We start from the raw sequence: 121603 nt of genomic DNA on the forward strand, positions 1-121603 counted from the left end.
CAGGAGCCTACCGCCAAGGGCCTCTGAAAGACTCTACCCAGCAGTGTATCAAAGCAGATGTGGAGGCTCATAGCCAAACTTAGGGCAGAGTGCAGGGAATCTTAGGAAAGAAGGGTAAGATAGAAAGACCTGGAGGGGACAGGAGCTCTACAAGGAGAGCAACAGAACCAAGAAATCTGGGTCCAGGGATCTTTTCTGAGACTGATACTCCCAACTAAGGACCATGCATGGAGATAACCTAGAACCCCTGTACAGATGTAGCTCATGGCATCTCAGTATCCAAGTGGGTTCCCTAGTAAGGGAAACAGGGACTGTCTCTGACATGAACTCAGTGGCTGGCTCTTTGATCACCTCCCCCTGAGGGGGGAGCAGCCTTACCAGGCCACAGAGGAAGACAATGCAGGCACTCCTGATGAGACCTGATAGGGTAGGGTCAGATGGAAGGAGAGGAGAACCTACCCTATCAGTGATCTTGGAGAGGGGCAGAAAAGGAGATGAGGAAAGGAGAGTGAGATTGGGAGGGAGGGGGGGCTACAGCCGAGATACAAAGTGAATAAACTGTAATTAACATTAAAAATAAACAAGAGCTCTGAGAATCTTCTTTTGTCAGGAGTCCCTTTATGCCTTCTCCACTCAACAGTCTGCCAGAGTTCTGGAGTACATGTAACTGGGTAGACAGTTGTATCTCCCTGAAAAGAAGTGCTGACTATTTAGTGAGCCTCAGTCAAAAGTGTACCTCATTAGTGAAAGAATGACAGTCACTTACTGGTTCTTGCCTAATGTTCGAGAAAAGGATGTATATCCCAGAGGCTTGGTCTAATGGAAGAAAACACTTTCTCAGCTTTAAGAAAACTGAGCCATTTGTTTAATTAGGAGACTTGGGAGTGCAGTAGTTTCTCCCTTGTGCTCAGTTTCTCCCTCCCTCACCTCAGTTAGGGCAGGCTGGGCTAATCAATTCTCACAGGTACTTAAGTGGCACAGGGCTCTTGCAATCATTGCCCTTCCCTGCTAGTTCTCAAAACAGAGCACTTTACATGTTTGCTCTGGGGAGAACTTCTAATTGAAGGCTAATGTAGTCTTGCTGTGGTTTATTATTATTATTATTATCATTCCTGAGACCTCTGTCTTCTGTAACATTAATCTAACTTCTAGTCAAGCTGAACTTTTTTCTTCTCTGGGGACTTCTGTATGAACACATACTGAATATCAGTTAAATTCTTTACACTTAGCTTTGGGGAAAGAAAAACCAATAAAGCATGGCCTTTTCCTTAACAGAGTAAAGACTAGGGGTAAAGATATAAATACGTTCACTATTAGGAAACATCCAGGAGACCAAAAGAGAAGGAATGCTGAACTTGGGGATGTCAGTGTCATGGAGATGTGATACAAACATTAGGTGTAAGAGGCTTATTAAAAGTAAAGAGAAATGGCTGGGGAATAAGTGTGTTAAGCACTTGACTAGCATTCATGAGGGTTTTTCATAAGTAGTGGGGGAGGAAAAGGGCCAACCAATAAGAGAAACAATTGAGTAAGTATGCCAATTCTGAATGCAAAGATAATGGGAAGGTTTTAAAGAAATCACATTATTGATGTAAATAAGGAGTGAAAGACTATACTGTAGAGCTGGAGAGAGATGGACAGGTTGCACACCATATTGGTGTGCTAGTGATAGTGTAGCCTTTGGTTGCTTAATATTTTGTGGAGAGCCACAGATGGTCACAGCTACACTTACTCCTCAGATATCTGCTTCTGTCAGTTTGTTTACACCCCATCAGAGCCATCCAACATGACTGACTGCAGGTTGGACTACTGTTCAGTCTCATGGAAGTGTAAATGTAGAGAAGGGTCTTTTTCTCCCTTTAGCAAAGTCTCTTGTAGTCCCCTGGCTGGCATCAAACTGTCGATGAGGAGGACAAGATGTTACTGAATTTCTGATCCTTCTGCCTTGACCTTCCAACTGCTGGAGTGGTAAGTCCATGTCACTGTGCCCAGTCACACAATGCTGGGGATCTAACCCAAAGTTCCAGGTGTGCAGTACTCACTGTCCCCAGCCAATGGTAGCCATTCTTATTGCACTCTACCACGAGCCATTTTGTTTACATTATGAAAGTCTAAGTGAGAGTGAATAGTTTTGCTGAGATACCTTTGGCATATAAGAAGTTACACATGTTTAAAGCATGTAATTTGGTACATTTTAAGATCTCTGCCTATAAAACCATCACTACCATCAAGACAGTCTCCAAAACGGTTGAGATTTGCCTATTGTCCCTCCTCATTGTTCTCTGGATGACCAGTCATTTGCTTGAGTACAAGCAGATCATGCTTCTATGGTGGCTTTTGTTAGGGAATACATCAGTTTTTCTGTGAGCAATCAAAGGTCAACTTCAGCAAACTGGTTTTCTTTTCTACCCCTTTTTCTTTTTCCCCAATAAATTAACATGATGCTGTGGTGCAGCTCACAGGTGAAATGAGCAGATCTGCACAAGCACTTAACTGGAGTCCAGCATTTGGAAGCTGCTGTAGAAATGATATAGAAATGGGAAGGAAACAGTTCACAGTGGAAGGAAACTTGGCATCTGATTCTAAGTAGCTAGATAGAGTTGTCTAGGAGATCAGACACCCCTTTTTTGATATTTAAATTCTTTGTAAAGCCATTGAGACCCTAGCTATAACCAGATCTAAGGGCCTCAGAAGATGATAATTAGTTGAGTGTTCTTTATTTATCTTTATTTCTAGAGCAGAATAAATTTACAAGTTCTAAGTATTGCCTGAATGAATACTTCTGAAACAGGAAACATACTAACTACATCTTTGATGCTCACAGTGTCCTGTCTGAGCCTTTTCTTATTCTTTTAAATTGTGTTGTTGTTTTTTCTCTTTTTATTTTTATGCTACAGGTCACACTCATACATACACACACATGGCTTCCAGTTTTCTATTTTTCATGAAATTCCCTGGTGTGAAAATGGGTGGGTCTCTGAATCTGCTTCTTGTACCTTATCTTGAGCTCTTTTCTATCTTCTGTTTATTTGATTTTTATTATTTTTATATTATCTAATGTTTAGCATTATTATTATTATATCATTATCCCTTAGAAGCCTGTTTGTTTTCTAATGTGAGACAGAAGGTGGGTAGATTTGGTTGGGAGGAATAAAGGGAGCAAAAATGATAATCAGAATATGTTATGTTAAAAAAAAAAACCTTTTCAATAAAGGGGGAAAATCTTGCTTAGGACTTGTTACAAAAAGTAGAATTTAGCCAAAGGAGTGTTCCTTCCAAATGACTGGAAGATAAGTATTGTACTTACCAGGCTTTTTAGAAAGTATAGAAAATGTTTGTATCATAATTGAAGATTGGGATTGCTGAGCAAATTTCTCTGCTAATGTTTGTTCACCTGCATTGACCTCCAACTAATCTTCATTACATTAACAGAAGGAGGCCAGCCTGACTTCTAGCCATGCTCAAATCATAGAACATGCCTTTAAAGGACAGCTTGAGAAGGCAGTCTGTGCATGTGGCTTTTTTCTCTCAGTTTGTTTATATGGTGGATTACATTGATGGATTTTCATATATTAAACCATCCCTGCATCCCTAAAACAAAGCCTACTTGATCATGGTGGATGATTGCTTTGATATATTCTTTGATTCAGTTCTTTAATTCAGTTGCTAGTATTTTATAAACCACGAATCATCTCATTAGAGGATGAAAAGGGCTTTGACAAAATTCAGCACCACTTCATGTTAAAAGTATTGGAGAGATCAGGGATACAAGGCACATACCTAAACACAATAAACAGCAAGCCAATGGCCAGCATCAAATTAAATGGAGAGAAACTTAACACAATTCTGCTAAAAGACAAGGATGCCCCTTTCTCTATCAATATAGTACTCAAGTTCAATATAGTACTTTAGTAAATATAGTTCTTGAAGTTCAAGCTAGAACAATAAGACAACTAAAGGAGACCAAGGAGATACAAACTGGAAAGGAAGAGGTCAAAGTATCACTATGTGCAAATGATAAGATAGTATGCATAAATGATCCCAAAATTCCTATCAGAAAACTCCTACAGCTGATTAACAACTTCAGCAAAGTGGCTGGATACAAAATGAATTCAAAAAACAAAAACAGTAGCCCTCCTTTATACAAGTGATAAACGGGCTGAGAAAGAAATTAGGGGAGAAAAGCAACCTTCACAATAGCCACAAATAATATAAAACATCTTTCTGTAACTGTAACCAAGGAAGTCAAAGACCTGTATAACAAGAATTTTAAATCTGTGAAGAAAGAAATGGAAGACACTAGAAGATGAAAGGATCTCCCATGCTCATGGATACATAGGATTAACATGGTAAAAATGGCCATTTTACCAAAAGCTATTTACAGATTCAGTGCAATTTCTATCGAAATGGCAACATAGTTCTTTACAGACCATGGAAGAGTAATTCTCCACTTCATATGAAAAAATTAAAAAGACAGGATATCTAAAACAACCCTGTACAATGAAAGAACTTCTGGAGATATTCCATCCCTGATTTCAAGCTGTATTATAGAGCAATAGTAAGAAAAAACACATGGTATTGGCATAAAAGCTGACAGGTGGATCAATGGAATCAAATCAAAGACCCAGAAATAAACCTACACAACTATGGACACCTGATTTTCGACAAAGAAGCCAAAACCATACAATGGGAGCTTGCGGGGGGGGGGGGATTTTCAACAAATGGTGCTGGTCTAACTAGATGCCTGCATATAGAAAAATGCAAATAGATCCATAATTATCACCCTGCACCAAACTCAAATCTAAGTGGATCAAACCCCTCAACAGAAAACCAGATACACTAAATCTAATAGAAGAGAAAGTGGAGAATAGCCTTGAGTGCATTGGTACAGGAGAGAACTTTCTGAATAGAACACCAACAGCTCAGGCACTAAAATCAATAATTAATGAGACCTCATGAAACTTAAAAGTTCTGCAAAACAGAGAGCACTGTCAATAAGGTAAAATGGCAGAATAGGAAAATATCTTCACCAACCTTACATTAGACAGAGGGCTTGTATCCAATAATAATAATAGTAATAATAATAATAATGATGAACTCAAGACATTAAACACCAATACATCAAATAACACAATTTGAGAAATGGATTACAAAGATAAATAGGATTCTCAACTGATGAATCTCTAATGACTGAGATGTACTTAAAGAAGTGTTCAACATCTTTAGTCATCAGGGAAATGCAAATCAAAATGACCCTGAGATATATCATCTTAACACCAATCAAAATAGCTAAGATCAAAACTTCAAGTGACAGCACATGCTAGTGGGAATGTGGAGCAAGAGAACACTACTGCTTTGCTGGTGGGAGTGAAAAGCTGTACAACCACTGTAGAAATCAATCTGGCACTTTCTCAGAAAATTAGGAATAGTTCTACCTCAAGATCCAGCTCTACTACTCCTGGGCATATACACAAAAGATGTTCCACCATATCACAAGGACACTTGCTCAACTATGTTCATAGCAGCTTTATTTGTAATAGCCAGAAATTGGGGGAAAAAAATCCTAGATGTACCTCAATCAAAGAATGGATACAAAAATTGTGGTACATTTACACAATGTAATACTATTCAGCTATTAAAAACAAATGAAATTTGCAGGCAAATGGATGGATCTAGAAAATATCATCTTGAGTGAGGTAACCCAGACCCGGAAAGACATGCATAGTATGTAATCATTTATAAGCAGATAATAGCCATAAAGTACAGGCTAAAAGATAACTATGCTACTATCCACAGACCCCGAAAAGCTAAGTAACAGGGAGGGTCCAATGTAGGATGCTTGAATCTCAGTCAGAAGTGAAATAAAGTACAAATCTGAAGTATATGGAGGGAAGAAACTGGGTAGAAGAGGGGATAAGGAGAAGGATTTGGGTGGGGACCAGGTACAGAGGGAAGCAAGTGTCTGGGAAAGAGAAGAGAAAATGTGGTGGGAGCACCTCTGAGACTGGGGAAGCTCCCCAGAGTCTATGGGAGTGAGCCTAGCTGAGACTCCTACTAAAGGGGAATATGGAACCTGAAGTTACCACCTCCTGTAGTCAAGTGGGATTTCCAGCAAAGGGAGAGGGACCCACCATAAAACTGCTGACCCAAAATTTGCCCCACATACAAGAAGGGTAAGGATAAAGATAGAGCAGAGTTTGGGGGAACGGCCAACCAATTACTGGCCCCAACTTTAGACTCGCCCCATTGGAGAGAGCTAACCCTTGCCCACTTTTTTTTTTTCAATGCAGTTTATTCAGGAACATTGAACAATCCTCGGACCCCAGGGAAAGCCAGCCCACAGCTTAAATAGCCTCTGGGTAGCCAACCCCAGCCTGTCATGTGGGCAATGCAGATAGGTCCACATACATGGAAGCAAGCCAGATCCTCGGCCTTAGCCAAATGTGGAGTTGTTCGTGACAGAGAGCACTCACCATCGGGAAGGTGGAAGGCGGAAACCAGCTCCATCTTTAAGGCATAAACAGTGTTCACAAAAACGCCTGCCACTTACCAAGCATTAGACCCATAATGCTGAGCCTTTAATCAATCCAATAATTATTGCTTAGAGATGGTAAATTCTTTAATAAGTGATAAAGATACAAGTAAAACTTTTGATTTTGCTAAAATTATTCCCACTTCTCACCAAGTGTGAGCATTCCTCAAGCCAACTCCGGGTAAGTTTCACTTTTATGGATTACATTCCAGAGCATTTCCCTATTAAGTTAAAGACATATATTGGCACATTGATCCAGGTGAATCCTTGTACAAGACTACATTTTTTAAAACTTTTTATTGATTCTTTGTGAATTTCACATCGTGTACCTCAATCCAATTCATCTCCCCCTTTCCCTTTTCTTACCTTCAACCCTTGCAACCTGTCCCCAAATAAAAAAAAAAAAAAAAAAAAACTTAGAAGCTGCAGTGTGTCATACTGCACCCTGCAATATACCCCTTTGTCTACACTTCTGTGCTTGCAAGGGTTCGTTGAAAATACTTATTGTCTGGTATGAGGCTTCTGGCATCTGCTACTCTATCAATCCTGGAATCTCACTGGGACTTCTTCAGGATATCCTGTTATTGCCGTGAGTCATGGAGATCCTGTAGTTTTGGATCTCTATGGCTGGCCCTTCATGCACTCCAGCAGTTCATTGGTAGGGTAGATGTCAGGGTGGGCCAATTCAAAGCCCTGGGTCTGGGCCTAAGAGGTGTCTGACATGGTCAGAACATGGGGCTGGCTCACCTGCAACCCCCACGTCCAGGACCAGCTCTACTCTGCTGTCCAGGCCAGATGAAGGGCCTGCTCCCTCAAGGGCTGCAGTAGGTAAGGGGCAGGTGTAGATCTCATGACCCCAGAGCAGGTAGCTCTCCCACCTGGTATAGGAGGCAAAGGGAAAGGATTGGAGAGGGCATCCCTCCCTCGTCCACGCTGCAGTGCGGCAGACAAGTTGCAGGGCTAGCTTTCCCATGCTTGCACCCTTAGGGCAGAGATCCCTGCACCCCCGCCATCACAGTCAGGTCTACTGTGCTGACCAGGTGAGGGACAGGGACTGCTTCCTCGCTTTTGTGAGCCCATAGGGCCCAGCTATCCTACCCACCACAGGGAACAATGGTAAAAGGGAGAGGGACCTCTCCCTCACCAATGCCACCACACAGCAGACAAAAGGCAGGACCAGATCTCCCACATTCATGTCCTTGGGGCCAGCTTACCTGCAACCCCCACATAAAGGGTCAGCTTTCCTATGCCTCCCAGGCAGGGTACAGGGCTCACTCTCCCAAGTGCTGCAGTCGGTGAGGGGCAGGGCCAGCTCTCCTATGCTTAGTCCCTCAGGCTGCCTCACCCACAACTCCCACAATATAAGGGTCCTCTCTCCCAAGTACTGCAGCTAGCAAGGGATGAGGTCAGCTCTCCTACTCTCCTGCTCTTATGCCCCCAGGGTCATCTCTCCCATAATGCCCAAGTCTCAGGTTCTGCCTCTTTTTATTATGCCCACATCCTTCTGTTTATATCTCTATTCCATTTCTCCACCACTTACTTGCTCTTCTTAGTGGCACCAACGGTCCCTGGGTGTCTAGGCTCATCTCAGAAGTGTTCTCAGGAGTTCTATGCCCCACTCATACATTATGGCACTGGGCAAGGATAATCATGGGCATGCTCTGCTCTACCAGACCTACATGGCACCAGACTGGTAGTCATATCAGGCTAGCTAATATGGGGCTACTTTTAAGTTATGTTTTTAAAAACATTTTATTTATTTAGTAATTTCATACATTTGTAAATTATATCTTGATTAGACCATCCTCAACTCCTTTCTCTCACTCCCACCACAAAATCCTCCCCTACATGTCTCCTCTATACATTCAGGTCCCTTTTTAAAATAACCCATTGTCTTCACTTAGTACTGCACACATGGCCATTGGTGTGGACCATCTAGGCATGAGAAAACTACCAATGCCCACGCTACCAAAGAAAGATTAAAACTCTCTCTACCACTACATGTCAACGCTGCCATTAGCTCTTCAATTTGTGGTGGGGCCTCAAAAGTCTCTCCCCCACGCGCTGAACTGTTGACTGGCTTGATCTTGTGTAACCAGCCATAGCTATTGTAAGTTCATGAGTGCAATGCAACTTCTATTTCATGTTGGTGAAAAGAAAACAAATGTGAAGATTTGAGAAAGTGTGGTTAGGCAATGATGGTATTAAGCATATTATTTTGTATGGCTGTATTTACTGCTGTGCAGTTCATGCTGACTTGGAATTTCTGATTTTTCTGCCTCCACTTTATAACTGGTAGGCAGTTTGTGCTTTAATTTCATATTTATTAAAATATGCTGATATATGCATATTTATATAATATATCATAAATCTCTCTTTGTGCACAGGTGAGTGTGTGTGTGTCTATGTGTATGAAGGAGAGAGATGTTTATACTGACTCTACCTTTGAACTACATCCCTAGCCCCAGAATTTTGTCTTAAAACAAAATTACAATGGACTTCTCAGCATAGGTCAGTAGCAACCACCATTTACTTTTTATTTGGGGGTATAGGAAATCAAACTCAGGGATTCTTGCACAGTAAACAAAAGCCCTACACCATCATGACTGATAATAATAACTAAAGCAAGGCTCAGTAAATACATTTCATGGGGGAAAAGAAAGGCCATTTTGAGACATTTTTAGTATAATCCTATTCCAGACAGAAACCAAAGAAAAAGGTTGTCCATGATCCTTTGCTTAATGTTCAGTTTTTGTGGTTAAGCCATTATTAGTAATTTTATTGACAAAGAACAATGACTAATTAAAAAGCAATTGTGAACAAGTCAGGATTCAAGCAAAATAAAGACAGCAGCAGACTTTTTTTTCTTTTCAATGTAGTATTACTTTTAACTTCGTACTTCCACGACCTGGGAAAATTTAGTATCTTTTCACAGTATGTTTGCAAGAAAGGGGGGGATATATTAATTTATACTCAGGTAAAAATGGCAGAACAATTGCTTTCTGTTTAGGAGAAATCGATGTTTAAAACAAAAATATTGTCTCAACAATGTCCCCTCCCACATTTTCTCTTCTCTATGCAAGCTAGGCCACAACGAAAGAGGTTGTGCTCAGTCCTGAGGCAAGTGCTGGGGTGGGTTAGTGGGGTGGGTTTTCCTGAGGGGTGGAGAAGAGGGAAGAGAAGGAGAGGGAGGAGGGTGGGACCAGGGGAAGAGGAGGATGAGGACTACAATTGGGATGTAAAGTGAACAACTAAATAAATAAAGTTAAAAGTTAAAAAAAAAAGAAAAAAAAAGTTGTCCAGCAAGCATTGTGGTGAAGACAATGACTTAGAGAAGGTGAGCCAGTGATGAGTAGGTATATGTTGTATCTCTCTTTTTACTTGTGTTTTCTAACTTGACCCCCCATGCTTTTGTGTGTGTGTGTGTGTGTGTGTGTGTGTGTGTGTGAAATTGTTTGCATAAGGAGTCTAGTAACTGGCTACTCATGATTCACTCTTGTTTCACATTTATCTTTCGTCATGGAATATTTTATTCTTGCACTGCATGAGTAGTGTTTCTTTTCTATGTCTTAAGAATACAGAAGAATGTAACTTGTGCCAGAATACACTAGTCATCACACTCTAGATATATGTATCCATCCGTCTAGTATCTTACTGGGACCTACCTCCTACACTATAAAAAAGTCTTCTAAGAGCCTGCTTCAAGTCTCTGTTCCTCAGGCTGTAGATGAAAGGGTTTAGCATGGGTGCAACCACAGTATACATCACTGAGGTGACTGAACCCTCTCTGGAGGTATAGGATGTTTGAGAAGTGAGGTAGACCCCAAGGCCTGCACCATAGAACAATGAGACCACTGAAAGATGAGATCCACAAGTAGAAAAGGCTTTGTACTTCCCCCTAGCAGATGAAATGGCAAGAATGGAGTTTATTATTTTACAGTAAGAGAAAAGAATCCCAGACAGAGGAATAATACCTAGCAAACCAGTTACACAGTAGAGCAGGACGTCATTGGCATGGGTGTCTGAGCAGGCAAGCTTGAGGATCTGAGCAAGTTCACAGAAGTAGTGGGGGATTTCTGTTTTCTTACAGAAAGACACCCTCAAAAACATTAATGTTTGCAACAGTGAATAGGACAGGCAGATTAGCCAAGCCAGTAGAAGCAGACTACCACAAAGGTGAGGATTCATGACAATCATGTAGCGCAAGGGGTGACATATGGCCACAAACCGGTCATAGGCCATTATGATAAGTAACAAACTATCCAATCCAGAAAAAAACATGAAAAAATACATCTGGGTGAGGCATCCCTCATAGGTGATGGATTTATTCTGTGCCTGGATGTTCACTAACATCTTGGGGACTATGGTGGATATGAAACAAATGTCTGTGGAAGATAGGTTAGAGAGGAAGAAATACATTGGTGTCTGGAGGTGGGAGTCAGAGCTAATGGTCAGGATGATAAGCAGATTCCCTATGACGCAAACCACGTAAATGAACAGGAACAGCCCAAAGAGAAGTGGTTGGATATCATTTTCTTTTGAAAGTCCCAGCAGGATAAATTTTGAAGCAGCTGTTAAGTTTTCTGGTTCCATATAATTTTCAGTCTTTGTCTGGAATGAAGCAAGCATACTTACAATGAGAATGCACCATGCATTTCAAAATCATCCATGGAACATTATTTTATCTCAGTTTTTATTTGCTTTGCTGCCCAAGACTGCTGTTTCCACGACCGCTACTCACAATGCCTTGGCAATTGCATCTTTCTTGGATGATAGTAATTGATAATCTTCTATATGATTTCTGAGAAGGAATCCATTTTCGTGGACATTTTCCCTCTGCCTTGTAGTAATTGCCACAGTATCGAGATAGGCAATTGTGGGTTGTAGAATCTGAAGACATTTTGTTATCCTTATGCTCTTGCCAGATTATTCTGTTTCATTTGATACAAAGAAGTATATTTGGAAAATGTTTATATGAAATCCCACTGTAGTTACACTAATGTTGTCAGTCCTCTCTAATTTACCCTTCTAGCACCATCATAATATGCCTTAACCCTGAAGATCAATTCAGAGCTTCATCATACATTTACATTTCCCTGCATGTCTATATTCTTTTAAATTTTTCCCTATATTGAAGCAACTGTCTTTTCTATTTTATTTCACATTTCCTGCATTGCAGACAGGACTAGACAATGAGCCCTAGACTTTATGGATTCAAATAGGCCACACATCAAAAGTATCTCAGTTACCTATCATGTACATAGCTTCATTTTGATCTTCAGCAATTTGAGGAAAGACACAGAATAAAACAAGAATAAAAATCTAAAACAAGAAGAAAACAAATTGGGCATGATATCACAGTTCTCTAATTGTAGTGCTGATGTGAATAAAGCAGAAGGATCTCTAATTTGAGGCAGTCTTAGCTACATAGCTATATCTACAACAAAAATAAAGATGAAAAAAGCCCCAAATATTCATATACACACATATAATTTCTTAATATATATATATCGTAGTTTCTCCATTAAAATAACAACAAAACTATATATATTCTTCATATATGATATATATTTCTTGTAGTTTGTTCCTTAAAATTACCATAATATTTATATTATATTAGTAGAGTATATGTCACCTAAAAGTTATTTAATATATTTAGAAGAGAGCATGAAGTTCTACACAAATACCGTACCACTTCATAGAAGAAACTTAACAGTCACAGATTTAAAGTCATCCTGAGAGGATTTCATGGTCCACAAGTACAGAAGAATGCCTATAACAAATACTTAATCTACGAATATCTGTCCACTAAATAATAGTCCTACACTTCAGCTAGTTTCTTGCTAGTTTCCACGTTGGACTAAAGGCACTTTCTTATTCCCAAAACCCTTTAGTAGGGCTCAAGTTGTAGCTCAGTGGTAGTGGGTACTCATCATATGTATGGCTTCGAGTTCAATCCTTAGCTCCACAGGAAACAGAAACCATGAACAACTGTTTAGCCAAACAAAGAGGCACATTTATCATTAATACTTTTCAGTTGAACATAAAGATAATGACAGCTTACTATATCTTTATCTCAATTTGCTGCATATAAAGGCCTTAATTTGTGTTTAGATACTAATTTCTGCTCATGATGGAAATTTTCAGCTTCAGTATGGCTGTCCTCTGAGTTTAAATGTCCTTTGCAACATTCATGGTCTTGCTTTCTCCCTCCAAGAAGATAATTTCTCTTGGCCGAGAAAGTCTTTAGATACTGCCACCTCCATCTTGTTCTCTTTTTCTTAAGTCACAGTTATTGGAATTACCAGTGCCTGCCAGGACATACAATGAGAATCTGGATAGGAAGGTAAGAAATCACTGCACATGCCACAAACTTGTAAAGCTTCACTAGGGAGACTAACTTGGGAGAAAAGCAAGTTTGAGGCCAGCCTTAGCTATATAGAAACTGGCTTAAAAAAAAGATACTTAGGTTCTTCCTGCCTTTCAGGAGCTTTGAGTGATACAAAGAGAGTCTTTGGCTTGCCTTCCATAACTCTTGTCAAGATTCATGCGATCCACTTTAACAATAAGATTCTTTTTTATTTTTTAATATTAGTTACAATTTATTAACTTTGTATCCCAGCTGTATCCCACTCCCTCATTCCTTCCCAACCCCACCTTCCCTCCCTCATCTTCTCCCTGCCCTTTTCCAAGTCCACTGATAGGGGAGGACCTCCTCTGTTAGAAATAATAATTATTCAAGCTGAAGGAATCCTGTATTAGCTTTATCAAAATGCAAATTAAGACTGTTTTGAGACTGTTTCTTCCCCAGTCAAAATGTCTAGCAGCGAGAAAACAAATGTTCACAAGAAAAGCAAAGCCTTTATTCACTGGCAGTGTAATCTTAAGCAGCCACTATGGAAATCAGTGCAGCAACTTCCCAATTAAATATAGAACTACAATATATATATCAGCTCCACTATTCTTACATATACCTACAGGTTCCAGATTCTACCACACAGATCTTTGTACATCAGTATACATTGCTGTGATATATTCATAATATCCAATAAATAGAAACACCCTCAGCATTTACCAACTGGTAAAAAGATAAAGAAATGTACATTTGCATAACTGAATTTTATTCACTATAAAATATCAAAAATAGATGAAATTTGAAAAAATATTATATTAGGTAATCAAATCAAAGGTATATATTCCATGTATCCTATGATTTCACATGTAGATCCTAGCTGTGTGTGTGTGTGTGTATCTGTGTATATGTGTGTATTTTTGTATGGGTGCATGTGTGTAGAGGCCAGTAAACTAGATAGAAATCCATGAGAAGAAAAATAAAGAGCTCTTAAGATATAGGAGTGGAAAGGGTAATAAAATTAATGTCAAATGAAAATAGAAGGGGAAATACCAGGAGTGGAAGGGGACTGGAGGTCGTGAAATAAGGGAATAGAGGGGTGGGTACTGGAAACTTCTAAAAGAAGTGAACAGAAAGACCAAAAGATAACTACTTTATAAACTGGTTAAGGTGAAAAAAATCTACTTTTCTAATACTATCCTAAGCAATTTCATAATTTAGTGCTTACCTATTATCTTCTCCTAGAGTCCCCACTAAATTGTCTGGAAAAATTCTGGATGATTTCACTCTTGTTTGCTATTACGGTGCTGGACAAGAGCTTCACCACTGAGATATATCCCTGTATTCCTTCTACACTTAGCATATTGCTAGATTCTTCACTGATGCTCCCAATGAACAGGGAAGACCGTTGGCTTTCATTGTTCCTTGCAGAGTATAGGGCCGTGCTTGCAACAATGTCCCTTCTGGGGAATGCATTCAAATGAGTTTGTAAAGACAGTTTAAAAAGGAAGGCTTGAATCGTAGAAAAAAGGAAAGGAGGGTGGGGAGGTCCTCCTTTCACTCTCTTCTAAGATTCAAGCCTTAAATGAAGCTGACTGATAAGAAAGCAAAAAGTAGAAACGGCAGGAGAGACAAAGAATCAGCACGTGTTGAGGATCCCGATTTGGAGATTAGCTAGCTGTGTTTGTGTTGTGGCTCTGGTTTTCCCGGATGTGTGAATTCTACTTTCAGCCTCTGTGCTTGTTTCTACAACCCTACAGGGAGATGCCCTGTGGAGCTGTTGAGAGGGTAAATGGACAAAAGTGAGAAGTACACACAACAGCACCTGGCCCAGGTAATGTTGTGTTATCACAGACCTTCTCTACACAGGAAGACAGAAACTATGTAGACGGAAGTTTATCCTTAGGAAGAAAATCAACGCACATTCAACTGAACGTATAGTTCACAGGTGATGGGGAACGCTCCAAGTACAGAGCAGGAAATGAGTCAGAAGAGGCTCGTCCACAAAGTTCAGAGGGCCAAATAACAGAGTACAGACCACCACCAACAGCATTGCTATCATCATCATGGTCATCAGCATCATCATCAGATTGCAATGTGGAAAAAAACCAATGAGCCATTTGCAATGTGATGAAAACAATGAGCCAGAAAGCATCAAAATATTCTAGTTTGAAATTCTGTAGCTAGAAATTCAGGAGATGGAGAACAATCAGAATGCCTTACCTGTCAATCTCCTTTAAGAAAAAAAAATCAGCCCCCTACACTCCTAGGCTTGAAATGAGTTCTCATGATGACAGCGCGTCTATTTTTCTGCAAGTTAAAAATCACTGAAATAACAACTTCAACCTGCTGGAGTTCCTGGGCAGGGGCTGTTGATCGCCTAACGGGAAACACATGCCATAGAATAGGGTGTTCCTGAAGCATTGGCTTGGCAGAGGGAGCAAGATTCTGTGCATGTCCCCAATCCAGCCACCACCTGTTTTCCTGACTTTGTAAATTCTACTGAAATGTTCTTGGCTTTGGGATCATACAGGAAATCAGAGACTCATTTGACAGTAGCTAGCAAAAGTCCACCTATGACACTGTCTGGATGATGTTGCAATCAGATCTTTAAAGAGCAATGGATGGAGCATGGAGAAGCAGACAGGTGACTGACATGGACCTGATACCCAAAGGTTACCTTCATTTTCCGTATAGAATTGAAAAGTATATACAAGTTGCTTCTAATCTCCATTTATTACATGATAACCAAGATAAACAATTCTCATCAACTGCCAAATGACTTTCACAAGGCTACAAATTTGAGCCATACCTCACTCTGAAGCTGGGACACCTCTCTGGCAAAGACACTGTCAATGGTGGCTGGCATATGCTTATACAGTTAGAGAGATCAGCTTTAATGCTACCTTTGTATTTTGCCTAAGAGAAAAAGAAAAGGAAAATAAATAAAAGCATCCTTCTTTTGCTATTGTGACTATGAAAGAAAACTTATTTTGGAAACATAATTCCTTTAAAAAACCTTCAGGCTATTTAAATATATGTCAATAAATCTGGTGGACAGATTCTCAAAGAGAGAAATAAATCCAGTGTATTGTGGAGAGAGCTTTAAATGCAATATGGAAGGACAGGGGACAGTTTCAGTTTCAACCTATGTATTGAGGGTTTCATGGGTTTGGCCAGTGAACAAATAGTCTGAGAATCATGAGATCTTCTGAGCCACAAAATAGTGGCTCCATCATTAGAATTTACTGTCTAGAATCTAAATGCAAATAATAGTGATAGACGGGCCGTGATGTTGGATAACAGGAACCCAGACAATGAGGTACAATAAATTTGTTAAAGTGTTCTACAGAACTGGAGGGTGACCACAGTTCACAAGAGATTGTTGTTCATTTTATGAAAAACTGAAGAGGGTTGCTGAAGGCTGCAGACACAAAACAAGGACAAGGAGAAAGAAGCATTATTTCCCTTGATTTGCTCAGTACCTATTATGTGTATACTGAAACATCATACTCAGTCCAGAAATACGTACAATTTTTATCTGTCTGCTAATGAAAAGTTGTTTGTAGGAGATTTAAAAATTTTTAACTACATGTTATAATAAATGTATAGAATTTCATATTAAATCCTCTAAACCTGTGTTATTTAATAATAATAAATAGGAGGAGGAGAAAAAAAGAAAGTGAAAGGAGATGAAATTTCAAGATAGAAAGAAGGCTGTAGAGCATAGTGGAGCTCAGAAAGCCCTGCCCTGCTGTTTGACCTTGCACACTTTATCTGCCTCAGAACGTCTTACTATCTATCAGGAAACTGCACATGTGGAAGCTTTGGTGACCTTCTTACCTTCGCTTTATCACCTAGTTTTCAAAGCTTTGATACTGCCATGGAAATTCTAAAAACTGGACTTTTACTATCACTTCTTAGCCTCCATACGTAGCATCATAAGCCAAGCAGAGCAGATTCAGAAACGACTCTCCGTGAAGCTGAGTTATCATTTGGAGAATTACTCCTCTTACTTCTCATTAAATAAATTGCTGTTTTGATTGTGTGTTTCTATAGTTTCCTTCTTGGGGGTGAGGGAAGTGATTTATTCTTCCATGTTTCCCCTGTGGAAATAGAGTCTGAGCATATGTTTAAAATAAATTCATCTCCAGTGGCACAGTCCAGTTCATTTATGCTTTTTCTTCTTAAAATAATTTTCTCTTTGTATGTGGCCTCTGGAGTACCAGGCTTCCCTTAGGAGTATCTCATCCATTCTGTCTCTAGAATCTCTATAACACTAATCATTAAAAATAAAAATAAATAAATAAATAAATAAATAAATAAAAACCTTTTCAATAAAGCCTTTGGTCTGTGTCCAGATTCTAAAGAATTCCCTAAGAAACCCAAGGAAAGAAATATACAATTTTATTTATATTATTGTAAACACACAACAGGTATCTTTTGAATTCAATGGAATCTACAAGCAAACTCAGAATAAAGAACAAACACTGAATGTTTATAAATAATAAAAATAAAAGTGTTATTTTTCTTTGTTGTGACAAAGTGGCAAAATGAAGGAAGAAAGATCATGTAGCATGAAACTGTTTCTCCAACCAAAGACCATGTATGGATATAACCTAGAACCTTTGCTCAGACAAAGCTCGTGGTAGCTCAATAACCAATTGGTTTCCCATAGTAAGGGGAACAGGGACTATTTCTGAAAGGAACTCAATGGCAGGCTCTTTCACCTCTCTACCCCCCAAGGGAGGAGCAGTCCTGCTAGGCCACAGAGGAGGACTGTGCAGCCAGTCCTGAAGATACCTAATAAAACAGGGCCAGACTAAAGGTGAGGAGGTCCTCCCCAATCAGTGGACTTGGAAAGGGGCAGGGAGGAGCTGAGGGAGGGAGGGTGAGATTGGGAGGGAATAAGGGAGTGGGATACAGCTGGGATACAGAGTTAATAAAATGTAAATAATAATAATAATAATAAAATAAAAATAAATAAAAATTTAAAAAAAACATTCTTTCTGAGATCTCACCTCTTGGCTAGCTGACATAATTGCTTTGGGGGTATGGTACAGCACCACATCATAGTGGAGGGCTTACAGGAACAAAGTTGTTCACTTCTTGGCCAGAAAACAAAAACAATTGGAGAACGTAAGATACCTTTGCAAAGTATACCCAAGCAGCTCACTTTTTTTCAATCGTCATATATTCCATGGTTTCTTCAAACTGGTAGTATTCTCTTTAATCGTGCACATATCTGTGTATCAACCAATTGATGATGTCCAAATCTTTATAATCTGAAGACTCCGACAATGCCCTACTTCTGGGCATTGAATTGGAGCCCAAATTTTATTTTTTTTAATTATTTTTTTATTATTATTATTTTTTATCAGTTACATTTTATTAACTCTGTATCCCAGCCGTGTCCCAATCCCTCATTCCCTCCCAGTCCCTCCCTCCCTCCCTCATCTCCACTGTGCCCCTTTCCAAGTCCACTGATGGGGGGGCCTCCTCCCCATTCATCTGATCCTGTTTTATCAGGTATCTTCAGGACTGGCTGAAAAGCCCTCCTCTGTGGCCTAACAGGACTGCTCCTCCCTTCGGGGGTGGGGAGACCAAAGAGACAGTCATTGAGTTCCTGTTAGAAATAGTCCCTGTTCCCCTCGCTTTGGGAAACCAATTGGTTACTGAGCTACCACAGGCTACATCTGAGCGGAGGTTCTAGGTTATATCCATACATGGTCCTTGGTTGAATGTCAGTCTCAGAAAAGACCCTGTGCCCAGATATAGTTGGTCCTTGGGGAGCTCCTATCCTTTCCCCATCAGACTAACTCCCCTTCTTTCTTATGATTCCCTGTACTCTGCCAAAGGTTTGGTCATGAGTCTTTGCTTTGAAAACACTGCTAGTTAGCGTCTTTCAGATGCGCTCAGTAGACTCCTGTCATACGTTCAATGCACATCCCATCTGTCTTTCTAAACGAGGATTGATCATCTTACCCCATGTCCACTCAATTGATTATCTTTTTTAGGTGTATAGATTTCATTATGTTTATCATATCTTATAGGTCTATATAAGTGAGTATATCCCATGTTTGTCTTTCTCCTTCTGGGATATTTCACTCAGAATGATCTTTTCTAGATCCCACCATTTGCCTGCAAATTTCATGATTTCCTCCTTTTTGATTGCTGAGTAGTATTCCATTGTGTAAAAATACCACAATTTCTGTACCCATTCCTCCGTTGATGGACATCTGGGTTGTTTCCAGGTTCTGGCTATTACAAATAGAGCTGCTATAAACATGGTTGAGCAAGTGTCCCTTTTGTGTACTTGAACATACTTTGGGTATATACCTAGCAGTGGTATAGCTGGGTCTGGAGGAAGCACTATTCCTATTTGTCTTAGAAAGCGCCAGATAGCTTTCCAGAGTGGTTGTACCAGTTTACATTCCCACCAGCAGTGGAGGAGGGTTCCCCTTTCTCCACAACCTCTCCAGCATGTGTTATCGCTTGAGTTTTTCATCTTGGCCATTCTGATGGGTGTAAGGTGATATCTCAGGGTCGTTTTGATTTGCATTTCCCTGATGGCTAATGAGGATGAGCATTTCTTTAAGTGTTTTTCTGCCATTCGATATTCCTCTGTCGAGAATTCTCTGTTTACCTCTGTTCCCCATTTTTTAATTGGATTACTTGGTTTGCTGCTTTTCAGCTTCTTTAGTTCTCTGTATATACTGGATATTAGTCCTCTGTCAGATAAAGGGTTAGTGAAGATTTTTTCCCAATCTGTAGGCGGTCATTTTGTTTTGATGATGGTATCCTTTGCTTTACAGAAACTTTTCAGTTTCATGAGGTCCCATTTATTGATTGTTGCTCTTAGAGCCTGTGCTGTTGGTGTTCTGTTCAGGAAGTTGTCTCCTGTGCCAATGAGTTCTAGGCTGTTCCTCACTTTTTTTTCCAATTGATTTAGGGTATCTGGTTTTATGTTGAGGTCCTTGATCCACTTTGACTTTAGTTTTGTGCAGGGTGATAAATATGGATCTATTTTCATTTTTCTGCATGTAGACATCCAGTTGGTCCAGCACCATTTGTTGAAGATGCTGTCTTTTTTCCATTGAATGGAATTGGCTTCTTTGTCGAATATCGAGTATTCATAGGTGTGGATTTATTTCTGGGTCTTCTATGCGGTTCCATTGATCCTCCTTTCTGTTTCTATGCCAATACCATGCAGTTTTTATTACTGTTGCCCTGTAGTACAGCTTGAGATCAGGAATGGAGATACCTCCAGATGATCTGTTGTCGTACAGGATCGTTTTGGAGATTCTGGGTTTTTTGTTTCTCCATATGAAGCTGAGAATCTTTTTTCCGAGGTCTGTACAGAATTGAGTTGGTATTTTGATGGGAATTGCACTGAATCTGTAGATTGCTTTTGGCAGTATGGCCATTTTCACAATGTTAATCCTACCAATCCATGAGCACGAGAGATCTTTCCATCTTCTGATATCTTCTTCGATTTCTTTCTTCAGAGACTTGAAGTTTTTCTCAAACAGGTCTTTCACTTGCTTGGTTAGAGTCACACCAAGGTACTTTATGTTATTAATGGCTATTGTGAAGGGTGTTGTTTCCCTAATTTCTTTCTCAGCCTTTTTGTCTTTGGTATATAGGAGGGCAGGGCTTCTGATTTTTTGAGTTGATTTTGTATCCTGCCACTTTGCTGAAGGTGTTTATCAGCTGAAGGAGTTCTCTGGTTGAATTTTTGGGGTCGCTCATGTATACTATCATATCATCTGCAAATAGTGACACTTTGACCTCTTCCTTTCCGATTTGTATCCCCTTGATCTCCTTTAGTTGTCTTATTGCTCTGGCTAGGACTTCAAGTACTATGTTGAAGAGATATCGGGACAATGGACAGCCTTGTCTTGTCCCTGATTTCAGTGGGATTGATTTAAGTTTCTCTCCATTGAGTTTGATGTTAGCTATAGGCTTGCTATATATTGCCTTTACTATGTTTAGGTATGTGCCTTGTATCCCTGATCTCTCCAAGACTTTAAACATGAATGGGTGTTGGACTTTGTCAAATGCTTTTTCGGCATCTAAGGAGATGATCATGTGGTTTTTCTCCTTCAGTTTGTTTATGTAGTGGATTACATTGATGGATTTCCATATGTTGAACCACCCTTGCATGCCTGGGATGAAGCCTACTTGGTCATGGTGGATGATATCTTTGATATGTTCTTGGATTCGGTTTGCAAGTATTTTATTGAGTATTTTTGTGTCAATGTTCATAAGAGAGATAGGCCTAAAGTTCTCTTTTTTTGTTGGGTCTTTGTGTGGTTTAGGTATTAAGGTGACTGTGGCTTCATAGAATGAGTTTGGTAGTGTTCCTTCTGTTTCTATTTTGTGGAATAGCTTGAGGAGAATTGGAGTTAGCACTGCTTTGAAGGTCTTGTAGAATTCTGCGCTGAAGCCATCTGGTCCAGGGCTTTTTTTGGAGGGGAGACTGTTAATGACTGCTTTGATTTCCTTGGGAGATATAGGGCTATTCAGTCTTTCTACCTGGTCTTGACTTAGTTTTGGTAGATGGAATCTTTCAAGAAAATTATCCATTTCATTTAGATTTTCAAATTTTGTGGCATATAGGCTTTTGTAGTATGACCTAATAATTGTTTGGATTTCCTCAGTGTCTGTGGTTATGTCCCCATTTTCATTTCTGATTTTGCAGATCTGGATAGTTTCTCTCTGCTTTTTAGTTAGTTTGGCTAAGGGTTTGTCTATCTTGTTGATTTTCTCAAAGAACCAGCTTTTTGTTTCATTGATTCTTTGGATAGTTTTATTTATTTCTAGTTGATTGATTTCAGCCCTTAGTTTGATTATTTCCAGCCGTCTGCTCCTCTTGGGTGTATCTGCTTCTTTTTTTTCTAGGGTTTTCAGTTGGGCCATTAAGTTGTTTGTATGTGATGTTACGAATTTCTTCTTGCAGGCACTTAGTGCTATAAATTTTCCTCTGAGCACTGCTTTCAATGTGTCCCATAAATTTGGGTATGTTGTGCCTTCCTTTTCATTGAATTCTAGGAAGTCTTTAATTTCTTTCTTTATTTCTTCCTTAACCCAGCTGTCATTGAGTAGTAAGTTGTTCAGTTTCCATGTGCGTGTCGGCTTTTTGTTGTTTCTGTTGTTGTTGAGGTCGAGCTTTAGTCCATGGTGGTCAGATAGTATACAAGGGATTATTTCAATCCTTTTGTATCTGTTGAGGCTTGCTTTGTGACCCACTATATGGTCTATTTTGGAAAAGGTTCCATGCGGTGCTGAAAAGAAGGTGTACTCTTTTGAGTTTGGGTGAAACAATCTGTAGACGTCTATTAGGTCCATTTGATTTAGGGATTCTGTGAGTGCTTTTATTTCCCTATTTGGTGTCTGTCTAGTTGATCTGTCCCTTGGTGAGAGTGGAGTGTTGAAGTCTCCCACTATTAAGGTATTAGGATCAATGTATGATTTAAGCTTTAATAATGTTTCATTTACGAATGTTGGTGCTCTTGTATTTGGGGCATAGATATTCAAGATTGTGATGTCCTCTTGGTGGATTTTTTCCTTTGATGAGAATATAGTGGCCCTCCTTATCTTTTTTTATTAACTTGGGTTGAAAGTCTATTTTATTACATATTAGAATGGCTACTCCAGCTTGTTTTCTGAAACCATTTGCTTGAAAAACAGTTTTCCAGCCCTTTACTCTGAGGTAGTGTTTGTCTTTGTTGCATAGGTGTGTTTCCTGGATGCAGCAGAATGTTGGATCCTGTTTCCTTAACCATTCTGTTAGCCTGTGTCTTTTTATTGGTGAGTTGAGTCCATTGATATTGATAGATAATAGTGACCAATGCATGTTAGTTCCTTTTGTAATGGAGTCGGTGATCTAACCCTGTTTCATTGCTTGTTTTCTTTTCATTTTTGTTGGGACATTATCTGTATGCCCTGTTTTCTTGGGTGAATTTGTTTTCGTTGGATTGGAGTTTTCCTTCTAGTATCTTCTGTAGGGATGGTTTGCTGTGTAGATATTGTGTAAATTTAGTTTTGTCATGGAATATTTTGTTTTCTCTATCTATGTTGATTGAAAGCTTTGCAGGGTATAGTAGTCTGGGTTGACATTTATGATCTCTTAGAGTCTCCATGATACTTGCCCAGGCCCTTCTGGCTTTCATAGTTTCTGATGAGAAGTCCGGTGTGATTCTGATAGGTCTACCTTCATATGTTACTTGGCCTTTTTCCCTTGCTGCTTTTAATATCTTTTCTTTGTTCCGTAGATTTAGTATTTTGACTATGATGTGACGTGATGTGTTTCTTTTCTGGTCTAGTCTATTTGGAGTTCTGTAGGCCTCTTGTATATTTATGGACATCTCTTTCTTTAAGTTGGGAAAATTTTCTTCTATGCTTTTCTTAAAAATATTTTCTGGACCTTGGAGTCTGGAGTCTTCTTTTTTGTGAATTCCTATTATTCTTAGATTTTGTCTTTTCATAGCATCCTTGATTTCTTGGATATTTTGTGATTGGAACTTTTCTGATTTTACTTTTTCTTTGAAAGAAGTATCCATTTCTGCAAGTGTGTCTTCAGCTCCAGAGATTCTCTCTTCCATCTCTTGTATTCTGTTGGTGATGCTTACTTTTGTGGTTCCTGATCTTTTCTCCAAGTTCTCCAGCTCAAGGGTTTTCTCATTTTGTGTTTTCTTTATTGATTCTAATTCTGTTTTCATGCCTTGCACCATTTCTTTCATGTGTTTGAATTTGGATTCCTGTCTCTCTACGATGGCCTCTATTTCTTTTTTCATTTCCTTCTTATATGCCATTAATTTTTCCTCTGCTTGTGTATCTATTTGTTTGGCTATGTTTGCCTGTGTTTCTTTAAGGATATTGTCTATTTCTTCTTTCTTTGCCTCCAATTGACTGGCCATCTCTTTGAAAGACTTGTTCATTTCCTCCTTATGAGCCTCAAATAATTGGGCAAGCATGGCTTTAAAATCATTTTCCTGTGCTTCTGCTGAATTGGAGTATCCATCGATTTTGGGGTTTGCTGGTGAAGTCATGATGTCCTGATTTATGTTGGAAGTGATCTTTCGCCTATCCCTGGCTATTGGTTTATCTGAAACCTTCCCTGTTTGTTTTTGGATTCTGCAGATCAGACTGGTGCTGTCTCTCTCTGGTATCTGGAGAGTTCTTCAGGAAGCTGAGCACTCTCAGCGTATGCTGAGGACTAGCTGTACAGGCAGGTCTCTTGGCAGAGATTGTGGTATCCGGGGCTCTCTGCTCTCTGGTTTGGCCCTGCTTCTTTGATGTGCTCCGCCAGTTCTGTGCTGCTGTCACTGCCAGGTTCTGAGGTCTTGCTGCAGCTGGAGATTTCAGGGTGGTCACTTCAGCAGGGATGGGGTAACCAGGCTCTCTGTTCTCTGGTTTGGTCCTGGTTAGTCTTAAACTGGAGGGCTGTGGTGCCCCGCCAGTTCAGTGCTGCTCCGCCGCCACGTCCCGCTGTAACTGGAGACTGGGTCGCTAGTCCCAATGCTTTCTGGGAAGTCCTGGGGTCTCTTCGTTGTGCTCTCCAAGTTTGGGAGGCCCAGCGCCTGGTGTGTCCAGGTTGTATGACATTTCTGCCTGGTTTTGGTGAGTATATAGCGTATTCTCTGTCACTGTGGGATTGGGCGGGCCGTACCGTCAGTGATGGCGATCCTGCGGAGCTAGTATGGTGTCTAGCAGATTCGCGCCCTGGGAGGATGGTGCAGCCGCTGCGCGAATCTGGGACTCCGGGACACGTACTGCTGGCTTTTGTCTGCCGCTAAAGGGCTTGGGGCTCTGTCTCAGCGGCTGTATACCCCAGGCAGTTAGGTCTGCGCTGAGAAAGATGAGTCTGCTGTGCCGCTGTGCCGAGGAGGAAGCAGGTCTGGGGGAAGGGAGTGCCGCAAGAACAAAGGATCGTTTCTCTCCTTCCCCAAGCAAGTCTCCGGGTGACCGGAGGCCAAAGTTTTCACCTCCTGCGTTGTTCCCCGTTGTTCAGAAAGCCTCGCCGTGGTTTTCCTGGGTTGGGGGTCCTTCCATTCTCCAACTCAGAAGATCAGGTATCCCACCGCTCAGAAACTGTGTGTGCTAGTCGCCATCTTGGGAGCCCAAATTTTAAATGCTTGAGCTCTGCAGAAAAAAATTGAGATCCAAACAACAGAACAAATGATGTAAATTTCTCAGTTCTGCTTCTGGTGCTCGCCTGTCCTTTGTTAATGTTATTTCATAGATGGACATCTTCTAGTGCCCTTTATAAGTACAGACTAGATTTTTCAGCATTGGTTTCATGCCAAACTTAATAGCTTTTGAAAACATTATGAGAATGTATTTTTATACAATATATTCTAGTTATAGTTTCCACTGACCCAAATTCTCCTAGTTACTCCCGCCTACTCTCCCATACATATCAACTCTTTAGAAAACAAACAGGCATCTAAGGATTAATAACATAATAAAACAATATTAAAAATAATATAACTTTATAATAAAACAAAACAATCATAAAAAAATTAAAAGCTCAAAAAAAAGCAGAAGAAACACACACAGACATTGAGTCACACACCTTTGCAAACATGGGAAATTCACAAAAACACAAAACTGAAAGCCATGAAGGACCTAGATGTGGGGAACAGAAAAAAAGCAAAACCTTGATTAAAACATTATGAAATAAGAAACCTCCAAAGATGTCCTAGTTAGCATTTCTATTGTAGTGATGAAACGCCATGATCAGAATCAATTTGAAGAGGAAAGGGCTTATTTGTTCACACTTCCACATCATATTTCATCACTAAAAGCAGTCAGGTCAGGAACTCAAAGAGGACAGGAACCTGGAGGCAAAAGCTTCTAACTGCCTTGTTCCCCATGGATTGCTTGACCTGCTTTCTTATAGAACCCAAGATCACCACCCCACCCACAATGTACTGGTCCCTCTTCCATCAATCACTAAGAAAATACCCTAACAGCCTGATGGTATGAAGGCATTTTCTCATTTGAGGTTTCCTCCTTTCAGATAAATTTAGGTTGTGTCAATAACCGATTTTCATAAAACTAAAAAAAAAAAAAAATGGACCCTTTGGAAACTTGACACACAAATACATCACTGTTAAGCCAAAACTTTTCCTTTCTCCTACATCTCCAGGATCATCTCCAATATCAACACCACGATACAAAATGCCTTTCAAGTCTGAAATGCCTTAAAAAGTCTGACAGTCTTTACAAAATCAAACACTTTAAAATTCAATCTCTTTAAAAAATTCAAAGTCTTCTTAAAAGTTAAGAGCTTTTTAAAAATTTACTCTCCACAGAGGAGGGCTTTGCAGCCAGTCCTGAAGATACCTGATAAAACAGGATCAGATGAATGGGGAGGAGGTCCCCCCTATCAGTGGACTTGGAAAGGGGCACGGTGGAGACGAGGGAGGGAGGAAGGGACTGGGAGGGAACGAGGGATCGGGACACGGCTAGGGTACAGAGTTAATAAAATGTAACTGATAAAAATAATAATAATAATAATAAAAAGAAAAAAAATTTACTCTCACAACTATGGATTCTTGTAAAATCAAAAATAAGTTAAATATTTTCTTGTTCCAATAGGGAAGAACAAGGGCATAGTCACAGTCACTAGGAAAAAAAATCAAACCTCCCAACACTAAATAACTCAAAGTCTAATTGTCTGGGACTTACAATCTTCTGGAATCCTTCAGAGGGCTCGGGTGGCTTCTATAGTTCCTCCCTCTGAAACAGACACAGTTTTTCTTCTAGGCTCAGGCCAGCTTCAACCACAGTGATGTTCTTGGTGGTCATATGATGACACTGGCATCTCCAAACTGTTGGGATCTCTTGCTGCAACTGGGCTGCACGTCTACCAATAACATTTCCTGAGCTCTCTTCCGGGATTCCAACCCTGCCACACAGTGCCACAGCTCAGCTGCTTTCCAGGACCACTTCAGGCCTTCCAAACCAGTGTCACTTCGGTGACTTTTACACGTGACCACGTTTGATTGCCGGTATGAGATACAACTTTGGCCATCTCTGGAACACAGCTTCTATGTGTTAACTCCTAAAAAAACACTTTCTAGAATATTTCATCTCAGTGATGCTGAGCTCTTCATAATAACCACTAATTTCTTTATTCCAGATAACTGGCATCATTTATCCAGTGAAGCAAAGATTTTAATTTATTGGTCTCTTGTTAATTACAGCTGCTTCTTCACTCCAGCCTCCCATAATCACAGATTCTCAATTCAAAACAGCAAATAACTCTGATAGAGCCAGCCTTTAAGTGACTATCAAACTTCCCTCTGAAATTTCACAAGCCAGACCTTTCCAGAATCGCCCCCAAAACACCATAGTCAGGTCTGTCAAGAAATACCTCAATGAAGCCTGAGGGGGATTTGATCACCAGGCACCGTGGAAATGTGGCCTTCTCAGGCCACAGAGGAAGAGGATCCAGGCAGTCCTGATGAGACTTAACAAGCTATGGGCAGATAGCAATAGTGGAGAACTCCCCCTTTCAGTGGACTAGGGGAAGGGACAGGGGTAAGAGGAAGGGAGGGTAGAACTGGGGAGAATTGAAGGGGAGTTTCAATCAGGATATATAATGAATAAATTATGAAGAAAAAAATTAAAATTAAAAAAGTCAGACCCCCTCCCAAAAAAAATCCATTCCATAATACTATATTTCCTTTGTATAATGAGCCCAGTAGGAGAAAGAGTTTAAGGCAAAATGAGTAAAATACAATCAAATTTAGGATCAATTCAATACACCTATGCTTTTTGAAGTCTTTGTTCTACCAAAATTAACTTTTTATCTGCTTCAGCTGTTAGACATCTTTTTTTTTTAAAGAAATACAAATCAAAGAAATTTATTGGTATTGACAAAAATACATAATATAAAAAACAGAACACAACACAACAGAAACAAAACTGCAAAGCCCACCCCACCTGGCCCACGTCCCTAATATACTGACAATCTGCAGTCCCAGACCCCATCAAAGATGATGTTTAATTCATGAGGACCTCCATCTGCACCAGCCTGGCGTTAGTGTCCCCAGAAGTCCAGTACGATATCATCCCAGCAAAGGTAATCAGGGCTCTGGCTTGACTTCGGAGTTGAGAATCACGGTCTTCGATGACTCGCTGGGGTATGGACGCTGAAGATGGACTTGTTCCCTTGAGCCTCTTAAATTGTGTGAACAAGATGTTCATGGTGGCGAGGAGTACTTCTGAGAGGTTGTGGCTGTTAGACATCTTGAGTTGTTTAAATCTGATTCTCCTTGTAATGTCTGTAACAAATCACTTAACTCATAAGTACTTAATCCAATTGTAGGCCTCAGCCAGTTGACAATGTATCATTAATTTTTAAAAATCATGTTTTCAATTGATCCCTATGGATCTGTACCTTTTGTGGTCAAATTTTTTGTTGACTCATTTTATAATGCAAATGTCTAATAGAATCTCTTCTCTGTATTTTTCCTGGAAAAATCTATAACCCTAAGCGTGGCAGAATTCATGTGTTTCCTTAAACATTATCTCTAAAGTATCTGCATCAGAATCAGTCAACAAAATATTATCCATGTAATGATAAATAATAGATTGAGGAAATTGACTATGAAATATTTCTAGCAGTTGTTGCACAAAATATTGACAAAAGTTGGACTATTTGACCTTACCTGTGGGAGAAGCCTCTAACAGTTTATTTTTTTATTAATTTATATTTTCTTATTAACTACAATGAATTCACTTTGTATCCCAGCTGTAGTCTCCTCCTTCCTCCTTCATGCCCTCCCAATCTCACCCTCCTCCCTGTTCTCTTCTCTTCCCCTCCCCCAGTCCACTGATAGGGGCAGTCCTCCTCCCCTTCCTGACCCTAGCCTATCAGGTCTCATCAGGACTGGCTGCACTGTCTTCCTCTTTGGTCTGGTAAGGCTGCTCCCCATTAGGAAGAGGTGATCAAAGAGCCAACCACTGAGTTCATGTGAGAGACAACCCCTGTTCCCCTTACTAGGGACACTTGGAGACTGAGCTGCCATGGGCTACAACTGTGCAGGGGCTCCAGGTTATCTCCATGCATGGTCCTTGGTTGGAGTATCAGTCTCAGAAAAGACCCCTGTGCCCAGAAATTTTGGTGAAATCTCAGGGTCATTTTGATTTTCATTTTTCTGATGACTAAAAACATTAAGCATTTCTTTAAGTATTTCTCTGCCATTCAATATTCCTGAATTGAGAATTCTCTGTTTAGTTCTGTACCCCATTTTTTAATTGGATTACTTGTTTTGTTGCTTTTTGACTTCTTGAGTTCTTTATATATTCTGGATATTAGCCCTCTTTCATATGTAGGGTTGGTGAAGATCTTTTCCCAGTCTGTAGGCTGTCGTTTTGTTCTGATGACAATGTCCTTTGCTTTACAGAAGCTTTTCAGTTTCACGAGGTCCCATTTATTGATTGTTGCTCTTAGAGCCTGTGCTGTTGGTGTTCTGTTCAGGAAGTTGTCTTCTGTGCCAATGAGTTCAAGGCTCTTCCCCAATTTTTCTTCTAAGAGGTTTAGTGTGTCTAGTTTTATGTTGAGGTCTTTGACCCACTTGGACCTTAGTTTTGTACAGGGTGATAAATATGGATCTACCTGCATTTTTCTATATGTAGAAATCCAGTTAGACCAGCACCATTTGTTGAAGATGCCATCTTTTTTCCATTGTATGGTTTTGGCTTCTTTGTCAAAAATCAGGTGTCCATAAGTGTGTGGGTTTATTTCTGGGTCTTCTATTTGATTCCATCAATCCACCATTCTGTTTCTATGCCAGTACCATGCAGGGTTTTTTTTTTTTTTAGCATTATTACACTTTTAATTTATTGTATTCAAAACTAAAACTAAAATATGGTCTTAAATATGGTCAAAATAGCATGTTAGTCTCCTTTGCATCCCTTTTCAAATCCCATTGTGTCACCATTTTGTTAAATAGAGAAAATGTACAATTTCCATTCATTTTTATTTTTTTAATTTTTATTATTAGTTACATTTTATTAACTCTGTATCCCAGCTGTACCCCGCTCCCTCATTCCCTCCCAGGCCCTCCCTCCCTCCCTCATCTCCTCCCTGCCCCTTTCCAAGTCCACTGATTGGGGAGGAACTCCTCCCCTTTCATCTGAGCCTGTTTTATCAGGTATCTTCAGGACTGGCTGCAAAGTCCTCCTCTGTGGCCTAGCAGGACTGCTCCTCCCTTGGGGGGTGGGGAGGTCAGAGAGCCTGCCATTGAGTTCCTGTCAGAAATAGTCCCTGTTCCCTTTACTATGGGAAACCAATTGGTTACTGAACTACCACGGGCTACATCTGAGCAGAGGTTCTAGGCTATATCCATACATGGTCCTTGGTGGAGTATCTGTCTCAGAAAAGACCCTTGTTCCCAGATATATTTGGTCCTTGTGGATCTCCTATCCTTTCCATGTCATACTAATTCCCCTTTCTTTCATATGATTCCCTGAACTCTGCTGAAGGTTTGGTTATGAATCTTAGTATCTACTTTGATACACTGCTAGGTAGAGTCTTTCAGAGGCCTTCTGAGGTAGGCTCCTGTCCCATTACTTGTTTTCTCCTAGGTCCAATGCACATCCCATTTGTCTTTCTACCATGCAGTTTTTATTACTGCTGCTCTATAGTACAGCTTGAGATCAGGAATGGAGGTACCTCCAGAAGATCTTTTATTGTAGAGGACTGTTTTAGCAATTCTGGGTTTCTTGTTATTTCATATGAGGTTGACAATTTTTCTTTCAAGGTCTCTAAAGAATTGTGTTGGTAATTTGGTGGGAATTGCACTGAATCTGTATCAAAAGATTGCTTTTGATAAGATGGCCATTTTTACTATGTTATTCCTACCAAGCCATGAGCATGGGAGATCTTTCCATCTTCTGATATATTATTCAATTTCTTTCTTCAGAGACTGGAAATTTTCTTCATACAAATCTTTGAATTGCTTGGTTAGAGTTACACCAAGATGCTTTATGTCCTTTGTGACTATTGTGAAGGGTGCTGTTTCCCTAATTTCTTTCTCAGTCCATTTGTCTTTTGACTACAGGAGGGCTACTGATTTTTTTTTTTTTTTTTTTTTAGTTAATTTTGTATCAACCACGTTACCAAAGGAGTTTATCAGCTGTAGGAGTTCCCTGGTAGAAATCTGGGGTCACTCATGTATACTATCATATCATCTGCAAATAGTGATACTTTGACTTCTTCCTTTCCTAATTGAATCCCCTTGATCTTTAATTGTCTTATCGCTCTAGCAAGGACCTCAAGAACTATGTAGAAGAGATATGGAGAGAGGGAGCAGCCTTGTTTTGTCCCTAATTTCAGTGGGATTGATTTTAAGTTTCTCTCCATTTAGTTTGATTTTGGCTATAGTGCATGCATTGTATCCCTGATCTCTCCAGGAGTTAATAAACATAAATGAATGTTGTACTTTTATCAAATTATTTTTCAGCATCTAAGGAGATTATCATGTGGGACTTTTTTCTTTCAGTTTGTTTATATGGTAGATTACATTGATCAATTTCCATATATTGAAGCACCCCTACATACCTGGGATGAAGCCTACTTGGTTATAGTGGATGATATCTTTGATGTGTTCTTGGATTCAGTTTACAAGTATTTTATTGAGTATTTTTGCATCAATGTTCATAAGGGAGATTGGCCTGAAATTCCCATTCTTTGTTGGGTCTTTGTGAGGTTTGGGCATCAAGGTGACTGTGGCTTCAAAGAATGAGTTTGCTAAAGTTCTTTTTGTTTCTATGTTGTGGAATAGCTTGAAGAGCATTGGTGTTAGCTCTTCTTTGAAGGTCTGGTAGAATTCTGTGCTGAAACCATCTGGCCCTGGGCTTTTTTTTTTTTTTTTTTTTTTTTTTTTTTTTTTTTTTTTGATGGGAGACTTTTGATGACAGCTTTTATTTCCTTGGGGATATAGGACTACTAAATTTATTTACCTAGTCTTGATTCAGCTTTGGTAAGTGGAATTGATCAAGAAAATTATTCATTTCATTTATATTTTCAAATTTTGTGGCATATAGACTTTTGAAGTAAGACCTAATGATTGTTTGGATTTCCTCAGTCTCTGTGGTTATGTCCACTTTTCATTTCTGATTTTGTTGATTTGGATGGTGTCTCTCTGCCTTTTAGTTAGTTTGGCTAAGGATTTGTCTATCTTGTTGATTTTCTTAAAGAGCCAGCTCTTGGTCTCCCTGATTCTTTGAATTGTTTTGTTTGCAATTCATTGATTTCAGCTCTGTGTTTGATTATTTCCAGTCATCTACTCCTCTTGGATATGTCTGCCTCTTTTTTCCCCTAGGGCTTTCAGGTGGGCCATTAAGTTACTTGTATGAGATATTTTTAATTTTTTCTTGAAGACACCTAGTGCTATGAACTTTCCTCCTAGGACTGCTTTCATTGTTTCCCATAATTTGGGGTACATTATACCTTCATTTTCATTGAATTCTAGGAAGTCTTTAATTTCTTTCTTTATTTCTTCCCTGACTCAGCTGCCATTGAAAATCAAGTTTTTCAGTTTCCGTGTGTGTACGCTTTTTGCTATTTCTGTTGTTGAGGTCCAGCTTTAGTCCATGGTGGTCAGATAGGATACAAGGGATTGTTTCAATCTTCTTGTATCTGTTGAGGCTTGTTTTGTGACCAACTAACTACATGGTCTATTTTGGAGAAAGTTCTGTGAGTTACTGAGAAGAAACTAAATTCTTTTGTGTTTGGGTGAAAGGTTCTGTAGATGTCTGTTAGGTCCATTTGATTCACGATCTCTATTAGATTCGTTGTTTCTTGTTTAATTTCTGTTCGGCCAGTGCTTTTAACCACTAAGCTATCTCTTCAGCAGCACCACCCCCAAAGTATACATTCTCCTTTCTTATTAAACTATTTAACTAAGGAGATACAGTTATTATTACAAATTGATTAGCATGTAGAAATAGAGGACAGTATGATTTTGTCTTTAAATGGAAGCAGTGAATACAAGAAAAGAGACGTTTGAACTGACACCAAAAGTATAAATATGAGGGTTCTGGAGAGCTGGTTTGGTTATTAAGATCAGTTATTTTTCTTAAAAAATTAAGTAGTATTCCATTGTGTAAATGTACCACAATTTCTGTATCCATTCCTCTGTTGATGGACATCTGGGTTGTTTCCAGGTTCTGGCTAATACAAATAAAGTTGCTATAAACATGATTGATCAAATGTCCTTGTTGTATCTGGAGCATCTTTTGGATATATGCCTAGGAGTGGTATAACTGGATCTTGAGGTAACACTATTCCTAATTTTCTGAGAAAGCACCAGATTGATTTCCAAAGTGGTCGTACAGTTTTACATTCCCACCAGCAATGGAGGAGGGTTCCCCTTTCTCCACATCCTCTCCAGCATCTACCATTTACCCCTAATATAATTATTGGCTGTCTCTGGGTTTGCAAGAATATTAATTTGGGTTTCCCATTGTAGTAAAAGATTCCATCCCCATAAATTTATATCAGCCAGATAAGATCTCAACTTCCGTATTTGTCCTTCTGGTCCCACATATTTAAGCCATCATAAATTTTGTCTTATTTGAGATAATGTACCAATTTCTATAAACTGTGTATAAACCTTCTGAAGTGGCTACTATGGATTCCAACACTTTTGGGAGGGGATACTGACATCAGCTGTCAGCTTCTGTATAACCAACCCTTCTATTGCAACACTATTCATTTGCAGCATTAATTGGGTCTCTGATCATTAACCATTGTTTGCCAGAACACACATTTTCCAGTACTTCCAAATGCCCTTGTTCTTTCTATAGAAGTGTCTGTTTCCTTGATGTAGAGAAACAGTAACGGCTGAGCAACTGTAGCCCCTGCACTAATTTGTATCTCCTTTTTTACTTCTTGAAATCCTCATCTACAATACCTGGATGCACAGTAAATCCACTTCTCAAGATCATCCCTATTGTCCCTAAAGGCAAAGGACCATAAACCCCTTATCTTAAAAATTTTAATTTTGGGGGATATTTTAAGAGATGTATCTGTGGCCAGATCCAAAGCAGCGCTGCTTTCTGTAGCCTGGGTGAGCTCAGGAATGTTTATTTTTGATCTTTCTGCCTGCTTGTCACCTGGCTGACCAAAGGAAAATGCCTCATATTTTGTTGCTGCAGTGCCTTGAACTGACAGGCCCCTCCATTTTCTTAACAGTGGCAAGAGGTTCCCTTCTAAATCCCATTTAGATATAATTGTTACTCCAATGTTTTCCCTTCTTACAATGCTTACAATTTCCAGGGAATCAGGCCACTCCAGTGTGGCTAGAAGCTGCTCATTTGCAGCTACCAGTGAAATTATCATATTTTCCGAGTTAGTGCACCTGCCATTTTGAGCTCTGAAGTTTCTAGCCTAACAATTTCTTTGGAAATGGCCAAATTCACCACAACTAAAGCACTGGAAATTTTTATTTCTGAGCTTCTAGCTTGTCCTGTGACAAGCATGACGGTCCTGAGAGCCAATATCAGTTGTCTCTCTTATGCACTCATCTACTGGGGCTGCTCGTGCTTTTAATGGTCTAAGTACTCTCTTACATTCAGCGTGTTCATTCTCATATACCACGATCTGTATTAACACCTCTCTGGTCTCAGGGTCTGATATGGCTCTATTTACAGCTGAACCCAATCTCTGCAAGAAGTCAGTGAAGGCTTATCTAGGGCTTTGTATTACCTTAATAAATGAGGAGGTTGTTTTACCAAGCTCATCACCCGTGTCTCAAGCTCTTAAATCTGCAGCACCACATTGTTCAATTACACCATCATCAGATCATATTTGTTCTCGTAAGTCAGCATAATGCCCTTCAGCAAGGAACTGATTCTTAAGAACACTTATCACCCTTGCTATATCCTGTTGTTCTGTTTTCCTGGCTTCGCTCCTCCACCAGGATAACCATTGTAACTGCTGACCAGCTTCTAGCACAGCTGACACCAATCCCTTCCAATTTGGGGAAATAAGTCTATTTTGCACAGCCCTGTTACTTAATATTTATTTAAAAAAAAAAGATGAATGCATTTCATACCATATAATAGACTATCTAAAATGTTTCAGGTCTAGCATTTCTATTGGACACCGTGTCATTTCCTCATACACTTCACCACCATCATTAGCAGGCATGATAATGGCTTAACTGCACAAAGATGGGAAAGGCTGATGGCGCCCTGTAGCACCAGGCAATTCCTCTGAAGCACTTGGATCCAGGGCCCTTTTGGTCTGTACAGCTTCCCTTCCTTCCCCACACCCTGCAGCACGCAGGTGTTCTGAACACTTGTAGTTGCATGGGGCAGGGCAAGGTGGCAAGGATGGGAAACTCCTGTTTTTAGTTACCAGGTCCGAACACTTTTTATCCCTTTACTAGCAGTGCTATTTGCTTCCCAAGTGCTCCTATCTCTGCCCCCAAACTTGCCTGTTGTACTGCCAACTCTGCAATTCTTTCCAAAGCAAGAAAATTAAGTGACACTTCCAGTTTTCATATCTCACCCAGTTTTTCTCAAACCCCTTCATATCCACTCAATTACTTTTCTACACTTTATAATTAATTATTCAGTCGTTCTTCCAATCTTTTAAAACATAACACAGGAAGAAGACAAAGCAAAACAGAAAATCCCATCTGGGAGTAACACAGGAGCAAACCCAGTAGCAGCCGCTAGTACAAACTTTTTGTTGACATCTTGAAACAGTACATTCATTCCTCCATAACTTGCCATCGCCTGTATGGTATTAAAAAGCAAGTTCTCTATTATTCCTAAGCCATGTCTGGGTGTTATTTATTATCCCTTTTATCTATTTTAATTGCTTTCTTATCAACCACATTGGGCACCACCTGTTGTGCTCATTTTTAAACTATTTTATTTGCAGTTCCTTAAAGCCTCTCCATTCCAATCCCCAACACTAGGTAGAAGAGAGATTAGTGGGGAGAGTGGCTATTGAGAGTTCTTTTGGGGCTATACCAATTCTCTGTTAATAGAAAACACAGCAAGCGTCTCCTCAAAGCTGCTGTGTTGGAACATTTTTCTTCATCTGTTTCCAAGCTGCCACAACATCTCTGGTCTCTCCAAACTGCCACATTTTCTCTTTCTGGGTTCTCATATTTATATCCCTTGGAGTCCTAGACCACACCCCTCTCTGTGCTGCACAAGGCAGGCCCTTACCAGCTGGCAAAGACCAAGCCCCACAGGAAGCAATTATCAGCTGTAGACAAACTAAAGCCCAAACTAAAATCCTACACTTGGGGTTAAAACAAAAACATATTTATATAGCATAACTGATATTTTAAAGAAACCAAAATTTCCATTACACACAACTGTAGTTTGTATTCTCTCCTTGGGGGATGAATACCCCTACATTGAGGCTTCCTGGGCAAGAAGAGACAACCAGGTGAGATGGGCCATTTTGGATCCAGGTCACACATGGATGTCTCCTGGGATACCACACAGAGACTACGACTTACTTAATTAACCTAGAGCACAATGCTGGGCAATAGTTACTCCATCCTAAATCTCCAAGCCCACATAGTTTCCTCCCATTCAGATTTCCCACATTATACTTGCTTTCAGTCCTATCTTAGGTCTGGTTCATCTCTCCTCATGGTTCCAAGACCTCTCCTGCTGATCTTTCTCTCCTCCTCCTCCCCTCTTTTCGCTCCCCTCCAGACCAGGATGTCCCACCCTAGTCTCTCCGTTGCTCAGCATTGGCTGGTTGTTTTATTGACAAAACAGAGAACAAATGGTGGCATGTTCACACAAACTTGAGACAGGTGATGCTTAGAATAAGCATCACAATGCAATGTCCACATTGAAACCAGATAGTGAGGTAGATAAATCAGCATTTAAATGAACAAGGGTAAATTGTATACATTCCACAAGAACATTATACCAACACTTGGGTTAGTCAAGTTTTGGCAAAAGCATAGCAGTAAATTGAGAGCTTCATTGTGCAGGTTCAGATTAGGTAGAGAGGATGAATCAGACTATAAAAGAGACACCAAAAACTTTCAAAGATGGGTGACTTTCCTTCTCTTCACCCTCTTGAGGGTTAGAAACATCTACGCAGCGGAAGTTACACCATATGAGATAATGTTCCGAAGGCCCTCTCTAATTCTCCCAAATATAAAAGCAGACTTGTTAGCTGATATTCCTAGCAATGCTATTCTTAAGTCAGTCCAGGAACTCCAGAGGGTCTAAACCAGCCTCCACACTTACATTCGACATGTACAAGAACTGCCCCAGTTTACCCTCATCACTTCCAGCTTGGTGACTTTGTCCTGATCAAAAGACACCAAAAAGAATTTCTGGGCCCACACAGTGGGAAAGGACCACAAAGTGATCCTGATCACTCCAACGGCTGTGAAAGTGGATGGGATCTGGGCCTGAATTTATCATTCCCATCCGAAATTCGCCTGATGGAAAGACCAAGATCCAGACCAACAGTGGTCATCAGACACCACGCACAGGACCTGCTAAAGATAGGACTGATTGCATATGGCTTGCCATAATTTATCTTGCTTGTTTGACCATGCTCTTCCAAGGATAAATAATACACAAACTAGGGACATATAAACCAAAAACTTGGCTATAGAGACTACCTGATACTAGATCTGGCAGAATCCTCACAGAAGTCTATCAACAGGATTATTCTCAGCCTCCTGAATTACAGACCTTTATAAATTATGGCCAGATCTTGGTAAATTCCCTTCAGATCCATACATACATACCAGGAGCAAAACAACCCCAAAATGTTCATATTTATCACTGAGTTCCAAAAGGGGGTGCAAGGTATTGAGCCAATAATGTAGATGAGGAAAAAAACTCTTAAGGCAGGATCAATACTATGCATTCCCGGCAGAAGCAGGGTCCACATTTACACAGTCCCCTATTATTTACCATTGCCATCACTGAGGATGTGAAACTTAGGGACCCGGATGGAAGATGGATCTGGATCCCAATATTAAAATTGAACTAACATGTAACCCAAACTGTTAAGCCCCCCAAACTTGTAATCCAATGGTTATTCTTGGTAAGTCTTGTGATTCCTTCCCCCTTATGCAGATTGGAAAGCAGGGTGCACATGGAGATTCAGGGCATATCTCACTGGTCTGAACCCCAGAACTACATTCACTATTCAAAGACTAATTAAGTCTGAGGCCTTCAGCCCAATAGGTCCTTTGGCAAAGAACTCGGAAGTCCAGCCAACTAAACCAACTAGTCAGCTTGTTTCCACCTTACTCCCTGGCTTAAAATTCCAGCTGTCTGATATCCAGGAAAAGCCTCTTTTTGAGGTACCTGAACCCTCACTGTTGCACAAATCTGTACTAATAGATACCATATGGGTGACTTTTAAGCTTCTTAATGGCACCAGACCTAATATGACTAAGGACTGCGGGATCTGTTTGCAACCCAAACTACCCTATTAAGTAGGCATTGCTACCATAGAGCCCAAATCTTCCCAGAGCCTTAATCTAGTTCCTCTTAATGACACAGCATCTAGTCCATGGGCTTCTTTCCTAACTTTAGGGCACTTAAAAGGAAATGATACCTGCCTTAGGTCAAACGGACACCCATAGTCTGTCTCCTCATACTCAGTAATTTGTTTTAATCCTAATACCCATGTAAGTCAATCTTCCAAATCCTTGGGAATGAAAGATAGTAACCTTCCAGTTGCCTGAAGAAAACCTTGGTTTGCTTACACTTGGGGCTCACTCCTTGTCTTTAGATACTTCAGTAGCAAACAAAAGACTGAATTATATGTGCTTATATATGTAGTTCCCCAAATCTCTTATTATGAAGGTATATGGGCCTTTTATCAACTTCAAACAAGAGAAGAGCAGCCCCTATCCCAATGCCCATGTTAGTAGGATCAGTGCTGTCAGCACCACAGCCTTAGTTACAGGACAATAAAATTTTATATATTTAAATGAACAAGTTGACAAAGATGTGGCCAAACTGCGTTCTGCCACTACATTCTTAGAAACCAAGTAGACTCCCTAGCTGTGGTATAAAACCAATGAGCATTAGACTAATTGTTCTTCAAAGTTTATGCATGGCCTTGAGGAAACAATGTTATTTTTATGCCAATCATTCCAAAGTTATGAGAAAAAAATCTGGGTCTGTTTAACTGGTCATCTTGGCTCCCCTAACTAGTAACTGCCCTACTTGGTCCCTTGTGTCTGCTCATATTAATTCTCACTTGCAGGCTTTGCATTATAAATGTCTGATATCTTTCACTAGATGACATATTTCAGCTGTTCAACTCATGGTTCCTTGGCCACAAGGGAAAATCTTGAGACAATGATTTGACTTATGGAAACAAATCAAGGGGAGAATGTTAAGACATGTTTTCCCTTTTCTGAAGAGCCTCTTTTTTAATCCCCACCAGTCATCATAACTTTTTGCCAGTGTAAAAGAATTCCTTCAGGCCCACCAGTCATCTCAACTTGTTGCTAAGAAAAATGAATCTCTATGAAAGGTCAGATTGACCACAAACTATGTTTATGTTCAATGAGAAACTCTATGGCCTTGTTCTTGGAAATTCCCCAACCATGAGCACAGCTGGTTCCAATTGCCAGGCACTCTCAAGGTTAGCTAGAACTGCTTGTCAAGTTAGCAAAAATAACTTGAGTCAGATATGACCACTCTGTTCCACTCTATGCCCCCTTTATGAGCTAATTGTGGTATTTACCTTTGTAAGCTGACTCTAAAAACAGATCAATGTCAGTATGGCTCCTGAGTCCACTCTGTGTCCCTAATCATGATAAGACTTGGGGTGTGCACTCAATAAACCATTCATATCTAACTGATATTGGTGTCTGTGTGGTTCATCAGCATTCATGATGTTCATTTTTGGTATTATTATTATTATTATTATTATTATTATTATTATTATTAACCATTTATTCAGTTTTTATCCCAGTTGTAGCCCCCTCCCCTCATCTTCTCTTGGTCCCACTCTCTCTCCTCTCTCCCTCTTTCCCCTCTATTCCTCTTCCCTGGTCCACTGATAGAAGAAGTCTTCCTCCCTTACTGTCTGACCTAGCCTATCAGGTCCCATCAGGACTGCCTGAATCCTCTTCTTCTGTGGGCCAGCTAGGTCACCTACAGATTCAATGCAATTCCCATCAAAATACCAACACCATCTTTACAGACCTTGAAAGAACAATTCTAAACTTCATATGGAAAAACAAAAAACCCAAAATAGCTAAAACAATCCTGTACAAAGATCTTCTGGTCAATGGGCTCCAGGAATCTTCCCCACACTGTGATTCAAACCATATGCCACCACTGCCAGTATTTCTATGAGAGCTGTAGGAATTAACTCTGCCACTCATTTTTACAACACAATGATTACAATGACTAAGCTAACTTCCCTGACTTCAGCATGTTCATTGTTAGGCTATATGATGAAAGAAAGAAAGAAAGAAAGAAAGAAAGAAAGAAGGAAGGAAGGAAGGAAGGAAGGAAGGAAGGAAGGAAGAGAAGAGAAGAGAAGAGAAGAGAAGAGAAGAGAAGAGAAGAGAAGAGAAGAGAAGAGAAGAGAAGAGAAGAGAAGAGAAGAAAAGAAAAGAAAAGAAAAGAAAAGAAAAGAAAAGAAAAGAAAAGAAAAGAAAAGAAAAGAAAAGACACTCCTGTGCTTCAGAGTTTATGTTATAGAATCTCTGGCTTTTAAATTTATGCTTGTCAGAAACTCATTTGGCAGCTCTTCTGGAAGCAGCTGCCAGACATATCTGCCTGTAAGAAACTCACTTGGCATGAATTAATGAGACAAATGTGTCTGTTAAATAGGTGTGTGAGTGAGCATAGAAGTTAGGAATGCACACAAAAGGCTCCCTGCTAAATAGGAAGCTCATGGCACCTCAACTGCAGTCTGCTAAGGGTTCCAGAATTGTTTGATCAAAAATATAAAGTTATAAATACATGTATAGAAACAGCAGTTTTTGAAAAATCAGTATACAAAAATTGAAAAGAAAAAACAATTTGCCTTCCATTTATATAATCAAAACTTACAAATCTCTAATGCTCATTACCACATTCCCCAAGTATAGGTTGAAAATGCGTAGTTTCTATTTGATGAAAATCTTAACTGAGAAAATGGAAATGACAAAATATTTCCTGTAGAATTTATAATTCTCTGTATATTATATGATGCATGAAAGATGCAGATGTTAAGGTCTAACAGAAGTAGAAAAGAGGTTAAAAAGTTTTATTTTATGCTGTGCTCTTGTAATGACTAAGAACTTCGTAGTTCTCAGGATGTTTTCATAAGAAAAATGAAGGTCTTTCCGAGAGCTGTAAAAATATTTATTTCTCTTTTAACAATAAGAAATCTTTAGAGAGTGTAACAACATGGGACAATGTGACTAATTAGGAGCTTTGTTAACTGAATCCTCAAAGCAAATCAACTATAAATAATCAGCTTTTTCTTTTAGCCTTTTAGAGTCCCTGTGTCTGCCCGGTGGTCTTCACACCTGTGTATCCCTTAAGAACATCTTCTGTTGCTAAATACCCTGTGTTACTCTTTCTTCCAGCTACTTCTTACAAGGAGGCCTCAGCCCTTGACCAACAACCAGCAGATAAGAGGCAGCAGGTCTGAACGCCTTCTTCATATGGCAACAGAGATTACCAGCACTGCAGTGAGTTCAGACAGAAGACACTGAGGAGAGGAAGGACCGCGGGAAACGTTAGGTGATATTTCCTTATCACCTATTGGGACAAAATAGAAAAAAGGCTCCAGCACTCAAAGTCTCAGCTCAGGTGCCTTTTAAGATTTTGTTACTGGTTCTCATCAAGTTGGAATGACTCAAATGGTCAGTTTTCCTCCCACAACACTTTGACTCTTTTTGACAGTTTATTTTCCCATAACAGAAAAATATGCAAAAGAAGATAAGTTAACACTATCACATTTCGTAATTGAAATAATTACTGCGAATGACTTCTTAGAGAAATAAGTGTTTGAGTGATGTTCGTAAAGACATTTTTAAGAGTGCTGTAATAAGAAATTTCCAAAACTGTGAGCTTTATATTTCAGGTAGGACTATGTATTATTTAAAGCAGTCAAGTAAAGTGTACACGGTATGCAAAGACTTAAAGCACAACATTGTGCTAAATTTCTAAGAAAAAATACATTCATAAACTTATAATGTAATAGTTTTGATAATTTCATAGTAAAATTTTTACAGACATGGAAAAAAAACACATTACACCAATACACTGACAGGAAATACATACACCCAACTTGATCACAGAGTTTTCGTTTGGGAAAACTGAAGCATATCAAGCTAGTATGCCAACGGGTTAGTATATCATTAATATATAAGAATTCAAAGGCGTTATTAACCATGGATACTGGGCAATAATGTAAATGACAATAAGTAACAGTATTGAAGCATTTAGTTGCTGGTGTGCAGTAGTTCTCACCACTGTCTATTTGTTAGTAAATCACATGACTATGTATTCGCTCTGATTTAATTGTAAGTTGTGGCAAGAACATGAGTAAATCCTAAGGAGCTAATATAAATTATAATGTCAATCTAGCATTGAGACAATATTTACTATTCTATTTCATAAACAGCTAAATATGTTAGGTTCTGTAGTATACACATTTAATAAATTAATAAAATGTCCAGAAATTTTAATATTATTCCATGTTCTTATAAATTTTTCTTGGAACAATAATGAGCTTCAGTTACTTTCATAAAGGTGAATTTAAGACATATTTTGTTCATCTCTGAGAAAACATTGATTTAGAAAATATTTTATTCTTACATGAAGATGACAAATGGAGGTTTCAGATATAGATTTTTCTCTTTACTTCAGTTTACCCACTGAATAAGGAATGTTGAGTTTGATGAGAAAATTAGTCAGGAACATTTAAGATTATAGACCTATTTAAGAAATTTTGCCAACTCGTGACAAGCTACAGAGAGCTCAAAGACATTCAGCTTGAAAGATTTCCTTCAGATTGTGCATGATGAACAGAAAAAAAAACCCGTACTGTATTAATGAAAGCAGGTGTGAAGCATTCATAAACTGTAATTACTGTTCTTCATTGCTACCTTTTCACCAATACCACCTGGAATTTTAGTGTCAGCATGTAACTTCTGTACATTAAGAAAAAAAATACATCTATAAAAAGTCCATTGAAGGCAAATATTTGTATTTTTGGTTTTATTTCAGAAAATACTGACTCAATTAAAATAATAGCTGTGAGTAGATATACACTTGTATGAAGGATAAATGCCTGCAACAAGAGAAACGTACTTATGATTAATTATATGGAATAAGAAATTTTTATACAAGCAATTTTGTCTCTACTGTGTCTAATAGAATGTTTTAAGCTATACTTAGAAAAAATAGATATTTGACTAATTCTTATGATCATTATTTGTTTTAAATATGAATGATATTTATTATTAAATATTTAACCTACAAAATTATGGGTTGATTTGGGTATTTCAGTTAATATTAGAATGTTATCTATTATGTGTAACATCCTGTTTTCAGCACTAAGTAAAAAACTTAAATGAGCAGCAGGCATTTAAGGTACTGAGATATTCAGTCATCTCAAATGTTCTTTTTTCTCTAATGTTCTAGTGTCCAAGAAAACACCAGTGAAGAGGAGTTCACAGCTCACAAATACTACAAAAGTCACTGGAATGCATTGTCTTCAAGAAAAATTCTTAAATGCTGATCATCTAAGAACATAAAAGATTGACACTGTAATTCTCTGTTTGCTTAAATGATATTTTTACTACATGTTCCTTCTTCATGGAGGGAGAGAATCTGACATCTACCTGGGAATTCCTCCTCCTTGGTCTTTCAGAGGATTCTGAAATAAAACCTGTCCTCTTTGGAGTGTTTCTGTCCATCTACCTGATCACGGTGCTTGGGAACCTGCTCATTATCCTGGCTGTTGTCTCCGACCCTCACCTCCACACACCCATGTACTTCTTTCTCTGTAACCTGTCCTTGGCAGACATTGGCTTTAGCAGTACTACAATGCCCAAAATGCTGCTCAACATCCAGACACACAACAAATCCATCACTTACACAGGCTGTCTGATACAGGTGTCATTTTTCTTCTTCTTCGGGTGTTTGGACAGTCTGCTTCTGAGTGTAATGGCCTATGACCGCTTGGTGGCCATCTGCTACCCTCTGCACTATGCCGTCATCATGCACCCCCGCCTCTGTGTCTTCTTGTCTGTGGTGTCACTCTCCATCAGTTTTCTGGACTCTCAGTTACACTTCTTGGTTGTGTCTCACCTTACTTTCTGCAAAGTTGTGAAAATCCGTCATTTCTTTTGTGACCCTTCTCAGCTTCTTAATCATGCTTGTTCAAAAACTTCTAACAATAAAATATTCATTTATATTTTTGGTCTCATTTTTGGTGGCATTCCAGTCTCAGGAATCCTTTATTCTTACAGAAGAATTCTTTCTGCCATTCTGAGTATTTCATCAAAAGGAGGGAAAAAGAAAGCCTTCTCTACCTGCGGGACTCACCTGTCAGTTGTCTGTTTGTTTTATGGGACAGCCTTTGGTGCCTACTTCAGTTCAGCTGCCTCAAACTCCCCTGGGAAAAGCGCAGTGGCTGCAGTGATGTACACCATGGTTACTCCCATGCTGAATCCTTTCATCTATAGCTTGAGGAACAGGGACATCAAGTGGGCCCTGTGGAAGATTTCTAGCAGAAGACTCTAATTTCCATAACATTTCTCATTATTTTATTTTATATGGATAGAAGATAGATCAAAAACAAATACAGGTAATAAAATGACTAAGATGAGATATAGAATATAAGAACTTACATATCTCTCTGCTTTCTCCTTAGATATATTTCTATCATTCTTTTAGATTAATGAAAAAGTTAATATGTGATACCCATTTAATCGTAAGCACTCGGGTTGATGTAGAGGCATTAACACATTCACACTCCCATTATTCATTACATAATTCTCATAGTCATAAGTGGTATTTTCTACCGTTGCAAAATGAACATCTAACTTGTATCTCTATAATTTCTTTGTTGATATAAAAACTAGAGAGGTAAATAATCTTACTTTTAAGACCTAATCATTGTCTAAATTTTTATTTGACTTTTCTTAAGAATCTCAAACAGATTTTAGAGCTGCCTCATTTCGTGTCTGAAACCAGACATAGTGCAAAATTGTCAGGAAATGAAAACTGAAAGTTTCCTATAAAGAATTGAAAGAGGATCTGTCAGAGCAAGACCATCAGCACCCTAGTTGCAGTGCCCAAGGTACCCCCGAGGGACATCAGCTCCCTAGAAAAACTGATGATGGAGTGCTTAAACAGAGATCACCATAGGGAAGTTCTATGATAGACATACTTCTCTAAAATTTGAAAGGAAGTCAAAAGCAGCACCAGAGAAATGATAAAAATCCAGACAAAAATGGTGCAAAAAAAAAAAAAAAAAGGAAAATGGGGAAGAAAGACAAAATAGGTTGAAATGGCCAACTAAGAAACTACAGACTTACGTGCTCTGTCGTGAGAAGACTATCCACTGATGGAGCCAAAGGAAGCCAATGGCATGATCGCACACCCCATCAATAATATATCCTCCCTGTTCTCTTGGAAAATAAGAGGAATATTTTATCAATTATTTACTAACTCATGCTTCCTTTTCCTTCCCTTTTTCTAACCTGGATGGACTGGAGCTTGCTCTGTAGATAGACTAGGCTGGCCTCAAACTCACAGGAGATCCACCTACCTCTGCCTCAAACTCACAGGAGATCCACCTGCCTCTGCCTCAAAGTGCTTGGACTGAAAGTGTGTGCCACCACACCCAGCTGCATATTTTCTACTCATTATAGAAACATTTTAAATGGAGGAATCCCATCCCATCCTAATTTATTTTAATATGGAAATTATGCTTTTAAGATAAAAAATAACTTTTGTATGTTTAGGTTTGGGTACGACCAGAAAATAGTGAATTTTGAACTAATGAAACTGTCTTGAGTATCAGCTTAATATTCCAAAATCTGGTTTAGTTGTATCATACACGATGCAGAGCATACTGACTGATGATTTGCAGTGATAACCACTTAATGTTTTAAAGATTTAAAATTATTTCTAGTCTTACTACTTTTAGCACAACTGTTTGGTAGAAAACATCACTCTCCCTCATCGCCCTCCTGGATATGTTTGCCCTCTGTAACATCTCACATCCTGGTGGTCTGCGTTTCCTAATAATTTTGAAATGTGTTTTTGAAAAACAAAGGTTTAGATAAATTCATATACGATTTAATTGTGAATCAGTAGGAGTTAAATAAAGAATATTTGGACTTGAAGATATTGATACATGACATTCTTTTAAGAAAAAGTTGTATTGAAGTTTTTTAAGATGAATACAGTAGAATAACTGTGAAAAATGAAACAATATACATATATTTTAGATTTTAGTATATACTTTAATGAATGTGTACAAATTAAAGTATTTTTATTCTAATCATTATAACCAATAAAATTTCAATTAGTAAAAAATAATTCAATTTGGGGGAAAAAAGGATGTAAAACAATACAGAGCACAGACTGAATAAAAACTGCATTAAAGTAAAAAAATGAATGATGGTTTAACATTCATGTCATTGTTTCTTCCCAATCACCCTGTACTGTTGTGCTGAGAGTATGTGCAAGGACCAATGACTTCTGCATTTTACAGAAGCAGCAGCAATCATCCAGCTACACTAATATACCAAGATCCTTCCAAGGAAACTCTCAGAGCTGTCCTACCTCTTATGGAACGCTAAGGTAATGGCAGGAACAGTCTATCTTTGATGAAGTACAAATATAAGTCAGAGATCACAGTGTCCACTGCCTGCTGCACAGACATTGGTTGTACTGTTGTGAGCCTTCTAGAGGCCACACCTACTCACAGACAGCAGCCAACATCATAATACCCCAGCAAAGCTAAGGTGGTCATACTCACAATCATGGCACCATAGTTCATCATTGTAGAAGCCAATATGTGACCGCTTCAATACCCAACCTCAGAACCAATATGGAAAGGAAAAGGCCTATCACAACATAGCTCTGTGTATCACATGGGCTGGAATTATTCAAATGTGTCTGAACAATGGGTTCATCCCAGCTTCAGACTGTACTCCAACTGAGAACCTGCCCTGTGACAATCTGTGACCTGCTTAACAGGCGATGGAGTCCAGCCAGTACCATCGCATTGCCACAGAGCAAGGGAAAATATCTTAATTAGTAACTACATACTTGGAAAGAAAGCCTGTGTGTGATTGACACCATCAGTCTCATGTAGAAATATGGAATCACAGGATACAAGCATTCTGCACACTAATAATTTGGAGAATTGTTTCTTAATGTATGTGTGAAAATTTTTGTATTAAATATTTTAATTGTCATGAATAAATAATTGGTTTCACCGAGGCATTATCATACTGCGTTCCGGTCAGAGCCAGAAAGGGTGAGTGTCCCCTGGCCTAAGGGCCTACATCTTCAAACTCTGAGGAAGGCAGTTCTATCTATTTTCCTACTTTGTTTTCAATTAGTGTCTTCTCAAGGGACTAGATACGGTTTGTGGAAAAACTGACGCCTATTGGTTGCCCCAATACTGGCTGAAGTTCCCTTAGTCTCTTTCCAGACCCAGACAGCCCAACCAGGGTGAAGGCATTGATCTTTTAGCCTCTCAAAAAACAAAACTGGTAACAGCAACCACGTAACTGTCATTAGGAAAGCTGCCAGCTTCTTAAATCTGTGGGCACGCTTGTATTTGGCGGGGTGTGCCAACTCCTTGTGGCAAAACTGTCTGGAGAACGTTGACCATTGCCAGCAACACTTCCTATCTTTATCTGTCATGGAGAACAATTCATGACATAAAAAGGACCCTCAAGTTAGGGAAATACATACCCTCTTAAAATTACATGGCATAAAACTCTCCAAAAAAACACAAATCTCATTTTGGGAGGAGGTGCTTCAAACAGCACCTCACGTGGCCACGGGTAATATTTACAACCCGGACTCACGGACCCAGGTCACTTCTCTCACTTGAAATAAAAACAGTAACCAAGGAAAATCCTCTCCCCGTTTTCTGCCCATTTGAGCAGCAGTCCACCCACGCTTAGGACCAGTTACTCAGCCCTCCAAAGAAGCTGCTTCTTTTCAGCCAGTCGAGTCCGGGATTCAGAACCCTCACATCTCAGCCCTCACAGACTTATTAGGAGAAATCAAAACCATGCACCCACCCTTAACCCCCTATAACTTCCGGGAGGGAATGCCATCCAAGCAGCCAGCCCCACCCACCCCTCTACCCTTAATCCAACAACCCAACTGCCGGAAGGACTCCATGATGGAAGTACATAACAAATCGCCTTCACCCTTTCCCACTCTTCCCCCTACTCCACCTCCCGCCAAATCGGAGGGAGTAGTCTCTGCTTCTAATTCCCCTAGCCAACAAAACCACACCCTTCAAACACCCAACAAAAAATGAAAGAGACCTGTTTTATCAGGTATCTTCAGACTGGCTGCAAAGTCCTCCTCTGTGGCCTAACAGCACTGCTCCTCCCTTGGGGGGTGGGGAGGTCAAAGAGCCCGCCATTGAGTTCCTGTTAGAAATAGTCCTTGTTCCCCTCACTATGGGAAACCAATTGGTTACTGAGCTACCACAGGCTACATCCGAGCAGAGGTTCTAGGTTATATCCATACATGGTCCTTGGTTGAATGTCAGTCTCAGAAAAAGACCCTGTGCCCAGATATATTAGGTCCTTGTGGAGCTTCTATCCTTTCCCCATCATAGTAACTCCCCTTCTTTCATATGATTCCCTGTACTCTGCCGAAGGTTTGGTTATGAGTCTTTGTATCTGCTTTGAAAACACTGCTAGTTAGAGTCTTTCAGATGTCTTCAGTAGACTCCTGTCATACGTTCAATGCCATCTGTCTTTCTAAATGAGGATTGATCATCTTACCCCATGTCCGCTCTCTTGATTATCTTTTTTAGGTGTATAGATTTCATTATGTTTATCATATCTTATAGGTCTATATAAGTGAGTATATACCGTGTTTGTCTTTCTCCTTCTGGGATATTTCACTCAGAATGATCTTTTCTAGATCCCACCATTTGCCTGCAAATTTCATGATTTCCTCCTTTTTGATTGCTGAGTAGTATTCCATTGTGTAAAAATACCACAATTTCTGTATCCATTCCTCCGTTGATGGACATCTGGGTTGTTTCCAGGTTCGGGCTATTACAAATAAAGCTGCTATAAACATGGTTGAGCAAGTATCCCTTTTGTGTACTTGAGCAAAGTTTGGGAATATACCTAGCAGTGGTATAGCTGGGTCTTGAAGAAGCACTATTCCTAATTGTTTGAGAAAGCGCCAGATAAATTCCAAAGTGGTTGTACCAGTTTACATTCCCACCAGCAGTGGAGGAGAAACCTACCAATTCTTAAAAAAATAAAATTAAATTAAATTAAAATTAAAAAAATTTAAAAAAATAAAAAAACAATAGAACAAACCAAGCATGAAAAAAAAATAAATAAAAACCTTCAAGTCTCTGAAGAAAGAAATTGAAGAAGATACCAGAAGATAGAAAAGTCTCCCATGTTCAGGAATTGGCAGGATTAACATAATAAAAATGGCCATCCTACCAAAAGCAATTTACAGATTCAGTGCAATTCCCATCAAAATACCAACACAAGTCTTTACCGACCTTGAAAGAACAATTCTAAAAAAAAAAAAAAACAAAAAAAAACAAACAAAAAAAAAAACAGAGTAGCTAAAACAATCCTATACAATAAAAGAACTTCTGAAGCTATCTCCGTCCCTGACCTGAAGTTGTACTATAGAGCAACAGTAATAAAAAATGGTGTGGTGCTGGCATAAAATCAGACTGGAGGATCAGTGGAACCAAATCAAGGACCCAGAACTAAACCCACACACCTACGGACACCTGATTTTTTTACAAAGAAGCCAAAACCATAAAATGGGGAAAAGACAGAATCTTCAACAAATGGTGCTAGTCTAATTAGATGTCTATGTGTAGGAAAATGCAAATAGATCCATACTTATCACCCTGCACAAAAGTAAAGTCTAAGTGGATCAAAGCCCTCAACATAAAACCAGACACACTAAACCTGTTAGGAAAAAAAAAATGGGGAACAATCTAGAACTCATTGGCACAGGAGACAACTTCCTGAACAGAACACCAACAGCACAGGCTCTAGGAGCAACAATCAATAAATGGGACCTCATGAAATTGAAAAGCTTCTGTAAAGTGAAGGGCATCGTCATCAAAACAAAACGACAGCATAGAGATTGGGAAAAGATCTTCACCAACCCTTTATCTGACAGAAGGTTAATATCCAGTATATATAAAGACATCAAGAAGTTAAACAGCAACAAACCAAGTAATCCAATGAAAAAATGGGGTACAGAGCTAAACAGAGAATTCTTGATAGAAGAATATCGAATGGCAGAGAAACACTTAAAGAAATGCTTATTGTCCTTAGTCATCAGTGAAATGCAAATCAAAACGACCCTGAGATTTCACCTTACACCCATCAGAATGATTAAGATCAAAAACTCAAGTGACAACATATGCTGGAGAGGATGTAGAGAAAGGGAAACCCTCCTCCATTGCTGGTGGGAATGTAAGCTTCTACAACCACTTTGGAAATCAACCTGGCACTTTCTCAGAAAATTGGGAATAGTGCTACCTCAAGGCCCAGCTATATCTGAATGATGATCAACCAACAACAAAGACATCTGATCAATTATGTTCTTAGCAGATTTATTCTCAATAGCCAGAATCTGAAACAACCTAGATGTCCCTCAACCAAAGAATGGATACAGAAATTGTGGTACATTTACACAATGGAATACTACTCAGCAATTAAAAACAAGGAAATCATGAAATTTGCAGGCAAATGGATGAAACTAGAAAAGATCATCCTAAATGAAGTAAGCCAGAAGCAGAAAGACATGCATGGTATATACTCACTTATAAGTGTATATAGCCATATAATATAAGATAAACATACTAAAATCTATAGACCTAAAGAAGCTAAACAACAAGGAGGACCCTAGGGAAAATGCTTAATCATCATTCAGAAGGGAAAACAGGAAGACACCAGAAGGGGTAGAAGAGAGGGAACAGGATGAGAGACTACCACAGATGTCCTCTAAAAGACTCCACCCAGCAGGGGATCAAAGCAGATGCAAAGACTCACAGACAAACTTTGGACAGAGCTCAGGGAGTCTTATAGAAGAAGGGGGATATGGAAGGACTCAGAGGGGACAGAAGTCCCACAAGAAGACAAACAAAAGAAAAACAGCTAGGCCCAGGGGGGACTGAGGAGACTGATGCATCAGCCAAAAACCATTCATAGGGAGGACCTAGACCCCTGCTCAGATGTAGCCCATAGACAGCTCAGTCTCCATGTGGGTTCCCAAGTAAGGGGAGAAGAGATAGTCTCTGACATGAACTCGGTTGCCATCTCTTTGATCATTTCTCCCTAGTGGGGCAACCTAACCAGCCCTCAGAGGAAGAGGATCCAGGCAGTCCTAAGGGGACCTGATAGGCTAAGGTAAGACAGTAGGGGAGGAGAACTTCCAGTATCAGTGGACTAGGGAAAAGGGATAGAGAAGGAAGAGGGAGGGAAGATGGAACACAGAGGTGATGAGGGAGAGGGCTACAACTGGGATACAAAAATGAATAAATTGTAAAAAAAAAAAAAATGAAATTAAAATAATAAAAGAAAATACAGTCATCAATACTTTTAAATGATTTGTTTATACATTTTTATTTTATATGTATGAGAGTTGCCTCCACATACGTAAGCATAACAAATGCATGAAGTGCCCACAGGGGTCAGAAGACAACGCAGTATGCAATGGAACTGGAGTTACAAGGAGTGTAAGCCACAACATGGGTAGTATGTATCAGGTGTTTTGTAAGAGCCCCATAGGCATCAGTAATCTTTACAAAAGCCTTGAGCAACCTCATAAAAACAGCCTTGATTACCAATAACCTACATCACATAGACAACATGAATAAAAGCAAATTCTTAATATATAATGTGTTTATTTTGTTCTTTGAGAGTTTCGTACCTGCATACAGTTTATTTGGTCACATTCCCCTCTATGCCCCATTCAACTCCTCCCAGATCATCCCTTCCTCCTCCCGCCCAATTTCACATACTCTTTTTTAACACACTGAGGCCAATAGCACTGCCTATATGTGCCTGAACATGGAATCATCCACTGTAACATGGTCAACCTTCCAAGTACCACACACCAAAGACAGTAAAGCAAACACATGTAGAGCTTTTCTGAAGACACACACACGGAGAGACGACAAGTGTCATTTTCATTTCTATGACGGAAATTTGTATATCACACATATTACACAGCATGGTGTACCCTTTTAATAAGTACGTATAATAAGTATATACTAGTGTAGGCCTATACCCACTAAAATGTGACAAGAAGCTTGTTACAGATTTTCTTATGATATGAAAGGGAAGATGAATTTACTTACTTCCCCCATTCTGAATATATAAGAAAGGAAGCTGCCCAGTGCTTTCAATTGTATGGCTATTAATGAAGTATTAAACATGTGAAGATTCCATAGGTATTATGAGAATTAGGAATTTTGTGATTGAGATAAGCAAAGATATAAAGGGCACAGGTCCTGAAATTAGACTGTTTTTCGGAGGAGCCGCCACATGGCCCTCTTGATGTCCTGGTTTCTTAAGCTGTAGATGAAGGGGTTGAGCATGGGGGTGACCACAGTGTACAGCACTGATGCTACCGCCCCCTTCCTGGGAGACAGCGAGACAGCTGAACTGAGGTATACCCCAAGGCCAGTCCCATAAAATAAGCAAACAACCGACAAGTGAGAGCCACAAGTAGAGAATGCTTTATACTTCCCACCAGGGGATGGCATTCTAAGAACGGAAGAAACAATTCTATAGTAAGAGAACAAAATCCCAGAGATGGGAAGAAAGCCAGAGATGGCACCAACAAAATACATGACTATGTTATTGGTAAATGTATCAGAACAGGCAAGGTTGAGAAGTTGAGAGGGATCACAAAAGAAATGGGAAATGTCCACACTCTTGAAGTAGGTAAGTTGTAATACTACTGAATTATGCATCTGAGATACCAAAAGGCTGATTAGAACAGACACAAAAACCAACAAGCCACAAAGACGAGGGTTCATAATGACCTGGTAGTGTAAAGGATGGCAGATGGCCACAAACCTATCATAAGCCATTACAGTTAGAAGCAGACTATCCAAACACCCAAAGAGCATGAAAAAAGACATCTGAGTCAAGCATCCTGAATAGGAGATGGCTCTGTTGTGAGTCTGAATGTCCACTATCATCTTTGGTAGTGTGGTAGAGGTGAAACTGATGTCGTCCAAAGATAAGTTAGAGAGAAAAAAGTACATTGGACTGTGGAGCTGGAAATCAGAGCTGACTGTCAGGATGATGAGCAGGTTCCCAAGCACTGTGACCAGGTACATGGACAGGAACAGTCCAAAGAGTATGGGCTGAAGCTGTGGATCATCTGAGAGGCCCATGAGGTGAAATTCTGAGACACGTGTTATATTTTTCTCTTCTATATTGCTTGGACACCTAGAAGATTGAAGAAAAATAAATAAATAAAGCAGTACACAACAATGCCTCTGAATATTCAATGGAAGCAGTTTACTGGTAAATTTCACACATTTAGTTTGAGGGTTATACACAGATGTCAATATTTCACAGTTTTACATATTCAGTCATAGAATAATTTTATCACCAATTATTTTCTGTTATTTTTTATTCTATCATATATATTCTATCATACACATATTCTACCATATATATATTAGAGAAACCCAAATGATGTATGTTTGAATAGCAAAATTATTAGCTAAATATATATATATAGAGAGAGACATACATATATATGCATGCATATATAATATATAGCCAAGCCCACACCCCAGTTCCTGGTCCTGAGAAATTTCCCTGGACCCACCCTGATCTGCTGCCTGGAGACCAGCATGGATCAGGGAGCATCAGAAAAGCCAGAGAAGGTTTCAACTGCAGCAGATTGGAATAAATATAGAGACCCATACCATATAACACAGAAAGAGAGAGAGAGAGAGAGAGAGAGAGAGAGAGAGAGAGAGAGACCTTGGGAACACACAGCTCTAAATGGCATATATCCGTCAAATCCCTCCACTCAGAGTTGAGGGAACCCTGAGGAAGACAGGCGGAAAGAATGTAAGAGACAAAAGGAATGGCAGACACCAGGAGAACACAACCCTCTAAATCAACTGAGCAGATCTCAAATGAAATCACAAAGACTGAATAAGCAAGAGCAGGACCTGCACAGATATGAACAAGGTCCTCTGCATACATACTATAGCTTTCAGTTTAGTACTTCTGTGGTACTCCTGAGTGTGTGAACGAGTAGGTCCCTGATTCCTGTGCCTTCCCTTGGAGCTCTTTTTTTTCTGTTGGTTTGCCTTGTCCAACCTCAATGTGATGGGTTTTATTTTTAATTTCGTTTTCTTATGTTTGGTTGTTATCTATTAGAAACCTGTTCTTCTCGAATGAGAGATAGAAGAGGAGGAGTAGGGAACTGAGATGAGCTGGTGGAGAAGAAACTGGAATCAGGATGTACTGTAAAGAAAATTATAAGAATAAAGAGCAAAGTATAAAATAAAATAAGGCCAATATGATGTCCCGTTGGTTAAAGGTACTTCTTTCCAAGCCTGAAAACCGTTAGAACCCTGGTACCAGAAAAGTGGAAAGAAAAAACTGACTCCTACAAGTTCTCTCTCTCTCTCTCTCTTTCTCTCTCTCTCTCTCTCTCTCTCTCTCTCTCTCACACACACACACACACACACACACACACACACACCATGGCATATACCCATCCACACAAGTACATTACTGTAACATGAAATTAAAATAAACTAATTTCTTTATTACAGTTTATTCACGTTGTATCCCTGCTGTAACCCCCTCCCCTCATCCCCTCCCAGTCCCATCCTCCCTCCCACTTCTCACATGCCCCTTCCTTAGTCCACTGATAGGGGATAACCTCCTTCCCTTCTGTCTGACTCTAGCCTATCAGGTCTCATCAGGACTCATTGCATTGTCTTCCTCTGTGGAAAGGCTACAGCCTCCAGGGAGAGGTTATCAAAGAGACAACCACTGAATTCATGTCAGAGACAGCCTCTTATTCCCCTTACTAGGGAACCTACTTGGAAAATGAGCAGCCCATGGGCTTCCTCTGAACAGAGGGTCTAGGTCCTCTCCATGCATGGTCCTTGCTTGGAGTATCAGTGTCTGGATGCCCCCCTGGGCCCAGGTTTTTTGGCTCTGTTGGTCTCCTGTGGAGTTCCTATCCCCTCCAGGTCTTTCTATCTCCCTCTTATTCCATAAGGTTTCCTGTACTCTGGCCAAAGTTTGGCTATGAAACACAACATATCCTTCAAGACCCTGATGGGTAGAGTCTTTCAGAGGCCCCCTGTGGAAGGCTCCTGTCCTGTTCCTTGTCTTCTCCTACTTCCAATGTCTATCGTGTTTGCCCTTCTGAAGAAGGTTTCAACCTTTTCCCTCCTTGTTGTTTAGCTTGTTTAAGACTATAGATTTTAGTATGTTTATCCTATATAATATGGCTAATATTCACTTATAAGTGAATATATATCAAAGACAACTTCCTGAACAGAACACCAACAAAGCACAGACTCTGATCAACAACCAATAAATGAAACCTCATGAAACTGAAACAAAAGACACTGTCATCAGAACAAAACGACAGCCTACAGACTAGGAAAAGACCTTCACTATCCCTATATCTGACAGAGGGCTAATATCCAGAATATGTAAAGAACTCAAGAAGTTAAACGCCAACAAACCAAGTAATCATATTAAAAAATGGGGTACAGGACTAAACAGAGAATTCTTAATAGAGGAATATTGAATGGCAGAGAAACACTTAAAGAAATGCTCAACCTCATTAGCCATCAGGGAAATGCAAATCAAAACAACCCTGAGATTCCACCTCACATCCATCATAATAACCAAAATCAAAAACTCAAGAAACAATACATGCTGGAAAGGATGTGGAGAAAGGGGAACACTCCTCCATCGCTAGTGAGAATGTAAACTTGAACAACCACTTTGGAAACCAATCTAGCACTCTCTCAGAAAATTAGGAATAGTACTACCTCAAGATCAAGCTATACCACATATATCTGAAAGATGCTAAACCATACAACAAGGACATTTGCTCAGCTATGTTCATAGCAGCTTTATTCATAATAGCCAGAATCTGAAAACAACCTAGATATCCCTTAACTGAAGAATGGCTACAGAAATTGTGGTATAATGGAATATTACTCAGCAATTAAAAACAAGGAAATCATAAAATCTGTAGGCAAAGGTGGGAACTAGAAAAGATCATCCTGAGTGAGGTAACCCAGAAGTCAAAATGACTTTTGACAAACAAAAGAAATAACCTGAAAGTGGAAGTGGAATCAATATAGAAAAGCCAACCTGAGAGAATCTGAAAATAAAAACCTACAGACTTGAACAGGAACCTCAACGGCAAGACTCACCATGGAATACAAGGGACTGAATAGACAATCTAAGACACTGAAGACAGGATAGAAAAAAAGTATAACTTGGCCAAAGAAAAATTTAAATCTAAGGAATTCCTGGCACAAGCATTGGGGACAAGCATTCTCTCTTCACTTGGCCAAAGAAAAATTTAAATCTAAGGAATTCCTGGCACAAGCATTGGCACAAGCATTCTCTCTTCATTTCTCTTATTCACAGATTTGGTCAGTATTATTCACAGACCAAATCTGTGAATAATAGAAATGAAGAGAGAAGAAAAAGCACAGATCAAAGACACAGGAAAATATTTTCAACAAAATAATAAAAGAAAATTTGCCTAAACTAAAAAAGAGAGTAAGTATCAAGGTACAAGAAGCATACAGAACACCAAAGAGACTAGACCAGAAAATAAATTCCCCTCAGCACACACTGACCAAAACACTAAACATATAAACAAAGAAAGAATAGTAAAAGCTGCAAGAAAATATGAAGTAATATACAAAAGCAGACCTAGTATAATAATATCTGATGCCTCAGTGGAAACTCCAAACCCAGAACAGCCTAAACAGATGTTCTACCAACTCTAAGAGACAAAAGATGCCAGATATTATATGCAACAAAACCTTAGGTCACAGTAGATATCAAAAAAAAAAAAACTATTTAAAAGTATCTATTTTACAAACTCAGCCCTTCAGAAGGGGCTAGAAGGAAAGCTTCTTCAACCTGGAGAGGTTAAACACACTTAAGAAATCAAAAGACTTATGGGCAATCTTTGGGCAAAGTGCAGGGAATCTTAGGAAAGAAGTGGGAAACAGTAAGATCTGGAGTGGACAGGAACTCCACAAGGACAGCAACAGTACCAAAAAATCTGAGCATAGGGGTCTTTCCTGAGACTGATATTCCAACCAAGGACTATGCATGGAGATAACCTAAGACCCCTGCACAGATGTAGCCCATGGCAGTTCAGTATCCAAGTGGGTTCCATTGTAATAGAACAGGGACTGTCTCTGACATGAACTGATTGGCCTGCTCTTTGATCACCTCCCCCTGAGGGGGAAGCAGCATTACCAGGCCACAGAAGAGGACAAGGCAGCCACTCCTGATGAGACCTAATTGACTAAGATCAGAAGGAAAAGAAGACCTCCCCTATCAGTGGACTTGGGGAGGGGCATGCATGCAGAGGGTGGAGGAAGGGAGGGATTGGGACAGGAGGAGGGAGGGAACCAGAGGGGGGATACAAAGTGAATAAAGTGTAATTAATAAAGAAAAAAAAGGAATCAAAAGAAATAAATAATCCCACATCAACATATCAAAGGGGGGCAGGAACACACCTAAACAACAAAGTAACAAGAATCCTCAAACACTGCTGACTGACAACTCTCAATATCAATGGTCTCAATTCCTTAATGAAACGACAGAGAGTAACGCAGTGGATCTGTAAACAGGTTCCACCTTTCTCCTGCACCCAAAAAACATACCTTAACATCAAGGGTAAACATCACCTCAGGGTAGAGGGTTAGTAAACGGTAGTCCAAGAAAACAGACCTAAAAACAAGTTGGTGAAGTCATTTTAATATCTGACAAAATAGACTTCAATCCAAAAGTAATCAGAAGAGATAGGTAAGGGCACTACACATACATTAAAATGAAAATACACCAAGAGGACATTTCAATTTTAAACATCTATGCCCCAAATACAAGGACACCCAAATATGTTAAAAAAAAAAAAAAAAAAAAACACTGTAGGTTAAATCACATGTTGACACTCACACACTGCTGTGGCGTAGACTTCAGTATCCCACTCTTGCCAACTTACAGGTCTTCCAGACAAAAAACAAGCAGAGCAATACACAGCTAACAGATGTTTGTAAACCAAATGGACCTAACAGGTGTTTACAAAACATTTCACCCAAATACAAAAGAACGTAACTTCTCAGCACCTTCTGGAACTTTCTCCAAAACTGGACACATACTCAGACATAGTCTGCGTCTCAACAAGTCTCAAAAAATAGAAGAAAATCGAAACAGCATCCTGCATCTATCTGACCACCGTGAATTAAAGCTGGATATAAACAACAGAAAAAAAAAACCAAAAAAATTACAAACTTATGGAAACTGAGCTACTCTACTGAATGAAAAAGAGGTCAAAGCAGAAATTTTAAAAGAAACTAAAGATTAAATACTTTCTATAATTGAGTGAAAATGAATACACACAGTACTCAAAACCACGGGCACAATGAAAGAGACTCTAATACACTAATTCGCAGCCCTAAGTTTGCTAATAAAAAAAAAAATGAAGCTATCTCATAATAGCAAATTAACAGTTTACTGACAAGCTCCTAAACAACAGCAATTCACATGGCAAGAAGTAATCAAACTCAGGGCTGAAAGCAATAAAACAAAAACAAACAAACAAAAAATGACAATACAAAGACTCAATGCTGAGTAGTATTCCATTGTGTAAATGTACCATAATTTCTGTATCCATTCCTCAATTGAGGGACATCTGAGTTGTTTCCAGTTTCTGGCTATTACAAATAAAGCTGCTGCAAACGTGGTTGAGCAAACCCTTGTTGTATACTTGAGCATGTTTTGGATATATGCCTAGCAGTGCTATAGCTGTATCTTGAGGAAGCACTATTCCTAATTGTCTGAGAAAGTGCCAGATTGATTTCCAAAGTGGTTGTACATTCCCACCAGCAATGGAAGAGGGTTCCCCTTTCTTCACATTCTCTCTAGCATGTGTTGTCATCTGAGTTTTTTATCTTAGCCATTCTGATGGGTGTAAGGTGAAATCTCAGGGTTGTTTTGATTTGCATTTCCCTGATGACTAAGGATGTTGAGCATTTCTTTAAGTGTTTCTCTGTCATTCAATATTCCTCTGTTGTGAATTCTCCTTTTAGCTCTGTACCTCGTTTTTTAATTGGATTACTTGGTTTGTTGGTGTTTAACTTCTTTTTTTTTAATTTTTTATTTAACTTTTATTAATTACACTTTATTCATTTTGTATCCCCCCATAAGCCCCTCCCTCTTCCTCTCCCGGTCCCCTCCCTCCTCCCCCCCCTTTCTGCATGCATGTCCCTCCCCAAGTACACTGATGGGGGGGGTCCTCCTCTCCTTCTTTCTGATCTTTTTTTTTTTTCAATGCAGTTTATTCAGGAACCTTGAACAATCCTCGGACCCTGGGGAAAGCCAGCCCACAGCTTAAATAGCCTCTGGGTAGCCAACCCAGGCGTGCCACGTGGGCAATGCAGATAGGTCCACATACATTGAAGCAAGCCAGATCCTCAGCCTTAGCCAAATGTGGAATTGTTCGTGACAGAGAGCACTCACCATCGGGAAGGTGGAAGGCGGAAACCAGCTCCATCTTTAAGGCATAGCATTCCGCAGCTCTCTACAGTTCCCCCTTTTTGTTTTAGACGCATCAGGCAAGAGTAGAGGTCTGATCTCTGATATTAGAAATAAATTGGGACTTTGTACCGATGTTCATTTAGGTGTCATCCACCCAAAGAGCATCAGACCCGTCTGATACCTTTTTCTCAGAGGCGGGACCTGGGGCATCAACCCGCATGCTATCAGACATGCTCTTCTCTGGGTCCAAAGCAGCTGACCCTGAGTGCAGTGCTTAGCCTCGCATCCTGAGCATAACATTTTAGCTTTTTATGGTATCCAACCATGCTTGGGGAGAATGTCCTGCTTCAATGGCTGTAAAGGCCTGAATGGTCATAGCTGCATTACGCTGTTGTGAGACTCTAATCTTGCATATATACCACAGGCAAACCAAGGAGACCAACACCAGAAGGCCTGCTAACGCTCCCATGCCCGCCCATTCCTTCAGATGATTCGGTGTTTAACTTCTTGAGTTCTTTATATATTCTGGATATTAGCCCTCTGTCAGATATAGGGTTGGTGAAGATCCTTTCCCAATCTGTAGGCTGTTGTTTTGTTCTGACGACAGTGTCCTTTGCTTTATAGAAGTGTTTCAGTTTCATGAGATCCTATTTATTGATTGTTGCTCTTAGAGCCTGTGCTGTTGGTATTCTGTTCAGGAAGTTGTCTCTTGTACCAATGAGTTCAAGACTCTTCCCCACTTTTTCATGAAATTTGCATGCAAATGGTGGAAACTGGAAAAGATTATCATGAGTGAGGTATCCCAGAAGTAGAAAGACACACATGCTGTATACTCACTTATAAGTACATATTAGATATATAATATAGGATAATCATACTAAAATCTGTACACCTAAAGAAGATCATCAAGAAGGAGGACCCTGGTTAAGATAATCAATCTTCATTCAGAAAGCCAAACAGGATGGACATCAGAAAAGGGAGAAAACAGAGAACAGAACAGGAGCCTACTACAGAGGGCCTCTGAAAGACTCTATCCTGCAGAGTATCAAAGCAGAGGCTGAGACTCATAGCCAAACTTTGGGTAGAGTGCAGAGAATCTTATGAAAGAAGGAGGAGATAGAAAGACCTGGAGGGCAAAGGAGCTCCACAAGGAGAGAAAAAAAATCTGGACCCACGGATTCTGAGACTGATACTCCAACCAAGGACCATTTCCAATTTGGTGGAGAACAAATTGGAAATTCCAATTTGGTGGAGAACAAATTGGAAATCTAAAAGAAATTGATAATTTTCTTAATACATACCCTTACCAAAAGTACATCAAGAGCAGCTAAGCAATTTAAACTGAAAGACTCCCAGGAGCCTATCTAGACGGGGAGACCCCGCTTCCCAAGGAACAGCGAGACCAGCCTTCGGATGCAAGCCGCAAGAGGTTTATTTTGATACACGGGTACCCGGGGCGACCAAGCCTATCAGAGGACTTGCGCGCCTCTCAGTTGGGGTGACGGGTTTTTATAGGGCTCGGGAGCAGGAGGCGCGGTTACAGAAGCGAGAAGCATAGTTACAGGGGTCTGATTGGGTGGTTTGAACAAAGCCATAGTTAAGTCACGTACCCAGAACAAGGAAGGCGGGAAGGCAGATTGTGAGCCAAGTCACGTACCCACCCGGAACCGGAAGGCGGGAAAGAATGCAGCGAGGTAGCTCTTGCTATACCGCGCCTACTCTACATAGTGTTAACAATCGCTGCTTATCTTTTGGTCTTTCAAAACATACTTATAAAACCTAGTGAGACTAATACTTCAACCAACAACCATGAATGGAGACAACCTAGAACCCCTGCACAGCTGTAGCCCGTGGTATCTCAGTCTCTAAATGGAATCCCTCGTAAGGGGAACAGGGACTGTCTCTGACATGAACTCAGTGGCCGACTCTTTGATCACCTCCCCCTGAGTGGGGTGGCAGCCTTACCAGGCCACAGAGGAAGACAAAACAGCCAGTCCTTATGAGACCTGATAGGCTAGGGTCAGATGGAAGGGGAGGAGGACCTTCCCTATCAGTGGACTAGGGGAGGGGCATAGGAGGAAAAGAGGGCTGAAGGGCAGGAGGGCGGGATTGGGAGGGGAGGAGGGAGGAGGTTACAGCTGTGATACAAAATGAAGAAATTATAATAATTTTTTTAAAAAAAGAAAAAATCAATTCCATATGTACCTTCTATAATATTAAATTTGTTTCTAAAAGCTAAGAAAAAACTAGTAAATAGAAGTAGTCATTAAGTCTACACAGAAAGACACACATGGTATATACTTACTTATAAATGGGTATTAGATGTATACTATAGGATAAAGATACTAAAATCTGTGCATCTCATGATGTTTGAGGTAACTCCAACCAAGAAAGTGAAAGACTTGTACAATATAAATCTAAAACCTTCAAGAAATTGAAGAAGAGATCATACGGAAAGATCTCCCACGCTCATGGATCAGTAGGATTAACATAGGAAAATTGGCCATCCTACCAAAAACAATCTACAAATTCAACACAATCACTATGAAAATCCCAATGTAATTCTTCACAGATCTTGAAAGAACAATTTCCAGCTTCACATGGAAATATACACCACACACTCACACACACACACACACACACACACACACACACGCACACACACAGGATAGTTGAAACAACTTGAATAATAAAAGAACTTCAAAGATGGGAAGAATCACCAAAACTTATTTCAAGTGGTCCTACAAAAGTACAGTAACAAGAACAGCATGGTATTTGGCAGAAAAAAAATGATATGTTGATCAATGGATCCAAACCAGATGTAAATCCACATACCAATAGACACCTCATTTTTTATAATGAGGCCAGTAATACACACCAGAAAAAAAGACAGTATCTCCAACAAATGGTTGTGGTCAAACTGAATGGCTGCATGTAGAAGAGTGCAAATAGATCCATATTTATCACCCTGCACAAAATTCGACTCCAAATGGATCAAAGACATCAACATAAAACAAAATATACCAAATCTGATAGAAGAGAAAGTAGAGAATAACCTTGAACTCGTTGGCACAAGAAAAGATGCTCTGAACAGAACACCTTACCCCAGAAACTGAGATCAACAATTCATAAATAAAACTTCATGAAAACGAGAAGCTTCAGCATATCAAAAGTTACCATCATTTAGACAAAGCATCAGCCTACAGAATGGAAAAACTTCACCAACTACATATCAGACAAAGGACTAATACACAAAATATATAAGGACTCAAAAACTAGATATCATGAAGTAAATAACCCAATTAAAATCGCCCATCCCTCCAGATTCTCCTCTGGGATGTCTTCTAGAAAAATTCAGATTTCTACACCTATCACCTGCTTTAAGCGCCTCTAAACTTACATGCTTTTGCAACCAAATTTGGCCTCAGTATTCCTCAGATAACAGATCGAAAACATGACCTTTTTTATTAGTATCAGCAATTGAGTAGGTGGAGGTTTTTTTGGGTTTCCCTATGTTCAAGCTTCTATTCTTTGATCCAAATCTTTCCTCTCTGCTCACACTCCCAAAACTTTCAAATGTACAAATTTTCTCCTTAACCTACTTAATTTTGTCTTCTGCCCATCTATATGTTCCCAGTGTCCTGCCAGACCCAGGTGTTTCCTACATCCAAGACAGCACCAAAGCCACTAAGCACAGGTATTTCAGTCTAATATCTCTGACTGCATCAAACGGGGCCTGCACATTCCCTTCCAGCCACGGATGTTCTCACAGATACTGAACAGCATCAAAACAGCCTGCTCTTCCTGGACTTGGCCAACATTTCAGCCTTTTGACCTCCTTAGAGCCACCCCAGTATCAGCAGGAAGTAGCTAAAGATGACTGATATCTTCACCCATTATCCACTTATTAGCAACAAAAGACTGGAATGGTGTGCTTCGGGGCCAGAACCAACTGCTCCAGGTTCTCCCAAAATTCCTCATTCCCTGTCTGGTGCTGAGCGTGGCTGGCAACTCCACTCTCTGCCCTGAACTTTGGGCAGGGGCTTCCCCTCCTCCTCACCATGTAATCTGAACAATTGGTGCTCTTTTCTCTCTCTCTCTCTCTCTCTCTCTCTCTCTCTCTCTCTCTCTCTCTCTCTCCCTCTTGCATGGCAACCAAGACTTCAAGACTTGCTTCCAATGAATTTATATTTATATACTTTAACTTGCCTTACATGAGAAGCAGTCCAAAGTCTTCTTTTTTTTAATTGTAGAAAAAGGGAGGAATGTTAGCATATAGCAGCCTGAGTCTATGTTGCCTAGTAACATATGATGTTATCATGTGTCACCCACCAGGTGTGTGGCTGATGCCATTCAGCTGTGCATGCACAAGCTACAAAAGGACCAACCCAAATAAAAAAATTTAAAAATAAAAAAAAATTTTAAAGGACCAACCTGCCACTTTGTCTCTCTTACTCTCCTCTCTTGCTGTCTCTGCCTTGCTTTCTTTCCTGGGGGGGAGCATCACCTCTCTCTCTCTCTCTCTCTCTCTCTCTCTCTCTCTCTCTCTCTCTCTCTCTGTTTCTCTGTCTCTGTCTGTCTGTCTCTCTCTCTCTTTTTCTCTCCATCTCCATCCAATAAATCTCTGTCATATAAAAAAAATGGGATACAGATCTAAACAGAGAATTTCCAATAGAGGAAACTCAAATGGCTGAGAAACACTTAAAGGTATGGCCAGCACCCTTAGTCATCAGAGAAATTAAAATAAAAACTACTTTTGAGATTTCATTTACAAAGTGGTTAAGATCAACAAAACAAGTGACACCTTATGTTGGCAAGAATGTGGAGTAAGAGAAACATTCATACATTGCTGGTTGCAGTTCAAACATGTACAGCCCCTATAAAAATAAGTGTGGCAGTTTCTCAGGAAGACAGGAATCAATCTACCTCCAACATCAAAATTAAAAGAATCAATAATCATTGGTCATTAATATCTCTCAACATCAATGGATTCAATTCCCCAATAAAAAGACACAGGTTAACAGAGTGGATATGAAAACGAGATCTGTCATTCTGCTGCATACAAGAAACACACACCAACATCAAAGAGTAAAGAACCTCAGAGTAAACAACTGAAAAAAAATATTCCAAGCAAAGAGACCCAAGGAGCAAGCAGGTGTAGATATTCTAATATCTAATAAAAAAGACTTTCAAGGAAAAGTAATCAAAAGTGATGGGAAAGGGCACTACATACTCATCAAAAGAAAAATCCACCAAGATGGCATCTCAATTCAGAACATCTATGCAAGGATGCCCACATTTGTAAAAGAACTATTACTAAAGCATAAATCACACGTTGCACCCCACACATTAATAGTGGAAGACTTCAACAACCCACTCTCAGCAATGAATAGGTCAACAAGACAAAACTAAACAGAGAAATAATGAAACTAACCAACATCATGAGTCAAATGGACCTAACAAATACCTACAAAACATTTCACCCAAACACAAAAAATATATATATCTTCTTCTCAGCACCACATGGATCCTTCTCCAAAACTGGCCATATACTTGGTCACAAAGCAAGCCTCAACAAATACAAGAAGATTGAAATAACCTCTTGTATCTTATCAGACCACAATAGATTAAAGCTGGAACTCAACAAAAACAGAAACAAGAGAAAGCCTACAAACTCATGAAAACTGAACAACTCTCTACTCAGTTACCACTGGGTCAAGGATAAAATGAAGAAAGAAAATAAGACTTTCTAGAATTCAATGAAAATGAAGGTACAACATACCCAGACTTATGGGACACAATGAAAGCAGTACTAAGAGGAAAGTTCATAGCACTAAGCACCTTCATAAAGAAATTAGAGAAATCACATACTAGCAACTTAACAGCTCATCTGAAAGCTCTAGAACCAAAAGAAGAAAACACACCAAAGAGGTGTAGTATAGTCAAACTCAGGTCTGAAATCAATAAATTGGAAACAAAGAGAACAACACAAAGAATCAACAAAACCAAGAGCTGGTTCTTTGAGAAAACCAAGAAGATAGACAAACCCCTAGCCAAACTAACTAAAAGGCAGAGAGACACCATCCAAATCAACAAAATTAAAAATAAAAGGGGAAATACAACAACAGACACCAAGAAAATCCAAAGAATCATTAGGACGTACTTCAAAAACCTATACTCCACAAAATTCAAAAATATAAATAAAATGGATGATTATCTTGATAGATACCACTTACTGACAACGAATCAAAATCAAGTAAACAATTTAAATAGACCTATAACCCCTAAAAAAATACAAGAAGTCATTAAAAGTCTCCCAACAACAACAAAAAAAAAAAAAAAAAAAAAAAAGCCCAGGGCAAGATGGTTTCAGTGCAGAATTTTACCAGACTTTCAAAGGAGAGCTAACACCAATACTCCTCAAACTAATCCACAAAATAGAAACAAAAGGAACATTGTCAAACTCATTCTAAGAGGCCACAATACCTTGACACCTAAACCACACAAATACCCAACGGGGGAAAAAAAAAAGAGCATTTCAGACCATGCTCCTTAGGAACACTGATACAAAAATATTCAATAAAATATTCATAAACTGAATCCAGAAACACATCAAAAATATCATCCACCATAATCAAGGAGGTTTCGTCCGAAAGAAACAGGGATGGTCAAAATATAAATATCCATCAATGTAACCCACCATATAAACAACCTGAAACACAAAAACCACATGATCATCTTATTAGACTCTGAAAAAGCTTTTGACAAAAATCCAACACCATTCATGTTTAAAGTCTTGGAGAAATTAGGGATATAAGGCACATACCTCAGTGTGATAAAGACAATATACAGGAAGCCAATAACCAAAATCAGGTTAAACAGACAGAAACTTAAAGAAACTTCTTAGGGACAAGACAAGGCTGCTCTCTCTCTCTCTCCAGCTCTCTCTCTCTCTCTCTCTCTCTCTCTCTCTCCATCTCTCTCTCTCTCTCTCTCTCTGTGTGTGTGTATATATATATATATATATATATATATATATATATATAGACAAGTAAAGGAGACCAAGGTGATACAAATGGGGGGGAGTAAAAAGTCAAAGTATCACTTTTTGCAAATGATATGATAGTGTACATAGTGACCCCAAAAATTCTACCAGAGAATTCCTAGAGCTGATAAACACCTTCAGCAAAGTGCCTGGATACAAAATTAACTCCGAAAAAAATTAGTATACAAGTGTATACTCCTGTATACAAGTGACAACCAGGCTGTAAAAGAAATTAGAGAAACTACACCCTTCACAAAAGCCAAGAATAATATAAAGTATTTTGGTGTAATTCTAACCAAACAAGTCAAAGACCTATATGACAAGAATATCAGGTCTATGAAGAAAGAAATTGAAGAAGATACTAGAAGATGGAAAGATCTCCCATGCTAATAGGTCAGTAGGATTAATATAGTAAAAACGGCCATTTTACCAAAAGCAATCTAAAGATTCAATGCAATTCCATCAAAATACCAACACAATTCTTTACAGACCTGAAAGAACAATTCTCAACTTCATATGGGAAAATAAAAAACCAAGAATAGCTAAAACAAACCAGTACAATGAAAGAACTTTTGGAGGTATCTCCATGCCTGATTTCAAGCTGTACTCTACAGCAACAGTAAAAAATAAAAAGAAAAATAAAAAAGAAACTGCAAAGTACTGGCATAGAGACAGACTGGAGAATCAATAGAATCGAATTAAAGATACAGAAATAAATCCACATACCTATGGACACTTGATTTTTGACCAAAAAAAAAAAAAAAGCCAAAACCATACAATGGAAAAGTGATTGCATCATCAACAAATGGTCCTGGTCTAACTGAATGTCTACATGTAGAAAAATACAAATAGATCCCATATTTATTCACCCTGTACAAAACTCAAGTCCAAGTGGATCAAGGATCTTAACATAAAACCAGAGACACTAAGTCTATTAGAAAAGAAAGTGGGGAAGAGCCTGGAACTCATTGGCACAAGAAACAGCTTTGTTAACACCAACAGTTCAGGCTCTAAGCTCAGCAATTAATAAGTGGAAGCTCTTGAAACTGAAAACCTTCTGTAAAGCAAAGGACACTGTCAACAGAATAAGACAGCAGCCACGAATTGGGAAAGATCTTTACCAACCTTACATCTGACAAAGGGTTAATATCCAAAATATATAAAGAATCAAGAAATTAAACATCAAAAAATATATAATCCAATTAAAAATGGGGTACAGAGCTAAACAGAGAATTCTCAATAGAATCTCAAATGGCTGAGAAGCACTTAAAGAAATTCTCAAAATCATTAGTAATCAGAGAAATGCAAATCAAAATTTCTCTGAGATTCCATTTCACACCAGTCAGAATGGCTAAGATCAAAACTTAAGTGACAACACATGCTGGAATGGATATGGAGAAAGCGGAACACTCCTCCATTGCTGGTGGGAGTGCAAACTTGTTCAACCACTTTGGAAATCAATCTAGAGTTTCTTGGGAAATTGAGAGTAGTTTTACCTCAAGACCCACCTATAGCAGTCCTGGGTATATACACAAAAGATGCTCCATCATACAACAAGGACATTTGCTCAACTATGTTCATAGCATCTTTATTTGTATTAGCCAGAAAGTGGAAAGAACTCAGATGTTCCTCAACTCAAGAACGGATACAGACGTTTTTGTGCATTTACACAATGGAATATTACACAGCTATTAAAAATAAGGAAATCATGAAATTCTCAGGCAAATGGACGGAACTAGAAAATAGCATCCTGAGTGAGGCAACCCAGACCCAGAAAGACAAACATGGTATGCACTCAATTATAAGCGGATATTAGCCATATTGTAAAGGATAACCATACTAAAATTCAGACCTTGAAAGAAGCTAAGTAACTAGGAGGACCCAAGGGAGCGTGCAGAAGGGGAAATAGAGATGACAGAGGAAGTGCTAAGAGAGAGAGAACAGGATAGGAGAGGGAGGGCTGAGGGACTTGAAGATGGGGATCTGATGTGAGGAGAGCAGGGGAGGGGAGAAGGAAGATTGAGGGCTTGCAGAGAGAAGAGAACCCGTGGCCTAGGACATTTCTGAGACAGGCTGGAGACCTGCAGCAGGTCTTGCTTCTGGGAGGATTTAAGGGTGACTCTAGCAGAGACCTCACCCTCTAACCAGACGGTACTCCAAGTAGAAGGAGGGGAACTCCAACCCACCTACAAAAACTTTGACCCAAAATTTATCCTGCCTACAAGATATGCAGGGATAAAAATAAAGCAGAGATTGAGGGAATGTCCAACCAATGCCTGGCCACACTATGGAAAAGAGTCAACCCCGAACGCTATTAACTACACTCTGCTATGGCAGCACACAGGAGCCTAGCATAGCTTTCTGTTGAGAGGCTCCAGCCAGCAGTGATCAAAACAGATGCTGAGACTCACAGCCAAACACTGAGCAGAGCAGAGCGCACGGAGCCTTTCAGAAGAGTACGAGAATAGACCCAGAGGGAATAGGATCTCCACAATAAGACCAAACAGAGCCAACAATCCTGGGCCCAGGGGGGCTTGCGGAGACTGAAACACCAACCAAGGACTGGACCTAGGCCCCCTACACATATGTATGACAACTTGATATTCGTGTGTTTTCCCTACCCAGAGGAGCAGGAGCCGTCTCTGACAAGGACCCTTTTGCATGCTTTTGGAACACTTCTCCCTAGCAGGGCTGAGGCAGAGAATGTGCTCAATCCTGATAGGACTTGATATACTGGGATAGGGGAGCTCCCCTTCTCTGAGCAGGAGGAAAGGGGGGAAACAGGGAGGAGGGAAGGAGTGTGGGACCAGGAGGAGGGGAGGGAGGGGACTACGATTGGGATGTAACGTGAATAATAAAATGTTTTAAATAAAAAATAATACTATTGCATCCTAGAATCCAGAATCTTATTGTATTAGGCCATCTGTGATGTCAGAAATATCTCAGATCATTTTTCCACAACCCTATTAGTTATAATGAAATTTACATGATTGTTTCTTTTACTGAGAAGGAAGCCAAGAGTGAAAGTACTTAGGTTTAGAGTGTCTTTTTGATTTTTATTGATAGTGTGCTGCTTAAAATATCATTACTAGAAAAAAAATTTGAATTTTGGAACACAATAAAAAGAAATTTTTAAAAATTTAAAAAGAAAATTTTAAAATAATAATCATAATAAAAGAAAAAAGAAAATTAAAGTTATGCAATAAGAGAAAAAAAGTCAAACTATACCAATTTGCAGATGACATGATTTTATACTTCTGAGATGCTAAAAATTCTATCAAAAAAAACTGGAAATGATGAAAATACACAGCGTGGAAGAATAAATGATCAATTTGCACAAAGCAATAGCTTTTCTATACAACAGCAACAAACACACAGAGAAAGAGCTTGTGGACACTCTCATTAATAGTAAGTAGCTTCAAAGAAAGTAAACTATCCAGGAATAAACCTAAACAAGGAGGCAAAATATTTTGTAATGAAAATTTAAGTCTCTAACAAAAGAGACAGAAAAACATTGTAAAAATAGAAATATATTTATGTTCGTGAATTGGTAGAATTAGCATTGTAAAATGACTATTTTACCAAAAGCTATTTACAGATTCAATTCAATCCTAACCAAAATCTTCATATCATTGTTTACTGATCTAGAGAAAACTATCTTAAATTTCACATGAAAAACAATAAACCCTAAACAGCCAAAATACTCTAGAGCAAAAGGAACAATGCTGGATGGATTGACATTCCAGATCTCAAAATATATTACAGAGCCATATAGTAATAAAAACAATATAGTACTGGCACAAAAACAGACATATAGACCAAGGGAATAAAATCAAAGCCACAACCGTGAGGAAACATAACTTCAGCCATTTACTATATGAAAAAAAAAAAAAAAGATGCCAAAAACATGCTCTGGAGAAAAGAAAGTATATTTAACAAATGCTGCTGGAAAAACAGGATGCCTACATGCAGAACCATGAAATTGAACCTATCTTTATATTACCTTGAACAATAATTCAAAATTGATCAAAGATCTAAAGAAATATCCATTGTCCCTAGTAACCAGAATCAAAATAACTTTCATCATATAGCCACTAGAATGGGAGGATCATTTTTTTTTTAATGTCGAAGGCGTACACTAGAAAAGGGACCCTCGCTCGCAGTTAGTGGGGTTGCAAACTAGTGCAGCCACTGTGGAACCAGTGTGGAGAACTCAAAAATCTAAAAACACGCCTACCTTATAACCCAGCTATTGGCATATGCCCAAAGGAGACGACATGCCATTCCACAAGTACTTGCTCAGCCATGTTCATTGCTGCTCCATCCCCATTACCTGCAGAATGGAAATAAGCTAAATGTTCTTCAGCCTGTGCATGTGTGCACATGTGTATTTATGCACACATTCAATGTATATCTTTTTTTTTTTTTTTTGCATCTTGACCTCAGTTTACCATTCCTCCTCTTCTCCTAGTTTCTCCTCTCCAATCTCCTCTCCCCTTCCCTGAACACTCCTGGTATTTGTACAATACTGAATACTATTCAGCTTTAAAGATAAATAAAATCATAATATTTGCAGGTAAATTTATGGAACTTGAGGATATTGCATTGAATGAGGTAACCCAGACACAGAAACAAATATCACATGTTTTGTCCTCTGAGTCTTCCAGTCCAAATCTTTAGCTGTGAGCACATAACCTAGAGTAACTTCAAAACCCAGGAAAATTAGAAGGGACCATTGTAGGGGTAGAGAGCATGAGAGACAGTAGAGAGGGGAGTGGTAGAGTATAATCGAAGTGAAGAAGAAAAAGAAAAAAGAGAGGGCTCTAATTAGAGAGTGGGAAGAGATATAAACACACACGGAGGGAGGAGAGTAAAATAAAGGTAAGAATGTCTTTAAAAGTCATAACGAATCATATTATTAACCATCTACCTAAAAATACCTATAATACACATAGGTCAGTATATATTTATACATAAATACTTTAAATGAACTTTTTACATCTGGGCTGATAATGATCCCTCCAAGAACTGAAGGTCATAAAACTACAAAACCAAACATCAAGTATGAGAAGCTCTCTTTTGAGTTATTGGTTGGGTTATCCAAGAAACTCCCAAAACATTACAGGCTATAACTATTGCTTTGATTGTCCCCCAGAGACAAGAGGTAAGTATTTACTGACTAAGATAATATGAACTTCAGAGACAGGACCCAGAGGCCTCTAAGATGGAAGTTAGCCTGAAGGCCCCCTCCCTAAGGATGCTTTCAGGGTACCAGAAGATGCCATCCGAGCTTGGACAGGGGAGAGACAACCAACCCAGCTGTGACTTCTGTGAACCGCGACAACCAATATGGCTTAATAACTCTAGGGGTTCAGTAGTGACACACATACCTTTCAATAACCAAAAATTATCTAATTGCATGTGAGACCCAGTCAACAAGAAAGAAATCAAGCCTGGTACTGGAAACCCAGCCAACTGCCCAGTGCTAGTCAGGTCACGGATTGTGAAGGAGAACCTACAACCAGCAATGTACTAAATCGGCATAAATCTACCTATATTCTAAGTATTTGTCTTTATACCCACAGGGAAATGCAGGCCTCACCTCTCATCAATAAAAATTCTCTCTGCAATAGCCAAAGACTATTAAAGAAAAATGCAACCAAAATGCAGAGTTATAGAGCCCGGTTCAAATGGACACAGTTACAACACCACTCTTGCACCTAAGGCTCTGAGATCATTTCAGAAGAAGTGGAAAGCTTTTAACACCAGGGGAAAAGAGAGTTTGCTGTGAGATTTTATCTTCTAGGAATGTCAGAAGCTGCACCCGTAAAGTCACCAACATGACTGCCTAAACATGAGCTTAATAACAACACCAATAGACCTATAATATGGATGGATGGATGGAGGGAGGGGCAGCCTCAACCCTATACAAAGAACTGCATGCCACTAAGGAAGGCTTATACAGTTAATGGTCAACCCTGAAAACATATACATACAAGTAAACATTATAGACTGAGCTGAGCAGACTGCACTGGCGGCACATGCCTTTAATCCCAGCACTCGGGGAGTCAGAGGCAGTAGGATCTCTGTGAGTTCGAGGCCAGCCTGGTCTGCAAAGAGAGTCCAGGACAGCCAAGACTACACAGAAAAACCCAGTCTCAAAAAAATTAGAAATATATATACATACATACACACACACACAAGTATGTTTGCAACAACAATTAATAAAAAGAGAGACCATAAATTTAAAGAACAGCAACAAGGGATATATAGGAGGTTTCAGAGTGGGGAAAGGGAAAATTATTTAATGATATTTTAATTTCAAAAAATAGATGCTTTAAAAAGCAATAATATTTCCATGCCTCCAGTTTCCATGTGTCTATAAAATTGTTTTGTTGTAGTTTGTTCATTTGTGCTCAGGCATATTTGACAAGAAAAACACTTTTTAAGTATTTCTGGAGAGAGCAAATACCTATACTAGGGTCCGTAGGTTTCCATATTAAAGTTTTGTTTTGTTTTGGTGTTTTGAGACAAGATTTTGCTATGTAACCTGGGGTGGCCTTGAATTCACAATCCTATTTATTCCTTATAAATCAGAATTACTAGCATTCACTGTCATACCCAACTCAAATCCCACAGCCTGATAGGCTAGGGTCAGAGGGAAGGGGAGAAGGACCTCCCCTCTCAGTGGACTTGGAGAGGGGCATGGGAGGAAATGAGGGAGGGAGACAGGATTGGAAGGGAATGAGGGAAGGGACTACAGCTGGGATACAAAGTGAATAAACTGTAATTAATATAAAAAATAAAAATTAAAAAATAAAGTTTAGGTTAATATCAATTTAAAAAAAAACACTATGTATTTAAACTGTTCTGCCTCATTGTGCTATCCTTCCCTAACTGACAATGACGGAAGAGGGAGACTGTCTCTAGAGATCAAAAGTACCTAAGAAAGGTAGAAACAGATAAGAATTGATTACACTGCCTAAGAATTTGAATCATTACTGTGACTCATGCAAAGTTTATTAATAAAATACAACCCTATAATAAGTTTGATGTTCTTTCATTTGATCACGTGACAGAGATATCTTTCTTTTGTGGGGACATTAGATCATAAAACAACTTGATGTCCTAAAATGTTTCTCAACCTAGGAAACACAATTCACTCACCTCTTCTGTTTTTACCTTTATTTTTCATGCATGTGAAAAACCTCTGTGATGCTTTTTTCTATTGTGACAAATGTTATGACAAAAAATAAGTATCATAGAAATTCTATGAATAAAACAATGATACAATGGTGCTCACTTCCAAGACTGACAATATAAGTTTCTTCCCTGGGACTCACATGGCGGGAGATAACTTACTCTAAGTTGTTCTGTGAATTTGACACATGTGTGCGGCATATTTTTACACATGTACATATACACAGACACTAAGCAAAGTAACATCATGAAACAGACTCAAGTAAATGCAGTTTTTCTGTTCTCATGTTCCTATGAGACACCCTAGAAACAGATTTTTTTAAAAGCTCACATAGAAACATTCTTGTATGCTCATACTGTATTGACCACATTCATTTTCAGTGAAAAAGGGAGAAAAGGGCTGTGCACTACTAAAGGGAGATTTCTGTGCTTGCTTTTGTAGACTACTCGGTATCAAACTTGCTCTGAGAAACTAGAAATTGAGACAACCCAAACATTTTCTCCTAGCTATTATTTCTAATTGTGTAGGGACTGAACTGTTTTTTTAAGAATCTGTTAAAAATAAAAAAGATTTGTTTATGTCAGAGATTTTATCTGAATGTTGGAAGTTTGTTATCATTAATAATCATAGTAATAATAAAATTTTGCCTTTTCTATATACATCTATCACATATTTAATCACAAAGGTAGTATTACTTAATTAACACTAACTCAGTGGAGATCTATCAACAAGGAATCAATTCTTATGGCAAATGCTGAAGCTCAGAAATAACCTGCTTGATATCATGCAGGAAGCAAGTAGAGCAGAGATTTCAAAATTATAATTTGGTGGCCAAAGAAGAAGGTCACTGGTACAGTGCTTACTGCAAACATCCTGGTTCAGTCACCAGCATTGTAAAAATGAATTACTCTTTACTGTCTCTGGGTAAAAGTCTTCACTCTATTTGCCAAAATCCTGAAATTCTAAAGCAAAGATCTACAGGTCTTAACCAATGGCTTCTCCACTGTACACCATTTAATAGCTTCCAGATCCTGAGTAAAACATGGAGCTTAAGGCATTTGTGTTGGGGCAGGAGAGATGTTTCAGTGCTTCAGAGCACTTGCTGAGCTTGTGGAGGACCTGAGGTTAGTTCGCAGACCCATATCAGACACCTACCTGAAACACTAACTCCACAGTGATACAACACTCTGAATTCTGCAGCTAGTCACAGTAACAAGCATACACCCACATTCACATGTACACGCACACACACCCCACATATGTTTTTGATATGTGTTTTTTTGTGTGTGTATGAGTGCCTCGCCTGCAGGTATGTATATGCACTGTGAGCATGCTTGCTGTCTGCACATCCTAGAAGAGAATACTGTGTCCCCTGGAACTGAAGTTGTGGACAGTTGGTATCATGCGGGTTCTGGAAGCCTTCTGGAAAAGCAGCAACTGATCTTAACTGATAAGTCACATACACCACATGATTTAAAATAGGAAAATAAATTTTTAAAAAGATATGTTGGTGTATTTTTCTATCACTTTCATCTTTTGATATGGATAAAAGCTGTAGATTTCATGAGTGGAGGATAAGGATTTAAAAATTAAACGAAGACAATTCTTCTGTAGACTAAAGGCTTTTTTAAATTCCACATCAGTGATTTCAGCCAAGCTTCCAATAGTTGGAACAGAAGGAACATCTATTGTCTACTTAGGATGGATGCCTACCAGAAACCCCTGAAGAGAAGAGCACTATAAGCAGAGGGTGGCTTCCAGCAATTACAGGGAAAAGAAATGACTTTGTGAGTTGTGATGGGAAAACCCTGAACAGATGCCCTTTGCATGGAAACATATTGTTCATTCAAAATATGACTCTAACCTCTTCTACCCAAGGATTACTTTCAAATTACCAAAACAAAGGTCTTGATCCTTTCCTGTGGAAAAATATGACCACTTATACTCTTGATAGTAATTAAGTAATCTACATCGAGTCTAGCACGTGGAAACCTTTGATAAAGCTTGTAATATCATAGTTATTAACATCTGTCACCACTGTCCTCATTTTTAGAAATCAAGAGACAATTTTCTGGACATATTTCCCACTCTGTTAAGAGAAATGACAACAGGAATTAGGACCATTATAAGTGAAAAGTAAAAGTTTGCATTAGAATTTTCACATCCTCACTATAACAAAGACATATGATATTGTAGCATCTAGTGATAAGGAATGAGGAAAGAAAAGGGGAAAGTATGAATTGGAATAATGGACATTAAAATACAGTGAGATGAGCAATAAGTTCTAATGTTTTATATGCAATTACAGCAGCCACATCTACAACAATTTATTATAAACTTTATAATGAACTAAAAGAAACGAGTTTAAAGTTTCCCAACAAGAAAAAAATAATTGTGTTAGGGAGATTGATAGGTTAATAAACCTTGATGTGCTCTTTACACATTAATATATGTATTAAGTTGTCACACTAAACACATGAATATGTATAATTCTGTATGTTTTTTAAATGCATTGTCCTTTGAGTTAAAAGTTTGTATTTGGGACACTTTGTCACCTGAATATTCTAATTTCACATAATTTGTTTAATTTGGGTTTGGTTTGACTTGTCTTGGTTTGTTTGGGGATCATTATTATTATCAATTACTGTAAGTCAAGTATAGAGGACAACACTTTTAAGTCACTTCTCCACTTCTGACTATATGTGGGTTCATGAACTCAAACTCAGATCATCAGACTTGATGGCAAGTTCTGACCTGTGGAACCATCTGTCCCTGGTTTGGTTTTTTAAATGGGTTATTGCTACCTAGTACAAGATGCCCTCCACTTGTCAATCCTCTGGTCTCAGCCTATCAAGTATTAGGACTATAGGCATGTACCACACCAAAATGCCGGTTTGTTGCTTTGATGATGAAGCAGCAATACCCTCCTAATCTCTGCTGCTTCTAGTTTCTCCCAAGGTTCTCACCAGACTGTGTCACCTCTATGATGGGGCATGATGAAGGAGTGATGATCCATCATTTCTCCTCTGCCTGGTAAGCGGAGAGTCAGATTTTGCCAACAGAGCTGTCAAGAAGATAGACTCATGAATGGACTCATGATGGAAATATTGACTCTTAGAGAGAGAGAAGATAGATCCAAATGGACTAGGACTAACAAACTACATAGCTGGGAGGACACTGGCTTCTTATTTCCAGTTACACAGGCTTGAGAGTTCAATGCACAGAGCTTATCATTAGCCAAATTGGTTCATGTAAACCCAATCTCTGAGGACTTGTTAATACTAACGGAAAAGGGGCAGTGAAAAAGCCAGTTCCCTTTGTAGGGTCTCAAACTTTCTATTTCTCATGAGGAAATTCATCTATACTCCTCATTTCGAACTTTCAAAGTTCAAAAAGCATAATGTAAAATTCAAACTTATAATGGGAACATGTTCATGCAATCAACTGGTCTTATCACATGCCATTTAGAAGTAACTAAAAAGAAACAATGTTGTGTGAATGCCATAACTATTGTTAAACACATTAGCAGTATATAGACTGTGGTGTCAACAGAAACACTTATATGAATAAAACAAATCCGCACAGAACAATAGTCTATTTCAGTGGCTATAAACTTTAATAACCTTCATGACATAAGAAGACCAATGTAATCAGCATAGCTCCAGTTAGCTTCTTAGCCAGTCTCAAGATTGGTACAATTTAGATGTTGTATTAGTAAATTTTCTGTAGATAGTAACCCAGTAAACTATACTGAGCTATAAAAAAAAGTTGCATGGCATGATACTACATGCCTGTAATCTCAGCAATTTAGGAGGAGAGGGAAGAATGATCAAGAGATTAATGCTAGTAGGGGCTATACAATAAGATATAATGAATAAAATGATATAAATGAGTAAAATAAATAAGGACAGTGAAATGACTCAATGCTTAGAGTACTTGCTACTGAGCCTGATAACCTGAGTTCAATCTCTGAGACTCATGTGGTAAAAGAGAAGAACCAACTCCTAAAAGTTATAACCTGTACATGCACACCAGATATGCTCATGTACACACATGCCACAGTGGACATAGCTTGAGCATAAATAGTTCAGTAAAGAAATCAGCATTTGAGTGAACAAGGATAAATTGTATACATTCCATAAGAACATTATACCAACACACATCCAACAAAAATCAGAACATTATGGCTTCACCAGAAACTCTAGAAATCAATGGATGTTTTAATGCATCAAAAACACAGGAAAATGATCGGAAATCTATGCTTATCCAATTAATAGAGGCAGATAAACAGGATGTGAACACATTTCTCAAAGAAATACAGGCAAATACAACCAAACAAATACAGGCCATCATGGACAGACAGGAATCTACATTCAAACAGGTGAAGGAAATGCTTTAAGACATGAAAATGGAATTAGAATCAATAAAACACACACACACACACACACACACACACACACACACACTGAGAAATTCCTGGAGATGGAAAACCTAGCAAAGTTGTTGGGAACCACAGAGGTAACCAACAGAATACAAGAGATGGAGGAGAGAGTCTCAGGTGCTGAAGATACAATTGAAGAAATTGATATATCTCTCAAAAAAGGCATAAAATCAGAAAACGTCCTGACACAAAACATCCAAGAAACCAAGGGCACCATGAAAAGAAGAAACCTAAGAATTATAGGAATAGAAGAAAAAAAAAAGAAGAAGAAGAAGAAGAAGAAGAAGAAGAAGAAGAAGAAGAAGAAGAAGAAGAAGAAGAAGATGATTCCAGGCTCCAAGATCCAGAAAATATTTTTCAATAAAATCATAGAAGAAATTTTTCGCAACTCATAGAAAGAGATGTCCTAAAACATACACGATTACAAAACAACAAACAGACTAAACCAGAAAAGAAACTACTCCCACTCTACCCAGCAGATGCTGAGACTCAGAGCCAAACTTTGGGCAGAATTCAGTGAATCTTATAAAAGAAGGTAGAGATAGATGGACCTGGAGGGGACAGAAGCTCCACAAGGACAGCAACAGAACCAAAAAAAAAAAAAATCTTGGCAAAAGGGTCTTTTCTGGGACTGATACTCTAACCAAGGACAATGCATGGAGATAACATAGAACCCCTGCACAGATGTAGCCCATAGAAGCCCAGTGTCCAAGTGGGTTCCCTAGTAAGGGGAACAGGGGCTGTCTCTGACATGAACTCAGTGGCTGGTTCTTTGATCACCTCCCCCTGATGGGGAAAGAGCCTTACCAGGCCACAGAGGAAGGCAATGCAGCCAGCCCTGATGATACCTATAGGCTAAGTTCAGATGGAAGGGGAGGAGGACCACCCCTATCAGTGGATTTGGGGAGGGCATGGGAGGAAAAGAAAGAGGAAGGGTGAGATTGGGAGGGGAAGAAGGAGGGGGCTACAGCTGTGATACAGAGTGAATAAACTGTAATTAATAAAAATTAATTAATTTTAAAAAAGAAACTACTCCTGCCACATAATAATTAAAACACTAAATCTACAGAACAAAGAAAGAAACTATTAAAAGCAGCAAGGGAAAGGCCAAGTAACATATAATGGTAGACCTATCAGAATCACATCAGACTTCTCAACAGAAATTATGAAAGCCAGAAGGACTTGAGCAGATGTCACACAAGCACTAAGACACCACAGCTGCCAACCCAGACTACTATACCCAGCAAAACTATCAATCAGCATGGATGGAGAAAACAAAATATTCTTTGACAAAATTAAATTTAAACAATATTTACACAGCAACCCAGCCCTACAGAAGATACTAGAAGGAAAACTCGAATTGAACAAAATCAACTACACCCAAGAAAACACAGGATATAGATAACTTCACAGCAAAACATCAAAAGAAAACAAGCACACAAACACACTATCACCACCAACTACAAAATAAAAGGAACTACCATTCATTGGTCACTATTATCTATCAATATCAATGAACTCAACTCTCCAATAAAAAGACACAGACTATCAAAATAGTTGTGGAAACAGGATCCAACATTCTGCTGCGTCCAAGAAACACACCTCTGCAGCAAAGACCACTACCTCAGAGTAAAGGGCTGGAAAATTTTTTCCAAGCAAATGGATCCAAAAACCAAGCTGAAATAGCCATCCTAATATCAAATAAAATAGACCTTCAACCAAAATTAACAAAAATAGATGGGGAGGGACACTTCGTTCTCCTAAAAAAAAAAATCACTATGAGGACATCACAATCCTGAACCTCTATGCCAAATGCACTGGCAACAGCATTTGTAAATGAAATATTATTAAAGCTTATATCACACATCAATCCCAACAATTTAACAAAGGGAGACTTCAACACCTCACTCTCACCAAGGGACAGATCATCAAGACAGAAGTTAAATAGAGTAATAATGACAATTACAGAGGTCCTAAATCAAATGGTCTACAGATGTCTACAGAACTTTTTACCCAAACACAAAAGAGTACACTTTCTTTTCAACACCTCATGGAACCTTCTCCAAAATTAACAATATAGTCAAGCACAAAGTAAGCCTCAACAGATACAAGAAGATTGAAATAATCTCTTGTATCCTATCAGACCACCATGGCCTAAAACTAGACCTCAACAACAACAGAAATAACAAAAAGCCTACACACACATGGAAACTAAACAACTCTCTACTCAACAATAGCTAAGTTGGGGAAGAAATAAAGAAAGAAAGTAGAGACTTTCTAAAATTCAATAAAAATGATGGCACAACTTACCCAAACTTACGGGACACAATGAAAGCACTGTGAAGAGAAAAGTTCATAGCATTAAGTGCCTTCAAAAATAAATCCAAAATATCTCATACAAACAATGGATAAGCTCACTCGAAAGCCCTAGAAAAAAAGAAGCAGACACACGAAAGAGGAGTAGACAGCTAGAAATAATTAAACTCGGGACTGAAATAAATTAATTCGAAACGAAGAAAACAATTCAAAGAAACAATGAAAGTAAGAGCTGCTTTTTTTGAGAAAATCAAAAAGAGACAAATCCCTAGCTGAACTAGGCAAAGAAACACTATCCAAATCAGCAAAATCAGAAATGAGAAGATGGGGAGGAGTCCAAGATGGCAGCGAACAGAACACCATATCTGAGGGATACAGGATATGAAACTCCGAAATTGGTGAGTGGGGGTGGAGCTGAAGCCAGATCATCAACATTGAGGCTTCCTGGGCAAGAAGAAACAACCAGGTGAGATGGGCCATTTTGGATCCAGGTCACACATGGATGTCTCCTGGGATACCACACAGAGACTAGGACTTACTTAATTAACCTAGAGCACAATGCTGGGCAATAGTTACTCCATCTTAAATCTCCAAGCCCACATAGTTTCCTCCCATTCAGATTTCTCACATTATACTTGCTTTTAATCATATCATAGGTCTGGTTCATCTCCCCTTGTGGTTCTAAGTCCTCTCTTACATCTGCTCTCCAATATCTCACTTACTTCCTTCTTCTCCCCTCCAAACCAGGATGCCCCCCCCCATTTTCTCCATTGCACAGCATTGGCTGGTTGTTTTATTGAAAATACAGAGAACAAATGGTGGCATGTTTACACAAACTTAAGACAGGTGATAACTTAGAATAAACATCATAATGTAATGTCCGGACCAGAACCAGATAGTGGGGTAGAGAAATCAGCATTTGAATGAACAAGGGTAAATTGTATACAATACACAAGAACATTATACCAACAAAGTACTTTGGTGTGACTCTAACCAAGCAAATGAAAGAGCTGTTTAAAAAAAAACTTCAGGTCTCTAAAGAAAGAAATGGGAGAAGACATTAGAAGATGGAAAAATCTCCCGTGCTCATGGATCCACAAGATTAACATAGTGAAAATGGCCATCCAGCCAAAAGCAATCTACAGATTCAATGCAGTTCCAATCAGAATACCAACACAATTCTTTACAGACCTTGAAAGAACAATTCTTAATTTCATTTGGAAAATAAAAAATCCAGGATTGCTAAAACAATCCTGTACAATAAAAGAACTTTTGGAGGATCTCCATCCCTGATCTCAAGCTGTACTATATAGCAACAGTAATAAAAAAAAAAAAAATGGCATGGTACTGGCATAGAAACAGAATGGTGGATCAGTGGAATCAAACTGAAGGCCCAGAAATGCATCCACACACCTACAGATAATTGATTTGTGACAAAAAAAAAAAAAGCCAAAACTATAAAATAGAAAAAAGATAGCATCTTCAACAAACAGTGCTAGTCTAACTGGATGACTACATACAGAAAAATGAAAATAGATCCATACTTCTCACCCTGCACAAAACTATACTTCTCACCCTGCACAAAACTAAGGTCCATGTGGATCAAAGACCTCAACATAAAACCAGACACGCTAGACCTGTTAGAAGAAAAAGTGAAGAAGAGCGTTGAACTCATTGGCACAAGAGACAAGTTCCTGAACAGAACACCAAGAGCTCAGGCTCTAAGAGCAACAATCAATAAATGAGATCTCATGAAACTGAAAAGCTTCTGTAAAGCAAAGGATACTGTCATCAGAACAGAATGACAGCCTGGGAAAGGATCTTCACCAACCCTATATCTGACAGAAGGCTAATATCCAGAATATATATAGAGAACTCAAGAAGTTAAACAGCAACAAAACAAGTAATCCAATGTTTTAAAATGGGTTACAGAGCTAAACAGAGAATTCTCAATAGAAGAATATTGAATGGCAAAGAAACACTTAAAGAAATGTTCAATATTCTTAGTCATCAGGGAAATGCAAATCAAAAGGACCCTGAGATTTCACCTTACACCCATCAGAATGGCTAAGATCAAAAACTCAAGTGACATCACATGCTGGAGAGGATGTGGAGAAAAGGGAAGCCTCTTCCATTGCTGGTGGGAATGTAAACTTGTACAACCACTTTGGAAATCAATCTGCCACTTTCTCAGAAAATTAGGAATAGTGCTTCCTCAAGACCCAGCTATTCCACTCCTGAGCATATATCTGAAAGATACTCAACCATATAACAAGGACATTTGCTCAACTATATTCATAGCAGCTTTATTAGTAGTGTGGGATACCCATCTCTGCCTCTTGTTTTCTGGGCAGTGACAAGGATGAAGGAGAGATTCGCTCCTCCCCTTCCTCATTCCTTACCATCATGGCAAGCAGAAGATCTGGCCCCACAGTCATGAGAATGGAAGAACTGGCCATGTCCCCTAGGTTGTTGATAAGCTGGCCTGAGGGCCTAAGAGATAGAGAGCAGGTGGGCTGACCAGCTCAGATACTTCTCAGGCCCAGATCCAGCACTTTGAATTGGTCCTCCCAACAGCTACCCTAACCATGAACTGCTGGAGTACGTAAAGAGGTCGAGGCTGTAGATCCAAAACTACAGGATCTCCATAACACAGGGCAACAATAGGATATCCTAGAGGACTCCCGGTGAGGTTTCAGTATTAATCGAGTAGCAGGAGCCAGAGGCCTCGTACTAAACCAAAGAGTCTTTGCAACGAATGCCCACTACAGCTTCCAGAACAAGATTTGTTTTTCTCTCTTGGTGGTAGGGGGGAGTTTACAAGGAAAGAGAACAGGTACAAGGGGAGGAGGAGGTATATGAAATTTACAAAGAACTAATAAAAGTAAATAATAAATAAGTAAATGTTACCTTTAAGGCCCTGAAAAATAAAAGCAAGCATTATTTTTACTAATATTATTATACTTTAGTGTCATAATTTACATCCACCACTTTGGATCTGGAGAAGTGGAGGTGAGAGAAGGATGCTGGCACAAATATACATTTGTTTTTACATCACTGAACTTCCTGGTACTAAATGAAAATGAGAACAACACATCAAAACCTCTAGGATGCATTAAAAACATCTCTAAAAGAAAAAAATTATAGCTCTACATGCTTAGATTAAAATTTAGGTCACAAGTAAATGATTTTTATGTTACAACTCAAGAATTTGGAAAAGCAAGAACAAGCCAAACTCAAATCGAGTAGGCACAAAGAAATAATAAAAATCAAAGCAGAAGCCAGGTGTAGTGGCGCACGCCTGTAATCCCAGCACTTAAGGAGGCAGAGGCAGGCGGATCTCTGTAAGTTCAAGGCCAACCTGATCTACAAAGCAAGTCCAGGACAGCCAAAGTTACACAGAGAACCCTGTCTTGAAAAACTAAAAACCAACCCACACTCACACACAAAAAATCAAGGCAAAAATTAGTGAAACAGAAACAAAGAAAGCAATACAAAGAATCAATGAATCTAAGTACTGGTTCTTAGAGAAAATAAAGGAAATAGATATTTGGTCTAATTAACCAAAAGAAAGAGATGACTCAAATTCACAAAATTAAAAATGAACAGGAAAACATTACAACAGACACCAAAGAAATTCAGAATACTAAAAGAGGATACTTTTTAAATCTGCACTCCATTAAGTTGGAAAGTCTGAAAGATATGGATGCATTTCTTGATTCATTGAAATCACCAAAGTTAAACCAAGAAGAGATCAGCCACCCAAACAGACACATAACAAATGTGGAGATTGCAACACTAAGAAAAAGCCTTCTGAGTAAAAACAATTCCAGATCTAGATGAAGTCTTTTTTAACTAAAATTTTTACATTAATTATAATTTATTTGATTTGTATCCCAGCTATAGCCTCCTCACTCATTCCCTCCCAATCCCTGCCCACCTCCCTCATCTCCTCACATGCCTCTCTATAAGTCCACTGATAGGGGAGGTCCTCCTCCCCTTCCATCTGAACCTAGCTTATCAGGACTCATCAGGACTGGCTGCAGTGTCCTCCTCTGTGGCCTGGCAAGGCTGCTCCTCCCTCAGGAGGGGTAGTCCAAGAGCCAGCCACTGAATTCATGTCAGAGACAGTCCCTTTTCCCCTTACTAGTGTAGCTACTTGGATACTGAGCTGCCATGGGCTACATCTGGACCGGGGTTTTAGGTTATGTCAATGAATGGACCTTGGTTGGAGTAGCAGTCCAGAAAAGACCCCTGTATCCAGATATTTTGGTTCTGTTGCTCTCCTTGTGGAGGTTCTGTCCTCTCCAGTTCTTACTAACTCCCCCTTCTTTCATATGATTCCCTGCACTCTGCCCAAAGTTTGGTTATGAGTCTCAGCATCTGCTTTGGTACACTGCTAGGTAGAGACTTCTGTGTTTCTCTGCCATTCAATATTCCTCAGCAGAGAATTTTCTGTTTAGCTCCGTACCACATTTTTTAATTGGATTACTTGATTTGTTGCTTTTTCATTTCTTTAGCTCGTTACATATTCTGGATATCAGTCCTCTGTCAGGTATAGGGTTGGTGAAGATCCTGTCCCAGTCTTTTGTTCTGACGACAGTGTCTTCTGCTTTGCAGAAGCTTTTCAGTTTCATGAGGTCCCATTTATCAATTGTAGCTCTAAGAGCCTGTGTTGTTGGTGTTCTGTTCAGGAAGTTGTCTCCTGTGCCAATGAGTTCTAGGCTCTTGCCCACTTTTTCTTCTAACCGATTTAGTGTGTCTGGTTTTTTGAGGTCTTTGATCCACTTGGATATAGTTTTGTGCAGAGTGATAAATACGGATCTATTTTCATTTGTCTGTATGTAGACATCCAGTTGGACCAACACCATTTGTTCAAGATGCTCTCTTTTCCATTGAATGGTTTCGGCTTCTTTGTCAAAAATCAAGTATCTATAGGTGTGTGGGGTTATTTCTGGGTCTTCTATTCAGTTCCATTGATCCACCATTCTGTTTCTATGCCAATATCATGTGGTTTTTATTACTATAGCTCTGTAGTACAGCTTGAGATCAGGGATGAATATACCTCCAGGTGATTTGTTGTTGTACAGGATCGTTTTGGAAATTCTGGATTTTTTTGTTTCTCCATATGAAGTTGAGAATTTTTCTTTCAAGGTCTGTAAAGAATTGTGTTGGTATTTTGATGGGAATTGCATTGAATCTGTAGATTGCTTTTGGTAGGATGGCCATTTTCACTATGTTAATTCTACCAAACCATGATCACAGGAGATCTTTCCATTTCTGATATCTTCCTCAATTTCTTTCTTCAGAGACTTGAAGTTTTTTTCAAAGAGATCTTTCACTAGCTTGGTTAGAGTCAGACCAAAGTACTTTATGTTATTAGTTGCTATTGTGAAGGGTGTTGTTTCCCTAATTCCTTTCTTGGGCCTTTGTCTTTGGTATACAGGAGGGTTTCTGATTTTTTTTTTTTTTTTTTTTTAGTTAATTTTGTATCCAGCCACTTTGCTGAAGGTATTTATCAGCTGAAGAAGTTCTCTGGATGAATTTTGGGGGTTGCTCATGTATACTACCATATTATTTACAAATAGTGATACTTTGACTTCTTCCTTTCAGATTTGTATCCCCTTAATCTCCTTTAGTTATTTTATTGCTCTAGCTAGGACTTCAAGTACTATGTTAAAGAGAAACAGAGCGCATGAGTAGCCTTGCTTTGTCCCTGATTTCAGTGGGATTGACTTAAGTTTCTCTCAATTTATTTTGTTGTTGGCTATAGGCTTGCTTTATTATGTTTAGGTATGAGCATACCTGATCTCAAGCTGATCTCAAGCTGATCTCAAGCTGTACTACAGAGCTGTAGTAATAAAAACCACATGATATTGGCATAGAAACACCTATGTTGGCTATAGGCTTGCTTTACTATGTTTAGGTATGAGCCTTGTATCCCTGATCTTTCCAAGACTTTAAACCTGAGTGGGTGCTGGATTTTGTCAAATGCTGTTTCGGCATCTAAGGAGATGATCATGTGATTTTTCTCCTTCAGTTTGTTTATTTGGTGGATGGCATTGATGGATTTCCATATATTGAACCACTCTTCCATGCCTGGGATGAAGCCTACTGGGTCATGGTGGATGACATCTTTTATGTGTTCTTGGATTCAGTTTGCAAGTATTTTATTGAGTATTTTTGTGTCAATATTCATAAGAGAGATAGGTCTGAAGTTCTCCTTTTTTTGTTGTTGGTCTTTGTGTGGTTTACGTATCAAGGTGACAGTGGCTTCATAGAATGAGTTTGGTAATGCTCCTTCTGTTTCTGTTTTGTGGAACAGTTTGAAGTTAGCTCTTCTTTAAAGGTCTGGTAGAATTCTGTGCTGAAACCATCTGGCCCTGGGCTTTTTTTCAAAGGGGGTCTTTTGATTCCTTAGGGAATATAGGATTATTTAATCTATTTACCTGATCTTGGTTTAATTTTGGTAAATGGAATCTATCAAGAAAATTGTCCATTTCATTTAGATTTTCAAATTTTGTGGCATATAGGCTTTTGTAGTAAGACCTAATGATTGTTTGGATTTCCTCAGTGTCTGTTGTTATGTCACCCTTTTAATTTCTGATTTTGCTGATTTGGACAGTTTCTTTCTGTCTTTAGTTAATTTGGTTAAAGTTTTGTCTATCTTGTTGATTTTCTCAAAGACAGGAGCTCCACAAGAAAACCAACAAAGCCAACTAACCAGGGCCCAGAGTGGCTTGCAGAGACTGAAGTACCAACCAAGGACCATGCAAGGTGCCTACACAGATGTAGCTGATGGGCAGCTGGGGCTTCATGTGGTTTCCCTAGTAAAGGAAGCAGGGGCTGTCTTTGACATGGACTCTATTGTCTGCTTTTTGGTCATTTCCGCCTGGCAGTGCTGCCTTACCAGACCACAAGAGAAATGGTTGTGCTTAGTCCTAGTGTGATTTGATGAGCTGAGGAATGTTGTAGAAGGACTCCCCTTTTCTGAGGAATGGGGGCGGGGAAGGGAAGTGGGACGTGGGACAAGGAGGAGAGAAGGAGGGGCTGTGACTGGATGTAAAGTGAACAAATAAATAAATAAATGTTTTTAAAAGTTAACAATACACTACTTGGAACATGGCAATCTTTCCAGGCAGGCTTCAAGGTTTTCTTTCTGTCTAGTGCCCTTGAAACCACAAGAACATTCTTAAAAGTTGGGTTATGGGGTTGGAGAAATAAAATGACTGTAGAAGATAACTGTTCATCACAGTTTATCAATGAAGACTAAACTTGTGACCTCAGAAATGATTGTAAAAGATAACTCTGTTCTTTCATGATTCATCGATGATTAAACTTATGACCAACAGGAAAGTAATGCATGTCTAGGGGGATAAAATGATATGATCTATGTCTTGGAACAACATGAATCTATCTGTGCTTAGTGACTTATGTATAAAGAAGAAGTACTCCGACTGCCAGTTTTGTTCCAGCTGTGAGGTTCCCCCAAGCATCATGCCTGACTCTCCTCCCTCACTGACTTCTTAACTTTTCTGTGGGACATGGCTGTTGTTGGGGGTGGCCCTCAGCAATATAGTAATGAAGAATCCCTCAGAATGGAAGCAAATCGTTGCCAGCAACACATCTGACAGAGGATTAATATCCAGAATATACAAAGAACTAAAATATAGCAAAGTCAAAGAAACAAATTACCCAACTAAAAATGGGCTAGTGATCTAAACAGAGTTCTCAACAGAAGAAACCAAAATGGCTAGAAATACACCCCCCCCCAAAATATTGGTAATCCTTAGCAATTATGGAAAGGTAAACAAAAAAAAAAAAAAAAGCTTTTTTAGATTTTACCTCACCTCCACCCCAGTAAGAATTCTACCTCAGCCCAGTCAGAATGGCTAAAATCAACAAAACAACTGACAACACATACTGTTAAGATTGTGGGAAAAGGAGACTCCTTATCCACTGTTGGTAAGAATGCAAATTGGTGGAGCAACTCTTGCAATCAGTGAGAAGAATTTTCAAAAAAATTAAAAATATCTATGAATAAATCTATTGTGTGACCCAGCTATACTACTCCTTCACATATGCCCAAAGGACTCAACACCAAGCTAATTTCTCAGTAACCAAACCTAGTGAATCCTGGGACTCTTTGCTCCTTAACCTGAGAAGGAAAGTACAAGTCAGAAAATGCTGACACTTATCACTAGTTAGTGATATTAGGAAATTTTGCTGACTCTTCTCAGAGAATGAACACAGGACAGAGTAATAAAAGATATGCCCACTGGTTTTCTCCCAGAGGTAAGAAAATGAGATGTTAGAATGTCTTTTCTGTGTAGTCGCTGTCCTTGAGGAGCCAAACCAATCAGGGAATGAACATACCATTCATCAATTTGTGTAATAAGCTTCAGAGGGATACGACTCCCAGGGCACACCTATAACTCTTATAGTCACCATGACTGAACACACTCACATCTTTCCCAGAAGAAAGTATCCAGGTCCTTTCCTACATGGCGGGTGCTTTATACCTTTCTTTGGGGAAGACCTTCTATCTTTCATAACCAATGTTCTTTGAACAAGTAAGATTCAAAGGACTTGGCTCATGGTGAGTATGTATTGCTAAGCCTAGATATTCCAGCAGATGCTGAAGGAAATGGAGAAGAGGTGGTTGGTGGGAAGAGTATTAGCTCTTCAGCATAGGTAAGGATAAATCGTGTTATCCCGTGTAGAGGTTGCACTTATGAGGCATTTCTGGGAAAGCAGGTCACTAGTATATTTGTTTAAAGTTGATTTTCATAGTGACCATTTACTTTGGAGCTATAGATAGATAGATAGATAGATAGATAGATAGATAGATAGATAGACAGAGATATTATTGTAGGTAGATTGCTGAGCACATTATACATTATGTGGGGATATTTTTGTAGTTGTCCCATGACCCTCTGATACAAGAATACTCCAGTGGACAAAGCAGTTTAGTGATTTAGCTATCACTATGAGTTGTTCATGGTAGAGCCTGGCCACTGCCAGAGCTTACCACTGCCAGAACATAACTTATAGTGAAGTTGCTCTCTTCTAGATATTTTTAATATTATTATTTCAACCAAGAGCTCCAGAACTTCCATTCTCTCCCAGGCTAGAATAAGAGTCTATCACTTTTCTTTCATTCTCACTTACTTGGAACTATCTCAGGCTTCTCCTCATAGAGCAGCCTCTCTTATAGCCCCAGTCTCCTTGTGTACGTGGTGCTTACTAGACTTTCTCTTCAAGAAGGAAGAATCTGCTTACTTTTATCAGAGAAATTAGTTTCTAAAACCTGAATATAAGTAGAATATATATATACAGTGTGAAGCTGAGAACAGATTCAGAGACCAAGATGTTTTATCTATGGGAGGCAAATGCATGAGGCACCCCACTACCACAAATTATGCAGTTATGCAGTTGAGTTTTCCACAAATGGATAACTGACACCTCAGGGATCAGCATATCTGGAGTACAATGGTTATTAAATAGTTGTCTACTTTTTTGATCATGGTATCTCTCCTGCCATGCTTGTTTTTAACCACTTCTCAGATAAGCAGAATTTACAACATACTTTCAAGCACTATCCCCCATGGTGTACACTAAATACTGGTAGAAGATAGAAATTGCAACGGATCTTTGCCTACATGCCAAAACAGATGGGGACCAGGCATGAGATGACACTGGGCCGCACTGGATGAGGCATTTTGTTCTAATATCGCTCTTTTTACTGAGAATCCTCTGTATAGAGGAAGACAAATTTATGCCTTTGTTCACCTACATTTAATTGCTCTATTCAGAAAAATGAATATGTGGATTTTGAAGAGATAGTACAAAGATCTTTGGTGCATAAGCACTGGAACAATGTGGATGAGAGAAGAAAAATGGAGGGCATTAGTCCAACACTGAGTCCTCTCTACCTCTTATCATTTTCATTTGGAAACATCAGAAAATCACTGACCACATCATTTTTCTTCGTTCACTTGACTGGGTCTCATCCTCAAGCAGACTCTGTTAGCAAGACATTGACATGATTTTTCTACTTGTCCCAGCCCTTGTTTCTTATTTATTGTCTATTAAAGAAAGTTTGAGTTTGTCCTTTCGATTCTAATGATGTGAAGTTTCCGTTCTGTGCCTCTGTCCTTAGTTTTGCCTGTCCTAAAGCTATCATTGGTTCCAAGCCACAAGGAAAATCACGATTTATAACATGTGAAGCTGTAGTCACTGCACGGCCTTCGGTACTGTCTGTGCATTCCTGCCTCCATACGTTTGTCTCTTTGTATTCTGGGAGTTGCGATCCTGGACTATTCCTGCAACATCATTCTCCATCATTTCCTTTTACCACTGTGCACTTAAACAGTCAGATTTTGTTAGGAATACTTGCCTCCTTGGTTGATTCTTGCTTCTGGACCTTTGCTTTTCTCTACTAGAAATCCTTATTATCATAAGTCAAGCTAGACAAATCCTTTGTCAGATACCCTCTTCCTGAAAACCTTTCTTGACTTCACCATCATAAATTGCATTCAGAGACCCCCTCTGAACTCATTCTGCAAATGAACTTCATCCTAGTGTTTAATTATTCTGCATTATAACTGCCACCTTCTACATCCATCTCTACTCCTGGGAGGTAGAAATATGATGGCAAAGACAAACGTGAATCTTTATTTTCACAGTATCAAACATATCCCTGCCCAAGGAAACTTTTCTTGAAAAATAGCTTCCAGAAATTTTTCAAGAACTGATAATAGCCTAACTCAACACTTTGGTACTTACTGATATAACTAAACAATTTTTTCCAGCAATACCAGACACTAGGAACAGAACAAGTATATTTTTTATATGTGAGAAACTTAAGAGGATGTTATTTATAATGTCACAATTCTTTTAAATAATTTGCCTGTTGCTTTTACTGTAGAAAAGACTTCATGAGATAGGCTAACACTGCCATGAACAACGCTTTTTTGTGGTATTGGGTGAAATCCAGGGTCTTGCAGAATACTGGCCAAGCATTATATAAATGAGCTGTATCCCCAGACTGTATGACTTCTTTCTACCTCCAAACAAAGCTTGTGGCATCCAGACCCTCTGCTTTACATTTCAGATTTGGGTTGGTTCTTCTGCTTCCTCTTTGTCACATATATTACACTTTTCATGGACATGTTAATTATTTTGATCTTAAACTTTGGTTCGAAGAATCAATATTTGATTATCTGGGAAATAAAAACATGTTCCTGGTTCAATATCTTCTTACCTCAATCAAACTAAAGAAGAGGGTTTTTTTGTTTTGTTTTGTTTTTTGTTTTTTTTTTTTTTTTTTTTACTCGGAGATGGAGGGTGCTTGGTTATTTTATATGCAAGTGAGATTAAGGGTGTTTGGTCATTTTATATGCAAATTTAAGGATGAAAACATGAGTGCTGAGGATTTCAAAGATGGAAGTTTAGAAGAATATTTCGATTCTATTCTAATCACAACCATCACTATGTCAGTTCTTTGTAAACATCTTCTAACATTCAATTTCTGCATTTATTCTTCCAATTACCTTTGTTTTAATTGCAAGAGATTTAGGAAAGAACCATAAGTCATGTGTTGATGACTCAAGAAAAGACTGTTGTTGATGCCCCCATAGGGAAGGACACATGGTAAGATTACATAAAAGAATTAACACAAGGGAAAATAGGATAACTTGTTGGGACATGTCATTGTACATGCTGGAAAATGAATGAACGAGAATTGATGGAAGGGCCTGGGTAATAGGTTTTGCTATACCCTTCTTCCTATCTTACTTATCTAGTTTCTCAATTTTCTTTAGAGCTAGAGTTGTTGGAGATGCCCAGATTATAGTGAAAATGCTGCAGAAGTGGAAAGTTGTTTGTTCATTTGTTCATTGATTCATTGTTTCAGCAGTCAAAAAGTGTGGAATCTTCTTCTATGTCAAGATCAGCTCGTATTCAAACCTGATGGGAATAGGAATCACCCAGACAACCAAGAACTGTATCATATACACAAAACAAGCAGGCATTAAGAAGACAAATGTCCAAATAGAAGAAAGAGATTTCAAAAGGAATGAATATGGAAAAGTTATGATGATGTTCACAAAAGGAAATCCTTCTGAATCATCAGAATTTCATGTAAACACTGAAAAGAGGTGAGACTAAGGGTTGGGGATTTAGCTCAGTGGTAGATCGCTTCCCTAGCAAGTGCCATGGCTTTGGTCCTCAGCTCTGGGGGGGGGGAAAAAAAGACAGAGGTGAGTCTGGAGATAAGAGTGCATCCATCATAGAGAAAGGATTTGTAGCACTTTTAGAAGCAGACTACTTTGATCTGAAATTTTCCAGAGATTCTCCAGTCTTGATGTGTTTTAACTTGTAGAGTTAGTAGCTCTAAGTAAATACAAAAATTGGACCAAAAGAAGGTTAACATTATGAGACACTCTTTATAATGAATGAGGAAATGTTGGCTTTCTAAGTTTTATAGTAGAAAAACCATTATGTCCAGTTATCTCAATAAATAAAAGGACAGAGACCTTAGAGTCTATTGTTCATGTTTCCCAATTTTTCTCATAGTTGTCTAACTTATTTGTCAACAACATGAAAGCTAGAAACCAAACAAGTACTTCAGAATTTTTACTTGTGGGGCTTTCCCAGGACCCAGAGCATCAACCCATGCTATTTGGACTGTTTCTGCTCATGTTTGTGGCTGCTGTGCTTGGGAACCTGCTCATCATTGTGGCTGTCAGCTTTGATGCCCACCTCCACACTCCCATGTACTTCTTCCTTTCCAATCTGTCCTTTTCTGACATTTGTTTCATCTCTACAACTATACCTAAGATGTTGGTGAACATCCAAACACAGAGCAAGTCCATTACTTATGCAGAGTGCATCACCCAGATGTTTTTTTTCATGGTCTTTGGAGGCATGGACACATTTCTCCTCACTGTGATGGCCTATGACCGATTTGTGGCCATCTGTCACCCCCTTCAGTATCCTGTCATCATGAACTCCCAACTGTGTGGCCTGTTGGTTCTTGTGTCCTGGTTCATCAGCTTCTCATACTCTCTGACCCAGAGTTTGTTGATGCTGCGGCTGTCCTTCTGCACCAATCAGATAATCAAACACTTTTACTGTGAACTTGCTCAGGTCCTCACTATAGCCTGCTCAGACACACTGCTCAACCATATCTTTCTTTATATGGTGACTTGTATTCTTGGCTTTATTCCTTTCTCAGGAATCCTTTATTCCTACTTCCAAATTGCCTCCTCTATTCTGAGAATCCCATCAACATTTGGAAAATATAAAGCATTTTCTACCTGTGGGTCTCACCTATCAGTGGTTTGTTTATTCTATGGGACAGGCCTTGGTGTGTACCTTAGTTCTGATGCAACTTCCTCTTCCTGGAAGAGCATGGTGGCCTCAGTAATGTATACAGTGGTCACTCCCATGCTGAACCCTTTCATCTACAGCTTGAGGAACAAAGACATTAAGAAGGCCTTACAAATACTTGGGAGAATATTTTTTTTAAATGATAAGATCACTGGTTTTAGGTTTCTGCGCTGACACAAGTAAAGCAATAGGCAAAAGAAATTCTGCCCCTTCGTCATGCAGAATTTTTATCCAGTTTGTTCTTTTGTCTTTGATCAAAATTAGACTGAGTACTTTTTTATTCTTTTTTTTTAACTTTTATTAATTACACTTTATTCACTTTGTATCCGCCCATAAATTCCTCCCACCTCCCCTCCTAATCCCACCTTCCTTCCCCCTTCTTCATGCATGCCCCTCCCCAAGTCCACTGATAGGGGAGGTCCCCCTCTCCTTCCTGCTGATCTTAGTTTATCAGATCTCATCAGGAGTGGCTGCATTGTCATCTTCTGTGGCCTGGTAAGGCTGCTCCCTCCTCAGGGGGAGGTGATCAAAGAGCAGGCCAATCAGTTTATGTCAGTGGCAGTCCCTCTTCCTATTACTATAGAACCCACTTGGACACTGAACTGCCATGGGCTACATCTGTGCAGGGGTTCTAGGTTATCTCCATGCATGGTACTTGGCTGGAGTATGAGTCTCTGGAAAGACCCCTGTGTTCAAATTTTCTGGTTCTGTTGCTCTCCTTGTGGAGTTCCTGTCCTCTCCAGATCTTACTATTTCCCACTTCTTTCCTAAGATTCCATGCATTCTGCCCAACAGCTGGCCGTAAGTCTCAGCACCCGCTTTGATAGTCTGCAGGACAGAGCCTTTCAGAGGCCCTCTGTGGCAGGTTCCTAGGTTGTTTCCTGTTTTCTTCTTCTTCTGATGTCCATCCTCTTTGCCTTTCAGAATGGGGATTGAACTTTTTAGTCAGAGTCTTCCCTCTTGATTAGTTTCTTTCGATGTACAGATTTTAGTAGATTTATCCTACATTATATGTCTATATGAGTGAGTATATACCATGTGTGTCTAAAGAAGCTGAAAAGCAACAAACCAAGTAATCCAATTAAAAAATGGGGAACAGAGCTAAACAGAGAATTCTCAATAGAGGAATATCGAATGGCAGAGAAACACTTAAAGAAATGCTCAACCTCATTAGCCATCAGGGAAATGCAAATCAAAATGACCCTGAGATTTCACCTCACACACATCAGAATGACCAATATAAAAAACTTAAGTGACAACACATGCTGGAGAGGTTCTGGAGAAAGGAGAACCCTCCTCCACTGCTGGTGGGAATGTAAATTTGTACAACCACTCTGGAAATCAATCTGGCGCTTTCTTAGACAACTAGGAATAGTGCTTCCTCAAGATTCAGCCATACCACTCCTAGGCAAATGTCCAAAAGAGACTCAAGTACACAATAAGGACATTTGCTCAACCATGTTTGGAGCAGCTTTATTTGTATAGCCAGGAGCTGGAAACAGCCTAGATGCCCCTCAACTGAAGAATGGATACAGAAATTGTGGTACATCTACACAATGGAATGTTACTCAGCAATGAAAAATAAGGAAATCATGAAATTTGCAGGTAAATGGTGGAAACCGGAAAGGATCATCCTGAGTGAGCTGTCCCAGAAGCAGAAAGACTGTGAGTCCTTTTATCTGAAACTCATATGATGCCTCTTTTGTTATCCTCAGTTCTATCCTCCTCCTCTCTTTTTTATGTGACACATTTCTTCACTTCAGTATGTTTACATTTCTATAGGACAATACAATCATTCAAATACCAATTTGTGAATTGTTTAATAAAAGTTATGAAATAGTTAATTTATAAAACCTAAGTACATGTATAGGTATACAATATCTGCAGCTATAAATGCTGCATTAATTAGGCACAAGCTAGAATGTATGTTACTAGTAGACAGTCTCTCTCTGTAAAGGTTGCAACTTCCACTCAGAAATCACCACTGAGCTTTTAGACTGGAAATTTTCCACTTGAGAGGAAGATTGGTTATAGCATTCTGAACATGACTAATGGATATAAAATAATCTTGAAATGTAACATGTCTATAATGTCTCAAGCCAATGTCAGAAATGTACTCTAATGGGGAGGGCAGTACTTAGAAAATCTTTATAATGAAATGAAAGTGATTTATACAAGATAACACTGCAGATGTACAAGCTACTTAAGAGAAGTATCCAAACAGGCTTTTTTTTTTCATTGTTACTATTTGTATAATGTTCTATGCATGTTTCTCAGCTCACCTGAAAGAAAAAAAAAAAACAAAAAAAAAAAAAACTGCTTTTCTCCTAGATGGCCATCCTATCACAAATAGATAAAGGCTGCCACTCTGATTAAAAATTAAAAATAGTCCTTTTGCCTTTTTCTCCCTTTTCTCTGTCTCCCCCTTTTGCCCTTTTCTGCCTTCCTGCTCTTTCTCCCTCCCCTCCCAGTGTGCACTCTCCTCCTCCAGCCCCTCCATCACTGCTCCCAATAAACCTGCCTTTACATAATAAGAAAAAAGAGAAAATTAAAACAGTCACTTCAGTAAGATAACGTGAATTCCATTTTCCCATTTGTTTGAACCTTTACCAGTGCAATCGTGTTGGCCAATGCTCTGGCAATGTGATTAGGTAAAAAGAAAGTAAGAAAGAAAAAGAAAGGAAGGAAAGAAAGAAGGAAGGACAAAGAAAGAGAGAAAGAGAGAGAGAGAGAGAGAGAGAGACAGAGAGACAGAGAGACAGAGAGAGAGAGAGAACTGGCCTATTAAAGTTATGCTTTTGTGAAGAATGGCCCTGGGAAATCACTACGAAATTTTAAGCCCATCTATCTTAGGGTTACAGTTCATAGCCCATCATTCAGGGGAGTCCTGGTAGAAAGCTGGAGGCTGGAGCCGATGCTGAAGCCATGGATGAGTGCTACTCACTGGATTTCTCCACACAGCTTACTCAGCCTACTTTATTTCTTTCTCTTAAGTATTTATTTATTTTTATTAACAATTTTTAAATTAAATAATTATATCACTTTTTCCTTCTCTTGTCTGCCTCCAGCCCCTCCAACGTTCCTTATCTCCAAGCCATTCCATACACTTACCCCTCCAATGCCTTTCAAATTAGTGGCTTCTTTTTCTCTTTTCTTTCTTTTGTGTTGTTGTTTTACACACACAAACACACACACAAATACAGCCTGCTCTGAGTCAGTTTGGTGTGGGCTTGTATGTATATGATTTCAGTGCTGATCACTAATATTTAATTAATATTGGATAACTAATTAAAAAGGCCCATTCTTAGGAAAGGTTAACTCTCCCTGTCAATAGTCATTAGTTGCCTTCAGTTTTTCATCTAGAGGTAAGACCCTCTAAGACTTCCCCCACTCATGTTACCATAGCTATTGTTATTGTCTGGGTCTTGTTTGGATATCAAGGGTGTGGTTTTTCTGTCATTCTTGGAGTCACCATCCCACAGCACATTTCCTGGTCTTCTGGCTCTTAGTATCTTTTTGTTCCTTCTTCTGGTTCCCTTGAGACTTGTGTGCAGAAATGGTGTTGCAGATGTATCTTTGGGGGCCGGTCTCCCCACAATCCCTTGATCTCTGTACCATGGTAAGTTTTAGTTTTTCCTGTAATGGCCTTCTGTTTTCTTCTTTAAATACAATTTTTTTTTCACTTTACATTCATATTGGAGCCACTTCCCACCTCTCCTTCCAGTCCCACCCCCCTCTTCTGCTTATTCCCCCTCCCCTACTCCTCAGAAAAGGGAAGCCTCTCCCCCTCCAAACCACCCCAGCACATCAAGGCACATCAGGACTGAGTGTTTCCTTTTTCCCTGTGGCCTGGAAAGGTAGACCCACCAGAGGGAAATGACTGAATAAATCTAGAAACTATGTTTGAGAATTGGTTTGAACAGGTGAGTATTTCATTGCAGGAGAGTACTGACAGTTAGTTAACCTGCCTTCTTATAGCACCAAGAACCACTAACTAAGAGTAACACTGTCCACGCTGATCCTCCCACATGAGTCAATAATGAAGAAGTACACCAGAAGCTTGCCGACAGGCCAATCTGGTGGCAGAATTTTCTCAATTAAGGTTACCACTAACAAAATGGCTATAGTTTGTGATAAGTTGTCACACAACTAGCCAGCACACTATCAGAAGAATCATTTTCAGTACAGGAAGAGGACTGGATGAGCCTCTCGTTTTAAAGAAAGCAAATCCCAAATTGTTTAATTTTACCAATGAAGATGCCAGAGCCAGATACTGGAATGAAAACTTACTGGGTCTGGAGGCAGAGAAAGCACACAGATGACCTAGGAAGCTCACATCCCAAAGGAAAAAGTCAAAAGGCCGAAAGACAAATGGCCAAGGCCAAAAGGTTGCCAGCTCAGCCAACAGCCCAGGAAGAGAAAGCCAAATGCCCCAGAATCAAAGAGCTAAAGAGCCTTCTTCTCCACACTGTTTTCAATGCCCTTCAACTTAAATTCCACCCTTTCTACTTAATCCCTGACAGATGGTTTCTGGCTCTGCCTCTTGACCTGGGGTTAATTTTATTAAATGCTGAATTTTAAAAAGCACTTGAAAGTGAATAAATTGTAATTTATAAAAATTAAAATTGAAAAAAAAAACAGGAAAAAAAAGTTCTTGAATTAAAGGTGTGTGCTAGGCTGAGTCACACCATAATCACCTATTTACAATAAGCAGAAAGTTCTTGGATGAAAGTTGTGTTAGAACTGTACTACATCAAACAAAAGACAGGTTTCTACAGTTCACTATCTCGAGGTTCACAATGGGATCAAATATCCTACAACACTTCCCACTTCCCTCCTTTTATCTAAATAAAAGACTTTTCTATAACATTGATAAATTATATACTATTCTGGTAAAAAAAAAAAAATTAAAAAAAAAAAAACACTCAAAATGTCCAGTCCCTTAGTATTTGGCAATCTTGGAGAAAATATTCTACTCTCTATTCTATTTTGGTGAGTCCAAAGTTCTAAACACAAATCGCTTTGGATCATAATTTGTATTACTAATGAAAAAGAATCTTCTAGAACTAAAACATCTTCTTAAATTCTAAACAACTTAAGCTTAGTTGTAAAACTATAACTACTTAAGTCTTCAACCCCATCAGAGACCTGAGAATGATAAATATTACCTGAATAAACAGGAAGTGGAGAGCAAGCAGCTTCCAAAACTATAGAAATGATAGAGACTTCTGACTGCCTGGTGTCACCCACCATTTCTCTATAATGTTAGAGTATCATCTTCAGCCTCCTGAATCAGAATATCTGACAGACTTTCCTGTGAAGCAGGTAGCATGAAGGACTTGCCTAACTTGTCCTTGCAAATCTCAGAAGTCGACTTTCCTGCATCCAGTTTGCCCAGCATTCTGTCTAAAGTAGAAGCAAGGGCATTTTCTTGACCAGTGGCTAGCTTGCCACATATGAAGCCATCTCCAAAAGCATCTTTATGCTCATCATCTTCTTTGGAATCAAAAGGTGGTGCCACCAGAAGCTGACAGGTCTCATTGTCAAAAAATTCTCAAATTAACAACACATCTTTAAATGCTGTGGTAGTGTTCCTTCTATTTTGTGGAATAGTTTGAAGAGAATTGGAGTTAGCTCTTCTTTGAAGGTCTGGTAGAATTCTGCGCTGAAACCATCTGGCCCTGAGCTTTTTTGTGGGGGGAGACTTTTGATGACTGCTTCTATTTCCTTGGTGGATATAGGACTATTTAATCTATTTACCTGATCTTGATTTAATTTTGGTAAATGGAATCTATCAAGAAAATTGTCCATTTCATTTAGGTTTTCAAATTGTGTCACATATAGGTTTTTGTAGTAAGACCTAATGATTGTTTGATTTCCTCGGTGCCTGTTATTATGTTCCCCTTTTCACTTGATTTGCTGCTTTGGATAATTTCGCTCTGCCTTTTAGTTAATTTGGCTAAGGGTTTGTCTATCTTGTTGATTTTCTCAAAGAACCAGCTCTTAGTCTCAGATTCTTTGAATTGTTTACTTTGTTTCTAATTCATTGGTTTCAGCTCTGAGTTTGATTATTTCCAGTTGTCTACTCCTCGTGGGTGTGTCTGCTTCTTTTTTTCTAAGGCTTTTCGGTGTGCCATTAAGTTGCCTGTATGATGTCTGAAACTTCTTTCTGGAAGCACTTAGTGCTATGAACTTTCCTCTTAGCACTGCTTTCCTTGTGTCCCATAAGTTTGGTTAAGTTGGGCCTTCATTTTCATTGAATTTTAAGAAGTCCCTAATTTTCCTTTCTTTCCTGACCAAGCTGTCATTGAGTAGAGAGTTGTATATTTTCCATATGTATGTAGGCTTTTCGTTATTTGTTATTTCTTTTGTTATTTTGTGTATACTCATGTGTGTCATGAATGTGGAGGCCAGAGGATAACTTGTAAGAGTCAGCTCGTCTATCATTTGTGTTTTGGGAAACTCTGGTTGTCAGGGTTGGTGACAAGTGCCTTTAATCAGTACTAGTCCTCTTGTCAGTACATGTCTGTCTTTCAATAGATAAATTTCATCATCATATTTGAAGCACCTATTTCATAAAAGGATTATGCCCTGTGGTTTTGATTTACACCTATAATGCAAGGTTATTCAACATATGCAATAATCAGGTATCACATATGACATAACACCATAGAAAAATTACAAAAATAAAAGGCATGGAAAAAGTCAACATTTTCCATGATACTCTCAACAAACTGGATATAGAAATGATTGCACCTTAATTTATTGGTGATTAAATATGTATGTCAAGTCAGTGGCTATCATCATACTAAAATAAAAGTCCAGGGTTTTTCCTTTAAGATCAAGAACAACAATATCCCTGCTTGGAACTTATATTCATCATAAAACTGGAAGTTTGAGCCAATTAAGTAAGAAAGAGAAATAAAAGGCATCTAAATAAAAAACAAGACAAAATTGTTTGCATATATTGTCATTCTGAATGGAAGAAAAATTGGTAGACCTATCTGGAAAACAGCATTAAAGCTCCTCATGAAACTGTAAGTACACTAACTAAATACTCCAACAAACTAATTATGGGCAGACACTCAAGGAATGCTTAAAGAGATATGTGTAATCTATGTTCAGTGTCGAAAAACCAACAATAAAGTATATAAACAACCTAAGTTTTCCTTTGTGTAAAAAAAAAAACAAAAAAACAAAAAAAAAACTTTCATATGGAATGGGCAGATAAGAAACTGACTTTGTCTTAACGTGGAAGTCAAAGATGAAACTCAAGGTTCTCCTCTGATCTCCACATGCACACAGAGATGCATGCAAACACTTATCACATATACTCATACATACAAATATTTTGACTGCATAAAAAGAATGTCTACTCTTTTTTTTTTTAAGGAAATTGTGTCATGCAGGACAGCAGGGATGAAACTAGAAGACATTTTGTTATGTGTAAATAAGCAAGACACAAAAAAACTAAAAACAATACATTATTTAAATACAAAGTGTAGCTGGGCATATTAGTGTATGCATTTAATCCCAGCACTTGGGAGGCAGAGGATCTCTGTGAATTCAATGCCAGGCTGGTCTATACAGTGAGTTCCAGAGTAAACAGTGAGGACCCTGTCTTTAAAAGGGGGAAGGGATATAAGTCAAACAGGAGGAAAAAATGTAATTGTGGTTACCAAAAACTAAGAGTTAATGTTTATGAGTTACTGTTAAAGGTTAAAAACTTTCAGTCACAAAATGAGCAACAAAGTGTTTCATAATACCAAAACCAATTACTGTATTACACTTTAATAAACATTGTCTCATTGTGTATACATATATTCCATAAATCTTGTACATCCTAAATAGATTTTAAGACTGGAAAGTCAGTAAGTGAAAATATTAAAAATATCTTAAAACATTGAAAAATGCAAAAATTGGTCAAAACAAGTTTATAAAACCATCAAGAAAGCCAGGTTTCTGTTAGTATACAAGATCTTAAGACACAGAAACAATCTCCATATTTTATACGCAAAGTTTCCCAAATGTGAATCACTTCATGTTTATTGAACGTTGATGACTAACGTAAATATCTACTTTCCAAAATTTCTTACTTTCACAAAGTCCTCCACTGTGGTACTGTAGGTAATCATCAAAGCACTAAACAGAAATACGTTATGTGCCAACAGACTTTCTCTCACATACTTATAAAAAAGCCCTAGAAATAGTTAAGACTTTCTGTTTCTGACATTGTGCAGCTTCAAAGTGAGTTCATGTGAGCTGTATTTTGAACATTCTGATCACTTCCCACTCTCTAAGTTCATGAGGCCTTTTTACAACATGAGTTCTTTCATGTCTTTGTAGTCAACTAGGACATAATCACTTTACAAATGGCTTACACTGATAAGCTTTCTTGCCACTATGAATCTGAATGTACTGCTAAAGCAACAGAACTTCCTAAAGCAGTCTCTTCATTCCTTCCAACCAAAGACTTTATCTCAAGGGTTTTTATGTGTTCTGTAAGATGAGAACTACTGAAGGCTACTCCATAACTTTTACATTTATAGGGTTCCTCTCCACTGTGAATTCTGACATGTTTACTTAGATGTGAGTAAACAGCAAAAGCTTTCCCACACTCCTTACATTCATAGGGTTTCTCTCCAGTGTGAGTTCGCATGTGAATATGAAGGTAGGAGGAACATGTAAATGCTTTCCCACACTCATGACATTCAAAGGGCTTCTCTCCAGTATGAATTCTCAAATGTGCAATAAGGTAGGAGGAAGAAGCAAAAGACTTTCCACACTGGTCACATTCATATGGTTTCTCTCCTGTGTGACTTCTTATATGTTCAAGGAGGCCTGAAGATGTGGCAAAAGCTTTCCCACACTCCTTACATTCATAGGGCTTCTCCCCAGTGTGAGTTCTAATATGTTTTGTAAGACCAGAGCGCACAGTGAATGCTTTCCCACATTCCTCACACTTATGGGGTTTCTCTCCTGTGTGAATTCTTACATGTTTACTTAGATGTGAGGAAACAGTGAAGGCTTTCCCACATTCCTTACATATATAAGGTTTCTCTCCAGTGTGAGTTCGTATGTGATTATGAAGATAGGAAGAACATGCAAATGCTTTTCCACACACATTGCACTCAAATGGATTTTCTCCAGTGTGTGTTCGTAAATGTTTAGTAAGGCTTGTGCGCTCAGTGAAGGCTCTGCCACATTCCTTACATACATAGGGCTTCTCTCCAGTGTGAGTGCGCATGTGAATACGAAGATAAGAAGAACATGTAAATGCTTTCCCACATACTTTACACTCATAAGGCTTCTCTCCCGTGTGTGTTCTCAAATGGGTAATTAGAGTTGAGGAAGAAGCAAAAGCTTTCCCACAGTGATCACATTCAAAGGGTCTCTCTCCCATGTGACTTTTCATATGTTTAATAAGGCCTGAGGTTGAAGTGAAGGCTTTCCCACATTCCTTACATTCATAAGGCTTCTCTCCAGTATGTGTTGGTAAATGTTTACTTAGGCCAGAGCGTCCTGTAAAGGCTTTACCACAATCCTTACATTTATAGGGCTTTATTCCAGTGTGAACCCGAAAATGATCATTAAGACAAGAGGAGTTTCTAAAGCATTTTCCACAAACTTTACATTCAAAGGGCTTCTCTTCAGTGTGAGTTTTTAAGTGCTGAGTTAGTGGATAACACCTAGAAAAGGCTTTCCCACATTCCTTGCATTGATAAGGTTTCTCCCCAGTGTGGGTACGCATATGAATATTAAGGTTGGCAGAATATTTAAATTTTTTACCACATTCCTTACATTCATAAGATTTTCTCCCAGTGTATGTTTGACCGTTTCCAGCATGGCTCATGGTTGCATTAAAAGCTTCACCACACTGTACTCCCTTAGGGAGTTTGTCTTCACTGTGACTTTTCCCAAGTGCCTGAAGGCCTGACTGACTATCAAAGGCTTGCTGAAGTTCACTGGATTCAAGGAATTTGGCTTGTACACATGTTGTCTGGCAAGTAGCACTTGCAATCATATTGAAGTATTTTCCATTCTGACTTAATTGAGGACCTTTGTCTGCGGAAAAGGTTTCCTTAGGCCAAGCAGGAAAGACTTGTCCACTCTGAGTGCAATTATAAACGTTTCCTGTGCTTTGAATACCTGTGTGTGTGAGACTACATAAAGTTTCCCTGATGATTTCTCCAGGTGGCTTCAGGTCACAGAGCTCCTTTCCATTGTGGCTGAGTAACTGTTGATTAAAATATACAGAGATTAATTTTTTTCATTTATCTCACTCATCTAAAGACAAGAACATGATAAGGATGGTGGGTTTTCTCATTTTTATTACATGTATTTTACTCAACGTGAATGAAAAAATCCTACAAGAATCTTATGCCACATGTTCTAATCCTGAAAGGCTTCTACTGGCCCCGGGTTCTGCTTCTGGCCTTGACGTGTCTAGACACTACTGGGCATAGGGCTGGAAGGACTGAAACTTAAGGGGCCAGTGGGTTACACAGGACCTTGGTTAAGTGCAGGAGAAACAGCCTTTCCTGAGATGGGTTTCAGTGAAACAGCTCTCCTTTATTGGGAACACATGAGCTCTATAAACCTTAGGGAAATGGGTAGAGTTTTCAGGGTGAGTGGACACCACTGGCTGGGGCTGTGGTACTAAGGGAGCTACCATTTGCATGAAGAAAAATCCAGGTGTTAGCTGGACATGCCCTTATAAGGAAATAGGAAACTTTAACCTGAAACCTGGCCACCAGGATACATGACTACCTTGAGGGTGGCAGAGATGGGGGTCACATACCTATGTGCATCAGGGCACACAGGCCCAGAAGAGGGAGGGATCAGTCCTTACTCCTGCCAGTCTCAAGATGAGACTTGGGGTTTGGACACATAACTTACTCTTGCTCCTGACTGACCCCCCTGGTCACAAGACTCATGAGCTCCACAGGCTTCCTGTGCTTTCATGAAACTGTTTTAAAAGCACAATGTCTGTAACATAGGCAGGAATATGTGCTCGTGGGAGCTCAAGTTTCAAAATAGGATTTGACACCTTTCTAGACACCACTTCTGCGGATGCAGGTTATTTCTAATACCTCCTTATTTGTAAGCATTTTGATAAAATTTACATGAAATACCCAGTTTATTTCATTGAAGAAAATGTACAGTCTTTCTTGTGACTCTTACCAGTTGTATCTCATTTGCCATTTTTAACTGAAAAATATCCTGCTGAAACACTGTCCCTCTGGTGTTAAGTTGCATAGCCCATTCTGAAGTTAAATAACAAACAAAAAATGTAAGTGCTTCCACAATAAAAGAGACATTAATAATTATATATCTCATTTGAATTTGTTTTCATATTAAACAAGTTAAAAATAAAGTTATGTTATATGTTAGCAAGTTGGCTAAGTCTAAAATTTTCAGGCTGGGGATACAGGTCCATGTCAGAAGAAAAGAGAATCTGGGAGCTGGAGAGATGGTGTAGAGGTTAAGAATATTTGCTGTTCTTGTTTTAAAATAAATTAATAAAACGTGCAGATTCAGTCCCAAGCACCCACATCAGGCAGCTCACAACCATTGTGACTCCAGTTCCGGGGAACCAGACACCCTCTTCTGGCCACCACAGGCACCTGCATACACATGGCACAAGCCCTATGCATACACAGAAAATTTAAAACAATAATATTTTTTAAAGAGGCCCTGGATCCAGCAGTCAATGATAATGATACTAACATAAACACATAAAATCACAATTACAAAGAGAACAGGCAATCAAAATTTAAAAATAATTTTCTCTGAAATTTAAATGTCCTGGGTAAACAGAGGCAATATTGTCAGGGAGAGAAGAAAGATTTAGACAATTGAGATTGTTAAAAAGAAATAAATAAAAGTCTAAATAGGTGAAAAGTAATAGAACTTAGAGGTATGAAGATCTAAAATGTCCAAGTCCAATGGCCTCAGCTTTCTGACTCAAGCATCTCTCTGAGTAACATACCTCAGTGGCAGAGCACTAGCTTAGCTTGCCTTTGTGCCATCCACAGAATGGGGAGGGGTTCCCTACTGTATTTCAAGTAGACTAAACCCCCAAACATTTGGTAAGTTTACCACCTTAGTAAACTCCTCCCTCAACTACTCTCAACTCTTCAGCCTCCAAACAAGAGCTTAGTTTGGACTTGATAAGCTGACATCCTATGCATGAGGAGAGATGCACTCATGAAAGCAAATTAAGCAAGAAAGAGTATACCTTTCCATGACTTAGAAACTACGGTTCCAATGATAGCAATGAAATACTGATAAAGGCCCCAATAAAGAAATAGCCCTTTTATGTGTTGATAAGTAATGACTTCGTACCCTTAAAGTGATAGTTACAAGGATAAGACAAAACACTAATACTGGGCCAGTGGAATGGCTTACCAGGTAAGAGTGCTTGCCACTAAGCCTGACCACCTGTGTACATGCTAGGACATGGTGGAAAGAAAGAACTGACTTCCCCAAGTTGTCTACTGACTTTTAGACATGGTAACAAACAAAAAAATAAATGTAAACAGAACATTTTTAAGCATTAATATCAATCAAATAAAAAAGAAAGTGAAAGAAAAGAAATTAATAGGTTTTCAGTGTGTGGTCTTAGCTGGCCAAAAACTTCATAGATCAGGCTGGCCTTGAACTCACAGAGATATGCCTGTCTCTTCTTCCTGGAATGCTAGGATGAAAAGCATGTGCCACCACATCCACGAGATCTTTGTTATCATGGAGAAAAAAAAATTATGCTAGTAGTTAGATATTACAGTGCATCAGAATCATGTGGAGGGACAATTAAAACAGATGGTCTGGACAATAAACAGTATTTCTGATTCGGTTTGTCAAATATAGTCTGACAATTTCCTTTTAGTTGAGTATACTAGCAATACTGGTGATTTTAGGGCTGTGTCTTAGGACACAAGAGAGTAGATTAAAACACAATAAGGCAGACTATGAGGGGGCTGGAGAGATGGCTCAGAGGTTAAGAGAACTGGCTGCCCTTCCAAAGGTTCTGAGTTCAATTCCCAGCAACCACATAGTGGCTCACAACCATCTGTAATGAGATCTGGTGCCCTCTTCTGGCCTGCACGCATACATGCAGGCAGGACACTGTATACATAATAAATAAAAATTTAAAAAAAAAGGCAGACTATGAGTTCTCTCTCTCTCTCTCTCTCTCTCTCTCTCTCTACCTATCTGCCTTCCTCCCTCTCTGCTGTTCTTTGCTTTGTTTTGTTTTATGAGACATTCTCTCTATATAGCCCTGGCTGTTCTGGAGCTAACTGTGTAGACCTGGCTGAATTCAAATGCACAGAGATCCTCCTGCCTCTGCCTTCCTAATACTGAGATTAAAGGCATGCACCACCATGCCCAGCCTTTTGGTATTTTCAACTGTCCTTAGCGCTGCCACCACCAATCCTAAAACAAACAAACAAACAAAAAATTCATAGGTGTAATGGCTCAGCAGGTAAAGGTGATGGCTGCCAAGCCTGACAACCTGAGTTCCATCCCTAGACTTCACATGATAGAATAAGAGAGATGACTCCCAAAAGTTATGCCCTGAACTCCACTAGTGGACTATGATACACTCAAACAGACACACACACACACACACACACACACACACACACATAACATAAAATAAAATGTGATTAGAAAAATATACATTTTTGTTCTGTAAGAATGTACAGGGAATGAGGGGAACCTCACCTAATGTGGCCAGGTTCCAGGAGTTCTCAAACATCACCTCTCTGTAAAGGTTCCTTTGTTGTGTGTCCAATAAAGTCCATTCCTCCTGGGTGAAGTCTATAGCCACATCTTCAAAGGTCACTGACTCCTACAATCACACACACTTGGATCTGAGCCAACTAACATCTCCATCCAAAGTCACAGGAGACTGAGGATAGAAACTAAATGCCTACAATAGAGCTGGTAGTTCTCCAGCGGCATATGCCAGAGTTCAGTGAATAACCCTAGCTACTCTTTATATCCATCTCACTACTATTAATTTTCACTTTCATGTCTTATCTTTAAAGATACGGTTGGCCAGGTTGGCTGGCCCTAAACTCTTTATTTTCCCACCTTTACCTACCTACAGGATTAAAGGCATGTACCACTGTGCCTGGACTTCATTCCTATATCTTCCTTGACACATTATTTCACCCACAACCAGACCAGATGCTTTTTCTCATTTATTTCCTCCTATTTAAACATGTTAAACATACTGCATACACTTGATAAATGCCGAGAGGTAAATAAAGTCTACAGAAAAAGAGAACATTCATCCCCTTTATCAACTGTCAGAACACAGTAAAATCAGAAATATACAATGACATGAGGATGAAGATTAATTACAAATACTGAAATGTTCAAATAATTTTCACAATAATCTTAATTATAAAAGTTTACTTTTCTCATGGATATGATAAAATATATGACAAGAAGCAATGTCAGGGAGAAAAGATTTATTCTGGCTTACAGTTAAGATGTAGTCATGAAGAAATATGATTAATCACTCAGTCCTTGAATGAGGTTTTATTTCCTTCCAGAAGCTCTGGAGAAAAGGTCTGCCTACATGGAAATGTATCAGCCTTATGGGTGTAATGACAGTATATGCGTTAGTCACACCTGGTAACTTGTCCAGCAGTCAGACACTGTCCCTTCCTGCTGTGTCTTTTCATTATGAAAGTAACTTGGGTTCCTAGAAAATAAACCTAGTAGGAAAAAGAAAAAGAAAGCAGAGTTATCCATAATTCTCACATTTACGTACATGGATGTCATCCAATCTCAGGTCAAAATTCCCATATAGTCCAACACAGGCAGTCAATCTCTCTCTTTCTCTGTATGTGTGTGTATGTGTGTCTGTGTGTGTGTCTCTCTCTCCCTCCCTCCTTCCCTCTATCCCTTTCTCTCTCATTTCACATGCATACAGAACTACTACACAGTCCTGGAGCATCAACTTCAGAAAAAGGAATGCGGAGCTACACAGTCCATGAGAACAAGTAGATCAGTTATACCTTACAGGTAATAAACAATAAGCCCTAGAAACATAACCTATTAACTACTACCGATGAAGGAACTTATGAATGAAATCATAAGTAACACCCATAACCAGAGTACACACATCAGCAACTCTTGCCAACTTCAGCATCTGTACTAGTTATTTTTCTCATTGCTATGCTAAAAAGAAAAAAAAAAAAAAACTCAACAAGAATCAACTTTGGGAGCTGGAGAGATGGCTCCATTGTAAAAAGCACTTGTTCTTGCAGAGGACTCAGTTCTTAGCACCTACATAGTAGTTCACAACCATCCATAACTCTAGTTCGAGGAAATCTAATGCCCATTTATGACCTCTATAGGCACCAAGCACACGTGTGGTCCATAGACTATAAGCAAGCAAAACACATAAAAAAATAATAAAATAAATCTTTTGAAAAATAAAAAAAAAGCAACTTAAAGGAGAGTTTACTAGGACTTATACTTCAAGAGGATATACTCCTTAAAATATACTGGAACACTCTCTTCCAGAATTTGAAGGACAAGTTTAGGCAGTTTTATACATGTAAGTGGCACTGGTGACCTCTTCTTTCTACAGGAGAAGGCATGTCAGCAGGAGTTACAGGTTGGCTGATTACATTGCATCAGCAGTGGGGAAACAAAGAATGAACAGAAAGTAGGGCTGGGCTATAAAACCTCAAAGCCTACCCAACACTGAGCCACTTCCTCCAGCAAAGTTCCACCTTCTGAAAGTTTGACAACCTTTCCAAAACAGCACTACAGGGAACCAAGGGTTCCAATAAGTCATTGAGGTAATTTCATATTCAAATCACAGAGCATCCCTGAACTGGCAGAATGACTATTCAAGCCCAGAGCACCAACACGTATTCTGTCTGTACAAGAAGCATACAACATATAAGCAAGTCTTACCATGGGACAAACTGATGGCTTCCATCCTGTAAGGGTGATGGTGAAATACACTGTGACACTCTCTTCCGGAATTTGAAAAATACGTCTGGGCAGCTTATACATATAAGTGGTCAGTGGTGATCTTTCCTCTCTCTACAGTGCTACTTGTAATCTTGAAGACATGGATGGACCATTCATCATCAAATATTACCTATTAATCATCAAGCATCATAATTAGATCTTTCTCTTTATGATGGGTTAAAACCACTAAAAACGATAACACATGGGCTGGAGAGGTGGCTGAGCAGTAAGAGCACATGCTGCTCTTCCAGAAGGTCTGAGTTAAGTTTTCAGCACAACCACCTGTAACTCCAGCTCTGGGCAATCAGACATCCTCTTCTGCCTCTGTGGGTACTTTACTTTTATACAAATGAAATGCATTCACATTCACACACACACACACACACACACACACACACACACACATACAATGATAAACATAAATAAAAATAAAAACAAGCTTAAAAATTAATTATCCTAAGATTTCAAGGGCTCCTATCATTAGCAACATTCATATTTAAAAACCTAGATTTCAGGGAACTGGGGAGACAGTTCAGTGGTTAAAGTGCTTGTTCTCTTGTAGAGAACCTGGCTCAGTTCCCAGCACCCACGTGGTGGCTCACAACCATCCAAAACTTTGGTTACTCTCTTTGAATCTCTACGTGCACCAGGCACACATTTGGCACACACACATGCAGGCAAAACACTCATACACATAAAACAAATAAACAAATTAAAAAGAAACAAAATCATCTAGATTCAGGACCAGTTAAGATGGCTCAGCAGGTCTAAGTGCAGCCTAAATACAATCTCTGGGATCCATAAGGTAGAAGGAGAAAAATCAACTCTTGAAAAGTTTTCCTCTGACCTCTACATTCATGCTATAACACATACTAAATACATAAATGTAAAAAAAAAACTGTGTCATAAAGCAAACAAATGAACAAGACTCAGGAAAGAGAAAAGGAGCATGCAATTGTCCTAATCATCTACTTATAGATGAAGTAGAGCTGTAGGCACTTTGACCCTAAATTCTGATATGGCAGATGGCACTCCTCAGTAGGATCACCATATAGAAGACTCTAGAAATTAACACCTGGCTCACTTACTTTTGCTGCAAAAGATTAAAACGAGAACATCACATGGGCTTTTTGTTTGTTTTGTTAGTTTGAACCAAGCCTCCTACAGCCTACACTGACTTCCTATTAAATATAAGCTGAGACTGACCCTGAATCCCTGATCATCCTTCCCAAGCACTGAAATTATATGCTTCTACCACCATCTTGGCCAGCTTCAGTAAAGTTTTACCAAAAAAAAGTCTGACTAAGGGCTGCCATAATGGCTCAATGAGTAAAATGTTTGCTGTATAGCCTGGCAAGCTGAACCTGATTCCTACAATCTATAAGGGTAGAAGGAGAGAACCAACTACAAAATTGTCCTCTGTCCTCTCCAAGCTTACTATGGACCTTCACAGCACACATACACACACACCACAAGCAATGATAACTGACACTTACATTGTTTGAAAAAAGACATTCAGGAGCTGGAAAATGATTCAACAATTAAGAGATGTACTGCTATACTAAAAGGCCCAAGCTTGGTTCCCAGATCCCACAGCAGGAGGGCCACAACAACCTTAACTCCAGCTCCAGAGTTTAACACTCTCTTCTCAGGACCTGCATTCACATGCACAATTTCCCATGAAGAAAAACATGCATATACATAATTGAAATGAAAAAAAAATTTTTTTTGAAAGACTATATCTGAAGTACTAACAAAGCCAAACAGTGTCCCTCCCTGTCTACAAACACTGAGCGGCATGTTCTGAACTCTATGTTTTTGCTCCTAGCAGAGGACAGAAACCACACAGAGGGTATGCTGGCTAGTCTTATGTCAACTTGATACAAGCTTGAGTCACCTTGGAAGAGGTAACCTCAATTAAGAAAATGCCTCCATAAGACAGGGCTGTAGGCAAGCCTGTAGGGTATTTTCTAAAATTAGTGATTGATGTGGGAGGGCCAAGGTTATTGTAGGTGGTGCCATCCCTGGGCTGGTAGTCTTGGGTATTTTGCGAAAATGAGCAAACCAGTAAGCTGTACTCTTGCATGGTCTCCAGGCTCCTGCCCAATTTGAGTTCCTGCACTGACTGCCTTCAATGATGAAGTGTGATACAGAAGTGTAAGTGAAATAAAGCCTTTCTTCTCCAAATTGCTTTTGGTAATGGAAGTGTTCCACCACAAGAAAAACCCTAAGAAAGAGGACAAACACTTTATCTTTTGCCCAACATGTGGCTATCTGGTGCTGTTTTCAAAAAACATCTGCTTTTTATTGGTGACTTGACTTATGCATTGAGAATTACTTCATCTTTCAAGTTTAACTTTCATATTAGTGAAATAAATAAAAATAAAATAGATTCAATTATCTGAGGACTCCACTGAACCTAGTTCAGTTTTTCTCCTTCCTGTGGATCCTCGAAGCCCACCTTTCCAAGCCATTCTTAATCACTTGTGTCAATCAGCAATACCTAAATTCTCATCGCACCCAACATGACTCAGTTGTTGGGGGTTGATCTGATGCTTGTATTTTGATGCTAACTACTGGCCCTCAACATCTTGTTACTTCCCAGATACACCTATCCTTGTTGTGTAAACCTGCCTAAGACATTATACCTGATTGGTTGATTAAAAGGCCTAAAACCTGGGCAGGGCAGAATGGGGTAGGTGTGGCTAAGGTTCCTGGGCTTTGGGAACAGAAGAATCACGGGAAAAGGACAGACAGTCAGATGGGAAGAGAGGAAGAAGGACACTACGATGGGTTAGCGTGGAGAAGAAACCACATGGGTCAGGAAGACCTAAGCATCATCACCAGTACCTATGCAAAAATGCTACGTGAAGTGATGTGCAGCTGTAATCACAAACTGGGACATCAGAGACAGAAGGATCCCTACGAATCCTCGGCCAGATGGTCTAGCCTAATTGCTAAGCTCCAGACAAATGAGAGACCCTGTCTCAGGAGATGGATGGCATCCCCGAAAGTGACACAAGAGACTGTCCACTGTCCTCCACATGCACGCACACACACACACAGATCCATCCACAAATAAATATGTAAAAATACAAATGTGAATTAAAAAAAGAAATATGCCAAATCAATGCTCATACAAGATGTTATTATTAATGTCTTGTCATACCTGTTGTCCTAGAGAAAGACAGATGTAGTAATAATCTCCTCTGCAAAGAATAGGGTGGCAAAATTGTTCAAGTACTTTGGGGATCATCTGGAAAACACCAATTGTGTCCCTTGAAAAACAGAAACACAAGGTCATAGAACTATTGAAACAGGCAATGAGCAATACATTAGCCAATGTGTAAAGGGAGAATATCTTTAGTTGCTGACTAAATACAAAACAACCAGTTCTGTTACCGTACTACAGAACCTTCATGGATGGAACCACATTAAGGTTGCAGTCAAATACTATAAGGTATCACTTATTTACTTTCAGATTTAACAATACACAATCATGGCCTGTCACACAGAAAAACCTGGGGAATAACCACTCAAACTTTATTTCCTGTGAATTTTTTTTTTAACTGTTAACACTTTTGTTTTGTGGAGGCAGGGGCATACACACCACAGTACTCATGCAGAAGTCAGAGGACAAGGCAGTTCTGTCCTTCCACTGGGAGTCCATTGGATTGAACTTCCGGTTCATCAACTCTGGCAGCAGGTTGATCTGCTGCCTTGATCTGCTGAGTCATCTTTCCTATCCTATTTTTAAGTTTTATTTACCCAGATTTAACTTTGAGGTCCTATTTAAGCTTTCTTTGACCAAATTACCTTTTATTTTTCTTTTTTCTTTTCTTTTCAGACAGAAGATGGTGGTTTCATTATGAAGCCCAGGACAGCCTCAAACTTGCAATCCTTCTGCCTTAGCTCCCAAATGCTGAACATGCTATTGTGTGCCACCAAGGCCAGCTTACACTATTATTATTAGGTTCTACATATCAAGGTATCTTAGTTATGGTTACTATTGCTGTGATGAATCACCATGACAAAGTGACCTGGGGGAAAAGGGTTTATTTGGCTTTGACTTCCAAATCACTATTCATTACTGAAGGATGTCAGGACAGGCGCTCAAACAGGGAGGTACTCAAAAACGGGAGGCAGAGGCTGATGCAGAGGCCATGGAGGAATGCTGCTTGCCAACTTGCTTCTTCTGGCTTGCTCAGCCTGTTTTCTTACAGACTCCAGGACCAACAGCCCAGGGATGGAACCACTCTAATGAGCAGAGCCAGCCCACATCAATCTCTAATTAAGAAAATGTCCTACAGGCTTTGCCTACAGCTGCATGTAATAAAGGCATTTTCTTAACTGAGTTTCCCTCCTCTTAGATGACCTTAGCTTGTGCCAAACTGAGATAAAACTAGCACAGAAGGCAATTTGGTTAAACTTTTAAAGACTTCCTATTTTTATACGTATGGGTGTTTTGCCAGCATGTATATCTGTATCACATGCACTTAGTGCCTGTAAAAGCCAGTGAGGTCATCAGATCCCCTGGAACTAGAGTTATCGATGATGAACTGATACAGAAAAAGAACTTGAAGTAATAGTATAAATATAACAAAAGATTTACTGATAGACTTTGCTTAAGAGGCATTAAGGTCATACAAAAAAGAAATTTAGCTGAGGGAGCCCTGCCTCCAAAATATCCCAAAGATAAGTATTATTCTAATGAGGACTGTTAGAAATTTTAAAATTTAGGATATGAGGACTTAAGTTCACCAGGACTGACCAGCCTTAGGTTTCATTCCTGCCGGAAATCAGTCCCGGCATTGACAAGGTTCCTGAGAGGAGATAAGGAGTCAGCATGGAAGGAGGAATGAGTCAGGCTCAGTGGTCAGAGGAATCTTGCAGCTCTGACTAACTAGCAATTAGGTTGCTAGTTATTTATTTATACAATAAATAACTTTATTTATAAATAGCTTCTTTATTTATACAAACTTCACAGAACAATGATTATCCAAGAAGTGCAGATTATATCACTTTGTCTCCAGACAGGTGTTTGATCTTTCATTACATGTCTGACAGTTACAAATGCAGTCATAACTAAAAAAATACAAAGAGAACAGATATCATTTGTATTATCAGCCCTAGATCTCCAATTCAAAGAATCTAAAGAATGTCTCTGCCAAAGCAAATATATTTATTTTATGACAGACTGATTTTAGACTGGCAGTATTTACACTTTTAAAGTGCTCCAGACAAACAAAAACTATCTAAACCAGTCTTTTTATGAATAGTAAATACCAATGCCTAACTCCTTTACTTATATCATTTCATCATCTACGCTATTGAGTAGGAAAAGTTATTTTAATCAATCTATCTTATTTATTAGGTTCTATTCCTCCAGGGACTTATCCTGTACAACTCCCCTGCCTTTAAACTACATTTTCAGAGAGCTCTAAGCATATCGTAAAAAGAAGCCTTGAATATGTTTCCAGTTCTCCTGCCCAGACAGAGTTTGTCAACTATCTCTAAGTTTACCCTGTTACAATCATACTGTTTGAGTTTGCTTAGGGGCAGACACTTCAAGAAGATTCATGGAGAAATTCCTAGAATCTTTGTGATTATCTGTGCTTATCCTGATCTCCAGAGCATAAGGAAGACGTCAAAAATAGGACCAGATAAAGTTATTTCTCTGTAAGCAGAAGGGATAGTAAGATTAGGACTTTCCTAAAAAGACTCAGACATGATTTTCTCAGGAAAAGACAAATGAATCATAAAGCAGAAAGTCCCCAAGAAAATAACATACAGAGACCAAAACTTAAAAGTGAGAGACAGCATTCAGCTTAGCTGTGCTAGAACTATCAAGCAGCTATGCTGGTTTCATGACTTTCACGTTTGCAGAGGCTATGGCTGTGCTGCATTTCCATCACAAAAGGAGATAATGACATACTACATGCCATTAAGTCCAGTTCTTTAACAGAGAACACACTACTCAAGGGACAGTGCAGGCTGAGACAACCATCCTTAAATCCTGCCTGCCACAAAACACTGTTCTTTTCCTAAGAAAAGCGTAATTATACCAGGTGGTCAAGATGAGCCTGAGGAACAACTATTTGAAAAAGAACAACACAAGTGCACTTAAAATAATTCTGGCTATTTGCAGTAGCTTTCCTGTGTAAATCTCCCATATGCTAAATGACCTGACTTGCAGTCTCCTGTCTCTTTTACATTGTTCAAAGTATAACCTGGAGCCAGGGTCTGAAGGAGATTTAAGGATGACAGTATTTGTGAAATGAATAAGCCTAATGTGTATATAAGTTAGCAAAATCTATTTATGGCCAGTTCTTTGGACTGAGCCAGACTCATACTACATACTATCATTACAGAGCTTTCTCCTTTTTTTATTTTTTTGAGTGTAAATTTTCATGGGGTAGGAGGGAGAGGTAATATTCCTGAAACAAAGAGCCAACATGTGGGTACTTGGAACCAAACCCGGGTCCTCTGGAAGAGCACCAGTGAGTGCCTAACCACTGAGTCACTACTCTAGCACCTATCAAGTCAATTTGTAAATGACAAAAACTAACTTTATAACCCCAGATGCTGAGGCAAGAGAGGACAGTGAGTTCAAGGCCAGCATGAACAAAACAGAAAAACCCCATCTTCCATATATTAAAAAAGAAAAAAAATCAATTTTATTTTTGTTATTTTTGTTATTATGCTGAGCATGTATTTGAAGCATGTTAGGGCAATACTTACTGTGACTACTACGAAATTCAAGCAAGTCCACAGTTAAGAGTGAGGCATACCAATTTTTCCACTTCAACTCTTTAAGATTACAGAGACCCATGTTTAAATTAGATAGGATGAGCCAGGCATGGAGGCATGTGTCTTTAATCCCCACTCTCATGAAGTAGAGGCAGGTGGATCTGTGAGTTTGAAGTCAACTTGGTCCATATAGTAAGTTGCAAGACAGCCAAGAAGAGACCCTGTCTCAAAAAGGAAAAACAAAAAAAACAAAAATTAATAGGATTCTCTGGTATAAATATGAGTCTTAGAATTAATGAATTTCATGAATTCTGTCAATTCATGGTTACTTTTAATACATGTTACTGAAGGCTCCAAACCCAATCAGTGCCCTTTTCATCTTTTTCCCTCCTGATGAAAGGGGTTTCTTTACTATATTGCTCAAACTGGGAAGTAGTGATCCCAGACCTCAGCCTTCTGAATTCCTTTTTTTGGGGGGGGGAGTGGGGGGTGGGGGGGCAGGGGGGGTGATTCAAGACAGGGTTTCTCTGTGTAGGCTTGGCTGTCCTGGACTCACACTGTGGACAAGGCTGGGTTCAAACTCACAGAGATCCACCTTTCTCTGCTCCTTCCTCTGCCTCCCAGAGTGCTGGGATTACAGGCACACACCACCACACCCAGCTCTGAATTCCTTTCACACACCAACTTAATATGTAAATTTTCCATTTAGAATGAGGTTATATTATATAATTTTTATTTCTCATATGTATAATTAATCATATGTCTTACATTATGTATAATAAAATATTCTTATATACAACATATTCAATTATCCCATATTTTCAACTCTAGTATCTTAGGATCTGACATTAAAGTAACTAAGAGCTTGGAGTACACCTCAGAGGTAGAGCACTTGCCCAGCATGTTCAACGACCTGGGTTTCATATCCAGCACTTAAAAAAAGTAAGGAAAGGAAGAAGAAAGGCTCTATTGCTCTCATTATCTTCAGTCAATCTGTCCTGCGCACTGTACTTAAAGTTCCTTTGTATTCTCAAACTCCTAGAAGCCAACAGGAGTCCAGTCTCTTCTCTCATTTTGTTTTGTTTTGTGAGCCACCATGTGGTTGCTGGGAATATAAACTCAGGACCTTTGGCCGAACAGCCAGTGCTCTTAACCTCTGAACCATCTCTCCAGCCTTTCTAGGCTTTTAACTACCATCTAAGTATCCAGTTTCTCATTCTTGCTGATAAGGCAAAATAAGGAAGGAAATGGGATCACTGGGATCCCTTGCCTTCAGAATAACCAGACCACCACCCTATTCCTTTTTAAAATGTACTATTACAAGGGTACAGTTGAATAGGAAAAAAATCCTAACATTCTACAACACTGCAGGGAAACTGTGTTTTACAACCAGTAATCAAAGATTCCAAAACAACCACTAATGGAAAAATGACTCAACAATTGAAAGTATTTGCTGTCCTTGCATAACTGAGGTTTGGGTCTCAGCATTCACATGGTGGCTCACAACTACTCTTCTGTCTTCGAAACCTGCACATACATGGTGCATATACTTACACGCAGACCAAACACTCATATACAAAACATAGAAATAGATAAAAATCCTTAAAAACAAAGACAGCTAAAACAGAAAAGATTTTAAATGATCCTAAAACAAAGAAACAAGTCTGAGGTTGTAGAAAAGTCAATTATCTTCATCTGGTCATTACATGTACAACTGGTACGAAAATACTATACCATACACCAAAATATACAATTCCTATATATCAAGAAAAAATAGTAAATATAATCAGTTAATAAATATTATAAATAAATAACAATGGCTTGTATCTCTTAGTAGCAACAATTCTTTCTTTCTCCTTGGTATTTAACTAACCTGACAAATCCTAAATGGCCTACATACGCCCCCATTCTACCCAGACACAATCAACCTGAAAGGGTTAAAATATACACCAAGAGCAGAGCTCAGTGGCACACATCTGTAATCCCAGCACTCAGGGCGGCAAAGGCAGGCAGATCTCTGTGAGTTCGAGGCCAGCCTGGTGTACAAAATGAGTCCATGATAGCCAAGGCTACAAAGAAAAAAACTTATCTTGAAAAAAATATGCACACATATACACACACACATGCACAAAGAAAAACAACAGCGTTTTCATTTGAATCCTAGTATGGTACTATTTTATGTGCCAGGTCTTATACATCACCACTTGACTCAGATAACTTAGTGGCTTTAAATTAAGGGGACAGGGATGTATTTAAATTTTAACTCTTGCTAAAACATAACATTTAACAAAAATGTATGAGTTTAGTCAATTGTGCTTGCAGATTATGGCTATGCCTGGGGAATCCCTCTAAATTTAAATGTGCCCCTAAAATCTCAATCAAATGAATAAATACAGAAGAAACAGGTAGACAAGATTTACTTGAATTTTATCCTTCTTAGATTTTCAATAGTCATAGCCATCATTGTAGAAAAGCATTCCATATTGGCCATAAACCTTCTAACATAAGAGACAGTAAAATAAAATCAAAGATGTTCCCACTTCTTGACTTGATAAAACGGTAGCACAGATACCCAGTTAAAACACGTAATACATTTCCAGGTTACCTAACAGAACTGTCATCACACACTACTGTTGCAAGCAAGGGCTCAAGAAGATACATCTTCTTCAGGAACACAAACATAACATTACAATGGAGGGTTAATGAATTAAAATAAAGGGTCTCTGAGGAGCTGAGAAACTCCTCAGACTACTGATTAAGAACACCTGTCTGAAAAAAAAGCCAACAATGATGAGAAAATCTGCAGTCCAGGAGCCAGGATAAACCTTACAAAAAAAAGTTAACATACGATAAAAAACTACTGGCTCGTCTCAGCCCTAATACTACAAAGAACAAACACAAAGATAAAAATTTCCATCTTTCCTCTGCCCTCTAAAATCTGAAGCCCAAAGCCCCTCACACTCTCCACTTCCGCAGTAAAGGAGCATCTGCTTCTGTTGAGGTCAGTATCCTTTCTTTCATTTTCATACTGCCTCCATCACTCTTGACCTAACAATAACAACTCTCTCCAAAGAGATTCAGGTGACACACTGAAAAAGATAGTCCCAACACCTACTGATATTTTGGGAGGAGGGAGAAGTCACTATCTCTCACTCCATTCAGGTTCAGCATCACTAACTCCAACACCTAGTCCCATTCAAAGACAGGAAAAAAAAAAAAAACTGCCCTTAACTTTGAGTTTTCATCAATTTGCAGTCACATATTCATTTCTTTGGTTAAATATTAAACTTCTCCAATTGTAAAAAGCTCCCTAAGAATATCTACAGGTTGAATTTTGTTGCTTTGCCATAACCAACTACTCACATATCCGAGAAATGAACAAAACATTTAAATGTATCAAGAGGTTAGAAATGTACATCAGTGGAACAGCATTTGCCTTATATATGCAAAGATTATGAGTCCAAACCCTTGTGCTACAAAATAAATATGGTATCACAATACATAGCTTCCTGAAAGAATGAGTAACTGTTTCAAAAAGATACAACAGAATAACTATAAGTATTGCTCTAAGCACAAGGAGACTTAAAGACATAACATAGCATTTTACAATGCTATAAACCATCAAATAGAGCTAGAGAGTTAGCTTAGAGGCTCTTTCAAAGGAATAGGCTTACAAGCACCCCAGCTCCAGGGGATCCCTCTTCTGGCCTCTTCAAGCACCCATGCACCCTTGCTCATACAGGCACAAAGACAAAAAACACATAAACAAACATTAAAATAAGTCTTGGGAAGGGGAAACACCTTTGATGGAGCATTAGAGCCAAGAACAACCAAAATTCTATTTTTGAACAATGGGGAAAATCATTTTTTCCACAAAAGGTGTAGAGGTTTTTTTTTTTGGGGGGGGGGGAGTTAAGTAATTTATTTACTTTTATTTTGTGTGCATTAGTGTAAAGATGTCAGATCCCTGGACTTACAGACAGTTATGAGCTGCTATGTGTGTGCTGGGAATTGAAACAGAGTGCTCTGGAAAAGCAGAGAATGCTCTTGTTAATGACATCTTCGGTATCTTATTTTTTTATTCATGTGTTTTATGTGCATGAGTGTTTTGGTTGCATGTATGCCTATGTATCGTGTGTATGCCCGATGCCCATGGAGGTCAAAAAAGGGGTCAGATCCTGTGGGACTGGAATTACTGATGGCTGTGAGCTACCAAATGGGTACTGGGAATTGAACCTAAGTCCTCTGTACGAGCAGCTCTTAACCACTGAGCCATCTCCCCAGTCCCTAATTTCTTTATTTTAGGGTGCACTGCCCAACACTTGAAACTCAATTACCAAAACTACAATTTTCAGACTATTTCCTTTAAAAGAATAGAAAACTGAAGTTTAAAAAAGGGGGCAGAGGGGTCCTATTTACATCAAAGTTTCTATAAGGCTAATTAGAACTTAATGACTGTTGCAGATTCAGAGCCAAAATTATCTGGAACTATATTTAGTCTCAACAACCATCTAATGCCCCCTGACATCATTTCAACTGTCAGGTAAAACCTTC

At 39.0% G+C, this 121603-nt stretch overlaps 5 protein-coding genes across 7 annotated transcripts; 2 read left to right on the forward strand and 3 right to left on the reverse strand.

The window, feature by feature from the left end:
- Positions 1–10183: 10183 nt before the first annotated feature.
- LOC110541167 (olfactory receptor 7D4-like) lies at positions 10184–16300 on the reverse strand. The gene is made up of 2 exons (XM_021627963.2): positions 16275–16300; positions 10184–11135 (listed from the first exon to the last, which is right to left on the reverse strand). The coding sequence occupies exon 2, from the start codon at positions 11123–11125 to the stop codon at positions 10184–10186; it is 942 nt and encodes a 313-aa protein (XP_021483638.1). The 5' UTR covers positions 11126–11135; positions 16275–16300.
- Positions 16301–42937: 26637 nt separating this feature from the next.
- LOC110542843 (olfactory receptor 7E178-like) lies at positions 42938–44633 on the forward strand. Of its 2 annotated transcripts, XM_021629330.1 has the most exons (2): positions 42938–42949; positions 43716–44633. In XM_021629330.1, the coding sequence occupies exons 1-2, from the start codon at positions 42938–42940 to the stop codon at positions 44631–44633; spliced, it is 930 nt and encodes a 309-aa protein (XP_021485005.1). The 2 variants fall into 2 exon arrangements, with proteins under 2 accessions (XP_021485005.1, XP_021485006.1); XM_021629331.1 differs by lacking the exon at positions 42938–42949 and having other exon boundaries at positions 43686–44633.
- Positions 44634–51787: 7154 nt separating this feature from the next.
- Positions 51788–104525, reverse strand: LOC110543744 (olfactory receptor 7E178). The gene is made up of 2 exons (XM_060369983.1): positions 104444–104525; positions 51788–53560 (listed from the first exon to the last, which is right to left on the reverse strand). The coding sequence occupies exon 2, from the start codon at positions 53503–53505 to the stop codon at positions 52618–52620; it is 888 nt and encodes a 295-aa protein (XP_060225966.1). The 5' UTR covers positions 53506–53560; positions 104444–104525; the 3' UTR covers positions 51788–52617.
- Positions 93364–94504, forward strand: LOC110541644 (olfactory receptor 7D4-like). The gene has a single exon (XM_021628359.2). It carries the CDS (start codon positions 93503–93505, stop codon positions 94466–94468), a length of 966 nt encoding a protein of 321 aa, XP_021484034.1. The 5' UTR covers positions 93364–93502; the 3' UTR covers positions 94469–94504.
- On the reverse strand, positions 102214–110377 carry LOC110557842 (zinc finger protein 345-like). 2 transcript variants are annotated; one of them, XM_021652460.2, is made up of 5 exons: positions 110240–110377; positions 108941–109026; positions 108023–108149; positions 105479–105561; positions 102214–104531 (listed from the first exon to the last, which is right to left on the reverse strand). In XM_021652460.2, the coding sequence occupies exons 1-5, from the start codon at positions 110262–110264 to the stop codon at positions 102696–102698; spliced, it is 2157 nt and encodes a 718-aa protein (XP_021508135.1). In that variant the 5' UTR covers positions 110265–110377; the 3' UTR covers positions 102214–102695. The 2 variants fall into 2 exon arrangements, with proteins under 2 accessions (XP_021508135.1, XP_021508137.1); XM_021652462.2 differs by lacking the exons at positions 108023–108149; positions 110240–110377 and having other exon boundaries at positions 108941–108996.
- Positions 110378–121603: the final 11226 nt, after the last annotated feature.

The sequence above is a fragment of the Meriones unguiculatus genome, chromosome 1, assembly GCF_030254825.1.
Source record: "Meriones unguiculatus strain TT.TT164.6M chromosome 1, Bangor_MerUng_6.1, whole genome shotgun sequence".
Classification (NCBI taxonomy): Eukaryota; Metazoa; Chordata; class Mammalia; order Rodentia; family Muridae; genus Meriones; species Meriones unguiculatus.

Excerpts from the sequence above, each read along its gene's own strand:
- LOC110541167 (XM_021627963.2), bottom strand. The coding sequence starts at position 11,125 with ATGGAACCAGAAAACTTAACAGCTGCTTCAAAATTTATCCTGCTGGGA.
- LOC110543744 (XM_060369983.1), bottom strand. The coding sequence starts at position 53,505 with ATGGGCCTCTCAGATGATCCACAGCTTCAGCCCATACTCTTTGGACTG.
- LOC110541644 (XM_021628359.2), top strand. The coding sequence starts at position 93,503 with ATGAAAGCTAGAAACCAAACAAGTACTTCAGAATTTTTACTTGTGGGG.
- LOC110557842 (XM_021652460.2), bottom strand. The coding sequence starts at position 110,264 with ATGGAAGCCATCAGTTTGTCCCATG. Across the intron at positions 109,027-110,239 it reads AGCCATCAGTTTGTCCCATG|GTTTATTTTCTAGGAACCCA; the intron begins GTAAGACTTGCT and ends TTTTCCTACTAG. Across the intron at positions 105,562-108,022 it reads CTGGAACCTGGCCACATTAG|AATGGGCTATGCAACTTAAC; the intron begins GTGAGGTTCCCC and ends ATTTAACTTCAG.